We start from the raw sequence: 144,179 nt of genomic DNA on the forward strand, positions 1-144,179 counted from the left end.
TGTAATCATATGGTTTCATATCATCATACACCATATGATATCATTATATCATATTATCATATGATACACTAATATACTAAGTATTAGTGTTTTTTTATTTGTTTGATCTATTTTTTTTCTTCTTTAAATCGAGATTCATCTAGACTACCTTGACTACCTCTTTAAGGGTTAACCATTACATGTAATTTAAACATAAGACACGACTTTGCCACTAACCCCAAAAAGATTCAAACCCTTGAAATTATTATGAGGCGTTAGTCTTTTCATTTTCGTATAAAAATTCTTTCTATGATAAAATGAATCATTCCTATGTCTCTATCGGCATTTCATTATTTTTCTTTCATTCAAGTTAAATTCTATTCAATTTTATAATATACATTAAGGACAAAAAATCATCCCTAATTTAAAATAAATAATTAGCAACTTTAAATTCCTATGTTGCATCCCAACCCTCTATCTGATCTCCTCGAAGTAAATCCCAATTTTACTTGTAAATATTTCTCTCCCTCAACATGAAGATGTTTAAACATTTAAATTATTTAAAGAAAGAGAAACGACCACATGCATGAGCACGAGGAATTAGAAAAACAGAAAGTTTGTGCGTTAGATACAGATAGAAATTTTCAAAGAGGCTAAAACAGGGAACTTCTTGGCATGTCTTTTTTTTCTTTTTTTTTTCCATACGACTCACAAGCATTTCATGGCCAGTGTGCTATTTACAAAGCGAATGAAACACAAATTGAAATCGACAACAGAGACATCAGTAAACTGTAATACCCCCTCATAATTACTCATTTCATGTAATTTTTGAATTAGGCTCTCAGAATTTTAGTATGACATAGCCTTAACCAGGAGATAAAATCTACAATATCATTGACAGTTGCTTGCTTGCTGCTTTTCTCCATTCAGAGCCATGCTGGCTCTCTTTCTTTTTTCTTTCTCTCGCACATCAAGAGAACATCACTGCACGTATCATAGATCACAGAGGCAGAAGCCCCACATCTCCATCCATCGATCTACTGCATTTATAAATGTGATGGACTAAGACTGCTCCGATTTAGAACCACCAAAACCTTGTGCAGCTCACGGAAACCAACTCTTCATGCCCCCAATATACAGCCACCTCTTTTTCCTCTATACCCCCAGCTGCTTTCTTCCACAATGGACCCAAAACCTCATAAACTGCACCGGTTGAATCAATTTATTTTCGTCTTCCATAATATAGTCCACCACTACCAGGTGGGTGGTTATAATGTCGGTAACGAAGTCCAGCACCCCTCCCACCAGCTCCATCCCACGGGCCACCACGGCCAGATGGTCTGCTTCCACCTGTCTGCGTCCAATTCACTGCCTGCATTCCCATGCCATTTATTTCTTCCTCTTCCCTGTCATTGTACTCCAATACCAACCTCTTGATGTCCTGTTTCTCTTCAAGCTCAGCAGCCTCTTTCTGTTTGGTGCTCTGCACTAATGAACAATCCTTGGGGATGAACATTTGCTTTGTTTGTTGCTTGTTCCCCCGTTTCACAAGGACCTTCACACACACGTCCCTCTTGCTTCCGACACCTCCCTCTTCATCCATAACTTCATCCCCGCTCTCCCCCTCCATGCTTCTTCCATGATCCCTGGCAGATCCTTCAAATACATTCATTGGTATCGTCATATTCAAGGTTGGTCTGGCCCGCAACTCCAGCTTGCGGGAATCCCTCCAAACTCTCCTGCATCAGAGCTCTAAACTCACGGTCAAACTCAGCTTCTTCTAGAGGATCCACCTCTACCACCTTCTGCCTGACTTGGATCTCATCATCCTCATCAGAAGCAATGGGTGCACCTGTGTCATCATCTTCTTCATCACTATCACATCCATCTTCCTGATTTTCAGACTTGTCCTCGTACTCTTCATCATATTCATTCGCCTCCTGGTCAATACTGCCACTTGCTGAATCACTCTCACTGTCTCCTACATCTTCATGCCCTCTGCCATTTTCTTCAATTCCATTTTCAGGGTTTTGCCCATTCACTGACGTGGCAACAGAATTTACCCGAACAGGACGCTTGCGAATTTCAGTGTCAGAGTGTTTCTCACTATTGCCCTTGTCAGTTGATGCTGAACGCTCATGCTCTTCAAGCTCTATCAGGGCCAAATTAACATCTTCAATAGATGAATACCGAACCATGTTTGGACGTAAATCCGCAAACAGGTCCTACAAAATATTCCAAAATATTACATGAATTCAAGGTTTCCCATGCCATTAGAAACTTCAAAATATTTTCAAAGTTTAAATTACATAAAAAGTCAACTAATCATAAGGACAAAGGCTAGAAGGGGGGAAAAATTCTATCACATAATTCTGACAAGGCACACTCTCATGCAGCGGGAGCTAATTCTGTCATAGAAGTACAAGCAATGGCTTCTAAGCAATCGATACTCAAATAATCAGAAGTTTTACAGAGTACTGAGTGAAGCAGCACAACTGTGGATGTGCTTCCAGCACACTGGTGGCACCCTCATAGGTAGCGGCAGTTAAGTCCAAGTTGGTCTTGGGTTCGAACCTCCATCCCTCCACACCTTCCCCCCCCCCCAACAAAAACAAAAAACAAAAACAAAAACTCTTTTTCCCATCCCCTGTGCCTGTGGACCTCAGTCCTTGACTGATCTGAAGATGGCTCAAAAAAAAAAGTGAAGCAGCACAACTGACCTGTAAGTCAAATTCGATATCTAGAGGTATTGAACCTTTGCTGAGGACGTATCTCTGAAAATATATTAGAAATCTGTCAAGTTTCCTTTTGGAAGAACCTCTGTCAAAGTAGTGCCCGCATGTCTGTAGAAGTGTTATGATCATCCGAATGCGGAAACAATCTTCTGGTGGATCCAGCACATCTTGCTTCATAACACAAAAATTAACAATACTAAATTAGATGGCACAAGTTAGTAAGTGCAAAGCACTTAGTTAAGGCAAATACCAGTAAATAAGCACATCAGCGGAAATTTTTGAATGTGAATGTCACCACAGAAGTTCTGAGTTTCCCAATTTAACTGAAAGATGTTTCTCGACATATGTCTAGCATTCTAATATCCCCTTTCAAGCATTCAGGTGGTTGTTGGGGGAAGGGGGGGGGTTGATACATGTATCGTGAATCTAATTATTTAAATATGCTTTCCATTATGAATTTGTATCATATCTGAAATCAGCCATAATCAATTCCAAGCATGTCCATCCTAGAGAATCAATTAAAAAGAAAAGTCCTTAATTGAGTTTGATCTTTAATTCTATTTGTCAGGATCTGCTAACAGAAAAAGCCAAAACGAATGCTATAAGCTTCCACACTCCAATCAGGCCAATTCCTGGGAGGGGAAAAATGAAAGTAGCAAATAATAACTGGAGGATCATGTCAGTGATAGAAACATGGTTCTAATAATAAGTATGCCGAACCATTCAGGAACAGATCATCAGGGCTTCAGTGGGTTCAGAACAGATTCAGTGAGACAACAATATAAGAATAGCCAACATACAGCAGTCTCAATTCAGGAGTAAGGATGAAGGAAGATAAATAGTAGAAGAAAGAAAAGAAACAAAAGCTCTTTTTGTTTTTGTTTCTAACAAACAATAATTCAGCCTCGTCCAACCAAATGGAGTCGGCTACATGGATCCTTAAAAAGATGGAAAATTAGTTGCTAATATATCAAAATATCTGATCTTTTTTTTTTTTTTAGATTAAACAAATCTAACCATCGTATTCATTAATGGAAGGACAAGAAGCTGTTTCTCCAGAAAATGACAAATTTAATTATTGACTGCAAGTCATACTGCAAAGTCAGGCTCTTAAATTTTTTTAACTAAAACTAAGAGACAGCAAATTTCTTAATGCACTAGCCACTAGCTTTCTTAATTTGACATATATTTTCCAAGATTTACTGCGATTATATTACACAAATAAAAATTACATAGGGAATCAGTCAAATATCCATGACAGCAAAGATAACATCATTGTTTTAGCTAGAAGACAGAAATCATAATCATACACTAACCAATCATCTATAAATGAGCATTATGGAACTTTCAAGGCCAAGTTTGATGGGATCATGGAATATCCAAAATGAGTTCCAAAACAATAAGGTCAGAGGAGAAGATTTAAAATCATACCTCTGGTGTCCCATGGCCAAATACAAGAATCAAATAAAGTGTTTCAAAAATAACAGATGAATCTATATGCTCATAGTTGTATAGCTCTCCTAAGAACCGCATGTGTGCTATCCGGCGTTGCTGTATCCCATACTCATTCATCTCCAACCCCAATCTGATCTCCTCCAGAACCTTAAGTAAGAAGTAAGAAAGGAACATGCAAAGAAGAAATCAGTTCTTCGGAAAGAAACACTAAACACATGATCATTAACATCATTATTCAAGCCTTATCCAATAATTCATGGTCATCGAATCAAATCTAATTTTAAAGCTCCTCTATCAACAAATACTTTTGGTTACATATTTCAGGAAAAGAAAAAACAAAAAAGATTTGAGATTATGAGGTCTACTGAATTGAAGGTAAATTTCCCATACTCCTAGTCATACTTGCAAATTTTCTCTATACCAAGCCCTATCCTATACCCTGATTCTTTGCTGCCATATATTGCCAAACCCTAATTTGAACCTCCGACTAAGGTTGGTCTTAAAAGATCCTAGAAGAACTGGCCCTCATTCACTTGAGGCTACATAAGAAATAAATGGAGCAAGACAAAGAAGCAACTAGTTTAGTTTTCTTCCAGACAAGCTCATGTTTATACAGAATGTGTTGGCATTTAACAAGATAATGTCCACAGCTGAATATGACCTTTAAGTGTATTTGACATGTAGGGTATCTTTGTTATGCTTTTCATCTATCATTCTTTATAGTTATCCTCAAGTTTAAATATGTTTATAAATCAATTCCAACTAAAAGGAATATACAGAAAAAGAAAAAAAAAGCGAGAGGAACAAGGTAAAAGCACCTCATCAACAACTGCCACTGCAAATTGATCGTGATAGCGGCTCAGACCAGCAGTAAGTGAAGCTATGAGGTGCACTTGACTGTATTTTCCCTTGTGAACCTTCATAAAGCATTTCAATAGGTAATCTTCACACTCATCCCAAGGCAACTTGCGCAGCTGTCTCAGGACATGCTCAATGGAAGACTTATCAAGGTCAGAGAAAAGAAGCTTCCTGATATACTGCAAGATATAGCGCAGAGAAGATGATTATGTTAGGCAAATAACAATGTTACCAGATCACATTATCATAAAGATGAACTTCTACCCTTTTTCTAATAAACAGATTTATACCTGATGCAATGGTGGACGAACTTTGGAGACTCGAGCAGAGCGTTCAGGTGGTTTGCAAAGGTAATAAGCATTTTCTACAAGAGTACTGTGACGAGGATCTAGATTTTTTACATTTTTCAAGCGCATCAATATCTCCAACATATTGGCCATGCGTATTGTAGTTTCAGGAGATCGATACAGGAAGCGTCCACATGTCTCAAGAAGGTTGCAAGCAACATCTATGTTATGATGAGTAAAATCATCCAGACAGGCCTGATTAGAGGAGATACCAGAAGTAAATATCTATATCAGACTACACTTAGATTTATAAAGATATTTTCCAGCAATCAAACTTGAACAAGTTTGATGGACCTCCTAGCAGAAAGATGCTACTACCATAGGTTCCAATTTAGCTTTAGATATATTAATTAACTACAAAACAAAAAAAGCACACTAAATTTGTGACTACTGAAAATGGAAACTCCAAAAGAATTACCTAGAGCATTCGGTCAAACTATAAAAATACATCTCCTTACCTTCAAACAACTAAAGACGAGACCTGCTGGTGCAATTCTGAACTTGCAGAGCTCTCCAACAAACCTTATATTCCTGATCTTTGTTTCAATGTTCATTTGATCCTGATGAATGTTCCAGTCAAAAGAATGAAAATAAGGAAAGAAAACAATCAGGGAGGAAAGATGGAAATTTGAACCTAGAAACAACAGACAAAAAGAAAGAAAATTTAGTGCATAGCCACCAAACATATGAAGAAGAGTGATTCCATTTAAATAATAATAGAAGGGTGTTGAACTGGAAAATTGACCTTCTTGTTTGTCAAAAAGTTGAACTCCTCTTCTAACAATTGCAAGAGCATAGACGAGACATCCTTCATACATGTAGATAATGTGGCCACCATGCGAGAGTAATACGGCAATAATTCCAAAGACGTTCTAGGAACATTAAATAATGCCCGCACAAGCCTTTTCCGATTTGATTTTGAATTTAAATAACAAAACTCCACCTACAAAAGGGATAAAGAATTCAGTTGAAAGGTTTTGATCATAAAAATCAATGACAAAAAAACATGACCGTAGAAATTCAAGAGGGCACAGTAGATTACGGTCAACTGATCAATAAGGTCACGGCTCACGCAACCAGGTAGTCTCTGCAACAAAGCATCCAAATTTGTCCCTTCAAGACCTTTTAATTTTTCCTTATCACTTTCTCCTTTTCTCTCAATATCTTTTTCTTTCCCTTTCTCCTTATCGAAGTCTTTAACCTTTTCCTTATCCTTTTCCTCTTTGCCCTTCCCTTTCTCATCAGTTTTATCCTTTTCCTCTTTGCCCTTCCCTTTCTCATCAGTTTTCCCTTCTGCTATGGCTCCAGGGTTCATAGATACCTCTGCAGCATCCTGTGAAGCCAAATGACTTTGTTCTGGTTCAGATGCTGATTCCTGTGTCTGTACCAGGGGTGGGGTGCTTGATAAGTGGACATATAAAACAGTACAGTGTAATATAGAGACAGCTCAAGTGTTTTGCAAACGCAAGACAGTTCAAAAGGACTATGCAAACCTGAAATCATGATCTGCATATAGTGTTTAGGGTATTTACTATTGTAACCAAAGTTAGTGAACCCGTTGTAACCTTGATGTTGTATTTCTTTAACGGATAGAAAGGGGTGGAAACTTATGAGAGGGGGTCCCATATGTTGTAGGTCAGGTTGACAAGGAAAGAAAATTATGGAATATGCAATTTATAGCAGGGCAGGATTTAGTGGTAGATAGAAGAGATAGAATAGAATTATATCGGGGAAAGACAAGGAAATCGTAATAGGAGAGATGGACTCAAAAGTGACTTTTCCATGTACATTTGGAAAAAGAAAGGTCATAACTCACCAGACATGAATAAATGCATTTAATGAGGTAACATGGAAGTTTTCTATCAAACCTAACCAAACAATCACATGTATGGTAATTTGTGAGAAAAAAGCACAAGTTTCCCATCCCTTCTTACATTTTCCATTTCTCTTCATCAAATTTTAATTGTTTGCCCTTCAGGATAACAAGCATACCAAATGATGGAAGAGGATCTGCTCATGGTGGGAAACAAGAGAACAATAATAGAAGGAGAGTGAAGAAAGGGATAATAAATTGTAGGGGAGAGAAAAGAAAGAGCATGCAACATGCTTTTCAAAACAAAACAACTCTCCTCTGATGGGCAAGGTCTAGCCCTACAATGTGCTAATAAAATAGAAGAGAAGGAGGTAAGGGAAGAAATTCATCTGCCTAAGCCCCCTATTTGACTCAAAATGACTAGTAATTAAAGAAATAAGTTAAATAGATAAAGAAACCCTTCCATGCATACTGCATAGATACTTTACAAAATTCCTAAGCTAACTCAAAAACTTTCTCCTGATGTAATCCCCAATCAAGGGCCAAAGAATAGGATCAATCCACTTGAACCAGCAGTAAAATTAAGGTTTAACCCTGCTGATTAGGGTAAGTCACAGGTGGACAGCAGCTGGGTATCCTCAATTATACCTGTTGCTATGATCCACAAGTGCACGGAATTGTGACAGGTAATAAAGTGGAAGTATGAGTATCATTCCCAACAGAAACCAACACGAAATTAAAGAGTTGGTGCAGTCTGGACTAGGAGGATCTGCTTGTGGTTGGAAAGAAGAGAGGAAAGAAGAGAGGAAAGAAGAGAGGAAAAAAGAAAAGAATGATGGGTTAAAAGAGGACAAAGCATGCAAGTCACTTCCCAAAAACAAAACATATTCCATAATTTCAAGTTGTGTGAGAGATCCTGCCTCCTACATGTATTTATAAATTTATAACACACAAAAAAAGGACCCAAAAGAATCAAACTAGTGCACCCTTCCCACTTTACTGGAACAATTAACTAAATAAAAATAAAACCAATTTAAATAGATAAGGAATCCCTTCCATAAATATCTATATAAAGAGTCCTAAGTAATTCACAATTGAGCTTCTCTCCTCCAAAATATGAGTCCCACAAGAAGGAAAAATGTTATCTAACAATGTCACTTCATTACTAATATTCTAGCTACCAAAATTGAAACGCAGTAACCTTAAATTTGAGCCATTACAAATAATTACACTTAAAACAAAAGAACATAGCCATACTATCAAAATAGACCAAAATAAAAGTTCCAAGCCATCTAGTGGCACTGATCGTGCTTCTGTATTAACATCATATCTCCTTCAATTAGGTTAAGATCATGTCATTTCACTAATAACAGATAAAGCACAACTATTCTCCAAAAGATCAACCTTGTGGAGCGGGCGCAACTATGATTCCTTACAGCCCATAGTCAGCGTGGCCCACGCTTCAAATGTGACTGTTTACAGCCCAAACTATTCCAACAACCCCTACCTCAATGAATAAGCTGCTAGGAAGACTCAAACTCACGACCACCTGCTCTGATACCCCATTAACAGATTAGGCACAACCATTTCTCCAACAGATAGACCTTGTGTAGAGGGCAAACATAGTCGGTGTGGCCCACACTTCACGCACAACTGTTCACAGCACAAACTGTTCCACTATCCACTTGTACTCATAAAGGTATGAGACAGACAGCTCTTGAAGATGACATAATGGCCAATCGTTATCAAAAATATTGAAAATGTCTTTTTCTCTTGAAAAACTTTAGCAAAGAAGAGGGCTTCTCAAAATACAACCTTGGGTAATCACCGTTGACCATAATATCATATCAAATTTAATAGTATATTTATCTTTCCTTTTTACTTGAAACATATATGCATCGAATTATATTGTCCCAAAATAAAATAAATACTTTGGAAAACTCATTTTCCTTGATAAGATTATCGTGGCCCGCCTTAATGTTACCACATGGAATGATGATGTGGCAATCCTAACTGCTGGATAAATAGCTAATATGCTGAATTAGCCAAGTGTCAAACTTCGGAGCCTCATACATGATTTAAAGTGGGGTAGAAGGATCAATGCCTTGGACATACTAGATAACGATGGATATTACAAGATAAGTAAGTTTCAGCTTTCTTTTCCCTCCACTACTTTCCATTTTAAAGTCTTGCTTAATCCCCAAAGTAGGATAGCACTCATACCATGCAAGAACGAAATAAAAGCAAACTTCCAAAACAGCCTGAGCCTCATTTAACTATTTTTAAGACAATATAATCCAATAAAAAGTTTGCCTTAATTCTAGGAGTTAAATCAAAGCTCCTATTATCCCCTTTTGAAAATTAAAACAAATCCATGCAGCCAGAGGTCCAGAATCCAAAAAGAAGTAAGCGTAAATTGTTGGAATAAAAAACAAAAGAGCAGGCTATAAAAACTAAATAAATAAAAGAGGACTAAATTACCATCCACCCATTTAGGATGGTTAATCAACCACCCTAGGGGACTTTATTGTTTAAATACTAGTGAAGTTTAGCATGACCTGGATTGGAGCGCATTCAAGGAACAAACAGAAATATCATAAAACAATGGATATGAATCAACATTTGCAGCCTAAGAGGAAATGATACTGCAGATTTGATAAATGAGATACACCAGTATGAGGGTACGAAATTTCAAGAATGGCAGCTATCTCATGATGACCGACAAAGTTATAAATGAACAGCATGAAGTATGGACCAAAAAAAAACTCTTGTTTTTGTAAAACCTTCAAATGTTATTTTTATAAATCAGAAATGTAGTGATCATGTAATAACAGTGGCAGTCATCAGAACCTTCAACACACTTCCACACTAAAGAAACCAAGCAAATAGACCCCATCATTATCTTTTACCAGTATGCTAAAGCCCCAACTGCCAACTTATGGCTTTGCTGAGGTTTCAACTTTCAACTGGCCATGCCTCCAAATCATTGTTCACTACATACCTCAGAAAAGCCAGAAGCACCAACTTAATATGATTACTGACTAGCATTCCTTATGCTGGAAATGGTTGAATCTCTCAGCATTCATGGGTGTCCCACAGAGCCTTCAAATTTTCATTTGCTGGTTAAGATAGTTTTCATATATGTCCCGTATTATGGAATTTTTTTTTAGCTGTTCCATGGATGTTAACTAAATCCTTTTATTTGTACCTTATAATTAATGTAAGCAAGGTCTGTTTTTGAACATGTCTTTAGCAAATCCCACCGTTCCACGGGAGCACCACAGTCATTTCACACAATCCTGTGCCCCCTACATGCAGAAACGTTGCAACCAGGTAGCATTCTTTCCCCCCATGTTCTTGACAAAATTTTAACAGATTAAATAATCAAATTCGGACAATCATTGTCAAAAATTTCTTTTCAACCTATACGTGGTCAGACAAGGAGGTATATTTATCTCATTTCCAATACCTGACCTGGCACAGCCAGCAGTCAGAATCCCTTGACTCCTACTGAACACAGGCTCATTTGCCTGTTCTACCCCTAACGCATGTGAAAAGCAAGAAGATAATAACATCTAGGATTTACTGCCTTACAGTTGCTTGATCTTGTGCCTTGGGAGAATGCTCAACAGTTTTTGGCTCTGCTTCTCCAAGTAACACAGCAGGAACAAAAGCTCTGGATAGAACATGAATAAAATGCACGTCAAAAAAAAATAACAATTTAAGGGATTTCATTCGACAATCATCTGTCAATAGATGCTAAGGCATATTGTTACCAATTACTAAATATAGTCCCGTCAATACAAACCTCAGATCAGGCAAGCATTCATAAAATGCCCTTGTATCTTCGTCATCCCATACTGGTTCAAGAACTGAAGACTCTTTTCCAGCAGCAGGAGATGATGTGTCGTCTCCAGATGTAACCCTGGTTGTGTGACCATCCTCTGGCATTACAGGAGGTTGCATATCAAGTGCTTCTGCCAAACTGATAAAGAAGAAGCTACAAGACTCAGTACAAATAGGAATTTGGGAATCTGCCAAATAGGGGGTATAATCTCAAACAATAAATAAATGAGCTCCAACTTTGCAAGGACTACTACATGCCACCTGATTTTCCCACTAAGAAAACAACAATTTGGAACTGTAAGTTTAGAATTTCTATCCTGCCAAATTTCCATCAAGAAGCAAAAAGGGGTTCTTTTAATTGATTTTGATAAATGAGGAACCTAACTAGAATCTGATCAAATTGCTGAAGCGGAAAGTATGCAGAACCTTGGAAATTACCTCAATTATTTCTTCTCTGAATTAAAAAAATTCACTTACAGCCTGATCGTCAACTTCAAAACACCATACATTACATTGTGTAATACCAATACTCAAAATGAGGTAAGACACAAGTTATATATCATGGCTCTAATCCAGCAATTGGAGGTTATCCCATGGCCCATGCACAAGTCAGAGAGGATGCACCATGCCACACCACTGGCCAGGTGGAGAATGGCATCATCTTTGGGGCCCACATGGCCAGGAGAGTAAAAAATAACAAATTTGAAACATGTGAAAGGGCATATGGATCGGTAGCCATGCGGGGATCATTTTCTTCCAAATATATACATGGTTTTGAGTTACATAAGAAAACACTAAAAAATAATAAAACAGGTATTACTTTATGTGAAGGAAACAAATTAAGCTTCTCATGCACTTTTCCAGAGTCATACTACAATATAGAAAGTTCCCTACATCTCACAGCCAAAGAGTTATCTTCTGAAATCTGAAGGACAGGCTAGATGTCCTAGATTCAGTATCCTATAGCCCAACAATTATTTGAAGCCCCTCTGCTTTTCTTCTTCCTGCCTGAATACTTCAGTAAATTTATCAAATGCCCCCCCCCCGGTCAGAACTTCATGAAATACTAAAACTCCAAAAAACTTCAAAGTTTATAGCATAAAAATCTCTCTACAAACTTAAGAAAACATGTTGTAGTCCTAGACTGATAAGAGACCATCTAAGAGTCGATCTTTCCAGGATCTTTGATGAATAAGATTGAATAGGTCAAAATTTGGTTTATGTTAAATTTTAGGATTCCCCTAGGATAGATGGAATTTTTACTTGAAATGGTCAGATAGGATTTTGAGAGCTGATTGGAAGGCAAGGATCAACGTAGCAGATCCCATTTAGTTGGGATAAGGCTTGTTGTTGTGTGGTTAGATAGGTTTTTAAGAATGGGGATAACACAAGGAGACGTTTGGAATAAGTTGGATACTCGGGTTGGCTATTTTGAGGTTTGGGAGGAGATTGTTTGGTTTAGAATGGTTTGTGTCCTATAAGACTCACTTCTTCATTTAGGCTCCCTAGGCGAGAGATAACTGAGCTGTATCAGACCAACTTCTTGATTTGGGCTCCTCCATGGCAGAGATAGTTGGAGATTGATTTGGGGATGGGAAAGCTTGTTTCATATGTAGAAACTACAATAAAGAGTGAAGATAAAACCTGAATTTATAATATTGAGTTTTTGACAGAACAACCACCACTAGCCTTGTCCCAACTGAACAGGGTCAGCTACATGGTTCTTGCCTTCCAATAAGCTTTATTTGAGGACATAAGTGATGCATATCCTTTCTCACCACTTCTCCCGAGGTTATCTTAGTTTTTCACCTAGCTCTTTTAGTTCCTTCATCTGGATTAAATCACTTCCCTAACAAGGGAATTAAGGCCTCAATGAACATGGCAGTGCCATCTCAATCGACTTTTTCATAACTTACTATTTATCAGAATTAGAAGAAATCAGCTCTAGTATGATCATTTCATACATTATCCTTCCTTGTGTTGCCACTCATACATGTTAGCATCCTTATCCCTACTGCATTTATTTATATGATACTTCTTAACAACTCAACACTATGCACCATATCTCATATCTAGTTGTATGACAATTTAATAAAATTTTCCTTCGAGCTTTAAAGGAATATGTCTATCACATAAAACCCCGGACGCGCCTCTCCATTTCATCTACCCAATTCTAATTTTTGGGAAAATATCATCCTCTATGTCACGTTTTTAATTTATGATTCAACGAAGGTAACTAAGACAATCACTTTGTGTAATCTCCTTCTCATCAAGTTTCACCACCTCATCATCCACCCAATCACAAACAAAGTTACACTTCAGATATTCTGACTTTGTTCTAGTTAGTTTAAAACCTTTTGAATCCAAAGTTGCTCTCCACTCCATAAGTATCCTAATAAGGTAAGTAGCTCTCATTGTAGCTCTTCTCAACATTAAACCAAATTGATTCTCTATAGCAGTGGTTTCTTTTCTTAAACAGATTTCAGTTACTCTCTCCCATAAATTTATAGTACGATTGATTAGTTTTATGCCTCTATAGTTATCATAGCTTTGAATTCCCCCTTTATTTTTGTAAAATTAGGACCACAATGCTTCTCCTCCCTCTAGCTGGCATTTTCCTTGTGCTCATAATCTTATAAACAACTTGATTAGCCAAGCTAGGCCATAGGCTTCTAAGCTCTTTGTTAAAGCAAACACAACGAAATAGAGAATCTAAAAAGAAAGAAAACGAAAACATAAAGAGATTTAGTGTGGCTCACACACCAATGGAATGTGCTACGTCCACGAGCAAAGAGGAAGAGTTTTTCACCATATATAAAAAAAGAACAGAAGGAGATCTCACAACCAATTGCCAAGAACGGCATTACAAGAACTCTCACCCAAAATCCTAACTGAAAATCTCAAATCTTTCAATGATATAGCAGACGAATGTAAGATAGATGTATGTAGACTCTAGTCGGGTAAACATGTCGATCCATTAGGTTTGGTCAACCCTCCAATTTCACCACAGATCTCCAAAAGCAGGTCATTCGGGTGGCCCACCAAAATATATTAGTACGGGGTCCATCTTCCCGAATAGATACAAGAGTTCGGGTGAGTGGTCACAACACAACACTCTTCCGTATTTCTATTAGGAGTTCATCAAGCCTTGTACCATCCCTACTTTCATCCTTTTTAAGCTTTTTCATTTGAAATCGCAATTCTCCATATATAATTTTACAATTGCTGTCATAGTGAATAGTATAACCTTCTGAGTCACAGATACCCAAAGTATTCTCCTTTAGTAGGCTACAAAAATAAATTTGCCATCTCTTCTTGACGTCCTCATAACATACTAGTACTTTACTGTCTTCACTTCTAATATATCTCACATGGTCAAGATCCGTACTCTTCTGGTCTCTTATTGTAGTTATCTTATAAATAGCTTTTCCCCATTCGTTTGTGCCTAGAATCTTGACAAAACAGATGAGGAAACTGCGCAACCAAGTTTTATTTGGTTTGGACCCCTTCCAAGATTCCCACCATCAAAGAGTCAAATGGGTACACACATGACACACCAACCCCACTAAGGTTGGATCACTCTCTAAACTTAATTGCCAATGGCGTATAATGACAAAGACAGCAGCTTGCAAAGCCATTGTTTTATCAAATCCAAGTTCAATACTTGCCTCCATTACTACTCCCATACTAAAAGGGAGGGCCTAATCCAAGCCTTAACCTATTAGGTAACTTCAAGAAACTGAAATTGACTCAAAATAGGAATGTATCTAAAATCATAAGCCAGGCCCGCTAGAACATTTACTAACAATTACTTTCAACTTAAATAAAACCTCATAGAACTGTTCAATTGGCCAACCCAGACAACTTCATTCCTGGCATTCAAATCAGCTGGGACATCTTCAGTTAAGTATATCAAGTGAATATATCAAAGAAGGAACATACGATGAAACACCACGGAATAACTGATCGTAGGATTTCCTCAATTTTTCATATGAAGCAGCATTTTCTTCACTGAGCTCCCCTTTGGCATTTAAAATCTTTGCATTTTCATGTTCCATTTGACGAAGTGACTGCTCAGGGGAAAAAGAAAAAAATAACAGTCAATAGGCTACCTACAGATACTTGTAGAGAACATATGTGGACATAATAACAAAACAAATAAGATAAGAATTCAATGAATGGAGAATGATCAATCAATCTCATCTCCATACTTAAACAGAAATGAAGAAAACCAATTCAAAACAAGCACCTCAAATTGAAGACGTAATTCAAAGGTATCATGACTCTTACAGCATGCTCGGAGTGTAGGAGTTCTGCAGCAGCATCATAGTATGTGTAAAATGCCTTCCTAAAGATTTTCTTTTGGTCCGCAGTTACATTGAGGCCCTTGAAAAACTGTCAAGAAGAATTAGTAGAAACGAAAGCTCAAAAAGGACTGGATATTTTAATATTCAAAAAAGAAAATTCCAGCAACAACTTAAACTTGAGGGCTGAGGCATTATAAGCTATAGTCAAGCTTAGCAAAAAAACCAAGGCTAGAAACTAAACAGAAAATGTTTCTAAAAGAAATGAAAAAACAATACCAGCAATAAGTTGGTACCTTTGTAACTGCACCAAGAGCTACTACTGTAAGAATATCAGAGATTCAGAGCCATAGCAACAATTACAGCCTTAAGCTGCAATCCTATGTGAACATACAGCTTGATAAAGAAAAAACCAGTGGTTCAAAATTCGAATGCCACTGAATATTTAGAGGCACAAAATGACACACACTAAAGAATATGAAGAAGAAATAGTTAATATTAATTAATCCACTGTGACATTTTCTTGAGGTCCTTTCCTGTCACCACAACGAAAGCAGCTCTATCCCAAAGAAATTACCAACTCACTATTGCAATGTACATCCCCCGACCAACTTCCCACTATTCGACTAACCTTATAACCTGATTATAAGTTCAATAAAATTTTTAAAATACAAAAAGACTTAAAAAATAAGTGACTTAAAAGAAGGTTAAGTATTGCAGTTTCCTTAGGCAGCTTTTAGGCCCCTGCTTTGGACTGACCCTACAGGAGGCCCATTAGCACTTTACCTATAGGATTAAGTCAAAGGCTCAAGAGTCTTTTCCTATTCTTTCCGAATCTGATTTAGTAATAGCGTTAGTTAAAGCCTTCATGCATGGAGGACTCTGATTTTGATTTTAATTCTTCATAGAAGGTAAGGATCTATTTTAAGTCTATTAGGGAGTCGTTCAAGTGTAAAGTTATGAATTTTAGTAATTCCTTTTGAACTTCAGTTTGTAAGCTGGTTAATATACAGCCTATAAAGACTTGTATCGTGGGAGTGTAATAAAAAGACACAATGGGGGGGGGGGGGCCCCCGGCCCCCCCCCCCCCGCCCCCCCCCCCGGGGGGGCCGCCCCCCCCCCCAGGGGCCCCCGGCCGGGCCCGGTGGCTTTTTATGTTCAACGAACAGTAGCCAAATAGGACCTTTCACAGGGAATCAACTTTAGATTTGATAAGACTTAAGATAAATAAAATTCAGATATAAAGATAGGCTGAAAACCGGAGTGGTAGAACAAGGATATTGGTTTAAGAACAAGGACTAAATAGGTCTTCAAAACAGCAGTAGACTATAAAGAAGAAAAGGATGGAACAATATAAGAGAATTAAGAGAAAATAAGGACAACAAAGTAACACCCGGGCTTCACACCGCAAGGTGGATCGATTGGATCAAACACCAACCTACCTTGATCAAACACAAGGAGTCTCCATAGAGAAGGAATGCTAACAAAGCAATTTGATTTCAATAGATGAGTTGTGTCTTCACCACTTACATAAGTCTCTTTATATAGCATTCTAAAGAGACATAAACATTAATGGCAACATCCAACCACTAGTTAACACCACCTACCTATTAATGACTCAACTACTACCTAACTCTTGACAAAGGAGAACTCCTTTGACAATGAGTTCTCTTATTTTCAAACTAAAGCCCCTTTTATTGACTTTCTAAAAACTAGACTTAGGCTTAGGTCTAGACTATGAAGTTCAACAAATGTGGGCTAACTTTAACCCACTAAAACAGCCCTAGCCCATGAAAGCCATGGGCTGATTCAGGTGACAACTTTAGGCCTTTGATGGGCCTAACCCAATGGGCTTCTTCTTTCGTAAATATGTCTTCAATTCTGCATCAACTCTCCCCGGCTTGAAAACATTCGTCTCCGACGAATGAGCGAAGGACATGTAACGCTCATACAAATCGGGATCGAGTTTCTTGAAATCATCGGATGAATCCAAGTACTATCATGTCGTGGGCGATTCTTCCATTTGAGAGGAAAGCATGGTATCCAGTGCCACGGCGAGTGGTTTTGTAAGAGTCATCCAAAACCTCTTCAATGATGTCAGTGATTGGTGGCTTGAGTTGGGGCAGCCTCAACATTTGTTCAGTGTCTCCATCATCAGAGTGGTGTCCTACATAAAGATGTAAGTCAGCCACGTTGAAGACATTGCTTATGTTCATTTCTTCTGGTAGCTCGAGTACATAAGCATTTGGTCCAATGCGTTTCAGCACCTTGTATGGACCCATCTTCTTTGGATGGAGTTTGTTGTTGACCCCATGTTGGAACCTTTCTGGGTTGACACGAACCATCACCATGTCTCCTGGTTGAAACTCCACATATCGTCGATGATGATCTGCTGTAGCCTTGTAGACATCATTGTTGAGAGCTATTCTTCGGGAACATCAGCATGTACCTCGTGATATGGCGCGAAACTCGTCAGCCTCAATACTCACACGTGCTTGTGGTGGTAATGGAATGAGGTCTATAGGCCGTCGGGGTTGAACTCCAAGTAGAATCTCAAAAGGAGTACGACCTGTAGTACGATTAACTGAGCTGTTGTAAGCAAACTCAGCTATGTCGAGTATGGACGGCCATGTCTTCTCATAGTCACGAACCAAACACCTCAGTAAGTTTCCCAAGCTTCTATTCACCACTTCTGTCTGCCCGTCAGTTTGTGGATGGAATGCGGTTGAAAATCGTAACTTTGTGTTACTTTTCAGCCACAATGTCTTCCAAAGTAGCTCGTGAACTTGACGTCACGATCTGAGACAATGCTACTTGGTAGTCCATGTAGTCGTACAACCTCCTTAAAGAATATCTTTGCAATATGAGATGCATCAAAGGTCTTTCGACATGGTATAAAATGAGCCATCTTTGAGAATCGGTCAACCACAACCATGATGGAGTCGGATCGCTCTTTTGTGGAGGGTAGCCCAAGTACGAAATCCATACTAATATCAATCCAAGGTGCATGAGGAACTGGTAATGGTGAGTACAAACCTGTATTTTGCTTGGTTCCCTTGGCTAGCTGACAGACTCTGCATCTTTTGATTACATGATCAACATCCTTTGCAATATGGGGCCAATAATACCGATCGGTAACTTGTATGATAGTCTTATCCTTGCCAAAGTGACCTCCCAAACCTCCGCCATGCAGCTCCCGTATGATGTGATGTCGTAGGGAAGAATTTGGAATGCATAACCGAGTTCCCAAAAACAAATACCCATCGTGAAGTGAGTATTTATGATGTTGCTTGCCTTGCTGTAACTCCTTGTATGGCATGTTGAAATCTTCATCAGATGCATACTCATCACGTATCTGATCAATGCTAACTGCATGTGCTGAGAATGTGCTAAGAGTAAGTACTTTTCGACTCAATGCATCAGCCACCGTATTCTCCTTTCCCCGCCTTGTACTTCATTGCGAACACAAACTCTTGGAGATAAGCAACCCATTTAGCGTGCCTGTTGCTTATCGACTTCTGTGAATGTAGATACTTCAGCGCCTCATGATCGGTATAGAGAATGAACTCTTTGCCGATGAGATAATGTCTCCAATGGCGTAATACCTGGACAACAGCATAGAGCTCTAGATCATATGTCGAATAGCGTCGCTTGGCATCATTGAGTTTCTCGCTGTAGAAAGCGATAGGGTGCCCTCCTTGCATCAATACACCTCCTAGACCAATATGTGAGGCATCAGTTGCTACCTCAAATATACAGACAAAATCTGGGCGCGGTATTGGAGCCTCTGTCATCTTTTGCTTGATAAGATGAAAGGCTTTGGTTGCCGCTGCTGTCCACTTGAACTCACCTTTGCCTTGCTTCAAACACTCGGTAATAGGTGCCATGACCGCACTAAAGTTCCGAATGAATCTCCCTGAAACGATGCAAGTCCATGAAAACTACGAACCTCGGTGATTGTCTTTGGTGTAGCCCAATCTATTATACTTGTTATCTTCTCGGATCAGCTTCAACCCCCGTGATGAGACAATAAAACCAAGGAACACAACCTTTGGCAGCATAAAGGAGCATTTCTTGAGATTGATGTATGCTTCTCTGGCGAAGCACTCTCAAGACTTGCTGTAGATGATCGATGTGATCATCCGGATGCTTCTGTAGATCAATATATCATCAAAGTATACGACCAAAAATCGACCAATAAAAGGACGGAGTACCCGTGTCATCACCCTCATGAATGTACTAGGTGCATTCGTCGACAAAAGGCATGACTTTCCATTCGAATAGTCCATCCTTGGTCTTGAAGGCGTCTTCCACTCATCTCCGGGCCGAATCGAATCGATGATAGCCACTTCTAAGATCCAATTTAGAAAAGATCTTAGTCCCGGATAGCATGTCCAACTGTCATCGCCGCGGTATAGGAAACCTATACTTACTGTATCTTGTTGATTGCTCTCTGTCCACACACATGCGCCATGAGCCATCCTTCTTTGGAGTCGGTTGCTGGTACGCACATGGACTTAAGCTCTCGAATGAATCCTTTATGTAGCAACTCATTCACCTGTCTTTTGAGTTCATTGTGCTCGTTGGGCTAAGGCGATAAGCCGGTAGGTTTGGTAACACCGAACCCGGTACCAAATCAATGGCATGTTGAATATCGCGCATGGCGGTAGCTCATTAGGCAACTCATCGGGAACCACATCAGAAAAATCAGAGTAACTCTTTGATGGGTGGAGGGAATGTCGCCTCGGGTGGAGGCGTGACTACCCTTGTAACAAGAGCCAATACTAGCCCCGTATCATGGCTGTGTGAATGAACTCCTTGTGAGGAACAACCAGCAGCTTCTTTTGCGGTATGGACAACAACTTTTGTGCTTCATTGGTCCCCTTTTGGTTGGTCCTCAAGGACCTCCGTTGACGCATTTCACCTGGGACATTACTGGGTGGAGGACAGTGTGAAGTCCTTTGAACTTGAATACACATTGGTTTTTCTCCCCCGACCATAACATCATTATCATACATCCATGGTCGACCAACAGCATCGCAGATGCATAGGGATTACATCACCCATACCTCTTCCTCATATCGTGGAGCTTCGTGTCGCACCGCTGTTTACCTCCAAAGTATTCCCATTCAGCAAAGATACCCGATATGGTTGGGGTGCTTCTCCACCTTCAAGTTTGCTTTCTTCGCAGGTGTCCGAAGTAACGTTGACCAACTCCCACGCAACTATCACCAAAGCGGTATTATCCCCGGACTTCATCGGCTGTGAAGATACTTCCCCCCCTCTCCTTTGGTTTCGCCACCAAGATGCGGCTTACTATATGAATGCCATAGCATCACCTCTATTAGCATCATCCTCATCATTGCAGCTCCGTCATGTCGCCATCATCGCGGTTGGGAATAGATCGGATCTTCTTCCTCGCGCTTTTCTATCTCAGCAACCATTAATCTTTTGCGGTGTGGCATATTTAGCATAATGTCCAACCTCTTGACGGACATTGTGCTTGCTGCCCTGTCTGGGCCTTGCCCTTATCCGTCGGGTAGGAAATGTGGGTTGAGTAGGGGTTGTTGTTGTAGGTTTTGGTGCTGGAAAATTTCGCCTAGCCTCCCCGGCTTGGTATCCAAACCTTTTGTTGTTGGATGCCAATAATTCTTCCGCACGTAGGGCCTTTTCAAACAATCCCGCCGTTCTCTACATCCACACGCCAATGGCCCTATTGATTTCAGGCCGTAACCCAATCTGAACGTGACAAGATTTGGATCTCCCTCTCTTGAATTCCCGTACGAGAGAAAGAGAGTCAAATTGTTCCATATATTCTCCCGACAAGTTCCCTTGGCGAAGAGAATTTAACTTGTCTTGTAGTCGCTCGTGTGACAGTACTTTTCTCTCGCTTCTTCCTTCATTTCCTCCCACGTGTGGAGCTCTCCCGATCTTCCAATTCATATTCCGGTTCTCCACCATTCCGTGCGCTCCAACTGCTTGGTCGTGCTGCTTCATCTTTCGTACCTCCGGTTCATACCAATCAAAATAGTCATCCCGCTGCCAACCAATCATAAAGACTTGAGGATCATGCTTCCCGGTATTCTTGGTTCGCTTAACCCCGTGAGGTCACCAACATGCTTATTGAATGTAGGTTGTTCTCCAGCAAAATAACTCGTCGTGCTCCTCAAGTTGGTTGCACCTGGAATCCTTTGGGGTCCTCTCCCCATATTTCTTCGAGCGGAAATTGCTCATGGCATGGATTCTTCACCAAGTGGAGGGTGAGGAACATGAGTAGAGGCGCACTCGCCTCCATTTCTAAGAACCTCTCGTCCATTTGCTTCGTTCCGGTTTGTGCTCATTGTTCCATCTCCATCATTGCGCCATAGGATTGTTGCTTGGTCCTTTTCCCCCCGTCTGGCTCGTCCATAATGTGTCGTATTTGAGTCACGGCCATAGGCCTTTCCAATCACTTTAGTTTGATAAGACTTAAGATAAATAAAATTCAGATATAAAGATAGGCTGAACCGGGTGGTAGCGATATTGGTTTAAGAACAAGGACTAAATAGGTCTTCACCGCTATAGAGAAAGATAACAATATAGAATTAAGAGACAATGGACAACAAGTCCCCCTCCCCCGGTGGTCGTTGGATCAAACACCAACCTACCTTGATCAAACACAGGGGTCTCCAGAGAGGATGCTAACAAGCAATTTGTTTCAATTGGTTGTGTCTTCCCCTCATGTCTCTTTATATGCTTCAAGAGCATAAACATTAATGGCAACATCCACCCTAGTTAACCCACCTACCTATTTGCTCACTCTCCACTCTGCAAGGGACTCCTTGACAATGGTTCTCTTATTTCCTGCCCCTTTATTGCTTTCAAACTGCTGGCTTAGGTCCTTGGTTCCTGTGGCTAACTTCCCACTCGCCCTAGCCCGGCCGGGCGATTCAGTGCAACTTGGCCTGATGGGCCAACCCAATGGGCTTCTTCATTTCGGGGCCCCCGCCCCCCCCCCCCCCCCCCCCCCCCGGGGGGGGGGGCCCCGCCCCACCAAGCAGGTGAAACTGCAAAGTTTTGTCTTCTCAGGAAAGCCTCATATGACCTGAAACAATTTCCAAAAGCTTGGCATGAAAGGTTCAAGCCACTCTAAAGAATGCATGCTACTAGAATCAAGCTGGCCATACCTTGTTCCTCAAGAAAGGCAACGGAACTATAACAGCACTTACAGTGTATCTGTGTATGTCGATGACACTGCAGGTGCTAGAAAGGACCAGGCTGAGATTAAGAAGCTAAAACCATACTTAGCCAAACCATTTAAAATCAAAGATCTTGGATGCGGGAAGTATTTCCTAGTAACTGAGGTGTCAAGATCTAAAAAGGGGATCAACATATGCCAAAGTAAGTTTGTATTTGACTTATCGAAACTTGAAAGAAGCAAGAACGTTAGGCTGCGAGCCTGCCACTTCACCAATTGATAAAAAATCACAAGCTTCGTGAACAGTGTGCTCCTTCTAGAGATGCGACATAATATGGTAAATTGATCTGCCTTAGTTTCTTTGACTTGGCCAGACATTACCTATGCAGTTGGTTTCATATGCCAATTTATGCAAGCACCAAGGAGCAGACATGTTGATGCTGTATATGGAATCATCAAATACTTGAAGTCTTGCACAGGGAATCGTCTCCTATGTGCCAAATACAATCACCTACAGATGCAGATTGGGCTGGCTCAGTTTCAGACAGACGAGCTACATCAGGGTACTATCCATTTGTAGAGGCAACTTAGTTACTTGGAGGAGTAAGAAACAACATGTGGTGGCCAGATCTAGTGCAAAACTTGAGTTTCCAGCCAGGAACATTGAGTATGCGAACTCTTGTGGTTGAAGAGACTTGTACAAAGTTAGGGTTCATACTGAGGGGGCTATGAGACTTAATATGACAATAAGGTTGCCATCAGCATCAGCAGCCAAATCCGACATGATAAAAAAAATCATGCTTTAGTTAACAGACATTTCATCAAAGATCAGTTGAATACTAGTGATATGTGTACTCCCTTTGTAGATAAAGGTGATCAAGTAGCAGCTATCTTCACCAGAGAGTCTTCTCCCAAACTAGTTCAACACTATTCCAGGAACGCATGGCATTTACTCTCCAACTCGCGGGATGGTTTAGCCGTTATGTATCAAGTGTACTTTTCCTTTTGTGGTCAAAATATCAAGTGTACTTTTGTCATGTCTATTAGAAATCAGGATAAATGTATTTTCTCTTCTTTCTTTCTTTTTTTTTTCTTTTTTTTTTTTTATTTCTTTTACCTCCCTAGGGAGTTCTTTTGTAATTCCTAAAGACTTCTAAGTGATCAAATAGGTGAACAGGGCACTCAGCCCATGCACAAATTTTTTCATCCTCTAAACAGCTTTCTCTACATCTTCTGTTCTTTCTCATATCCTTCCTCAAGCTCTTCATCTATAGTTCAATCTCTTGAAATTCTAACTGGTAGTTGGTAGCTGGTACTTCGTACTTGATAGTTAAAAGGTCGATAGTATGTAACACTCCAGTTATAGTTCGACAAGTTTGTATATAGAAACCTCCAAGTCTATAATTTCTGTTTTACTGGTCATTCTATCTCATATCCATCAAACTTTCAAACTCCTAGTAAAATATGCAATACTACATGTTTACAATAAGAGTTCAACCTTCATCGCCGCATCACATACCAATGGAGCAAACTCAAATCACTAAATGTCATATGTGTGTGTGTATTTTTCTACTTGAAAGCTTACATATTTCTGAATACTACAACAAACTCCCCTTAAAGTTTTGGAACCATGCAACCACCAAAACATCAATATGAAACCCCAAATAAAGAAAAAAAATAAAAACCATCTCTTCTATATCTCATTGAGATCTCAAGATTTTGTGCATCTCCCCCTTGTCAAGATGGCAAGTCGAATCTAGTTTTTGAACCTCGTTCTAAGTTCCAACAGCACAACAATCCCATCTGTGTCTGGCCCAACATCCCTAGTCCTCTACCTCCTTTGGAGTAGAGGAAGCTCTGGAAAACATATTAAGCTCTCAAGTCTAATCTCCAAAGTATTCCTCTGTCACAGGACTCTTTAACAACTCAGCTCAAAGTTATTTTTTGAGAGCTTGGGTTTGGTAAGATCTCCAAAGGAGAGAGCTTGGTTGAGAGAACTCGGTTATTTTTTGAGATAGCTTTGGGGTTTGGTAAGATCATCAAAGGAGTGAGCTTGTTGAGAGAACTGAAGTTCGCTCCCCCATATTCCCCCTCCCTCATGGTGGTAAGGTTGAAAAAGGTGGTTGCTTAGAATCCATCTAAAAAAACAGTTTTTTTTTTAATGAATAAAAATTATATTAAAAAACTCAGGGGGCAGCAGCCAGTCAAGAGGGCGACTGGAAAGAGGAGTTAAGACTCTAGGAACTAACAATCAACCTATTCCTTGAAGAGTCAGAAACTAGGGGGTGGGGGGAAGTAATGAGTCTAGAAGAAACATCAAAATAGATGGCATTCCAAATCAAGACTCAGGATCGGGATTTGGAAGTCCATCTTCTCATGTTACGCTCCCATAGAAGAAAATTCGACCGAAATTGTCGAAATTTCGGTCGAAATGTCTGCATTTTTAAAAAACGAAACGAAATTTCAATTATTTCGGAAAAGTATCAAATTTCGACCGAAATTTCGGAGATTCGACCATTTCGCCAAATTTCACCATTCGACCTAAATTTCGACATTCAGCATTCCAACTTGTTTTCCTTGTTTTGTTGATTTCTATCCCATTTTCACCTAATTTTCCTCTCCTTCGCCTTCAACCCCTTTGCTCATTTTGCCTCCAACACCTCCTAGCCCACGCTACGGAAACTCCGCAATAATAGTGTGAAGCATGGCCCACCGGTCCAAACTTCCCCTTTTTTTATTTTGTTTTGTTCATGCCTTAAATGATCTTGTATTGCCTTGAAATTAATATATGTTTAGCCTAGGACTATGATCTATAATTGTGTTTTGTTAAACTTATCTTTTTATTATTTGCTACCATTTTTTCATTTTTTTATTATAATAATTATTTTCTAAAATTATGTATTTTTATTTTATGTATATATGTTATATAGGCTTTAGCTTTATATATTTGAGACACCATCACTTGATCGAGCCGGTCATTTTATTTTGTTGACTTGTTGTATATGTAACCATTCTACCAAACAATTCATGTATGTTGTTGATTCTATGCATGTATGCATCGGTTTGCACTTGTCGGAACCAGTCATTTGTTAGTATACTTGAATGATAAATTTTCAATAGTTTTGTTTTTTACAAAATACTAGTTCCATTGTGTTTATTATGCTTGAAATAGGTAGTATACAAGAATCCAAATCATTTTGAGTCCATATGAGGCCCGAAATTGAGTTCTAATTTTCGAAAAGTATCCGGTTTGATCGAAATTTCGACCACGTCGAAATTCGGCCTTTTGCGGTCGAAATTCTGTTTCGGTCGAAATTTCTTCCTTGTACACTCCCATAAAAAATGGTGAATAGTGGCAGCAAAGACGAGCTTAACCACTTGGTCGCAAATCGTGGAGCCAGAGAAGGTTCTCAGGATCATAGTTGTCACGGCGACGAGGCGATGCGAGGCGGTTTAGGCTAGTTGAGGCGATGAGTCAACAAGGCGCCCTCCAAAGCGCTTTTGAGGCGGTTGAGGCGTTTTAAGTGAAATTTTTAGTGTACATCTCATACACTCTAATTCATTATAAATCTATCATATCTTATATAATAAAAAAACTAATATTAGCCTGCCTCAAGTCATCCAACATACTACAACCCAAATATAGTAGGTCCTAAATAAAAAGTCGCGGGAAGAAAGTAAGAGAAGAAGCCGCCAGTTGCTGGCCGTTGCTGGCCGTTGCTTGCTAGAGTGTCAACGCGGGAATGGAAGATAAGAAGAGATTAGGGATTAGAGTGAGAGTGAGAGAGTGAGACTCGAGTCAAGAACTTATTCTCTTTCGATTTTGTTTGTTTTTATTTTATTTTAACATTTGATCTCATGTAGCATCATTATAAATATGCACATAGGTTCAAAACAATATATATTTTACAATCGGAATCTAATAACTAATTCAATATATGCCTTCAATTTGGCATCTTTCATGTGATTTTAAAAAAGAAAAGTGGACACCTTGGGGTATAAGGCGTCCAAGGCGCTTGAGGTGACGCCTCATACCCCAAGGCTGTCGCCTTATTGCTTGAAAATAAGGCGACGCTGATTTAAGGCGCTCCAAAGGCGCCCAGATGCCTAGGCGACGCCTTAACAACTATGCTCAAGATCCAATTTCAATCTCGAGCAAAACCAAAAGAATGTCTTGATCTAAGCCAAATAGAAGCAAGGGCTAAACTCCAGATGGATCGGGAGAAGGGACAAGAGAAGAAAAGGTTATCAAGGTCTTCGTTTCCGTTCCAGTAGAGAATACAGCTAGGGTTGGCGGGGATGTGGTGACTAATGAGGAAAGATTGCTTAAGGAGGGCCAAGTTAAGGGCCCTGGCAGGGGATGTGGCCTTTGAACCAAACTAGAGGGGCCCATGGGACATAGGGAAATGGGGACCTAAGGAGGTTCCAAGCAGAGGCGGTTGTTAAGGTTTTGGTATGGGAAGGGATCCAAATGGTGATGTTGGAAGCAAATGATGATGGGGATGGGTTCCAAACTTGTGTGAGACTAGGATGGGAAGGTGGGGACCCAGAGCCATTAGTGATAAAAGAGGAGAGAGGGATGGCTTTGGGGATGCAGGAATCATAAATAGCCCGAGGACCAAAAAGAGAACAAAATACCCATCGGATGCCAAGGATCAAGCCAGAAGGAAGTGGATGATCCGGAGGAGATTTGAACAGAGATTGCAAAAAGGGTGCAGGGCCTAAGAGTTCGAAGTTTTTTCAAGATCCAGGAAGAGGTGGAGTGGGACGGGGCAATCCAGATGGAGTCCGCTTTGAGGAGATATGAGTAGACCCAGGAGACCCAAATTGAGTCATGTTTTAAAACAATTTCCTAGATGAGTTTGAGGAGGTAGGCCAATTAACATCACAAATCCGACAGATATTGAGGCCTCCTTCAGATTTAGGGCAATAGGTGACAGCCAACTAATAAGATGGAGGAAACGAGAGGATTCTTGGCCCTTCCAGAGAAAAGCAGAAAAAAGGGATTACATGGTATGGATGGTAAATTTGGGGAGAGGGAAGATGTCACGCCAATAGAAATAGGAAGATTGGAGGACAGAATGCATAAATACCACTCTACCAGCAAAGGAAAGGAGTTAACCTTTCCACAATTGGAGCTTTTTCCGAATGAGATCAAGCATACAGGAGCAATGGTGCGAGTGAGCCTACCAGGGACGAGGGGAAGGCCCAGGTAGGTCACAGGAAAGGAACCTAGATTGAAGCCAGAGAGCTGTAAGAGGGAGGGACAAGCAGAGTCAGAGATACCCAAGAGGAAGATTGTGGATTTCTCAAGGTTGACTTTAAGGTCAAACAAGGTTTCGAAGGAGGAGAAAGTGGAGAGAAAACAGGAGATAAGAGGTGTGGTCAGCTTTGGAGAATATCATAAGATCATTAGCGAAAGCAAGATAAGTGAGCTTGAGAGATTTACACTTAGGAATGGGGGAAATGAGAAGTTGATCAATTTTGGATTGGAGGAGACGGGATAGGACTTCCAAGCCAGGGTGAAAAGATAGGGAGAGAGCGAGCACCTTTGACGGATTCCTACTCAGGAAGGAAAGAAGCCAGCAGGGGAACCATTAGTGATAATAGAGAAATGAGGAGAAGAGATGCAAATTTCAATGCCATGGACAAAGGAACGCAGGAAATCCATAGCAGAGAGAACCTCACTAATAACGTCCCAACGGATGGAGTCAAAAGCTTTATAGAGGTCAACCTTTAGAAGTGCGGCCGGGGAGTGGGAGGAGCTATCGAAACCTCTGACTATTTTTGCATAAAGAAGAATGTTGTCAGAGATACTACAGCCGAACATAAATGTTGACTGATTAGGACTCACAAGAGAGGGCATGACAAGTTTGATTCGGTTGGCAAGGATTTTGGAGATAAATTTATAGAGGAGATTACAAAGGGAGATGGGGCCAAAATCAAAAAGAGAGGAGGCTCTGGGATTTTTGGGGATTAGGCGGAGAAAAGTTTCGTTAATAAAGGCTAGCTAGGAAGGGAAGAGGAAGAAACTTCGAATAGCATGAACAAGGTCATTCTCAATGAAATCCTAAGCAACAAAGAAAAATCCCATACTAAATCCATCAGGGCCAAGGGCCCGATTAGATTTATGGGATCGGATGGCAGAGATTATTTCCTCCGAGGAAGGAAAGGAGCGAAGAGAGACTAGGAAGGAAGGGTCTACAAACTTATTTCAAGTGGAGGGGGAAGAGGGGGACTAAAGGGAAGGGAGGAGAGAGAGAGGAGCCTAGAGAAAAAGGAGGTGACTTCAATTGTGATACTAGGAGGGTCAAAAATCCATGTCCCACTACTAGTAAGAAGACAAGGAAAAGAGTTGAAATTGAATCAAGCTTTAAGGGATTAATGGAAGTAGGCAATTGATTTTTGTTAAAGGAAGCTTTCTTTTTTGGGTGGCAAGGGTAGAAAGGTTGAGGGAAAGAGATTTTTTCCCCCTCTACCAAGGTCGGGCTGAGAGGGTCATCTTGGAGAGGGTATGGACCCTAGAGAGGTCCACATGGCAAGAAGAAACCGGAGAAATTGCCAAAGGTGAAGGAATTCCAGCAACGGAGGGCATTCTTGATATTCCGAGTGAAGCGAAAGTCACAAGAGGGAGGGAATCGCAGTAAACTTGTTGAGACCAAGCAGCCTGAACAGTGGGGAGGAAGGAGAAGTTTGATGTCCACGTGTCAAAGAATTTGAAAGGCTTGGGACCAAAGGAAGGGAGATCTAGGAGATGGAGATGACAGGGGAGTGGTCAGAGAGAAGGGGTGGGGAGAAATGGGCATGAGAAGCAAGGAAGTGGGAGATCCAAGAATCATACGGGCCTATCCACTTCTACGATTTTGCCAGGTGAGGCGGTGACCAAACCATCAAAGGTCAAGGAGACTCACATCCTCGATCCAAGAGTTGAAGGCTTCAACAATTGCAGCGTTCAGCAAGTAGCCCCCAACTCACCCATGGGAATAACGGACAATGCTAAAATCACCTCCAATACCCCAGGGCTTCCCAAGCATGGACGGGGAGAGGAAGTGGAGGTCAGCCCAGAGAGGGGCATGGTCCGAGGATCAATTGAAGCCATAAATGATGATAAGGAAGGAGGAGGGGGTTGAGGGGGAAGAGAGGTGGAAATGCATGAGCTGGGGGGAAGAGAAAGGAGGGAAGGTAAATAGACGGGTTCTAAAGGATCCAAATGCCACCATTAGGAGAGAAACTTGAATTAGAGAGAAAAGACCAAGAAGGGGCTAGAGAGAGGGCAATCCGACGGGCATTGTCACCATGAACATGAGTTTCAAGGAGAGCACAAAAGGAAGCTTTTGAGTTCCGGAGAAGGAGCTTAACTTCGGCTTGTTTAGCAAGAGAGTTAAGACCCCTAACATTCCAAATGAGGATGTCCGACATTTAAACTGTTATTGGGGAGGGCATCAAGAGAGCTACCGGGGGGGGGGGTATCAGTGGAGCAACTGGGGTTGGGAGTATTAAAGTCCAGCTTAAGATTAGTAAAGAATCTTCAGCTTAAGATTAGTAAAGAATTTTCAGCTTAAGACAGTTATTCACAATGAAGCTCTTACATTCCCAAGCTATCTTTGATTATTCCCCATCTTCACTTAACTTCCAGAACTGCCCAAATATAATTCTTCACATGGTCTCTACTCTATTAAAAATACTTAGGCTTGCCAAATCTCTAAAATTTGCCACCCACTGCTGAAACTTCAATTTATTAACAGAAAAGCCATTATTCTTTTAAGGCTATTTGATTGGACCAATGGCAAAGCCAAACAGGGTTTTCTAAAGAATTTAGATATATAACCAAAACTAGGGAATCTAGAAATATAACCAAAACACAATTGAAATATCTAAGAAGGAATTATGATTTGAACAGAAATAACAAAAGTAGTGCAGTCACGCTTATGATCAAGAAACTCAAAGAGGCACATGACGATTTCAATTTCCAACAAAAAGAGAAACGGCAAGAAGAAAGATCTGTAACTCATAACATGCTAATGTGAATTGCAGGGTTTCAGTAGAACCATGATGACAAGACACCCAACCCAAAGAATCGACTGGATAAGCTTTACTTGCAAAGAACCCACACATAAGAAGTGAAAGATTAATCGAAATAATATAATATATATCGTTTAGGTCTCTGGAAGGCTCATGTCTCTCCCCCACCCTCCTGTTCTTGATACCCCAAGGAACAGGACCATAATACCATTGTTGATTCCTGGGGTCTTGGCTCTTCTTTTTTGCCAACTAGTAGGTTGTAACTCTCCCTCCCCCCCCCCCCCCAACCCCCACCCCCACCTCTCTTCTTTCTCTCATTCCTTTGTATTTTCCCTCTCCCTCCTTTCCATCCTTCTACATTCTTTCTTCCCCTCCTTAGGGCTTTGGTTAATGAATATATTCATTCATCCCAAAAAAAAGAATATAATATATATACACAAACACATACACACCCACACACACACACACCCTGCTACTTTTCAATCAAGAACTAAATAAATGAAATATTGTACCTCCTCAAGAATCTCCTGTCCCGAAAGAGGAAGTCCAAGCAAAACTCTTCCCTGTCGTGCAAAACTGGAAAGAAGAGTAAGATTTGTCTGAGTTGTATCACGGTCCTTTAAATGCTCCAAGCTGGTAAGGTCCTTAATGATGTTGACAAAAATGCCGGTCTCTTCAATGACTCCAACAAAGTAAAGTTCAAGTAGGAGTTTCAAAGTGCTGCGTTTCTTCATAGCCTTCAAGCTCCTATCAGCATCTGGCTCATCCCCAGATTTTCCAGGAAAAAAGACTTTCAAAAGGCCTTGAATCAGGCTCGGGGAGAAGTCTTTGTACCTTTGATGAAGCAGAGAACATATCTACATAACAAAGACTAGTAAGAAAAAAGCGGCAGATAAAGAAATACAAATAGAACTTACAAATTCAAAACTTCATGCAACACATCACAAGGTGCACTTCATATAAAATGTAATAAGGATTCTCATGAAATCCTACATGACTGTCACCATCTGATACGCATAAACAATGCACTCATGGATAGTTCAGTTTTTTACCTTTTCCAAGGGGTTCAAGGTTATTAGGCCGTAGAAGTTACTCTACCCTTAACCACAGTTCAAATTTCAACCAAGATAGGCTGAAATTTTGTTTAAATCTTGGTTTCCTGATAAACTGAGATAAAACTATGGTTTGGTTTCAAAAGTCCAAGATTTCAACAAGTTTTGATAGTATCTCAGAAATTTTGATAGTTTTGACCAATATTTCAGAAATTTCGGTAGCTTCAACCAATAAATGCTAAGTTATAGATTATGACCAATTTCAACCAGCCCACTTCAGCAGTTTCAAAAAGTGTTGACCGAGCTTCACCAAGTTTCTGTAGCTTTGACCAGTTTTGACCGTCCATCACATGTTGAGTTTTACCCCTGAAATTCCCCAGTTTTGACATGGTTTCAACACATCCCGGCCATATCTCGTGTCTAGCTGGTCAAAAACCAGCCTCAAAATTGAGATCTTGATCCTTACCCTCAACAACTTAACTGAAGAGGAGCAAACAAGAAGCAAACCTCAATTAAATACTAGATGTAAAACCCGTTCCTGAGGTCTGTCAACTAATATTTTTTGAATAGGGAGGAGAAAGGAATTTGTGATGGCATGAGTTTTGAAATATCATTGACGTTCTAGATGGATGACCATCTCGAACAAAATGAAAGCAAACCAACTTATCTTCCACAAAATGAAGTCAAACAAATAGCTGTACACTAGAATTATCATCCATTTCCTGTCTACCATCTATTAGCAGAAACCCCTCTTCTACCTTCTCATTTGATTAAAGAATTACACCATAACAAGGAGCAAATAAAGCAAAGCCATCCTCTGTATTGTTAAAGCAGGAGATAGTGTTACACTACACCCCAGTAAATCTTCTATCAATTCCAATAATTAACCAAACACAAGACCATTTAACTACCAGATCTGATCAAATTTCTACATATCATCTTCATCCCTACCGGATGACTCTTCTAGCCCAGCTAAGAATCAATTTTTTACAACTTAATTTTCTGGAGCATAACATGTTAGCCGTGCTTTCTTAAGAATGTCATTGACAAGTGCTGTGGTTTATAAGATTTACCTCAACCAATCATATTCCAAAATAGCAGCACCATTGGTTACAATCCTTTTCACAATTGATGTAGCCTTAATTGGATGAGGGCCAACCTACCAAGATATTTAGGTCAGGTTTATATCCAGACTCAAAAATAAAGCCTTAGGGTAATTTCAGTTATGGGTTATGGGGTGGTTTATATAGTTTCATCCCAATTGGTTTGAAATAGGTACCTCTAAACCTATGGTCCTGATAGATATTGAATTAGGTTCTTAAAGTCTAGGGTAGGTTTCAAGAAGTCCCAGACACAAAGGTAAAGATGGGATAATATGGGGTTGATCCCTTGAGTTGGGTATGGGGGACCAAATGAAGAAACTAGGATCGTACCTAGTGTTGGTTGCTTAGAAGATGCTCACCAACTTTCATCAAATTTGGATGGTTGACACATAAGTCACGGACAACCTTAATTTTGGAGGTAAAAGGGGGTTAATTTCAATGATTCAAGAAAGGGTGTATATAGGATTGGTTGGTGGGTTAGGGCATTGGGCAGTAATTGAGAGTTGCTCATGTCAAGACTGCTCCATGTCAGTCCATCCAGCCATGGAAGTGCAACTGCATCAAGAAAGTCGTGGCTTATGGCACCTGGTGATGCAGTAAAGAATGTCCAAAGGGGTCAATTGAGCTTCAGAATACTTAATTTCCGGCCCATGGATGGGTTCCATAGGCACTAAGACTTTAAGTTTTGGGTTTATTGATGTAATCAAGCTAATTTATAAGCCCATAAAGTGGGGGTAATGCTGGTACACGGGATTAGTTGTTGATAATTAGATAGAATTCTGTTTTGATTTTATTTACCATTTTAAGTCTTTGAAAGTGATCAGGAGTCCCCGTTTTAGTCAAACTAGCAAAACTTACACATGCATGCACACGTGGTTTTTGTTTTTGTTTTTAAATAATCTAAATGTTTAAACAATTTCAAAGGAAGATATTTTTTTAAGATATTATTGTGAAATTGTTTTCTTAATATATGGAATGGAATTTGGTTTTTTCCCCCCTTTTGTAGTGTCATTATGGATAAAATAATGTTTTTCTTCATTTGAAAAAACATTTTCTTAGTTTTGATTATATATATCTTGTGAAAATGGGGTTTATTTTGAGAGAGAGATAACTGGAATGAAAATTGGGAATTTTTACTCGTCAATTATCGAAAAAACCTACATTTAGTAAAAGTAAATTGACTTTAACTTTACAACAATGGCATGATGTAAATTGCTCAACTTTTTGTACATGCAAGTAATGAATTGTGTTTATCACAAAGAAGAAGTGAATTTAAGATAGCTTTTTAGAGCAAAATACCGGGGGGGGGGGGGGGGAATTACTAACTTAACAACATATAGGGATTAAAGAAAACACTAATTACCTTTTATGTTTCCTTATATCAAGTTCTTCATCTGTTGTAGTTATTAACTCTATTTCCTTTCATTTTAGTGCTTTTTCCCTTTCTACAGTTTTGTATGTTTTTCCCTTTTACCCTTCAATTATTTTTGGATAGCTATCCTTCACTGTGTGAGCTCTATATTCCAACCCATTGAATGGTCATCTCATGCCAAGGATGGCGCCATGCCACAAGGAACAGAGGCAATAGAGGAAAAGGAAGGGCATGTGTTTCTTGAGTGAATACTATCAACAGTTGTAACTTTTAAGGTTAAGTAGAGTTAACCTTAAAACTCGGTACTTTTATATAATAATATACCAAAACAAAATTGAGTCTGTACCATTCTATAATAGTAGTACGTGTGTGTGATGTAAAATTTAAGGTTAAACCGATTGAGGGTATTTTGGTCTAGCAAAAAAGTAAACTGAAACAAAACTGAGTTTGTACTAATTAGTTTTGAACCTTTTGATAAATCCTATATTAAGAAACATATTTTTCTTAAAAGATCATCATGAAAAAGAAATAAATATAAGTAATGCATCCCTGATCAATTAGAGACGATTTGATTAATGAATACTTTCTATAAGAGTTATGGTGCTTTTGGCAATGCTGCCAATGCATATGTGATTGTTATCCTTTCTTTGATTTCTTCTCTTCATCTTCTCTTTAATTTCCCAACAATTTCTTTTGTTGTTCAAGTTGTTATACAAGAACATCTTCAATAACAGAAAGTTGAATTATTCCCGACTCGAATTCTTCTTTTAACATTCTAATTCCTAAACCCTAGTTCCCCTTCGTCCTCTTCCTATTCTTCCAATTCCTTGCCCATGATAGCCCACCATAACAAGCCTATCCCAGGTCTGCATCAGCTGGGGTAGTCTGCTGGAGTTTATGGGTGGAATGGAAAAAGGAGGTCTTGAAAATCACACAACCAGCATACAAAGTACTTGACAAATCCAATTTGAGAGCCTATGTCATTTCAACAATTTTGGGTGATCACTCCTTCAAGAATCAACATTGAGTGGCATACCTTTTCTGAGATCACCTGACTCTTTTTACAGTTATATTTAGTAGGTGAGGTTGATGCAACAGCTAAGTTGCACTATAACACCTGTTGGTTGTGGGTTCAAATCTTGGAAACAGCCTCTCCTGCAACATACGAGGTAAGGCTCATGCAATTGTCCCTTGCAGACCCTGCAGTGGGAGCCTTCTGCACTGGGATGCTCTATATGACTACATGTGTATATTTTGGGTAAAGCATAGAAGCCTGTTCTAACCATGATTGACACTGTGATGTTTGAAATAAAATGAAGCAGCAGGTCAGATTCCATAAAGACGGAGTAAACAATCAGAAACACCAAGTATTCTCATTCTTTAGACAAAAGGCAGCAATTGGAAAGAGGCTGCCCAGAAACACTAGAAGCAATAAGATTGAGAGCCCTGGCACAATTAGGAATTGCCTGATGGCCCTAATCAATGTCGGTGCAACTTACATGCTAGGTCTCATTCCATCTAGAAGAAGGGACCTTCTTCTTAGCAGGAAAGCTAGGACTAGAGCCAGTTGAGAAGCAGACCAAGCCCAACTGTCAAGGGAAGAACTAAGATTCAAACAGAAGAGTTCTATAAAAATCTATAACAAGAACACAAGTTTTTTTAAAAGGTTTAAGTAGATTCCATAGTTGTCATAGTGTCTAGGTGACGCAAGGTATTGGAGTGGGCTGAGGAGTAATTCCCATTAGCCCGATTTCTGAATGGGATTCATTAACTGTTTATTTCCATACAAGAAAAAGAATCTAGCAGTTTTTTTTTTTTGGGGGGGGGGGAGTACGAGCAAGAAATGAATCCAGGCCCCATAACTGGAAAATTAAGTTCACATCCCCAAAGATCACCTGAACAGCTGCTTGTATATCCGAAGTTCTCAGCTTGGCATCGGATATAGCTGTGACGGCTTCGCTAACAAATTTGCTTAAGTTGACACCCCGTAACTCATCCATCAAGCCCTCTCGCTGCTCTTCATTTATCTGCTTAAGCTTCTTAATGACAGCCGTATTGCGCTTAATGCTGGAATCTAACGTCCTCAAAAAGCCTGTGTCTGGAAATAGATTACACTTTAATCAATCATTTGAAACAAGTACACATCAAATCACACAATATATGCATCCTAAACCCCCAAAGCAAATAAGGAATTAACACAGTGGAAAAGCTCATACACGAAGCGGACTCTTCAAAATCTTGCATCATGTGAATGCCCCTATAACATTTTCAATTCAACTTGGAAAAAGGGGCTTCAAAGCTACTGAAGCAGGAATATTTGGTCAAAATTCTCAATGCTATATTGAATTTTTAAACTGGTGAAATCACTGGCTAACTATAAAGCAAACCATTAATTTTATCATTATTCATTCCCAAACGATGGTGGAGAAATTTATAAAATGTTTGAATCAGGTGAGAACCACTAGCTCATATTATATGCATTGACAATGAGTATCCAAGAATTTTAGAAAAGAATGGGAAATCTAAACAAGGACAGACATTTTCAATAGTTACTAAATTGAAACAGATTAGACCATTAAAAATAAATCAAAAATGCAAAACAAAAGGCACATAAAATATAACTAGGCAGAATTATGTTGCTGGCATTCCAAGTAACATTTACACATGCAAAGATGTTTTGAATTATCCTCACTAGTATCACTCAAGGATTTGACTAAAAAGAGGCATTTCAAATTTGCATCAATCGTCAAACAGACAACGTGTAGCCACAACATATTTGCAGAGAGTGCTTGAAAAAAACCACCCATTGTCTTTATGATCTGAGAATAGTACCATGTTCAGAGATTAAATGTGAATGGGATTTCAAATATATCTATCTTTTTATATTTTGATAAATAACAGATTAATTGAATCACAAAAAGGGGCCAATGAATATGAGTGAAGTAGAATTATTAGTCCTTACTAAAAATACAGTATCAAACAGAGACAACCTATAGAAAACCAAAGTGAGTTCACAACAGGCTCAATTATCAGAGTTTCCTCTTCAGAATGAATATTATCACATTTCTTGGTGATATAAGCACCCCGACAAGTGTCGCAAGAGGGCCTAGCAGCATGTGCAAGCTCCTAGGGGTGTTTTTGTCCTTATCTGTTAAGTTTTAGTTGTTTTACTTCTTTTTTTGGATTCTTGCCTAATAAAAGAATCCTAATTGAGTTTTATTTCAGTCCTAGTTGTAGTGAGTCTATGTAGGAAAGAATAGTCTAGAATTGTGTAACCTAGATCGAATCTTTTTGGGAGTCCTTCATGTAATTGGCTATAAATTCAAAGCCCACTGCTGTAATCAGCCAGTTTTTTATCAACACAAATATCAGAGAATTTACAGCCAAGGAGGTAATGAGTAGCATCCTTTTGAGAGGGGCCCTGCAGTTGTCCAAGAAGCTCTTCCTATGCAATCTTGACACCTACATTCTGTCCTTCAATTCCAGCAAGTTATCCTACCATTCTTTCACAGCAAGAATCATCAAACTAGTCAAAACCCCTTCCCAAACCCCAGCCGTAGTCCTCCTTCATTCCCCTCACCTCCCTCCACCCCACGGCAACTCTATTCAATTTCTGAGCAAGAAACCCCCATGAACCCTGCTGTCCTAATTCCCACTCCAAGGAAAGAGCATCTAAACTCCTTTTAGGTTACTTAAACCCTTCGGCCATTAATTCCAGCCCTCTAGCCCATTCAAATTCAAGAAGCAGCACCTTTCCCATTTTGCGCAACCAAGCAAGAACAAAAGAAAGAAAAGAAAAGAAAAGAAAGTGAACAAGACTGGTCAACAATCTCATTCCCCTCTAGCCGCAAACTTCCCATAGCCCCAATCCCCAAAATTTGAACCTTTTCCCAGTCCCTTTCCATTTTGTTAAAACCCCAACTTTAATTCCTTCTCAACCCATTTAGGTTTTTGTTAATCCAAACTTTCCCTAAACCTTAGAGTCTTAGACATCCCAAAACCAACCCTTTTTGAAATTGTTAAAACCCTAGAACCCTCCCCAACCCATCACAAAACCTTAGAATTATTGCTGTGGGTGAAAGAATTGAACCATAAGCTGTTTCATCCTCCCTGCTTACATCACTTGGAATTCATAATGTTGAAATGGCTAAACAATTACACAATATAGTTTAGGGTATATAATGGTTGGTAGTTATATAGTTCGTATGGTCCAACTAAATAGGGAGTTGAGAATTGAGATAAGCTGCAGCAGGTAGAATGCAGTACAGAATTTTATAAAAGAAGACAAAAAAAATAATATTCATTAGCAATCATCTTCGCAGTCTAGACCTTGTTCTTGGTAACAAGATGAAGGCCCAAAGACTATGCACTAAGGTTAGTCACAAGGGGTATGGCCATATGGTGATGTGTTTGGAGTTTTCCTAGTTAAAAGAGTCTATTCAGATTAGGTTGTCTGTGGGTGCATGGTGTAACAAAGGTTTAAAATCTCATTTCATTTCAGTGTTTCAGTAAGACCAAAATATTGAAATTTTTGCTGTATTATCTACCAAGTTATGGTGGGTTTCAGACCAAATAGAGGGCAGAAACTTTTTGGAACCCCTATTTTAGGATACATAAACACAATTAGATCATATTGCAAAAATAATGGTCTAAGTTGGTGTTTGGGATTTGCACCCTTGATTTGTAGCATATGGTCGAATCTTGATGTGTTCACACATCATCACATCAATACCTCCTAAAGTTCTAATACAATAATTTAATAATTCATAGATACTAATATTGTCTTTTTTACACAGATTCTACAACCTTAAATGAAAAATACTATGCTAGGGCATTCCCCGATAGAATAAGCGATGCCCTACACTATGGCCTAGTGTTAGTGATAAGTGGACCCAGCTAAGGCCTATAAGCAACGGACACCGCATCGGCGCCAAGATGCAACAATAAGTAGGCAAGGGTTCTCATGTCATGGACGAGTGCGGGCAAAGCAGCTAGGCCAGAAACGCAAGACCAGACTTGCACCTTAGAACAAAGGATCATTAATAAGACCATAAGAGTTCAGAACTAATAGTTCTTATGAGAAAAATAAGGATTAATATAGCTAGCATTTAAGAGACTAGATGGAAGGGTAAAGAAACAACAGAGTTGGATGACTTTAAACTTAGGTACGAAAAATAATAAAAGTGGAGCAAGCATAATAGTGGATAAAGATATCTTTTAAAAAAAAAAAAAAAAAAAAAAGATGTGGTAGATGTTAAAAGATTAGGAATAGGATTATAGCCATCAAGCTTATACTAGAGAAAGAGATCAAAAATATAATTAGTGCATATGCACCTCAAGTAGAATTGGATGAAAGTTTAAGTTATAATTTCGGGGAAAATATAAATGTGTTAGTGCAAGGGATTCATCAAGGAGAAAAGATTTTCATAGGGGGTGATCTAAATGGACATATTGGGAAAGATCAAAGAGGCTATGAAACTGTAAATGGAAGATATGATTTTGGAGAAAGCAGTAAGGAAGAGATCTCAATTTTAGATTTTGTTGTTTCTTTTGGTTTATTTATCGTAAATACTTCTTACATAAAAAGAGAGAGGAGCATTTAATTACCTTCAAAATGACAACATATATGCCAAATAGATTTCTTCCTCAATAGAAAGTCAGTTGCAAGGATTGTAAGGTCATACCAGGGAAAAGCTTCATAGACAACATAGAATAGTGCCTTGGATATGTGTCTCTCAAGAACTTATAAAAGGTGTAAGGTCATCTATCCTAAGATAAGGAGGTGGAGCATGAAAGGAAATTGTTTGAAATCTTTCACTAACCAAGTAGTCAAAACAAGGAAAGTGAGAATTGACGAGGACACTAATACTATGTGGAACGAGAGGACTATGTGCATTAGGAAGGTTGCTTAAGATGTAATAGGTGAATCAAAAGGAAAGCACCATTCCAGTAGAGAAACTTAGTGGGGGGGGGGGGGATGGTGAAATTAAGTAGCCTTAAGAATAAGAAAGCTAGCTTTAAGACATGGCAAAGGACTAAGGATGTAGAGAGCCTATAAAGGTATAAGTTGACTACAAAAGAAGCTATGACAATTCTTGGAGTAGCAAGGGAAAAGAAATATGAAGATCCATATATCAATTAATAAGCTAGGTACAAAGGGGGGGGGGGGACTATTCATAAGCTAGCCTAAATATGGAACAAGAAGAGTAGAGATCTCAACCATGTTAGATATACTAAAAGTGAAGATGGCAAAGTACTAGTACATGATGAGGACATCAAGAAGAGATGACAAGTGTATTTCTCTAGCCTACAAAAACACACATACTTCAAGAATCTATGATTCAAAAGATTATACCATTCGTCATGGCACCAACTTTCAGACATATATACGGAGAATTATGAAGTTCGAAGTCAAAAAGCTCTAAACAAGATGAAAGTACGCAAGTCGCAAGGTTCTAATAAAATGCCAATAGAAGTGATGTACAGTGGAAGGACCCACCCGTCAAGATTAGTCCCAAGAGCTGAAAGAAAGGGTAGGGCTGCTGCCCAAAACTTGCAGCCCTACATGAAGGCTAAATCACATGGGGCAATTTGGTCATTTTGCAACCCCTCTTGGCACCTGCAGGGTCCTATTAGATGCAGCATAATTGTAGAATCCCTGTCCTTTATGTGCTTGAGTAAGTCTGTGATTTAGTTACAAAGGAGTCCCAGCCAAGTAGGAGCATCAAGTTGGAATCCTATGGATTCCTTCTTAAGTTAGGAGTTCTTCAATCCTAAGGTTTATTTAATTAGGGATTATTAAAACAGGATTCCTTATTTTATTTTCTTTTTAAGAGTCCTTCGTAGAATGAGAATCACAAGTCAAGTAGGCATTTCAGTTCGATTTGCTTCCAATTTTGAGTCTTATTATAAATCCTTCTTGGAGGCTATAAACAAAGCCTTTTACTTTTAAATAAGACAGGTTATGATTATTGAATAAAGCTGAAATAGGAAGAAGACAGCTGGAGTCTCAGGGTTTCCAAGAAGGAGTCCTCCTGCTGCTTATCAACTCTGGTTTTGCTGAAGATCTCCCCTGCAAATAAGTAATCATTCCCTACACCTGCTCCTACGCTCTCCCTTTTTCTTCCCCCTTGTGCAACCCCTATCCCACTGCCAGACTCCTTGCCACACCATCCCCTCCCCAAACCCTATTTTCTTCAATCCTACATTTACAAACCTTAGAATTCTGAAATTATTTCTGAATTGAAAAATAACTGAATTCATATTCAAAGCCCTAAACCTACTGGCTGAACACAAACCTCACTCACACCCCTCAACCCTAAAATACCCCTAGAAACCCACGCCACAGGATTTGGGAGTCATTTCCTTAGGCCTTGTAACTACCCTAATTGGCGGCTGTCCACCTATGAATTGCCCTAAGAAGCCCCAGCTGCAGGAGTTGAGAATCCAATTTTACTGCTGAATTCAGTTTGGTTGATCCTATAACTGGCCCTCAACTTGGGTGTTACATCAAGAAGCATGGAAGAACTTAGGAACCTATGGGTTAGCCTGGCTAACCAACAGGAGAAGCATCGTGGTCCTAATTTATAAAAATAAGGGTGATACTCAAAGCTGTAATAACTATAAAGACATTGAAAAAGACGAGTCATACTATGAAATTACGGGGGTAATCAAAATTCATTTGAGACAATCAACCACTATTATGGAGAACCAATTTAGTTTTATGTCGTGAAGATCTAAGATGGCAGCTATTTGCCGATTAGAAGACTTATCAAAAGGCATCGAGAGTGTAAGAGAGATCTTCATATGGTCTACTTTAACCTATAAAAAGCTTGTGATAAGGGTCCTAAAGCATTAATGTGACAAGTACTAGAGAAAAGAAATGTTGCAAGTAAAAATGTGGACAAAGTGAAAGATATCTATGATGATTCAGTGACAAGTTAATGTAAACCACAATCTAAGGTTAGGGTTTTCGATGAAGTTCCCAAGATTAGGTGGCTACTAGGAGTTCCAACAATAGATAGAGAGTTTCTAAGGTGTTTTAAGCTGTTCAAACCTGCCGTGACTGAGTTTCAGATCTGAAACAAAGTGATGTTTGAAGTTCAGATTCAAAAAAATTGGAGACCTAGGTCAACTAGGATTGGATTCAGGGTTTCGGTTAGGGCTTGGGGAGTGCTACGTTGGCTGTAAGGCTAGGGCAGAACTTGAGAATTCTCCTATTTTAATTCAGAACCTATCTCAAGGGGTAGGGGCTGAAAACTCGAGTTTTAATAATTCTGGAAATTTCAGAATTTCTGCAACTCCTCAATGGAGAAGATGAAGAGCAGAATTGTTCCAAAGTCCAGAACTAGGGTTGCTATGGTTAAACAGAGTTTAGGGATATATTCCAGAGGGTTATGTGATTCCAATGATGGTAGAGGGATGGGGTTTTGGGCTGGGAAGGAGTGAATCCGATATAGGTTAGGACTGGAAAACCGTGGGAAAGAAGAAGGTGTGGGGAAGCGTCTACGGCTAAAAGAAGGGGCCGGAATTTGCAGAAAACTAAAGGGGAAGGGCCAGGTGTTAGGTGCAATAGGTAGGGGATGGTTTCCTACATCAGAACTAGAGGGAAGGGGATGTAGAGGTTGCAGTATGAGGGGAAGAGGGGGAGGGAAGCTTGCGGACAGAATATGGGAGTTGGGAATGGGGTGGCACTCTAGTACTTACTCGGATACTTGCTGGTTCTTGAAGATTTGTTGCTGGACTTGATGTTTACTGCTTCAAAGCCTGAGGGAATGCTTGCTTGAATGCTGGAAACTAATTAAGAATACTTTAGGGATAACCACAGGGTCCCCTCTCAAGAACCTACCAAACTCAGGCAATTCAACTCTCGAACTTTAATTCAATCAAATCTAAAAAATAATTTACAATGAAAGGCTATTTATAGCCTGAAAGCAAACTCTGACTTAACTAATGATTTCTTATCAAATAAGGATTCCTTAACAAACTAATTAGACTCTTTTTTTTTTTTTTTAACTTTTTTTTTGTACAAAGGCACTTTTTATATATAAGGAAATTGGGGATGGGGATATTACATATGCCGCCGGCAAGGGTTGAACCCACAACCTCTCCACTAAGAAGTGAGGTTCTCAACCATTCCATTAACCCTCCATCGGCAAAAAAACAATTATTAACTAAATAAGATAGGGAGTCCTATCCTAACTCAACTGGACTCTTTCAGGCATGACTTGACTTATAGGTAAGCTTCTCAAACCAATCCCAAACTAACTCAAACTGGAAAATGAAAATGCTCAAACCGTAGACTCAAAATTGAGGTGAATCCAAATATCAAAAAACGCAAAAAAAATGCCTAAATTACCCCTCTAAGGGGTTTCAATCAGATTATGGAGGCCATTTTGGTCCCTCTTGAGGGCCCCACTTGATGATCCGATTAGGAGGGTCTTTGTGTTCACATCACAAGTGTAAGAATGGTGGGGAGATAAGGTAATGAATTCTCGATTACAATTGGACTACATCAAGGATCAGCTTTAAGTCCATATTTATTTGCACTTATAATAGATGATTTAACCAAAGACATTCAAAATGAGGTTCTTTATTGTATGCTTTTTGTTGATGATATTGTTTTGATCATAGTTGTCAAGGCATCACTTAAACATCCGGGTGGTCCCTGCCCAGTCAAAACGACCGTCACTTTTTTTAAAGTCAATAAAGCGGTCACTTTGTAGCTTAAGCGTCCAAGCAGGCACTTTGGACGCTTTGGTGGCCCAGCTACCGCTTTATTGGCTTTTATTTTTTAAAAGTTTTTTACAAAGAAAGATACCAAGTCGGTGGTAAACGCATTTAATTCTATTCTAAAAGTCTTTGTTTGTTAGATTACACATCAACTATAGAACCATTATACATAGAATCATATCCATGGTACAAAATTCAATCAAAACTTGCGAAATTTCGGTATTTTGCAAAAACCGAAATGAAACTAATGAGGACCAAAAAAAAGTCCTCAGTTTCGATAAAAACTGTCGAAATTTCGTCGAAACTTGTCAAAACCTCGAAACCTATCGAAACTTGGTTCAACCTAGTTGGACCAGCTGGTTCATGAGAAAAAAATTTCCCAAATTTCGTGGGGAACTTGGGAAATTTCGTGGGAAACTTGGGAAATTTCGTGGAAACCTGGGAAATTTCTTAGAAACATGGAAAATTTCATGGAAACTAGGGACTTTTTCCTGTAAATTTTGTAGCTTTCCCAAATTTTCAATTTTTTTGTTTATTTCATGTTTTCCCAAATACCATGACAACTACCCCCTCCATCAGGACTTCCCTATCCAAAGTGTGTATTCCCTCAAGCTGGATATCTTAAGCATGTTGATAACCAGACTCATAAAGTTACATTTGTCGATTACCTTGACAACCATAGGTATAAAATGTCATGGGATGTCTATGTTCATTGGTTGGAGGAGAGGATGTTACAGGCATAGTACTGCTCAGCTCACAAGATGAATCCACTATTGGCACTCCTCTTAGCACTAAGTTGTATTTTCCTTTTATTGTCAACTATTTTGAAGTTAGAAATTATATATTGAATGTTATGTGCTTAAGTAGTTAAGTTTATAATATACTTTTCGGACAACTCTACATTGATGTTATGTTCATTAAATGACATATCTACATTGATTTTTTTAGCAAAATACAACCAATGTGTTCTTTATAGTCTAATTAGCTTAAATACAAAATCCCACCCCAAAATATTCTTTAAAACCTGTCGAAACTTGTACGGAAAAGTCCTCGGTTTCCTCGAAATTTCCCAAGTTTCCACCTAAGTTTCCCATTTTTACCCGGTCGAAACTTGAGTTTCCCTCAATTTTTTTACCATGATCATATCAATGGAAAATTGGGTTCAAAAACAAAATACAAAAAGTAAATTGAAGAAAGAATCGAAAGAAATCGAAACAGCGCCCTAACCTTATGGACGGAACTCCCTCACTCTCTCTTGAAGTCTTCTTCCTCACGCCTAATGGAACTCCTCTCTGCAACCAAGGATCATCTCTCCCTCCAATTGCCGGCAGTAAGTGGTTTTCTTTCCCTTTTTTTCTTTTTCCTCTGTAAGTTTATGTTCCTTTTTTTTTCTTTTTTCAATTTTTCTATTTTCTTCTCTGAGATTCTGAAAAACTACTTCTTCATTCTTCCTCTGTTCCATCATTTCCCAGCATCTCTCACTTCCAGTTGAAGGTATGTGAAGTCACCCACTCTTTCTCCAACTAGTTTTTTTCTGGTTTTTTCCCCTTGTGAAGTAATCTTAATCTGATCGGTGCAAGTTGCAGGTTGCTCTGACACTACCTTCTTCTCAAGCAACATCAATTTTTTTTCCTCCCCCCCCCCTGTCTCTTCTTCTTCTCTAATCTCTTGAGTCTGAATTCTTAATCTTAAATAGTTAAGTAGTCGATTTTGTGGTTAGTTCTTCAGGTTTTGCCAATCGTGCTTTGATGTTAGAACTCAGAACAGAATGGTTTCTGTTCAAGTGTAGTATATAGACATTTTGAGTAGTTTTCATTCTGCACGATCTTAAGTCCATGCCTATATAGTTTTTCAGGTTTCACATTATAGTATTGTCATTCAATATGAGATACAATGTTGTATGGTACATGCTCTTTCTCTTTCTCCTTTTGGGTGTGTTATCGATTTTTATTCTGAATCAGGAGGCACTTGCTCCTCTTGGCTTTGGTGGGAAAGCTGCAGTATTGCAGTGTGCAGATTTGAAGTTTGATTTGTGACTTTGATGTTGTTATGTTTGAAGTTAATGACTATGTTCATCTTCCAATCTTATATATTGATTATATGAATGAACTTTTCATTAAGTTTGCAAAATGTTTCGTACTTAAATGCTAGGAATTTTATGTAACTTTTGATTTTTGGATCAACTATCAAAAACTTAACACTAAAATGTTTTGACCGCTTAGAGGATGCTTTATTGGTGCTTTGTCACTTTAGTGCTTTGGAAGCCCTCCATCGCTTTGGTCACTTTGTCACTTTGATAACCTTGGTTTTGGGAGTCACTTTGAAGCACAAGTAGAGTTAAGCACCAAGTTGAAATCACAGACAACAACCTTATGATCAAAAGGCTTTAAACTAAGTTGAACGAAGACGAAATATCTATTATATAACTTTGATCGTGATCAAACAGATGATGTGGCAGTGAAACTTGATGAGAATGAGACTACATAAAGAGATTCATTTAGGTACCTTGGCTCAATCATAAATAAAGTTCTTATAGAGGATGATGGTTCCTAAAAAATTAAAATAGGGTAAATGAAGTGGATAAGTGCATCTAAGGCGTTGTGTGATCGACGTATTCCTTTAAAACTCAAAGAAAATTATACAGGACCATCAAATGACCAGCTATGACTTATGGTGCAAACTCTTAGGCTATTAAGAAACATCATATAGATAAACTCCATGTAGCAAGAATAAAGGTGCTAAAATGGATGAGTGGCAAAACTATGAAAGAGAAGGTAAGGAATGATCATATTAGAGCTAGTTTGCAAGTAGCTCCATAAACGATGAGTTACAAGAAATGAGGTGGCACAGCCACATGGAAAAATGATCTAATCTAGATCACAGGAACTAGAAGAGCTACGGGCAAACCTAAGATAACCTTAAAAAAAGAGGTGAGAGAGGATATGTATCTAGAATCTAGATGGCCTTAAACATAGCTAATTAGAAGGCAAGGATTCATGTAGGCGGCCCCATTTAGTTGGAATAAGGCTGCTTATTGTTGTTGTGGTAACAATAAATACTATGTTGCCTAGGATCAATCCCACTAGAACTCCTATGGAGCCAACATGCATTGTTCTCTAAATGTTCAGCGCATATGAATGGACACCATAGTTTGCAAGAAGAAGCAAGTATAGTGCTCCACAACTGACATGCACATTACATCATCAACATACTGAAAATAACCTATCCTAGGAAATGGATCCCCAAACTGTGAAGGAACCCGATAATCCACTTGTTATACGAGTCATATGATACTGTAGGTAGCATGTATAGCTTGTAATGTTGTAGAAGAATGTTCCCCAAAAAAATCCGATACATCCCTTGGATTGGGAAAGAACACTCAACTACTAAATTTTCCAAGAATAATGAGATTTCAAACCGAAATATGGTATCAGTTTCATTTCAAAATGGCATTTCTTTCAGCCACATTGAAAAGTACTCAAAATGTTGTTGAGATTTTAGAATATGCTATTAAATTACTCAGTCTCCCTCTCTTGTCGGCTTATTATTAGAACCAGTTAATTGCCAAACAACAATATGTTGGTCAAACCTGTTGTAGGTTTAGCTCCCTCTTCTACTTGGCATTTGCTGGTTACAGATCCTGTTCTCATCACAATAACAGCATAGCTAGAGCTAAGTTGATGAAGATCATAGGTTCTATCTTTTATAATATGCATATCCACTACATCTGAAGCATAAATGCTAAGTAAGATTGTGCCAGAGACATTTACATGAGAACATGGTCAAAAGATAGAAATAGAAATGTACCCCCACAACTTTTAAGTTGAAGTAATAATAAGTGAAACTATGACTCAAAACTGATCACGAATACAACAGATTGGGTGGTAATATGGTTCAACTTCAAGGCAGTAAAGGGGTGGTAAACAAAGGTCAAAAATGGGCTAGTGAAGTGGTTAAAGGAAAAGGATAGTTCACACAACCAAGCAGTTGAGATATCGCTAAGTAGCATGAAAATTTCATCTCTGCAATCCCCTTTTCTCTACTGAAAAAACTCCACAATATACAAAGGGAAATAGGTATAAAAGTAAACATTCAATTTGTTTAAAGATAAGCCAAGTTTCATCAAGCCAAAATAAAGAGTCCCTATTATGCCTCCCCACATTACAGTAAAGAATATACAGTAAAAGATCAGCACATAGGACAACAGTTATCCAAAAAGTAAATAAATAAATAAAGACCATCTCCTGGGCTACAATACATCAACTTTTGCATTCTTTACTAACCAGGTCTCTCAGGATTCAGATTACTTTGCCGCAAAGCAATCTTTGCCTCGATAGATCTTTTGAATTCTTCAAGACGGGCAGCAGATTCCTGCAATATATAACAATCAATATAGGGAATTACACAATCCACAAATATCACTAGATGCTAACAAGTTCCATAAAATTAGCAAACATGAATTCAAGAATTCACGACAGGGGATTTAGCGTGTGCATTCAGGGATACCCACATAAGAACTTGATTAACTGACAAATAAAGCTCTATTTAGCTAAATCCAACACTTCATAGCCCTGAACTGGACCTATTTCTTATAATACAGTGATTAATGTGCCAACAATAGTCATGTTTATCTAATGTCCCCTTGAGCACAGTGAAATTGAACAGATATATTCATTAGGAATAAAATTTAACAAAGCTCACCTCATCATCTTGTTTACTGGCATGTTCACCGCTACCACGACATTCATCTTCCGGATGCTCCATCTCTCTGAGAGACATCATCAAGAATATCAGTAAAACGATAATTATGACTAAAAAATTACGAGAATCGTAAGTGCAGAGGAAAACCAATAGTTAGATCCCGAACGCTTGGAACATTAGTGTCTAGTTTACATGAAACGATCAAATTTCATAACTCAACCGAGATGAAGACATGAACAAGACAAATCCAGCAAAAACTCTTAACGTAAAATTGATAATAGGTAGACTAACCTAGTAAACTATGGGTTCCCAGTTGGAATACTTCTCTTCTTCGCCGTCGTAATCGTTGATTTCAGCGTCTGAAATCTGTGTCGGAGGTTCAACTACTACCGGCGATTTTAAGGTCGGAGGAGGGTGCGAGCGTCGCCATTTTGGTTCAACTAAAGCAGGATCGATTTTTCGGGACGGAATTTTTCCTTTCCCAGGAAGCAACGACTTGGACCAGGAAGAGAGAACAGTTTTGCTCTTTGCGTCCCTCGGTGTGAGCGTTTGGTACCGTTTTCTTCTGAACCGCCTCCTTCTGGCCCGTTAGGTTTTTTCAAGTTCCCAGGGCTGAACTCTGGCTACTCACGCTTAATTGCAACTCTATAAATCGGACCCGCACCTGGCCCTGGTCAAATAACGATTTCTAGGGCCTATACCGATTCCGATCCGGTTGGAATCGATCACACTAGCCTTAAGAATTGGTCGTTTCTGGTCTGAATCCCTCAAATCTGGTTCGATATTTATGTTTTGTTATGATAGTTTCGATCTTTCTAGCCTTAAGATATTTAAAATCAACACAGATGCCACTTTTACCAAAAGGAAGGCCAACGATGGGCCTGGGCTTCATTATTAGAGACAATGGGGGACATATTATCACTGCAGCATCTGAGAAAACAAATGGACATTCTGCTTTGGTAGGGGAGGCTCTAGCTGTATGATCATGCATGCTTCTTGGATTGGGGGAAGATCTTCATAATGTTCATGTGGAACTTGATTGCAAGAAACTAGTCAATATACTTCTTCACCCTAACCGCCCTATACCCATAGCGATCGAGCCCATTATTGCGGATATTATGTGTCTTTAAGCATCCTATTCATAATGTATTTTTTCTTTTATTCCTAGGAATGCCAACTATGTTGCAGACTTCCTAGCCTGGAAAGCCCAGTCCATTGAGGACATGACTGTTTGGCCTGCATCAACTCCTTGGTTGGTAGACTTATCTTCACCTTCCTCGACTGGTCCTCTTGAATAATAAAATTTTCTTACCAAAAAAAAAAAAAAAGATATTTATGTTTTCCATCATAGTAGCACTTGTTCGCATATTAAGTAGTGTCACATTTCAAAAAACAATACTGTCAATTTATTTATGTTTCGAAAAATTGAATGTTATCTAGTTAGGAAGGTTATGTCCCTCCAAGGCAGGACTTCTTGGCTGTCATCCTCTCTTTGGCAGTTTTAACTATATAATCAGGATGCCTTTGTTATGTATGTAGACCTGATTTGCATGACTGGGGGAAGTGGTAGGGGGGCAACCCCCTGTGGGGAATGAATCATAGAGCAAACGAAGGCTGATTTTACGAAGGTGGCGCTTGCTTTGCTTCTTAAAATTATTTTGGTCTATCAAATTTACATGAAAATTCCTCATATGATAGCCAAGATTATCTTGAGATATGGATAGTGTTAATTATATATCAATTAAGGGTTGCTTGTTTAAATGTGTAACTCTACTCTTCTGTAATTGATTTTTTAGATTGTTGATCCTTTGAGAGTTTTCACATAAAATCTTATGTGGTCCATGTTCGATCTTTTTTCTTTTTTATTTCATTTTGTGATTGTTTCTCAAATTCAATCCTAACAACATTGTCTTTTTCCACTGAATAAATCCCGATTTACCCGTCTTCTTTTACTTATCTTCTTAACCTCACCAGCTCCAATCTCTCTTTAAACTGCAACATGGAAACGACAAGAAGAAAAGTACTGGGAAAAAAAAAAAGAAAGAACACATAACTGAAAACTCAAAATGTCTCATGTTTTTGTTTCCTGTACTTCAAAGCTTCCTATCCCAAAGAGATTACCTATGTTAGCTTAAAGCCCTCTTATGCGCTAAGGGATGGATCTCCAAAGTTGTGTTTGAATCAAAGATGCAAGCTTAGTTCACTCTTGCAGGTTGTCTGAGGAGGAAGACTTTTCAGTGATGTCTCCGAGCGCTTCTTCAATGAGGTTGTATACCATTTATGGTACTAGGCTAGTGTATCTCTCAAAATCATTTAAACCCCTACTTCTTTCCCATCATTATGTTTTCCAAACCTTTGCAATATTAGCAATGTCTACCCATCTATATGCCGTTGATGGAGCAGATGCCCCCTTTGAAGGACCAAGAGCTCCTCGCCGCGATGAAAAAGGGTTAAAGGCCGTTGCTGAGGTTGCACAGATTCGACCGTCGGCGATATATTGCCGACAAATTGTAATATCGGTGTCGCTGGGGGGTATCGTGTCGCCCCCGAGCGACACGTCGATTTTTCGCCCCGTGTCGGCAATATATCGCCTACACGAGGAACCATGACTATAACGTGAAATAAGGAATGAAAATGAAATAAAGTGAACAATAGAAAATTGTTTAAAATTGTGATATTTATTTTAATACAAATCACATGAGATGTTTCAAAGTACTTTTCTTTCCTAAGGAATTAGAACTACTTTGTTATGCATGATTGAGAAAGTTATGCATGATTGAGAAAATAAATAATCCTACAAATTTCGCATAACTATTTGAGAATATTTTTGGCTATTGTCATTTTTTATGGTTATGTTTATCAGGTTAGTTTTCTTTCAAAGAATAAGTTTGACATACTCGATCGAGGCAATTCAAATGCTACTAACGTATAATAAGAAGAAATTTAAAGTAAAATTTTCAGAACTATCATTTTTTAAGTAAAGATGTGAAGAGATGGAATAGAATCAACAGAGGGGTCCATACTCTTTAAATAATGCAAGAAATTGAATGAGTAGTTACACAATAGAGAAATGTGAGACATGCCATGGTAGCTCAAGCAGTCAAGCCATACAAAGCAAAGCAATGGACCCCACAAATCTTAAAAAAAACACCTTCATAATGAGACAAAAATTGGTTGTCATACTTTGTCTTTTCTTTTCTTTTTTATTTTCCTATGATACTTAACGTGTAACATGAACAGTATTTTGGTCCTTGTAAGGGATCTTTTGAAACTTTTAAAGCTTGAAACAAATATTTAATCAAAATAAGTTGAGAATTACCTTGCTTTTGTTGCTGCTCGTGATAGTCCCGATAAAGATGCTCGTACAGCTCCAACACTACATTGTGATCGTGATACACCCAAAGTCTATCAGATGCAGAAATATGAAGAGAAAGGGAGAACAGAGGAGAACTTCAGAGAAGAAGGAGGGATGAGGATAAAATTTCTTTGTTAATTTGCTCTTTCACTCTCAAGGTATTTATAATCGCTCAATTACAATATCCTCGCCTCTCAACCGTGAGATCGATTAACCCCTAGAAAATATTCATCCCACAAACCTGTCTCTCGTTGTCATAGGATTTCCATTCACGCTTTTATTCTGATATTTCCCCTTTGCTTTTACAGCGCATAATCAGTTAGGCGATTTGGCATCTGGCGTGCTCTGGTGCTGATACGCAGCACTTCAGTTGTGATCTTCTGCCCCTGTCCTGCTGTAACTGAATTTGGGTTAGTTGGAAGTGGTCCTGGAGGTGGTCCTGGCACAGCCGAAGCCTGCTCTGCTGCAACTTGCTCTCCCTCAGGAAGCTCAGAATTTCGGTTCGTATCAGATCGTTTGATAAATGCGAACGCTCAAAGAAGCAATACAGAGGGATAGCTCTATTGTCAAGTTCTCGCTTGAAGCCTTGAACAGGTAGCACAGGTTTAATGTTGTAAGTTGTAACTCAAGTGAACATATCTCTCTTTTTGAAATTGTTTCGATTTGATTCACACTGATATTCACAGTGGTCATCTTCTTGCATATTTTCACCCAAAAAAAAAAATAAAAATTTTTTTGCATATGATTCAGAAATAGGGTCCTCGTCGGGCAGTCTATGGTGCAAGTTGGGTATGTAAAGTTTTGTGAATTTGCAGTCCTAAAATCCATATGTTTCTTACCAACTGAGCAATCTTGTGTCGTGTTTATTAATGGAAATGATGAAGGGCATACCCAGTTCGTGATGTTTTCTACTGCAGAATCAGGGGAGGTTATAATATATGCAGCTTTACCCCTGTTTTTGTAGAGAAGTTGTTTCTTAACTTAAACCATGATCGCCTACTAGAGCATTTTTCATTGTTGTCCAATGTAAGAGCAGTTTCACCTCTTCGGCTTCTCTAGCAGAATAGAAACAATTAGAGATGGCCTCCTCTTAGCTAACTCGATTGGCATTTTCAAATTGCTGTTGAAATCGGATTGCCAATCAGTGGTTTTGGCTCTTCAAGGGCATGATACTTCTTTAGATTGATTATGTAAAGGACTTGTTTTAGAGATTTGAAACTTAGTTTATAGTTTTCAACAAAGTTATTTTTCAGTAGACTGTCTTGTTCATGGGGCTTGTTTCTTTCGTTTGTTTCATGTTTGGTGCAACACGACACCCCCCAACGACACAATAAAACCATTTAATCGACGATATATCGCCGATTTCTCGGTGATATATCGTCCAAATGTCAAATTTTTTGAGCAAATCGGCAATAAACCTCTACAATGACAATGGTAGCCTCTCCATCGAGTCTGGATTCCACTTTTGGTGTTGACGAGCTTACCTACGAAATTGTCTCCATTCTTGAAAACAAATTCCTCTCCGGCTACAAAGATCTGAGCCTTTGTATCTCTGAAAAACAAAAAGTTCTAGTTCAAACGCTGAAATTTGGCAATTTTAATGTCACCGGAAAAGTCAGAATTCTCTCCATTGACAGCTGCGGTGCTACTGACAGCATCCTAGCAGGCAAATCTCTCGTTCCTCTTGAAGCCTATATGCATAAGAAATCTGGGCAATACTAAAGCTTGAATCTCGAACATTCTCTTGAATGGTTTTGGCATTCTTAGTCATATCTTCGATGAAGTTAAGCACCTTCGCATGCTCCTCGCAGGTAGCAGTGCCCAGCAGCATCGACAAAGGTGTGACTATAGCCATCAACGTGCAAAGAAGGCAAGAGTAGAGGAGTGATGGAGAGTGGTAAGGGCAGAGTTGTGGGTTTACTTTGATGTGGTTGCTGGCTCAGGCACCGCGGAATTCTAGCAGCCTTGCTATTCACCTGAGGTAAATTCAAAAAGTTGCCCGACATGTCGACCTATGTCGCCAGGCACCAACACAGCGACATAGGTCGGCATGTTGGACCTAGATTCCACTCATGTTCGTTGTAAATGACCATGACCACCTGCTGTGTTGTTGGTTTAAGGAAGGACAGGTGTAAAGTCACAAAATGAACTGATATTTTTATAATTATATGATACCCCAGGAGGTGGGTGTAATTTATTGATAGATTGTTTTACTTTTGCAAGAGTTAAGAGTTAAGACATGTCTTACGGCATCTACCTGCGGCTTTGTTAGATTTTGATGAATCAATTTAAAACCTAAAAAGAAAGAAATTCAGTGTCATGCAGAGATTGACATTACACAGCGTCCGCATGTTGCCGGTTGCTGGTTTTGATATAAAAAGATTTGAACTGGGTGATTTCAACTGAACCAGCTTTATCGACCTTGTCACTAATCTCACTAGTTTCGCGCAGCAACTGATGAAGAAACCTGATCTCTTCTGCAAATTAAGCTTCTAGCAGTTCCCATTATCAAACAATACCAGTGGATGCTTCAGTGCAAGACAGCAGAGTGAAAGGCGTGCAAGGGTTAGATCTTAATCTCAATGAGTATCTGATCTGATCTGATCTGATCTCCAATTATGAGACTCCTTAATGTCCCTCCTTCGAAAAGAAACGCTCGGCAATGGAGGCTTCTCCATCTCGTCTACGCTGCTTTCTTCGCTGTGGTGTTTGTCTACTTCTTCTTCGCATTTACCCCACTTGGTGACACCCTTGCTGCTTCTGGAAAACAGAGTCTCGTGCTCGCTACCGGTGATCCCATTCAGAGACACAAGCTAGTGGCCTTCGTCGAAGCTGGGCAGCCCAAAATCCAGGCATGCAAGCCTGAGGCAGTTGATCACATGCCTTGTGAAGATCCTAAGAGAAACAGTCAACTCAGCCGAGTGATGAATTTCTACAGAGAGCGTCAATGCCCCTTGCCCGAAGAGACTCCGCTCTGCTTGATTCCTCCTCCACCAGGCTACCGGATCCCTGTTCAGTGGCCCGAGAGCTTGCACAATGTATATATTTCGATTGCCCATTTTACATTTTTAATTAAAATTTGATTGCTCCCCACAATGACTGCACAGAGGATCCCTAATTTGAACATTGGATACTTGCGATAAGGCAGCAAATGTTTGATTGCTCGTCTCCTAGCTAGTGAATTTTCCCCCCTATATCTTTAGCTAATGAGAGATAAATTCTGCACTTATCAGATGGTTATCTTCCTCCCTTCTTCTCCTAGTAATAGATAATGTTAATTGTCTATGTTAATCTATCGAGGGTGTCTAGATTCTTCAGTTCTTGAAGCTTAAGCACTGTTTTCTGATATGCAGATATGGTACAGCAACATGCCTCACAGTAAAATAGCAGACAGGAAGGGCCACCAGGGCTGGATGAAGAAAGAAGGTCCATACTTTGTCTTCCCAGGGGGTGGCACAATGTTTCCTGATGGGGCTGTACAATACATTGAAAAACTTGGGCACCACATTCCTTTTAGCGGAGGAATTCTGAGGACAGCCCTAGACATGGGATGTGGGGTAATAGTTAGCTACTTGTCATAGTTCTAAATTTATTGGTACTTGTATTTAGAAGGAACACAAATGTAGACAGAAAATAGTTGACTTGGTTCTCATGTAGGTTGCAAGCTTTGGGGGTTACCTTATGAAGGAAGATATTTTAACCCTCTCATTCGCTCCAAGAGATTCCCATAAAGCACAGATACAGTTTGTTCTAGAAAGGGGACTCCCAGCATTTGTTCTAATGCTGGGGACTCGTAGATTGCCTTTTCCTCTGCATTCCTTTGATTTGATACATTGCTCTCGTTGTTTGATCCCATTTACTGCCTATAGTAAGTTCTTTACTCCTTCCTAGCGTATGCTGTTTTATTTCTGATTTTCTTTTGGTATTTATTTCAGTAAAAGGAGACTCTTGATTTGCAGATGGAACATATTTTCTTGAAGTGGATCGACTACTTCGACCAGGTGGGTATTTTGTTGTCTCTGGACCCCCAGTACAATGGCCTAAACAACAAAAAGAATGGGAGGATCTGCAGGCCGTAGCCAGATCCTTGTGTTATGAGCTGATTGTTGTGGATGGGAACACTGTTATCTGGAAAAAGCCTTCAAGTGATTCGTGTGTTTCCAATACAAAATGAAGTTGGGCTTGAATTTTGCGATGGCTCAGATGACCCAAGCTATGCATGGTAAGCTTTGCAAAATTTGCTTTCTAGTTTTTCAGTTCAGACTAATTCTTAGGCACAGAAGCCTTCAACTTGAGATATGACAGTCTCATTTCAGAATTCCATCTTGTTCCCACTTCCATCCATGATAAACTTAATCCCAGGCCTTACAAAATATTAAATTAGTGTTAAGAGAAGATTAAATTTCCCTGTATGTAAATTTGGTGCTGCCTGTTGCTTCTGGTAGGAGTCTAGTTCTAAAAGGAGACTAGAATCACAGGGCTATGCTGAACGAGAATCAAGAGGTTTCTATTTCTTGTGGCAGGGGTCACCCTAATGGGAACTCACGTCTTTGTCGAGTATCCTATTTAAGGGGTTGAACAAACTCTGGAAAACCTCTTCAAGCTAGAATTGGAGTTAAGGCAGATATTGAAATTGAAAGTTTCCAAAGAATAATTTTAGTGGCCAGTTAAAACTACCAATAGATCTCAGAAAGCAGAAACTAAATTAATAGATACTGATGCTGGATTAAAACTCACCAATCAGAAGTGGAAACAACAGACGTTTGTAATAGGCAGAACAACCAGAATAGCGCCTATAGGAGGATGGATTAATAACTCAAATCCCAGAAACAGTGCATGCAGAGCCCTGCAGAATCAGTAGATGATATCAAGAAGATCTTAGTATCTCTAAACAAAGAGAATCAATTGACAGATCTGAAACATGAAACTGAGATCAGCCGTCTGGAGAAAGAAAAAAATTCGCATAGAAATTCACTTAACAGTTTCATTGCCAAATAAACAAGCAGCTTCAGAAAAGAGACTGATCTTACCAGCAGCAGGATATGGAAACCAGGAAGCTAATTTTTAAAGATCTAGGAGGGAAAAGCATTTATCAGGTCTCTCACGTAACAGTGAAAAAATAAATCCACCGGTTCAAGTATTGGCATCTCACTATAATTTCCCCCTATTGCATTCCATTGTAGAGCAGTTTTAAATTTCAGAAGACCATGCCCTTCTCTCACAAAACTCAAAAGTTTGAGGCCAGATTATTTCTAAAGTCAATGGCAGTGGGTATGAACGCAGATCTGTATTTAACGTCATTGAAACATGCAAAATTTAAGATCCCTATATACGGTGGGGAAAATTCCTTTCATCTTTAGTCTTCGGAAAAAATAAACTATCCTAGAATGTTCTTATAGATGCTAAAATCGGGTTTATTGAATTGACGAAGTAGGACAGAATAATTAAAACATATATATAAAGCCCATGCCCATAGAATTCAATAGGAGCTCATAAGTAATCCTATTAATTCATTCTTGGTTCACCTTGTTTTGCTGCTAGACATCTTGTTAATTTGAACTAGATTAGGTTCCATCTTCCCCCTCTGAAAAACAGTAATTAATAAATAAAAGAAAAAAAGAACAAGAGCAAGAGGGTAAAAGTTTTGTCTCGAATTAACCCATATAGAGAATTCATTCTCTTGTAACTTGCTAAAATTCTGTGATTCACCCCATCTCCCAAGACTGCACTATTTGGCTCCCCTCCTCTACTGGCACCTTCTCCTTTTCCTATATTTGGAACCTTGCCCGAACCCACCAGCCACCCAATTACCGAGTACATACCCTGCTTTGGTCAAAAGGTCACATTCCCCGCCATTCCCTCATTGTCTGGAGAGCCTTCAACCTGTCTCCCTACCAATCATTCCTCATTCATAGACACCTCTTTGTCAACCCAAACTGCTTCTTTTGTTAGAATGGCCTAGAAGCCATTGACCACCTTTTTGTTGCCTGCCCTTTCTCCCATTCTTTTTAGGGGAAAGCCATAACCTCCATTTGGCCCCACTCTAGATCCTCCTTTGGTTTCTCCAAAGACTTGTCCTGGTTTTGAGATCCATCTCTGCCCCTGACATGGTTGGCTTGTTGGTTTTTGGTGCTGTGATCTCTCATTTATGGTGGGAACCGAATCTTAGGAGATGGACCTCCAATTCCAGATCTCTAGACTGGATAGAAGGCCATCTGCTTTATTGTTTCTGCTAGGCTTTAAATGCTTCCCCCCAGTTTTGGATACCCCAAGGCATAGAGTGGTTGTTGTTACCTAGGGTCTGGGCTCCCCCTTACTGCCGCCTAGTCGGTTGTAATCTCCCCCCCCCCTCCTTGTGCATTCCTTTTTCTCCCCCTTGAGGGCTTGGTAATCAATTTCTTTATTGATCCCCCCCCCCCCCCCCCAAAAAAAAAAAAAAAAAAAAAAAGTTGTGATTTAGAGGAAAATATGATATAGGAACTTGATCTCTTTCTACTTGGAACTTCTGGAAACTTACATGATCATTGCAAAGCTTAGAAAAAGATCAAAGAAATGAATCAAATCATTGATATTTCCAATTTGATTCACCGTAGTTCCTAGAATGTTAAAGAAGGGGAAACACGGTGCTGAAGGCTTCCACACAAGCAGAATTCTGGGAATTTTAATTATATAAATTTAATGTTTTTCATAGTTCACAAGGCTCACTTGAACTATTACACAAAAAAGAGTTCTATCAGAAATGCTAATATTCTTATTTTGAGTCTCATAATGACATCAGTGCAACTTAAAAATAACAATAGAGATTGATCAGAGTTCTGGTACACGTCATATGGAACAGTAGTTCTATCAATTTGAGCAAAGTCATCTACTGTTTCATGCATGGGTTGGAGTTCAAAAGGGAATAGTTCCTTTGATTGCAGTAAGAGGGGCTGCTCTGCGTTTAATTTTCTTAATCTTGACTATTTGGGCAAGGGCTCAATCTAGGTGGAAATGCTTCATAACATCAGCGGTTTTGCAGGTACTTCAAACTGAAGAATTGTGTAAGTAAGATGGCTTCCCTCAAGGGCGAACATGCTGTTGGGAGTATTCCCTTTTGGCCAGAAAGGCTAACTACGCCTCCTTCAAGGGCTAGATTGGAGAAAAATGGGAATGAAGTATTTGAAGCTGATACACGACTTTGGGCCATAAGGGTTGCATACTATAAGAAGTCACTCGACTTGAAACTTGGGAGCCCAGCTATCCGCAACATCATGGACATGAATGCCTTTTTTGGAGGTTTTGCAGCTGCATTATTGTCTGATCCAGTATGGGTGATGAATGTTGTTCCTCCTCGCAACTCATCAGCTTTGGGTGTGATTTATGATAGAGGGTTAATTGGAGTCTACCATGATTGGTATGTTCCTAGTTCAAAATCCCTATTTCCTACTCTGAAGTATAGTAGTTTGTCGAGCAGGGTGCTTAAATGCAGTACTGTATCAAGAACTAAAGAATTTCCACAAATCAATAATTGAACTGGACATGAATCAAAGTGACTTGGAAGACTGTTGGGAAATGATGTTTGAATTCAAATTCCTTTGTATTCTACATATAGCAATCACTGTGCTTCTTATTCATATGACAATCAATATGTTACTTGTTGCCTCCTTTTGAAGCTATGAAGTTGTTTAGTTATGGATATTGAACGGATGTGCTAATAGTTCTCTTATTGCTATTGGCAGGTGTGAACCTTTTTCAACATATCCTCGAACTTATGATTTTATACATGTGTCTGATATCAACTCACTTTTAAGGCATTCCGGTTCCAGAAAGTACAGGTATTGAACCTTTTAACTTTATCTTTGTGTAACAAGCTCCTGCACATTGAAACTTGTATCTATGTGGAGTAGGCTTAAAAAAGTGGTGTGTTCAAGGGATTACTTTTATATATATTCTGTTATGGCCACCCAAAAAAAAAAAAGGTGAACTTGTGCATGATTAATGGTGAAATCCACTTTATCAGTAATTGCCAATTAAATTTAATATGCTAGTGTGCACCCAACACACGAGGCTCCTGCCACTGTGGGGTCTGGGGTAGGCCATAATGTACATGGCCTGACCCCTGTTTCAAGGGAGGCTCTTTCTTGAGTCTCAAACCTGTGATCACTTGGTCATGACGGAGCAACCCTACCATGCACAGAGGTGTTGGTAATTACTGGTGTAAATAGACCATAGGATGGTACTAAAGTACAGGACAATAATCAGCTTGAAGAACTTGAAAATAATAGATATGGACTCAACAAATCAAGGCTAGATGAAGCAACTGATTACTTGGTTTTGTTGGACTTCCATTTCACCAGGTATCAAATATGTAAGAGAACGCAAGGAGATCTAGGTATTAATATTTTCTTTGCTTGCTTAAATAGCTGAAACGGAGTATCTTGATATGTAGCACCATAAGAAGTATTTGGGGTGGTTTGAGAATGGATTTTAGAGGTAAATATCGACGCTGTCTTAACCTCACAATTTTGTTTCCTCCTTGTAGGCAGGATATGATCAGTAATTAAGAGAATATGTGTAATTGAAAAAAATATTCCATCAATGTTATTATTATTTTAACTATTGTATTTACAGAAAATGTTCAGTGTTGATTATTGCCTTAATTCTGAAATTATATATCCACAGTAGGACGTTCCTTTTCAGCCTCTAGTAATTATGCAATCTACTGTAATTGGGGCAATGAACAATGTCTTCAATGTTGCCAATAACAAATTCATGGGCAATGTAATTTTGAGGTTTCAATTTGTTATGCATGCTTTTGAAAAATGGGATTATTTATTCCTTAATGCAACTTTTAGTCAACTGCAGTGTATAGATTTTAATCATCTTCATATGATCTTGATTTCAGGTGTAGTCTTGTGGACCTAATGGTGGAGATGGACCGGATGTTGCGCCCAAATGGTGAGGTTCTTGTACGAGATACTCCTGAAGTCATTGAAATGTTGGCTCGCATTGCACATGCAATAAGATGGAAAACCACTATTCATGAACCAGAGCCAAAATCTGAAGGGATGCAGAAGATTCTTGTAGCAACCAAGACACTCTGGACTCTACCTTCAGCCTCCTCCTAATACAGCATGTATCCTACAGTATCCCTTTTGGAAGTCCAAGAATGTACATTGATGCAGCTGTCCTTTTGATCTTGTTATGGCTTTCTCTTTTCATGAGATGTAGGAGAGATTCTTAACAACATTTTTGTTTTTTACAAGCTAGTTAGTTATTCATTGTAGAGTATGATTTATTTCTTTTTACCAAATTCAATAGTTTAATGCTAATCAATGGCATGCTTCTATATGTCAAGAGTTCAACTTGGGTTCCCCCATATGTAGAAGCTCCTTGTACTAAAAAGAAAAGGGGAAAAAAACTAAACTTTTTACCAGCTGCCTCCCTTCAGCATGGATATCCAGTGACGAAGGTCACCTCACCTGAGACTGGTTTAAAGATTTAGTTGCAGGAAATCTTGTGAACCTTGCAAATCAAGTTCATCTACCTTGTCATTGTGGAATGACTGTGGGTCTAATCCTAATTGAGTGCATCATGACTGTGGGTCTAATCCTAATTGAGTGCATCAGTACACGGAGGTAGATCCTCCAGCTGTTTCGAACAAAAGCTGCTAGTACATTTGAAAGTAAGAGGTTGTTATTTTCTTTAGTGATCTTTCAATGGTTTAATTTTTTATTTCATTTTTGGCAGGGATTTTATTAAGTAGAAAACCAAGAGAGAAACTTCCTATTAGGTTGGAGAAGTTGAGTTTCCAAAAGGGCATGATGATTTTGAAAGTCTCAAATTTAGAGCCCCCTTTCGCCAGAAGGTGAGCATATGCGGATTTTTATCTTGTCCATTCTGACAAGGAAATGGACCATCCATTTTCGAGTGACATGAGTATATATGTGACTTGAAAGGGTTAAGATAAACTTAAAATAAAATTAAAAAAATTATAGAAAATAATCTTCTAAATCTAACTTAAACCCTTTAATATAACATATAGACAATGTCACTGATACTGAAATCATAAAGTAAATGCGTCTTCAACTACTTAAGATGAAGAGCCCAGTCTAGGTTATGGACAGCTGACTGAAGGCATTAACCAAAGGTTATGCAGTCTAGTTGATGACGATGATGAACACAAGTATCAATAATGTTGCAGCTTGCATAAACCAACCTCGATTGTCAAGCTAGTTCCAAATTGTAGCCATCATTATCAACGGCCAAGCTACTAAAATGATTGCAAGAACATATTTTTAATCACCAATTCTTCTAAATGCACAGGGAAGAAGAAGAAGAAGAAGAAGAAGAAGAGAGCATCAGCTGTTCTTTCAACACGGGAAAATTTGTAGCTTTGCTACAACCTAGAAAAAAAATTACAAGGGAAAAAGTTTCTCCCATTTGTATATTCCTTCCCTGATCAATCTCTGTTTTGCCACAATGCAAGAAACACCCCAGGATCGGAGATAAAAAGGACCACCTAAGTTAAAGAGGGCCGCAGATGCCTTTTAATCAACTTCCCTACAAAGCTATGTTATAACAACAGTAAAGGTAAAAACAACCATGTACAAACCACCCACTGATCTACTACATTTGAAAAAAAATTACACAATTCTAACCCTAGAAACAAAAAGAAGAAGATCCATAATAACATAATTCAACATGAAGGACAAAATACTTCTAGCTTTGTAGGTCGAAGCCGGGAAAAGAATAGGACATATAAAATCTTACCGGAACCAAATTGTTGTTCGAGTTGAATCCCAGTGAAAAGCAGACTCAACATGTTCACAAGCAGATGAATAACACCTGCATGGAGCTAGATACTAGAGAGAAGTCTCCATACTTGCTGTCCATTGACCACTTTTTCCCATTCAAGTCCTCCCAAGTTATCCAGTCTAACAAAGTACAAGAAACACGAAGATTAGTGTTGCTTTATCTCATTTATTTATTTTGGTTACAAAGACAATTCAACACACTTAAAACATAGATTTTATAGCTCATGGAACCTTTTTTGCACTATCATTCATCTTATTCTAGGCTAAAGTACATCCACACTATCATTAGCTATCAAGAGCAAATAATTAAGCAAGTCCAGAACACAAAAACAGTATTACAACGAATCTGTATACACACATAGCCGAAAAAATTAACAAGGGACTCAAATCAGTACCGAGTAATAGAAGCTCATGGCATAAGACCTATATTGGGGCCTGAGGGGGCCATGTCCCCCACCAGTTTTTGAAAATTTTGATTAATTTATTTAATTTTTTCCATTTTTTCTCTTTCCATGTGTGAAATATCACTATTTGACCCCCTCAATATTGAGAACAATTTTTAAAGTTAAAATAATGAGTATAAATGTCATTCCTAATTAAAAACTAACTCCTCAATCCTTATTTATTCTCCCCTCTAATGTCTCATCTTTTCTTCTATTTATTCTCTTATCTTTCTATAAACATTGGTTAAGGAAATTCTTGAAAAAAAAAAATCTTATTAGGTATTCAAAATTTCATTCCCTATATATTCTCTCATCTCTCCTGTGTCTCCTTTTTTCTTCTTATTTATTCTCTTCCTTTCTAGGGTTAAGGGATATTTGGAAAAAAAAAATCTTCTCTACAATTAGGTACTCTTTATTTTTCTCAATTTATTTATCTTTTCTCTTCTTTTTTTTTTTTATTATTTTTATTTGATTTTATATTCTCAGTTTCTTTATTTTTTTTGCAATTTTTGTTATTTGGTTCTGTATTATGAATAAAATGTCTATACTTAGTAAGGTAACTAACTACCATTGGTTGCATCTCATACAAAAAAAGAAAACAAATTGGTTTGCATTTCTAACTTTTCAGGGTTGAAATCATGTTTTTTTTTGTATTGTTGATTTAATTTACTTATATTTTGTGGAGAAAAAAAATCATTATCAATAATTTACTTATTTTTTAAAATATGTATGGGCCCCACAAAATATATGTGTACATATGCCTTAATATAATAAAATAATTCAGAAGTGGGACTCCCAATGGGTCTTATAGGGGTCCACACAATGTGTAGTGAAAAAGCATTAATGCTTCTCCAACATGAATGTTATTTGGACTTTCATTCTTCGACCCCTCAATATTGAATCCTGATTCTACCCCTGACTATGATCATTCTTTATTCTAACCTTTTTATTTTGCTGTTTGCCCATCTCATTATTTTGGTATGGTGAGTTTATCTAGAAGGTAGTTGTATTTCTCCAAGCACAAAAAATTTATTAGTGTATTCTAATTCATTTCTCGTTCCAAATTCTAAATGTCTGATTGCAATAAAACAATGTTCCATGTGTGTAGTGTTGGTGCAAGAAATATGATCTTAGCTCCATGGTTTGCTCCTGATCCAGCCCATGTTCCTGAGACCAAAACAAAGTGAAAGTGGGCCGCCTTTGAAGACGGGAAGCCACCTCCGATGATCAAGTTAGTCTAGGCCAGTAAATCATAAACCCCACTGAGGAGTGAAGACCCCAAGAGATGATGAAAATCATGCTTCTTGAAGGGTTAGAAAGCTTAAGAGTGTAATGGTTGGAATGATCAGAGCTTATCCCGTTCATGCTTGGTGAGGGATTATGTAATGGAGTCATACCTCCAGAGCATAGCCTTTGGATGATCAAGTCAAGAGATGGAAGGGGGAAATGGCTTCTGTACTTTGGGGGCCCAAGGCGCGGCCAAGAAAGTCACCTCAACCGTCAGGGGAGTTACATCAGACAACAACGCCTCAGTTTCACCCCTCTGTTCGATGTGTCGGAGCCCCACGAAAAGGAACCGAGTATGCCGCCATCCCAGGGCTCGAGAGGATCTTCGAGTGTGTAAGGCTTTGACATAGGCAGCAGGCTGCAGGGAAACTGGGCCCACACAATGTGGTTCTTGCCATGTAAAGCATTCTCGCCCTATCACGGATTTGGGCCCTTAGGCCACTTCTCGGCTGGAGAATCCTTGAGGTGACGTCTAGTAGAGGGAAAGCCTAGGCCCAGCAGATGACAGCAGGTGGTCATGGGCTGGCCCAAAACCGGTTCTTTGGGCCATTGGGAGTATGACGATAATATGTAGTAATTTGTTCGTATATTCACAATTTCAAGAGCATGTCTTTAATAGAAAAGAAGATTATTCACATAACCTAGGATTCATATCTAAAGCTACTCAGTTTGAAATAATTTTTTTCAAATATAAAAAGATTAACTAGGACCATAAAATGATAGACATGTATATATATATATATATATATATATATATGATAGAATATACTTTTGGTGAGTTGTATAATTTAAATTCACAAAAAGAAGACATGAAAAATCTATAGCAAAAGAAAGAAAAAAAATGAAATTCTATACTTGGTTGAACTCACCTAATGCCTTGAAATTTAAATTGGTGGTCGGAATTTGAATTCCAATTGTCTGAGTTGTTTTCATGTCAAGTCTGGTGGCCATTGCCACACTAACATTGCTGAACATGATCTATATGATCTGTCAAATATCATACCAACCTTACTTGATTTTTGAGAATGACACAAAGAGAACACTCTTGTTTGAGATGCATGAAATTGGCATTTAACCCACAGGTTGATGGTTAGTATTTTTCCTTCTTTGAATGGGAAATGAAGTAGCAAATGATGAATTCATTTATCTTACAAGTATCTTTGTAGGAACAAGAACAAGTATTGGAGTACTTATTGTCTTAGCAATCAACCTAACTCCATCTCTCATGTCGAGTCCTAACTTTCCAATTTGTGGTCTCCTATTTAGACTAGCTCCTAACTGGAATGAGACCTTTGTCTAGCTTGGCTCTAGATGCATGAACCACACCCTATTGGTTGGAGGGTATGGTTTGGAAGCTATCATTATCTTTATTCTCATCTAAGTATATGCATGCAGATCCTCTGTGTCCAGTTCTGTGTGCGTTAAGTCCATCTAACCATTGGATGGACGACATTTGGACGTACAAATAGCAAAAGGTTCATCCAACATTAGATAGCTGGACACATAAAAAGATGGACGCCGAGGATCTAGATCCCTTGAATATCAATTTTGGGTTGATTGTTCGTTTTTTCTTTTATATTTTACGGGTACCGCATCAGTTGTACACTACTAGAAAATAATTAAAAATGTCCACAAACTTTATGTTTAAAGAGGAATGAAGATTTTTGTGTGATACTATCAAAATTAGGGGTGTAAATGGATAACTGAAATTCGCCTCGGCATCCGTTTAGGGGTATCCGAATCCGTCCAATTACTAATTAATAAGATGCGGATATGATATACCCTTTCTTACCGATTATTATCCGTTCAATAAAATTATCCGATTAAGTTACTAAATTTTATAAATTTTTTACCTGTGATATGTGTCTATTTTTTTAGATTTTCTACAAAAATAACTATTAAAGTTGTTAAATTCTTAAATTTCAAACCTAGCCCTCACAAATAAAATGGTAAAGGTGTAAATAGGTAGTCAAAAATATATATTCAATATGTATTTATGCCCATTTAGAAGAATCTACTTAAGAAAATAACTATTCGATTATCATCTGAATCAGACTAAATTTGTCTGGAAACTGATAGGATATTATCCGAATTCGTTTGAATATAATAAGATGCGAATATAATATTACTACTATCCGACCCGAATCCGATCCGTTTACACCCTTAATCAAAATGTATCTACACCAAATTGGTTTCACTGCTAACCGATGCCCACTTCAATAGACTGCATTAGAAATAGATGTGGGCCCATTTTTTTCTGCCTAGAAGAGTCATGTTCATCATCTAATCTGCTTTGTTACGTGATATATTCTTTCTTTCATTCATTCAAAAGTTGCCGTCAGAGAATTCTCTTCTTGATTAGAAGGAAATGTGATTTGTGGAAGTACATGGTGCATTTATGGAAATCCAAGAGTTACGTGAATGAGGACACTTGAAGAAAATGTTGATTAATTTTCTGTTATGGGTAAGAGAATGAGGATTACTAAAATTAACCAAGACAACTGCCAAACCAAATTGATCAGTTAACATGAATTAACCCTAAATAATGTGGACTAATTCTGAAAATATAACTTATTATAACACAAAGCGCACATGACATAAACAATCCTACAATTATTGTGGATAAGGTGACAACCGACAAAATGAAATGCTAAACATGAATTGATAGGAGAATTTCAAATCATAACACAGACATGTTAATCCTAATTAAGCAAAATAATGCAACATATAATCATAAAGTTTAACTTTTTATGACAATGATGTATAAGATGATTACTAGATATCGTGATGTAATTAGAGTACTAACCAAACGTGGGAGAATATATGTTACACACGTGCTTAAAAGACAAGCTCCAAGCCTTGCAAATTTCAACAGTTTTTTTAGTTTGAAGACTTGCATGTGATGTATTGTTACTTGAGTCTCGATCACCTCTCTGTCAAGGGAGAAGAATTTCCTCTCTTGATGGTTTTGATCCACACAATAGGACGATGGGGCACACAGACATATATATTAGAAGTAAAAATTTAAGTAGATCAACCCCGAGAGGTCGCTCAGTTGGCAAAAGACCAACGCTTCCACATAATAAGAGGTTAGAGTTTAAATCCCCTCGGGACCAGGGGTGAAGCCCCTTTCAATGCGCTGAATTTCTGTCATTTTTTCTGCCTCTGTAATTATAGTTGGTGGATTTGAAAAAATTATACGTCACTTTAAGTAAATATTACTTACTTGACCAAATTGCACTTGTACTCAAAATTCCTCTCTTCTATTAACTTTTTTTACTTAATTGTTAAAGTTCTAAAATACACCCAACTGTATCAGTAATTAAAACTCTTAGTTACCATTCATTAATTTTGTAAGATAAAAAAATAAGTGAAAAAAATAAACAAGTGAGACCCATTGGTGTGGTGGGATATAGGAAATTTTTTTTTTGAATTCAACTCTTACACAAAACATTGTTTTATCTTTTTTTTTTACCCCTTTTCACTATTTTTGAGTCTCACATGTTAATTTTTTCCACACCCAAATTAAACGAATAAATTAGATTATTAATCTTGATGGGAGGCTCAGTTGATAAAAAACTAACAACTTTAAATAGGAGTTTAGGTTCAAATCTCCAAGAAGCTAGGTACATAGACTTGTTTATTGTATAATACTCCATCCTCAATATATAAAATCATTAAAAAAAATAAGTAAATTGAATAATCTAGCATGTAACATTAAATTTTGGGATATCTTAGGGAAAATTCTTACTAGGTGCCAGCGTCAATTTCAATTTAGCCACTCGCCAATGGAGGGTTAGTAGAATGGTTAAGAATTGACTTCTCAGTGGAGAGATCGTAGGTTTAACTTAGCCGGCAGCATATGTAATATCCTCATCCCCATGAGAAGTCGTGGGTTAAACCCTTGACGGCGTCTATGTAACCCCTAGACTCACTCTTTTCGTTTCTTCTCATTTTTTCTCGGAGAGTTGCAGGGTTCCTATTTCCGACGATCTACATCAAAAGGCTATAAACAATCGTATGATGACCACTATCTCCGGCAACTGTGAACTCACCGAGTTCTCCTCAGTCTCTCCTCTCACTTCTTTCTCCTAAAATGATGCATTTATTGTTTGTTACAACTTTTTTTCCATCATTGTTTCTCTACAAAGATGGTAAATGTTCAGTTTGATTCAAGAATTCGAACAAAAGCAAAAGATATCGGCAACTTATTGGGGCAATTTTCGATGTATTTCCCTAGTCAATTTTCTAGCAATTTTTTGAAAATTCGTTTTCACCGGCTATTTCAGTTAACCATTCGCCGGAAGGTAGAACACACCCGCATCCCTAATTTCTTTATGTATAAAAACGTATTTCTAAGAAAAGAAAAAAAAAAAAAAAAAAAAAAATTCTTACACATCGTTTTTGCGGAGTCAAAAAAGAATAACTATTAACTAGGGTCATTGGATTCAACCCACGGTCATCAGTCGACAAATAAAGGATTGGGATCTGCGGTGCTAGATCGTGTCACGACTTATTGTGCTGTACCCGATTACATGGGAGCCTCTACTGGTATACATATAAGCCAACGAAGCCAACGAAGCCAGGCAATGTCGTGTTTTGTAGGCCCAACACGCACAGATTGGCACCGATGTGGCTTCCCGCGACTATGAGTCCCGTGGTATCCCCTCCGACTGTTTCTCCATCTTCCTCTCCAGGAATTCAACCTTGCAGTTTTCAGCCAATGCCGAAACCTAACCCAGAAAGTTGAAGATGTTTGGCCATTAACAGTATCACTCTCTGTCTGTAGTTGGTCTATAAAAATGACATTCAAATGGCTTTGCCGACGCTGCGAACATGAGTGGCAGTTCTTCAAATTCATTGGCGGCATCTGTAAATGCAGGTGTCTCAGGAAAGAAGGTTAGGAAACCTTATACTATCACCAAGTCAAGGGAAGTATGGACTGATGAAGAACACTCCAAATTTCTTGAAGCTCTGCAACTGTGAGTTTACATCTATACTTATACTGTGTTAGCATCTAAGTTTGCAATTTGGTGTGGGGTGAGTCAGCCTAGTACGTAATAGGTTAAAGTGCTTGACTCATTCCATGAGCTTCAGAGATTTTGGCACACTGACCAGTACCTAGCATTCACACTGGAAGTTGTCCCTTACCCCCAATCCCACCCTTTGGAGGAGGGAGGGATTTGGTTATTTTTCAAATAAAGTGAATAGCTGAGAAGCAAAGCTCGACTAATGTCGTATCAGATTATGGCTTCTATGATTAGTTAAGTGTAACCTTTGATCTCCAATTGCTGTGCTACAATTCAGTCCACTTTAATTAAAAGAAAGAAGGCAAAACATAACCCGGTGTTCAGTTGCTGACTCTATGTGTACATGGAAAAATCACCAATTCAAGATCTCACTTATTTGTTTCATAGATTGTTAGCCCGTTGAAAGTCTGGTTTTGTGTGGGGGGGGGGGGGGTTTGGTTAAGCTGTTAATTTTTGTTACATATCTAGTTTAGAGTCTGGGACTCAACTTGTGTGATTTTTGTTCCTCCCAACTCAGGCCAATACTTTTCTACTGCTTCATTTGACTCGTCGTGACAATTAAGTGTTCCTTAATGGTTATCTTTCAGCCGTTCCATTACTTGTGTGGATTACAATTCTTTTCTAGCATGGGGCGATTTCAAGCTTTAAAACTTATATACCTCTTTTATGGATCCAGGTATAACCGTGACTGGAAGAAGATTGCAGATTTTGTCAGCACGAAGACAGTGATTCAGGTCCAAGAGAGAAAAGGGCATTTTTTGCTTGTCCTTTGAATGAGATAAATATTCAATGCTACAACCAATGCATAATTACCAGTTGTCCTGGTGCCTCTTTTATTTAATTTAATTATTTATTTATTATTATTCTTATTTTTGTCTTCAAATTTTCTAAGAAAAAAAATTTAAGCATGTGCTTAGTAAATGAGCGCCTAGTGCACTTGATCGTGTGTGGTGTCTAAAAGCCCATTGCTACCTAGAGGTCTTTAGTTCAAGCATCTTGCTTCACACCTCCCCTCACTTTAGAAATAGAAACAAACACACAATTATGCTTCATTAGTAGGTTCATTCTTCATTCTGGAGAAGTTGCATTCAATTTTAGCAAGCTGGCTGTTGTTTGGGCTTTGGATGAAATTATGGATTGCAAGTTTTTAAAGGCTACATCAGTTCTATCTATTTTGTTTTCTTTTCCCCCACCAAAAATGCTGAATCTCCAAGCAATGAATTTCTGAAACTCAATTCTTGTTTTAAATCTTATAGTGAAAGTTGACATAATATAACTTGTAAGATGTTCTTTCTTTATTTCTTTTATCCATTTTACCTGCCTAATCAGAATTGTGGAAAACAAAGGTTTCTAGGTAAACAAATATAATAATCTCTCTTCTACAAGCATTAAAAAAGAAAATCTAACTGTGATTTTTCACCCAATAACTGATTCGTGTCCCTTATTAAAAGAAAACTTCCCTACATTTACACAACAAACCTTAAAAAGTCATCAATAATACGAACAAGTGCAATTGTGAATGTCAACTATCCTACATATATTGGTTGATTTGTTTCTTACCTCAGATGTTGTAACTTGTATGATTTTCTTTATTCTTTACTCTGTTTTGGTTGTAGTAGTCTTGCAATCTGTTGCTTGGGTTTGTGGCCTGATTCAGAAGGGTTGTTAAGAGCCCCCTTTTCTTTCGTTTTGGGCTTGGGGGGGGTTGTGCACAGCTCCCCTAGAGATTTTTTTTTAGGTTAAAGCCTTTAAGGGGCATTTCAGTAAATTGCTAATTTCCCTACAAAGTTGTAGTTGGGGAATTATCTAATGAGAAAGGCATGCTGATGAGAGCCTGTAACCCTATTCTTCATTTTTAGTGAAGCAAGTCTCATTACACTGTGGAAGTAGGCAATCTTTTACAAACCACATAAACATCTATTTCAGGGTTGTGTGATTGTTTTTTCTGTATTGTGTTTTGCTTTCTTGTGTTGTGATTGCGTTTTCAGGTTCCTACAGAAAATTCAACTGAAAAATAACTGCAGCTAATTGTTGGCATTAAATTTATTATACCTGTACCAACATCTGCTTAGTGCAGTTGGTGATGTTGTGGGTGTGCTAAGCTGAGGCTCGCCAGTAGGTCTCATATTTGAGCCTCCTGGCTGTTACCTGTCCATGTGAAGTTTCCCGTTTAATCTACATATTTGCAAAATGTTAATTTTTTGCAAACTTTCAATACTTTTCTCACAACAGTTGCACAGTCAGGCTATGCAATAGTTTGTTTCCCACATTTATTTTAGCAAACTATCAAAACAGCCTCTCAGCGTAAATTGCTGGAGTAAGGTAACTTAGGAAAATTGCTCCCCTGGACTCTGCTTGTGCAGGAACCCTTGTCACCAGTTTGTCCTTTTTTATTTATTTATTAGTTTTAGCACTCTACTTTGCCTATGTCATCATGATTTCTCTCCATATTGCCATCGGTGAAACCAGGTTACAAGAAATTTTGGCTTTTATTACAAGAAGAAGAAGAAATTATTATTTATGTTGTGGCCATTTGAAGATATGACTTCTGGATTGGAGAATTTTTTTTTCTCCCCAGTCCCAGATCGAATGATGCAGGGATCGACTGATTCCCCTTGTAGAAATGAACATGTATCACAGATTTTCTTAACTCAATTTTCAGTGGTTAAAACTCCAAGTCCCTGTTCTTGAAATAAGGATTGAAGAACGTAGTAAGTCTTTGAAGTAGGGACAGAACACAGAACATTCTAAAATAATCACCACTGGTTTAAAGAAAAATGACGTCATAAGGTATGGTAGTGGACCTAGTTGAGTAATGTGAGAGCTGAGTCTCGATTTATAGATCATCAAGAACAAAACTTCAACATGTTTCAGTTGTAAGATATAAATGGCAATTCCATTGGTATCTCCTGAGAATTATGTTGAACATTCTGACTGATTACTAATGATATGAAAAAGGATGACGATACTGCATTTCAATAATGCACTTTACCTGGGGGAAGAAAGGCATCTTCCAACTTGTTTTAATTTCAATTTTCTCTTGTCTGGAGTCCCCACTTGCTTAAGATTTCAAATTTCAATTGGAAACTGACTAATACAACTTGTTTAAGTTGGGCTAGGACTTTTCTCTGCTATTATCTGATCCAACTGTCTTGGAAAATGAAAACTGTTTACTGGTACAACTTTACTGTTTACGTATGCATGGTGTAGTCCTTAAGGATATCTGTTTTGAACTCAGATATTGTGATACTGAAAAGTCCATTGTGGACTTTTTTCTGTTTTTACACGATCCCACTGCCTTGTTGTTGAAAACTCTTACTGGTTCAACTTTACTGTGTGCATAGTCATGATGTAGTCCCTCACCAGACAGGTTGTGATCTGACTAATTGTAATCCAAGGTTTTCTGTTGATGGTCTAGGTGCAACATAAGAAACAGTAATGATCATAGTATTGATTGTATTCTATATTTTCTTTATGCAACTGATGTTTTTCCATGGACTTGTAGATTTTCTTGTTAATTCTACACTATGAAACCTTTTGTTCCCAAAGAACTGGCATGGACAAGCTTATCGATTCTTATAGATAAAATATACCTAATACTCTGAGATTCTAATATCATTCCTTTTTTTCAGGATTCTATTGGTTGATTGGACAAAGATCATAAATAATAACTCTTGACCTTGTGAAACAGAGATTTAAGCAAACAAAAAGCTTCAACTGTAATAATCTGTATGTTCTAATTTTGGTCAGGTTATTTAGCCTTTTTTCCTGTCAAACCCTTTAAGCAAAAATAATGTGGAATTAACTCTGAAATAGTTGTAGATGAACATCCATGTTCTGTTCATTATGGGGTCTTCATAGACCAGCTTTCTTCATTTGCTGTTAAACGTTTAAATTTCAGCATTTTGCCTCCTAAATCCTAATATTTCTTATCCACTGCTTCTTACTTGCTTCTGTATGAACTCATATTGTGCTTTTGTAGCATATGTTTATCAATTTCTTGTGCCTATGCACTTTGCTTATACGGTCTTGTCATTTACTCCCTCCCCCCTTCTTTTTTTGGCCTTCAGATACGGAGCCATGCCCAAAAATACTTTCTGAAAGCCCAGAAAAGTGGTCTAATAGCACATGTACCTCCTCCTCGCCCCAAGTGCAAAGCTGCTCATCCTTATCCACGAAAAGCACCAAAGAATGGTTTGTCAGTTGTCACATAGACAAAATATTAAGCTTGAAGATTTGAATGGGAATGCTTGCAAGCTGATGCCTTGACAAAGCAGTTTTAAAACATTTTGCAGCTTTGGCATTGCAAGCATCTAGCCTTATCCTGCTACCTTGAGTTGTCCTGCAATTGGATATTCCCAGTGGGAGGACACATACTTTTTGGAGTTTTAAGATATGGATATAGTTGTATATGAATTAAGGAAGTTTCTGAAAAACTTCCTTAATGTGTCCAAGAGTTATATCTGGTTTCTAAAAAGTAAGTACAGTAGATAAATATGCTTATCGAGAAGGATCAGTGCTTATTGTTGCTTATGTTGTCACTGATTCAGCTGATAATGGATCAGAGGGGGTTATAGGGACAGGTAACAGCAGATTTTATGGTACTGGAAGCTCAAGTACATTTTGGCCCACTTGCAACATACCATGGCAAGGAGAGCAAGGTTATCTACTTCATGGTAATATTGTTAACGACTGCTAAATTTTCATTCTTGCCTCAATTCATCAGAGTTGAACTGCCCAAACAACATATGACATGATGAAATATAGGTCCTACTGTTATATTGTTCGTGCATATTCAGAATGTAATGGATATCTTTTTTATTTTTAATTTTTTAAAGTCAATGAATTTTTAGCATCTTTTTTATGCTACTTGGTATATTGTACTGGTTGCACGAGTACTTGTTAACATGTAAGTGTTGGTGATTCTATGCATTTGTTCTGTTAGGGACTGCCAACAGGACCCACTTTTAACGTTTGTGGTGATCAGGTTTCATCAATGGTATCTATTTATTTTCACATTTTAGTTTCTAGTCTTCCTGTCTTCAGGTCCCAGAATGAGTCCAGCAGTTGTAAGTAAAGCATTTTAGAGTAGAATGTTAGTAGAAAATGGATCATGAAGATTAGAGGTGTGAAGAAATGTCCAGTCCAGACCACCTACCCAGGGTAAAGAAAGACAATGGCCAGTTGGGACAAGGACAACCATCAAATATCCTGGATTCCTGGTGCTCCTTTAAAGTATTAATGTTGTCAATTTTGATTTGGCATTTGGTTAATTACAGTTTGGAACTCGTGGAAAATGTTCAGTTTTTTCAGAGATTTCTAATGTCATGATTTTGTATCATTAGGTAGAAAGAGCAGGAAACACATGCGCTGCTATTATTAGAACTATAAGTGTGCTATTTTAGTTCTTGTTCTTTTTGTATGGTTTTTCCTTTTGGTATTTCCAATAATTTTTTGGCTGTTCTTCATTGTTAATTTATTCTTGCAGGTACTCCAGACATTCCTAAGATATATCGCTTCATTGGCAGCATCTTTGATCCAGACTCTGAAGGTCATGCCCAGAAGCTCAAGGAGATGGATCCTGTTAATATTGAGACAGTTGAGTTTCTCTGACTTGCTTAAAATTTTATGATCTTCAAAGCTGGCAACATATCTCGTGGGTTCATCACACTTTTTTCTTTCTGAAAGATAAATAATTGAATAGTGAAGATCTAGATGGATAAGTAAAAGCATCTTATATAATACATTACCCACCTTTTTTTTTTCCTTCCAAAGATAAAAATATTGAAATCCAGAGGGTGAAAAAGTAGATGGATATGTGAAAACCTCTTAGACAACAAATTATGAGAAACATTGTTGATAATTTGTGATATGTGGTTAATTACTGTCCTTGCTTTTCAGGAGCAATTTATGATGCTTTATGCAGTTTAGAAACCTCTCTAGAATCTTTGAAAATTTTAGTATCATTAGGAAAAAAGAAAAAAATGAGCATTTAACATTAATTTGATTGAAGTCTACTTTTTAATTTTTTCCCACCCCCTTTCTCCCACCCTCTTTTTGGAGGTGTGGGTGGGGGGACTGTTACATGGATTCAAAATACTAGACAAGCATTCCTTTTGAACTACTTCAGTATAATGAAAATTGAATCCCAATACTTAATTAGGTAGCTTTTAATGTGCTTACAGATGGAAGCTGGGGACCTAAAAATGACAAAGTTTTGATAATAGAAAAGAACAAATAATAGGTGGAGATCAGGTCTCTAGGCCACATTTTCATCTTTAGGGTGATCTATAGACTGAATATATTTCTATACACTGAAGAACTTGATAAAATCTAGAGTAGTTTACCTCAGGATGTGAATTTCCAAAAAAGAAAATGTATGCAAAACGTTTACAATATATTTGTGGATTTCATGGTGAGGGTTGTTGGAAATATGTTATTATGTTTGTCTATTGTTCTGTAAATTTAGACTGTGAAAGAGAGAGAGATTTCATGGTGAAGGTTGTTGGAAATATGTTATTATGTTTGTCAATGGTTCTGTAAATTTAGATTGAGAGAGAGAGAGAGAGGGGCACAGGAAGCCACAAGGTGTTTCTTCCATCACCTATAGAGTACCATCCTTTCTTTGCCAATGCTCTATCCCACTAATCAATATTTCTAGTTTTCTGCCAAGTTACTTAGTAATGGGGGTAACGACTTGGGTTGGTTCCATCCTGAAAATGACCAAGTTTTTCTGTGGGTTGCATTTTTGAATTCATCTAGGTCTTGGGCTTAGAAAGTGCAGGATTATGTGAATTAGAATTTGGTTGGCAGTTTATAGGTCAGTTTCAATTTCTAAAGTTGGTTCAGTCAGTCTCATGTGTGGTGCCGTTGTAAAGGTGAGGATGGAGAGCCTGAAGCTGGTAGAATTGTATGTATCAACAAAGTTTCCATATCTAATCTGTTTAACTGTTGTAAAAAGTATAAAGGTAATGTGGTGGTGGAATATCAGAGTGACAGGCAGCATGGCTTCATGATGAAAGATTAAAATTGGCTCTATCAGGGAATTGCGACACACAATTCTGTAAATCTGGTAGAAAATATATTTATGGACTTCTTTTTAAATAGTTTATATTAGGGTAAATCTCACTTACCTCCCCTCTTACCTAACAAATATATCAAACACCTCCCCTCTGTTAACTTTCTCTATTAAATTTAACTTTTACTGTTAAATATATTTCTAAAACCCCAAACTACCATTGGCTAAAAATATTTTTTTAGTTTAAACCCTAAATTATCGTAATCACCCTAGCAGTTGATACTAAACTACCCTCAATTAAAATAATTGTTAAAAACCAAAATACCATACTTAAAACCCAAATTATCTTTAATTATTAAAACCCCCGTCTAATTTTTAAAACACTAAAAGAACACAATTGTTTGATATCAATGTTTCATGAATTATCAAGGGTATGTTGGGCTTTATTTAAGATGATTTGAATTTTCTTGGTGTTTGGTTTTACATTATTTTATTGAGGTGTTACATAATTTGGGTTTCTAAATATTTTGCAGGGTGTTGGGGTTTTGAAATTTTCGGGTATTTCAAGGAGGGGAGGTATATTTGCTAGGTGGGGGGGGTAGTGATCTATCCAGTAAGGGGGGTGTATGCTTTTGTCTAGCTGGGGGAGGTGTGATATTTACCCTTTATATTATAACAATAAATGATTTAATATTTTTTAACCAGAGGAAAAATGTCGAACTTGGAAGGTAATGGTTCCATTTTTGTGGTTTCTTTCCAGTTTTTGCAGTACCAGTGAAAACAACAAGCTGAAAATGGGTCGTTCTTCCCTCCCCTTCCAAAAAATCCCTGGTGGTTTGACTGCCATTAACGCAGTTTTTAAAACTAGGTGCAATTACACTGAACTTCTTTTCTGATTCCCTCCTGCAAACAGAGTCCCACCTTTCTTACTACCCTAGCATTTCTAAAAACCGTAGAGTACCCCTCTCCCCAGGGTAATGTGGTGTGGATAATTATAGGATAGCTTAATTGTCCCTAAAAGTTTTGATGACTTGCATAGTATAATGCACAATTTGAAGTCCAAACATAAACAAAATTCTAGGCACTGTTCCCAACTGGTTTCAGTTGGTTGGACTGTATCCTGATGTGGTTTTTCCAAAATATAAATGTTGGTATGCAGACAATTTTTGGGGGGTTCTGAAGCTCAGAAGTCTTTGATTCACACTTACAAACTTAGCAGGACAGCTCTGTTGTTGACAGATATAGACACCATGCTTCAAGTGACCATTTTTAGTAATGTTGATGCAACTCGTTGCCTAGAAATGCATTGTATGATGTGATATTCTGGCAACCTAATTTGCTTGATGAATAATTTGTATTTCTGATGGACCATACATAATGTACAACAAAAGTTGAGCCAAACCCACTCTAAGCAAACAAAAATGAAAGACTGCTGACCATGTACTTGTCCCAAGTCCCAACTGCAACATAATGTCCCACAACTCCTAGTGCAGACCAAGGTGATCTGCTGTAGTGGGCTTCATTAGAGACTTAAGGAAAAGAATGAAAAGGAGAAAGGGAGAAGGCAAATTGCATAAGAAAAAGAGGGAGAGGTCTGGGGTTGGGGTTGGGGCTGGGGAGTTGAAGGAGTGTGTACATGCACTCAGTTACACAGCTCTCTATACATAAACTCAATTCATATCTCTAATCCGTCTATCATGATAAAGGAAATCAAAAGGCTCCTAAAGAACACTAATTTCTCTAACAAACTACTTCAGATCAGGAAACTAAAGATAATTGGATACAGATTGAACTTCTAAAATGAACCAAATAAAATAAACAAAGATATATTTTTTTTACCAATAATATGTTTTCTAAAATTCCACTAGATCCATGACTCAAACCGGATCAGGTTCATCTTTGTCTGGAAATATGGTTGGGTTTGGGTCAGTCCAAAGCATCAATCTGCATCAACTCTTAGACTAGCTTGCTCATCAGCCAAGTAGTTCTCTGATTGAGACCTCCACTGGAACAACATACTGACTGAAGAAGCCATATGACATAATTAATTAATAATCAGATAAATTCTATATCAGAAATAGCCAAAAGATACTTGATATTGGTTTTTCCAGACAGTATGATCAATAATTTGTACATTTATAATTGATAAACTATACATAGAGGGAAGTGCTTGAGGCTATCAAGGATGATGATCGCTGAAGGTTCTGCATGTAAACTCCATACTGTTAAAAGGAAGAAAAAAAAGAAAAAGAAGAAGAAGGAATTGTACATGTGCTTAACTGGTATAGTGTATACCCTGTCTCATACTGTCTCATTTGAACTCTACGTAAGCATTTATTGGTTGTCATATTCACGCTTTCTTGAATGCATTTTGTTGTTGCTTCAACAACTTTATTTGTATTGGTGTAGGTCTTGTTGCTGATGAGAAACCTGAACATCAATTTGTCTACCCTGATTTTGAACCAGGTCAACCAATTGTAAGTTTTGGTTTCCCCTTTGGTAGTTGTGTATTCTTCTTCATGACACAAAATTAGCTTCTTCCAGTAATAAATGTGTGCTTCTCTTTTTTTTTCTTTTTTTTCTTTCCCAGTGTGCGCGTGTGTGTTGTCTTCTGGTGCTGCAAAGATAACATATTCAAGCTTAAAATCTTCTGAAGCTGACTGATGTTAGTATTTTCCAACCTGATAACTCCTCATCCTGTTGAAATGTTTGACTGGGTGATCAATTTCGAAAGCATTTTGGATCTTTTGGTCTTCCCACTACATGGTGATGTTGATGTAATCCTAGATTAATATTGAACAATTAGGAGCAAGTTCTTCCAAGATCGAGATCAGAACCAACTTTTGGGACAAAATAGGTTTAGGTCTGGGTAGGAAAACAGTCCAATTTGGTGCTGATCTGCATCAGATGTCAGCCAATTCATAACCTATATCTAATGTAGGACTAAATTACCAGGACTATTGTTGTCTGTTGGGGTCTGGGTTCCTCTCTCTTGCTGATTAGTAGGCTGTGATTGCTTTCCCCACCCCACCTTCTTGTACATTCTTAAAACCTTTCTTGATTTTGATGGTTGAATTGGAAGACATAGCAAGAACTCCATAAATGGAAACTAAAACATGTAGACCAAACTAGCCATCAGTTGGGGCTTAAGTTTTGATCTAGTGGAGGATACATGATAAGAACCTTCAATTGACCGTGGACTAGGTTTTGGGTTCGGATGGACCGTGGACTAGGTGGGCACTCGATTCTAACTGGTCCTTGGGTTGGGCCTTGGTCCAGGTTTACTAGTTGGGTCTTGGTTACTAAAATGCTGGGCTGGACTTTGAGTTAAAGGAATGGGCTGGGACCATAGTGTTGCTTTTGAATCGGTTAAGCCCAACCACTTAAAACCATGGGTTAAGAAAAACGGGTTGGAAATTGGGTTAATGAAATAGGATGGACTTGGGGTTAATGGAATGGGCTGGGCCCAAGGGGGATTTCTTAGGGAACTTGACAGCCCAATCCTTTCTTCTGGTTCACCTAGGCCCTAGGTCTGAGATTGTGCATAACTAAGTTGGGCCCAAATAATAAAACCCCTGACCATTTGGGTGTGAATCAACCCCGTGAACCGGTTTAGGATAAACCAAACGAACCCTCAAATTCTTGTGTTGTCTTCTCCATTTCCTACAAATAGAAACCCTGGCCACAGCCTAGTGTTTCCTGCCGACTGCTCCAACCTCTCTTCGACTTCTCCTTTCATCATTGCTAGGAACATTAGCCTCAACCACCGAGCCTCTCTTTGGCTTTCTACTCTTGGTTCGGCGAGAAACAATCAAACAACCCGTGCGACTAAGCGACCACAACCAACGGCCAATCCTTGCACACTTCCATGTGCTTGAACGATGTGGTATTGCGATTCCTCCTCACCAAAAACCGACGTGGATTTCGATATGGGAAATCTTCAACTCCACTCTCAAATTTGCATCCTTCCCATTAGTGAAATCAATAACCAACGCCTCTTCTTGAAGTTCGCCCAAGTAAACTTTGGCCAATCCAACGCGTATCCTTCCAAGTGTTGGAGTGCCACTCCCAATCGTTGCTCCTTCTTGATCTAGTTTCCCAAGCCAAACAACAGGACCTTTGCTAACCATCGCTCCACTTCTCCTTCACTAGAAAAGAAGACAACACCATATCAGCCTCCCTGGGATCGTCACTGCTTTGATACCAATTTGATAAGAGCCTTCAATTCACTATGGGATTCAACAGCAAAACTGAGGAAATTCACAAGATAGAACTGGTTTTAATGGTGCTAGTCACCCCCAACACCTCACGGTGGCTTCAGCCAGAGGTTGCCCCAAACTTACTCACATAACAATCAATCCCCTCTCATCTCAATTCCCCCTATTTATTACCCCTCAACTAACCCTAACATACTCTCTCTTCCCTCCACATAGCACCATCCTAGGGCCCTAGCAATATATGATAATGATGATCTGCTGCAAGTTTGGTGTTATTGTGATGGATAGAGACGATGCGGGACTGAAAATAGAAGTTTAAGGTTTGGAAGCAATCCAGACAATAGAACAGCTAGAATTGGGATCAAATGGGGGAGTGGTGATATGAAGTGATGCTCTAAACTCTGCAGGTTTGATTGATGGGAGTTGAAGTTAGTGAGCCTTGAAATTGCAGCAGAGAAACAGAGCCTCAGGAGCAGTAACAATCTTCACTCAGATGGAAAGGCAGTAACCTCAAGAGCCTTGGGTTATGAAGTTGTTTGCAGCCTTATATTGACTCTTTTCAACACTCATATTATTCACAGTGAATCAGTGTTTGCTTGTGTCTAAAAATGCTACACAAGTGCACGTGTTGAAATCAAGTAGTAAATAGTAAGTAGAGTATTGATCCCATAGAGAATTTTATCTTTAAATCTCAATGTAAAAGGAAGAGTAATTTAAACAAGATTGACAAAATTACTTTGTGATTAATGAACTAAATAAACGAAGGACAGGCGAATTAAACAAGAGATCCTTAATTGGAGAGAACGTAATGGAAAGAATTATAATAAGTGATATGAATGTTGGGAATCAATTTTCCCTCCCCTGAATTTGGGTTGTGAATGCTACAACAAAGCTGCAACACAAGGCATATGAAAGAACCTGGAACAAAATTGTACATGGGTATTTTCCAATCCACATATGCATTAACATCCTAGTTCAAAACCATCATATTCTTGTGGAGAATTGAACTGAGGATGCGAATTACGCCTGAGTTCCAATAGTGGTTACGTGAGGTAGGTAAGTATCCCTACCCTCCCCACTAATTAGCTAAACCCACATAAGGATCAAGCTAACTCACGTTATTCAACATTGATCTAGCTCCAATTAACTAAAACCACAACATTCACTCAAGGATGGTCAATCGATAAATGAAATTACTCAAAAACATGCATGCTGAATACATTGATAATAAACTGTGCTACAACAAAGCTACTACAAACTGAATAATCATAGCTCAAATCACAGGTTCGGGTACTCATATCATCCCAACAAAATAAGAAACTAGCTCATAATAAAGTTCAAATACAAAGAAACAAATGCAGCCATTAAAAGAGTTTAGCTAGAATATAAAGAAGTAAAAAATATAAAACCAAATAGAGAACTAGGAGAATGCTTCCACAATGCTCCCTATCTCCAGCAGCTCTTCCTCTCCTCTGGTGTCTGGTTCTCCCTCTTTCCTTTTGGTCTCTTACACAAGCTTTCTCTCCTCTGGTGTCTGGTTCTCCCTCTTTCCTTTTGGTGGCTCCTCCGCCTCTTTATTACCCCCAAAATTTTCCAAATTGATAGGATAAAAATGGATTGTGAAATTAGAACCTTCTCTTCTGAGATCAATGGCTAAGATCCTTATGTAGTGATAAGAGGAATATCTAATCAACTAGTCCTTTTAGTGATTTCACTAGATAATGCCACGTGTGTCCAATCTGGAAAAATCATGCTACTACAATGCTGCAACATCTTTACAGCAAACTGAGTAGACTTGTTCTTTGTTTCTCTTCTATGTCGTCATTTTTTCATCCATTATATATTTTTTTCCTACAATGCCAAGAAAAAGAGGATTGATCAATTCCATCCATTAATTCAAGGGAAATTTATGTATAAATGACATAAAAGACCTTTACAAGATCTAAAACTCTAAGATTCTCTAAACCACAATTTATTTAGTACTAACACTAAAACAAATAGAGATCACTCTTAAGTCAAGTTATCTCAAGTATAAAATCACTAGAATTAACTCTATTTCATAGAGTTATCAATCAGCGGGACACAGGGTATGATTGTAAGGAAAAGAGTAAATATAGTAAATTGAAGAGAAGAGGGCCAGGAAATAGTTTGCAAGTTGTGTTTCTCAACCACAGCTACCTCAGCTATTGAAACAGGGAGGATCTCCCATAATTAATGGCAATACTGGCCGAAACTCTATTATTCAGTAATCTGTTTATGTTACAATAGCAGGCCCTGTTATATCTTATGTAGTTTACAAGGAAACAAATTTCCTCTGATTTTCATATAGAAAATACTAACATTGTAAACAAAAACTACTAATTTAGCAAAAGTGACAACTGACAATGAAATATTAGGTTAACTATAAATCAGAAGCTTGTGATTAGAAACTACTAGGCTTTATTGTTCAGTCATGTGCAAGAATATCTAAAATAGAAACTAAAGTAAGCTTCTGCATAGACAAACTTGGCCCTTCTAAATGGTCTTCATGTGATCTAGTGTCGGGCCTCATAGGGTATTCTAGTAACATTCACACCGAGGCAAGATAAGGGGCTGTGACACTGTTTATGTTGGAGAAATATGATGTTTGTTAAATTAAACAAATGACTGAGTGGTTATATCGAAAACATGTACACTCTTTGGGAATTCCATGGCAGCAGGCACACAACAATTATAGTGGGCATGTAGGAAAAATGTTCCTACAATGGGCGTCCTGTGATCTGTGCTTATTTTGGATTTTCTGAAGATACAACAAGCTAGAGAATGTCATATGTATCCGATGTATAATAGAAAAGGAATAGCAATGAAATAAAATTTCAATCGATTTTCTTTGAATGTTTGATATGTAAATGTGTGGACATAGTTGAAGATTCATTTGATGGTTTAGTGACAAGTGTAAGAATGCTAGGGGGCAAGATGCCCAATTACAACTAAGTTAAGGATCAGCTTTAAGCCCATATTTATTTGTACTTATAATTGATTATTTAACCAAATACATTCAAGATGAGGTTCCTTGGCATATGTTCCTTGTTGATGTTGTTTTGGTAGATGAAACACAAATAGGGATTAATACCAAGCTAGAATCATGGAAAGCAACTTGGAAATCAAAAGGCTTTAAACTAAGTAGAACAAAAATGGAATATCTAGTGTGTAACTTTGGTTATGATATAATGGATGATGAGGTGGTGAAACTTGATGAGAAGGAGATTCATAAAGCGATTGTTTTAGGTACCTTAGCTCAATCATAAATAAAGGAGGTGATATAGAGGATGATGTTTCCCAAAGAATTAGAATATGGTGGATAAAGTGGAGAGGTGCATCCAGGGTCTTGTGTGATTGATGTTCCCTTAAAGCTTAGAGGAAAATTCTATAGGTAACTGAAGGGGTTGGCTCAATTTGCAAAGACCAACACCTCATAAGTAAGAGATTGAGAGTTCAAATCTCCTATAAGTTACACCCTCCCCTATATATACAAGCTACAATTCCAAAAAAAACATAAAATCTATGGGACTGTTTGACAATCAGCTATGATATATGGAGCAGACTTTTCGGCTGTTAAGAAGCATCATATAGATAAATTCAATGTAGCAGAAATGAGGATGCAAAGATGGATGAGTGGCAAAACTAAGAAGGATAAGATAAAGATTGTCATATTAGAGCTGGACAAAAAGTATCTCTGATAAATGATAAGCTATGAAAAAATCAATTGTGAGGTGGCACACCCATGTTCAATGGAGGCTTTTAAATGCTCCTGTATGGAGAAATGAGATAATCCAGATTGAAGGAATTAGAAGAACTAGGGGCAAACCTAAGGTATAGCCTTAGGAGAAGTGATGAGAAAGGATATTCATGGCTTTAGGCCTTGTATCTAGTATGTCCTCAAATGGAGCTGCCTGGAATGTAAGGATCCATGTGGCTGACCCCTTTTTAAGTGTTGTTTCTTTGAGTCTGATGCAATGGTATAGACTGTTCCATTGTGACCAAGAGGTCGCATGTTCAAGTTGGAGAACAGCCTTTTGGAGAAAACAAGGGTACCGATGCATACATCAGGACTTCTTCAAATCTCACAGTGGCTGAAGCTTTGTGCACTGGTGTGTATGTCCTTTACAGACACACATACTAGACCCTATAAGAATAGAATGTTTGCAGACTAAGCAGAAAACCTGCTCCAGGGCTTGAATTTATTATTGTATAAGAAGTTGAATTATTTACTATTATACTTCCTTAGGTAGTACTTTGTTTTGCTATATATTTTCAAGCAAGTAGGAACTATGACCTAAATTCATTTCAGTGTGGATTAATTCTACATTGATTCGCCCCCCCCCCCCCCCCCAAAAAAAAAAAAAAAAAATAATAATTCTACACAAATTCTATCCTTGTACCAACTCCCTCTGCTTCTTCCAACTAGGGGAAGATGTGAGGCAATACTTAAAAAAAGGGGGTTGGGTCTCATGAATCTGCTAGTCACTGCTACAGTGCAAAAAGAACTCTGGATCTATATGGAGACATAGACCTTATCCTTGATGATTTCCCTTGGGAAAAGGATCTCAGGGACTTGACAAGAGTAACCTGAAAGGTGGAACCTCTGATACACTATTCACCTTTTTCGCCAGACAGGATGCTTAAATGATCCAGTAGGCTAATGAACTTACAGCTATTAATACTTCTTAGGATGGGAGTTTTCTCAATGACTGGACCAGCTGTCCATATAATCAGAGGTTGATGCATCATCATTTGAAGTGATTCTCTAGATATGAAGGTTGCTTTTAGTAGAGATTGGTAAGGGCCATCACTCAGTTCGTTGCTAAAAGCTTGGGCTTCCAGCATGAGAAGGTGGGTTTTTTGAGGGCAGAAATATGCCAACAGTAAGGACCAACCCCAATTCACTCCAGGCAGCCAGACCAAGTAAGAGTAGAAGTGTCATTTGACATGTGATTCAATGGCATGCAAGACAGTGACACTATTTGAAAAATGTCATGATGGCAAGTCCCTCTCAGATTATTCTGAAAATCCTTTTTATCTTGACTTAAAATAAGGGAATAAGAAAAGGGGTAATGAAAAGAAGTTTACATATTCTGATTACACTATGGGAGATGTCATTTATATTCTTCCTTTTCTGGCATTACTCAAGTATGTGTTTCACTCTTATATTGTGCCTTAATATTGGAGATTATTCACATGAATGTTTCATTCTTGTACTTAACAAGTTACAAATTCTTAGTACCTTAAAAGTATTGCTCCGTAATGTTCGATATCTGGTTTATCCCTCCTCATTTTTCTAAACTTTCCTGTGTTCAAATTCATGCCCTTTTTTTTAAATCAATTATAGGAGCCCCAGATGAGCAAAAATATGATGAATTCCCTTTATAAGTGATGAGCCACAAATTCATGCTCTTTTATAGCCTAGGATTGTTGTTGACATTTTCATTGGTACAGAGGAGGGTTTTATCATCATATGATGTCAATACCAAAATCTTCAGAGATGCTGCAGACTGCAGCAACAATTGTTAGAAATGAGAACCATGATCATGATCAACCAAGTTGAACTGCTGGAAGTTTCTCTATCTCTTGTAGTATCTATATTCAGCATTGTTGCCACTGTGAGTGTGGAATTACAGCAGACAGCAGATCTTAGTATTATGATAGATGCTTTGCATTGTAATAACTGGGGTGTAATATCAAGTACATTAATTCTATTAGTTCTCTATGTTACTGGTTTACTGTTTTCTTGTAATTTCAACCTGTTGTTAAAGTTTAAACCCAATGAAGTGTTTTCCCAACCGAATGGAGTTGGCTATACAGCTTATATTTCATATTCGACTTGTGTTTTTAGTATTTTGCATTTTCGGCTGTTGCAGCTGTCTACCTGAAGCTCCAATCCTCTTTAACCTGGTTTCTGTAGTAATAAAAAGCAATGTCATTGTTAACCACCATGTCTTCGTTGCCAAAATTTGAATGACTTTGTGGCTTTTCAAAATTTAGTCAGTTGAAACGGCCAGGTTCTTTTTTGCTGTATTTATTATTTGTATGCTTCTTGAATGGAAATCTTTTTGCTTTGAGTTACAATAAAAACAGGTAAGTACATTAGCAATGGTGAAGTTTTGTCACTTAAAAGGATGTTTCCCTTGGCTTCTTAGTGAATAACATTGTGGGAAGCTGTAATGATTCTACTTCAAATGATCTCAAAGCACAAGTTTGGGGATTCTTTAGGGTAAAATCCAATTAAGCTGTTGAGAATCAGGTTTCCATGTCTGCTTTATATGCTTTGGATTTTTAATTAGATGAACTCCAAGGGGGTATTTGAGTTGGCAAATGACATTGCCTAAGCAAGTATAAAGTCATAAGTTCAACTCTTTACACCATTGGGGCCATTCTTCTTCCTTTTTTTTTTTTTTTTTTTGGTAGGACATTGTCATTGGGGTCATTTAGGTGGGTTTTTAATGTTCTTCACTGTCTTTGATGAAAATTAACTGATTCTCTTTTAAACTTGTATAATTAGTCTATGTGGGTGTGGGGTTAGTGGCTCAGTATGGACCAGTGGGACTAGGTATTTGTTAGTTACATAGAAGGAAAGAAGAGGGAGGATAGTCTATAAGATGCTAGCATGAGGAAGGGAAGGTTAATATGATATTTAATCAAAGCCCACTCTAAGATCTTCTTCATTTGTTAAGGTCTTGACTCTAAACAACCGAGGTCCTGATTTGGAGATAAATCTGTTTGCTCCTATATTTTTTATTTATTGTGGCCAACTTGTTTGCTCCTTCCACAGCTGATGAAGAACACTTGGGTTGAAAGTGCATCATGCAGTTGCAATTGACTTTCAAGTGGTAAATGATTATTAGGGTTGTTTCAATTGGCCTTAACTCTTAAGTATTGATCTTTAGGTCACCGGCAGAAAGAGAGGGATTGATTGTCAATGATCTGGAACTAATTTATCGGATTTGTTTTGGGATTAACTGAAGCTTAATTATCGATGATCATTGAAGAATAGAAAAATGACATTGTGAGATGTATTACCTAAACATCGAGAAGAACTTTGAGATGGATTTCTCTCAACACAGAGCAAGCTGAATCTCTTTCAGAACTTCTCTGATACTGAAAGATTTTGATTTTAATCAATAAAAGAAATTGTGGAGCTTCTTTGCTTCTGTTATGTCATCTTCTTCCCCTTTGTTAACTCGACGGCATTAATCTAAAAAAAGCTCTCTTGAGGATGTAAATCGTGGTGCACACAAGCTGTCCGGATGAACCTCATATCCAAAAAAAAACTCTCACCTACATTCTTTATAGAAAAGAAAAGAAAAGAAAATTATAGAATGCTGAACTATTGCTAACAATTGGCGAACAAGTATCTCATTTTATTTTGGCAATTATACACTTGGATTTTTCTAAATGAAAATGCGAAGTTAATCTGGGTGAATTTTTTTTTGAGCTGAACTTGAAATAGACAATGTTTTTGGCTAGATATTGCAAAACATAGTCTATTCAAGAAATATCGTCGAATTTCTTGAGAATTTTGGCGATATAAATCCAAAAGTTGCCAAATTTTGGACAAATTTTTAGCTTATTTTCATGAATTTCTCTCTTTTTTTTTCTTTTCTTCAGAGTTTCTTTAACCTATTTTTTTGCATTTCCTAAGGGCCTGTTTGGTTATGCGAATCCAGAGATTTGAAATCTCTGGATTCACAAATGGGAGATTTTTACGTGTTTGGTTGTGTGAATCTCTAGATTCATGAAATCTATAAATTCACATTTTTACACTAAAAACGTGAATCTGTAGATTTATGGGTATGAGGTGAAATCTAGAGATTTCACCCATACTATCAAAGCGTTAAAGATTTGAACCATAATTCAATAAATATTTTTTGGGATAAATCTAGAATTTCATTCCAAAAATTCAAACTAACCAAATAGTTATTTTGAACCATGCTCTGGTTTGAGTCTGTGTTTGAATCCTAATTTTTGAAATCACGCTCGTCCACGGGCCCTAAGGAATTTTGTGGATTTTTTCATTTTGAACATCAATTTAGATAAAATCATAATTTCTGACATCAAATTAGCTTAGACACTAAATTTAGGGTTAAAATAACCTAAAATACCTCCGACCGAAACTGACAAATATTTTCCGAAATTCACCGGTCCGTTTAAGTGTCGCACCCTGCCGACGGATGGCTCAATTGACAAAAACCAACGTCGGTCCTCCTTTACGATTTCCGCATGGACGGCCGGCAAGTGGTAACGCACAAGCTTGGAACTCTCCTCCCTGAGATGATGAGGAAACGCACAAGCTTCGAACTCTCCCTGCAGAGAACAGAAATCCTCCACAAGATCACGAACTGACCAGTGAATCACGTTTGGCCGATCAACAAAAGTAATAGCCACCACCAGCAATGGCGAAGTGGACATTGCCCCCAGTGGTGAGTTTGTGACTAATATACTTGCACAATATCCTAACTTTGATGAGAAGTTTTTGAAGATCGGATCAGGGCTTTCAAATTGAACTGTCCGATGGAAGTGAACACGAGTCGTTTTAGATTGAAAACCGCCCAATTGGAATTTCTATTTAAGACATCTTTTTGAAGCTTAAAGGCGATTAAAGTCCTCCAGTGCAGGTTGTTGTCTCGCAGATTGTGGGAGAGCGAAATGCAGCAAAATCAGATTCTACAGTCACCAGCGAGGCTTGGCCTCACAAACCCTAATTCCCCGTCTCTCTCGAATCCTGCAACCCCTAAACTTACCTCACAGACCCCTCAGCACCAGCAGCATCTCGTTCCTCATCATCAACTACAACAACAACAACAACAACAGCAACAACAGCCGCAGCAGACATCAACAACTGCGTCATTAACTACCCCAGCAACCTCATCAGCCCTACTGCCCCTTCTCCCCCCGCTTTCTCGAGCTCAAGCCATTCTTCTCCAGATGGCTTCACTCGCTACCAGGCTCTTCGAAGTCTCGCCCAATCGATCCATGTGGCTTTTATCACACCGTGGAACCCTCCCTACCTTTCTTCCTTCTCAGAATCAGTACCAGTTCCATGAATCATCATCTTCACCGTCCACCACCAAAGAAATCCTCTCTCTTTTCAACACTCTTCAGACCCAACTCTTCGAGGCCGTTGCCCAACTCCAAGAAATCCTCGATCTTCAAGATGCTAAACAGAAGATCGCTTCTGAAATCCGTTCTAAGGACTCTGCAATGCGAGCCTTCGCTAACAAGATGAAGGAAGCCGAACATGTTCTCGATCTTCTTGTCGACGATTATGCTGACTACCGCCGTCCAAAACGCTCCAAATCTATTGGGAGCCCCAGTGAAGGTACTGCCATGACAGAATTGTCTGAGTCTGCTAGCGACACCACCATTACATCGTCGTTACGTTTATCGGATATAATCTCCTATGCACACCGGATCAGTTACACAACCTTTGCACCGCCGGAATTTGGGGCTGGGGTGGCTCCCCTTCGTGGAGTCCTTCCACCTGCGCCGCAAGATGAGCAGATGCGTGCTTCCCAGTTGTACAATTTTGCTGATCTGGACGTTGGCTTACCCAAGGCGGTTGAAAGCGAGAAAAAGGTTGATACTTTGATTGAGGCTGCTCCTCTGCAGCCCTCACTACCCACAGAGGCCAATCAGCTTATGGACTTCTCGGCGATTAAGGGTCTATTCCCACCTCAGCTTACCGTCCCTTCAGGCTGGAGGCCTGGGATGCCAATTGAATTGCCCAGCGATTTATCGAGTGTGCCACTTCCCTCCTTGGACAACATTGTTCTTCCAGGTAAACATGAGGAGCAGCAGCCACGACCCGTTGTTCCACAGATGCTACAACCCAAGGCAGCTGAGCCGATACAGGTTCGGCATGTTCAGCTCGACATTAATCCGGATGAGGATGATGCCAGCAGTGATTATAGCAGTGACATGGGAAGTTCTGAAGAGGATGAAGATTGAAACCTGAACTGGTGATATTTGTTAGGAGTCAAAAATTTTCTGAAGCATTTCGGGTAACTAAAAATTCATATTATGGTTCCCCCTGCTTTTCTTAGTGGATATTTTCCTGTTGAAGAATAGTATCTTAGTTTACATTGCATAATTATTGGGAAAATTTTGTTTTATGCACATTATTTTTTTTTGGGAGGGGGGGGTGTTGGAGGGGTTAAAAGATCAAATATTTAGGATATGCCGATAGGAATTATGGCAGAAGGGACTAGTGTAGGACTACACTGGCGCCAAGCTTGTGAGTTACTTTGGGGAAACCGTGTGGATGAACCGATAAGAGTAACACTTGGTTGCATTCATCACCAATTTTTCACCCATAATTGATGGTCAGACAGGTGGTGAAAGATCAAATATTTAGGATATGCCGATAGGAATTATGGCAGAAGGGACTAGTGTAGGACCAAACTGTGGGGCCAAGCTTGTGAGTTACTTTGGGGAAACCGTGTGGATTAACCGATAAGAGTGACACTTGGTTGCATTCGTCACCAATTTTTCACTCATAATGATGGTCACAGGTGGTAAACAAGAGTTTGGGAAACTTACGTTGATGTTTTCTTCGAGATTATGGGCAGACTTAACCAGCTATCCTTGATATTGCTGAAATTGATTATAATAGCTTAGGGGCTCTTGCATTTATTTGGTTATTTTATATTTCTATAGGCATATGGTATGATATATCATACTTATTTGTATATATTACAAATCAAAAGAAACTAAACATCACTAATAATTGGAGATTTTTTTTGATTCATTGGCACGTTTTACTTAAAGTTGTTTATGTGTATGTTTCCAATGAAAAGTGTTCATTAGTGAGCCATGTCAAAGGGTAAAAATACCATTTTAATCTTAGAAACAAACAGTTTAAAAAACCCACTAAGAGTGGAGAGAGACATTCTCTGCACCCATTGCTTCCTATCTGACTGGCATGACAGTGTGACACAAAACTGGTCATGTTAAAACAGTCAAGCAGCAGCACAGCTCAAGCTCATCATCCTGATCATAATCCTACTCGCCAACGTCATTTAAATTAGAATGATTCTGTTCAAAGGATCAGCTAGATTTGGGTGGAGATTTATAGCCACATCATGCAATCAACTAATCCTTGTTTTTCATTTTTATTAGAATGTGCAAGTGATTTAGAACAGATACTAAGAAATGGAGGCCAAAACACTGTTCACTCAAACAGTTATTGTGCCTTAGCGTGAACGGTTCTACAAGGTCTTCTGGGTTCTGAAACCATGTCATGTGAATATTTTTAGAATACTGATGAATTTGCCTTAGTTTAAATGGTTCTACAAGACCTTCTGGGTTCCGAAATCACGTTATGTGAAGATTTTTAGAATACTGAGTGATGTAACCAGCCCCCAACCAGCCCCAAAAGAGCCCAGAAGTGGGTCCAAGTTCATCCGTGAGCCAGGGCCCAACTAAAAGGGACATAGTCTGTCTAGGGGTAGAATGGTCATTTTTCTACCCTTGGATTAAGTATCATTGGTTGACCGAGTCCAGCTTTTGTTAGGAAGATTAATTCTGTTTTTATTTCCTAATAATCTGGAGTCTTAGTAGTTAGGTTGGTATTTGTTTATGAGTATGAATTGTCTGGGCTAGGGTTCTCTAAATTAGAAACCTTATCTTAATTAGTGGACTTATTTTAGTCAGGTTCTAATTAAGTAGTGTTGGATCCCAAATAGGTAAGGGAATCCTTTCCTGAGTCCAATTTAATTGTAAAGGCTATAAATAGCCTAGTCCTTCATGTTATTTGGTGTATTTGATTGATTAAATGAATTAAGTTTTGAGAATAGATTTGATATAGTTGTGGGTGTCTTCTTGGGACCTTGCGGCTGGTTAGAGACCTCGTCTTCTTCAGTTCTGAGTTTCAGCATCTACTTCAAGCTACATCCTTCAGCTCCAGCAAGAACAACCACTCACAAGTAAGTTTAAACCTTCCCCAACCCTTCCCTTACATCTTCAGCCATTCCCCGCCCCTCCCCAAGCCACCATAGCCTCTTCCCCCGTCTCCTCCTTCCCAGTGTGACCAGATCCTAGTCCTTCTTGGATTTCCTCAACCCCAGTCGCAAAACTCATCAATCTATCTTCGCTAGAATCGCCTAAGCCTATGGAACCTAGTCCTAATGTTAAAACCTCCAAAGCAACCCTTATTCTGGGGTTCAGAATTTCTTCACTTCATCTTTGTCCTTGAGAAGAGTTGCAGAATTTTTTTTGAAATTTCTAGAAAACCCTAAACCCTCCCTAACACCCCTTTTCTCTAAAACAGTTTCTAACTTACAGATTATTAGTTCTACTAATTCTGAATTACAGAGAGAGCAACCCTAGCCCCTTCCCAACCCAGCTGAAACCCTAGATTGACCTAGGATTCAAAATTTGAATTCCCTTTAATTTCAGACCTGTTCCAGCATTCCAGCAGCTTTATAAACCCCTTTGAACCCTAGCCGAAACTGCAGAGAGCCCTAATTTGCTGCCGCAACCTTATTAGAGGATCTAGGAAGCTAACCCTAGAATCTGGGGTTACATCACTCAGGATCTTATATACTTCATTTCTAGTTTGGTCATTAAAAAGTTAGTTTCTTTTAATTATTGAGAGAATTAGTATGCGTTTGATAACGTTTCCGTTCTAAGAGACTAGTTCTTTTATAAAACCGTGTTTACATGTTTCTGTGTTGAAAGACTGTTTTTTGTTTGAAAATAAGTGTTTGATAAAAATGTTCTAGGAATAGAAAAGAATAACTATAGAACATACTGCTGTTTGATAAATTTGTTATGAAAAATATGTTTCTATCATAAAAACTCACAGTTAACAAACTTAACATAAAAAATGATACTCGATCATACTACCCTCATATATAAAAATTCAAAATATAATCATCTTGCATATGCCCAAAGTCCTCACCAATCAAGATCAATTGCAACCAGAATGATAGGGGTGCGTTTCCTAAACCAAAGAAATAGTAAGAACAGCCTTTGAGAAGCATGAAGAGACAGGTAGCCTTTTTAATGTGTACTGGTCGGGCTTTGACAGGCTGCTGCTGGTGTGTAATACTTTACTTCAACGTTCAAGGAATTAGGAAAAAGTAGAAGAAAAATAACATTTGAGGATTTGTGGGGAGGTAGATTAAACATTAAAACCTAGAGGCAACTGACTGTAACCATCAGCGGTTCACCGTTGTTTTGCTGTCGAGCCGTAGAAACCAAAGTGGATCTCATCTTCTGCTCTCTTTTCTAACCATTGCTTACTACTATTTCTGTTTTCACGGGTTGGGAACTTGAAATCAAGAGGGAAAGAGGGAGATGGCAGCTAGAAGGAAAGTTGAATACCATAACCATTTAAGTCAGGACTTCTAACGAACACAAGCTGTGCATATAACTAGAGTACAAAGCCCAGCCATTGCGCGGAGGTGTGGGCATACTTAAACCTTCAAAGCTTGCTAATCTGAACATAAAACCTCTGGAAGCAGATGTCTCCTGCCCAGCGTGGCTGCGCCTAAAAACTAGATCAGAAATCCAGCACTTTCAAAGCCTGCTAGTCCCACTCAATTTGTTCATCAGAAACCATTCATCTTTCAAAATGCAAACTAATACCTGATTTGAAGAGAGACTTCAGCGCAAAGCCCAAATACAAACCAAATAGTTGATTAGAAGAGTGTCAATGAACTTCAAACAGAGACGATCTTGCTTCGAGCTTTAGAGAGAAATAGAGGACCCATTTTGAAGCTCAGAGAGGTGGCGAGAGAAACAAGCCTCCAACTACAAATAGACAATCTTGAGAGACGTTACCTATAACCAAATCCATAGCAAGCTTATCGCGGAGGAGAGACGAGTTGTAGAGCTTGAGACCTTTCGGCTCTTGACTTTGGCGTACGTGAGCTTTTCGGGACCAATTTTGTGAGTTATTTCCATTCTTTTGTAAAAACAAGTTTTACATGTTCTGTAAATCGTGTTCTTGAGACCATTTTCTTCAACGGTTCGTTCTTAAAGAACAAAAGAACGAACCGTTTTATCAAACACCTTTACATAGTTCTTCCGTTCTCAAAGAACAGAAGAACGCCATAAACGTTCTTTAAGAAAGTTATCAAACGCACCCTTAGTTTCTATTCTCATGAAAGCTAGTATCTAATTTCAGAATCAGTGATTTTATATTTTTGCTATTGCTGAGAATAAGTGAATAACTCAGACAAGTCTTGTTTTTATTTTAGTTGTTGGACATTTCTACTTTCGCTGAGAATACCTTTGTCCTATTTGTATATAATTGAATGAGCTTTTTGTGTTGAGTCCTTTATTCTCTTGTCCATTTTTGAGTTTTAAGAAAGGCTAGGGCCTTGCAATGAGAGCTAAACACCTGGTGTTGAGGAAATTTTCTGGGAGAGCTCAATACCTGTTACCCTTTTTGCTTTATATTTGGTTCTTTACTGTTTTTCACTTGTTTGAGTCATGCTGGAGCTGTGCTTATGCTGCTGATTATTGGAGAAGGGCACCATGTTCTCTTTCCCAAACTGCTGTGTCAAACTACAATTGGAGTCCTTCATTGGAACAGTTGTGTTAGCTGAGGATTTGATTGTTTTCTGCAACTATTATTGATCCTACTATAGAGTGGTCCTTAGTTGAACCACTTCTATACTTGTAAACTTCCAGTACAATGGTGAAAACAAAAGTTCTTTTTGTGCAATAGTAGTATGAGCAAGAGATGGTCTGAGGCGGACTTCAAGGGAGTCCCTGATGCTTAAAGTAGAATTTTGTGCAATAGTAGTATGAGCTGGGAATTGGAACTGAAAGATTGTGGTGATGTAAAAAAAATTAGCATTGTTAAATGTTCCTTACCTTGTACCTTACATGCTTAGTTATAGGATGGTTGAGAAGTTCAATCTTAAAAAAAAAAAGGGCGTACCCAGTGCCGAGCCGGGGGGGAAGGGACTTATAGGCAGCCTCCCCGCTTGCAGGGCGATGGACCCCCCTCCAGCGCACAATGGAGAGACTCCACCATTGCACCAGGCCCGCCCTTCAGAAGTTCAATCTTAGTAGGAGATATAAAGGATATTTTCTTGTAGAGGCAACATGATGAGAAAACTTAAGTCTTGATAATTTGTGATAGTTTCAACCAAGGTGCAGCTGCTTGTAGCCTGGTTCCCTAGTTAGAAGAGAGAATCAAGAAAGATCAGGTGGGTATGACCTAGTACTCAATTGGACCATTCACATTTGAGTATGGGGTCTTTGATATGCATAAAAGTAGTCCATCTGTGGGTGATCAACATGTACCGTGAGACAGTCACAAAGTGAGGTTAACGTTGAAGCTATTGTGACCAATTGGGACTTGAAAAACTCTGTTGGTGTTGCTTCCACAAAGAAGTGGACTTTTCTATAGGGAACCTTTCCTTTTTATGTCCAATTAGGAACCAAACTTCTCCACTGCCTATCCTTTAAATTTGAAGGTGGGATTGAGGGATGAGGATTAATTATGTTCAATTCATCTCATGCTCTTTCAAATTCTATCTTGTCGGAGTACTGCATAAAGTTTGACTTAAGCATTGGAGAGTCCTCCTTGGTTTCACTTCAATGTTGTCATTTGCTAGGTACTAGGTCTATAATGTGCAGTTCTCCTCCCAAGTTCCAACATGATGGTTCAGATTCCAGTGGCAACATAAGTATCAATGTGATTATCTTTTTTCACATCTGCATACATTCCTTAGTTTTAGCCAATGTCCTCCCCCTTCCACAATCACCTATGATATTGCTTTGTTGATTTTTTTTTTTTTTTTTAAATTTGTTGATTTACTTTTGCTCCATTTATTTATTTTTTAAACAATATTATGCATTTTATAGATTATAACATGGCAACTTATGGGAGAAGAAAGAGAACTCCCAAAGATATGATCATGCTCATTTGGATGATCACTTCTTGCTATTTTTCTGCTACATATTTCAATCATGCTATGGTTCTTCGCTATAAAGAATTGTGAATCTATTGAGTAATGCTAAAAATCCATCTTGAAACCTGAGTTAAATTCTATCAGGAGAGCTATCTGCAGTTTATTCTTGTGTGCCACTAGTAAATACTAATATTTTCTCATTTTTTTATTTTTTTATGCTGTGTTTGCTAGTTTCTTTGTGTGGTTTTACCTAAGGATAATATGTAATACTATATTCTTAGTAGATTGGACCAGTAGTATAAAAGAAAAATGGTGAAAATATTTGATGGTTAAAAAATGAGATCACTTTTTTGTTGTCAGGCAGTTTCATTTTTGGTTCACAAAATGAATTCACTCTTCTCTTGGTAGCCACAGTTTTCTAGTTAATCTGAGTATTTTTTTGAAGAACTTACTTAGATTACTTGCACAAATATTGGTTGAATTCGTGAGAAAATTTCCACTTTTCTAACCTCTTAGTGAATGTTGATGCCTCATTGATTGTTGGCTGGGATTGATTACCTACTACAAGAACCTGTGTGCTTGGTTTTAGATAGCTCATATTTTGTGTTGCTGAAGTAGGTTCCACGCATATCACAGCCTCTTAGCTTTGCTGTGCTTTCTTTAGGTTTAAAGGATAAACTGTTGTTACCAGTCGATTGGGAGTTTCTGCCTCATGGAGTAATGTTATGGATATATTTTCCTTAGGTTTGAAGGACAAACTGTTGTTCCTAGTTGGTTAGGTAGTTTCTATCTCATGGAGTAACGTTAAGGATAGGCTTATTCTGAATTTCTGAGAGATCTATCCTGTTGAGGTTTCCCCAAATTAGTCATTTGCACAAAAGCCTACGTTTTAAGGGGACTTGATGGCTTGGGCTTGGGTACAAAGCTATAATGTCACCATAAGCACCCTAATCTTCTCTTTCTGTCACTAACCAGAAATCTAGCTCCAAGAATTAGGAACCATTACAAATAGCTTCTGGCTTTCTCTTTGGCACTTCAACATATATCCCCAATTACGGTTGTCTTTTAAAGCTTATAATGTTGAAGTACATACCTGAGATGATCTATGTGCTAGTCAGTATAAATAGTTGTGCACATTCTGCTTTTTGAATTTGTATTTTGTATTTTTGTTCCTTCAAGAGGATTTTGGCTATAGCCTTGCTGGGACTATGAACTGGATCCCTCCGATGTTCTTCGCTTTGTGATTTATTTTCTCTCTAAAACGATAATCTAATCGACATGTATTTATTATTTGTCCCTTCACCTTGAGAAGTTGGGCTGAGAATTGCTGAAACTATGAACTAATTTCTCTTTATAACTATTTTATTGCCTTTATCTTTGGACAACTTCCTAACAGGAAGAAGTCTCCATGAAGTTTGTTTCATTCTTCAGACTAGGAAGAGCCATTTATCTTTTGCTGCTGCCTTCAAATCTGCATGCTATTGTAGCTAATATTAACCAACGGATTGTGATTGGAGACGCTATAATTCTATATAACTACTTCCTTGCTCTTTCCCTACCCTAGGAAACTTATAAATTTACTCCCAGTCTATCCGGTGAAGACTACCTTGGGGTAGCCCTTTCCTAATCCAACTATAATTTGTGATAGGGGAACTCATGATAAGTTATGCTTCTATTATTGTATTAGATAAGAAATTTGTGTTTTCCTCTTATGGCAGAAGCAAGAGATTATGCCGGATTTGAAAGAGAGATAAATCACTGGGGAAACAATTGTAGAAATTTGGAGCACTGTCAGTAATTGGTAGAGTAGTTAGTTACATTGATGGCCCGACTTTCCATTGGGGGCAATTAGAGCCTTTTTCTTCTCTTGGATGTCAACCCTTATATTAGGTTATATTGTATCTGTAAATACTTCAAAGTAATTTGGCAATTTTGAGTTAGACTTAATATGCGAACAGATGTTATTATGATGGATATAGAATATTTTTATTGGTTCTCCAGGTGAAGCCTTTTCTTTCTTATGGGAGAAAAAAAGCTTTTATAGTAATAACAATAATAATGAAATTCTCGAAATTGACTCTCGTAGCTATCAGTAAAGCAAAGATTAAGATTTAGGGCGTCATCTACATGAAAATGTTAAAGAAATTTGGCCTTTTGGTTAAAAAAAAATAACAAAATGGAGCTATTCACCCATTGTATTTGATATCCTGTTGACTTGACCATTTAAATCTACGTGAAAGGATCCTTTTGTTTTGTTTTTTTTTGGTCTTTTAAAAATTCAAACTCCATCAATTACATCACAATGGTTACATACTTACATGGAGATAACAATATGTAAACACGAAGCTTGGTTACAACTTGTAAGTATCTGATACTAAGGAGTGGATTTTGATCAATCTATTGCAAATACCTGTCAGTCAGGAGTGAATCTGAACATGTAATAGACATGGTCATTCAAGCTCGGATACAACACGAACTACTAGTCCTGCTTTACCAGTTTGTTTTGTTGATGTTGATACGATTTTAATGGTTGCAGGGGTTGGTCATCTACCTTGAAGTGTTATGGATGGTCTCTTTTTGTCTCATGGAGTACAGGAATTCTACACATCAAAGGGCGGGCAAACTTCTGGACATGAGTCATGTTGAGGTGGTTTTTCATGGAGTGAATCTACGGTTACTTCTGGCAAGATCTAATAGCATCTTCATTCAGCAGGTTTGGACCAATTCTAGTGATTTGAGCATGAGTTGCCACAACCCATAATTGTGACAATTACAGCTCCACTAGGTTCCTCTATATCTAGTTTTGGGTGTAGCTAAACTCCTTCATAACATAATAACATTATGTCCTGTTGTGCTTTTTGTGACTTTGGAAATATGAGAGTACCAAGCCTATGTAGAGCATTTGGCTTAGTTAGCAATTCAATAGGACCTTCCAGACTGTTGTATCCCAAGATAACTTTGTATTTTTGCCTACTATTTAATATATTGACCATTATCAAAAAATAAAGAAGAGTCAAAACCCATGGAAGATTTCACGACACAGGCCTTCATAATTGATGAGTAGACAAAGTCCACAGTTGGGGATGAGAACCATCAACTCCTTGACTTGCAAAATAAACACAATATCAAACCCAAACAAGAAGGTAGAAGAAATGGGTAACTGTGGGGAAGGGGAACTGAGTCTCAAATAGCAGCCAGTAAACCATAGATGCCTAGATCTGGGCAATTCTGAAAGGAAAGTGCAAGCACGGATACGGAGAACAAAATTTATTGCAACTGCAACAATCGTAAAGGAATCTGATAAAAAGAGCATAAAACTAATGGTTAAGCATCTAACTGCTAAGAAATAAGTAAATAAATAATGCCAATGCCCAATATAGAAAACCATGACAAACAACATGGAAAGAACCACCTAATGGAGGGACATTGGCACCCTAATAGAGTCCATGAGAAGGTGTTGGAATTATAAAAATGATTTAAAGGTGCACGATTCAAAATACTATTGTGTTTTTCAAAGGAGCGCTAGAGGTGATGTTATTTCCTAATAGACACCTAAATAGCCAATAGGTGTACTATGGAAAGACTTGTTCGAATGGCTCACAGACAAACCTTAAGGGAAGGGACATGGTTGGGAGCATATCTTTAGGAGATATTCCTTAGTAGGTGTCTCTTCCTCTTCTATACAAAGAGGGGAGATATTTCTTACTTGTTTGAGTAATTATGAGAAAATCTTAGTTTGTTGGTCTTGTTGAAGTACTTGTTTGAATGACTAACAGACAAGCCTTAATGAAGAAGACATGGTTGGGTACATTTCTTGGAGATATTCTGTTGTATGTATCTCTTCCTCTTCAATCTAAAGAGAGGGGATATATCTTACTTGTGCGAACAATTTAGAGACAATCTTAGTTTGTTGGTGTTCCTATCAGGGTACTCGTTTGAATGGGTAATGACCATGACTTTTAAGGAAAAGTCATGGTTGTGGACATATCTTTTTAGAGATATCCTTTGCGGGTGTCTTTTCGTCTGCTGTATAAAGAGAGGAGATATTTCTTACTTGTTTGAACAATCTTGAAACAGGCCTTAGTTTATTGGTGTTCTTATCAAAGTGTGTGTTTTTGTCGATGAGTCAGGGAGTATTACCTTTGAACATTCTTTGCAAGTAGTTTCCTTTGGAGTCAATGCCACTCATGATTGGCAAATTTTTTTTTATCTTGGAGGATGACGACATCAAGGTCAACTTAGTCTGGATAGTAAGGGAGTGTTCAAGTATCCTTTAAGAAAATATGATGTTTAGGCGCAGCATGGCTTTTCTCTTACTTGTACACGTCCTTGTTACCCTTCCACTTCACTGCAAGAGCTCCATCAATCTGCTGTTCATTGATAGACAGAGTTCTTTCTCTCTTTCATCTCATGCCAGATGTAACAAAAGATGAGTCCTTTTTCTTCTTGCAAACCATGGGAATGCATAGTGCCACGTGTTTATTCATTGCCTGGGCTCATCAATATACCAAAAGACATCTCCAATCCTTCTCTTTGTACAACTCAACTCAAGTATGTGTTTATATATGTTTATATAAGAAGATCCATGAGGGTGTTGCTGATCTCTTCTACAAGAATATTATGTATCACACCAATTAGATTATCTCATAGTTATTAGATTCTAAAGGTTTGTAGTTTCAGCATGTATATTATTTTCAACAAAATGAAGACAAAAGGTGGAGCTAGCAGTAGATCGATTGTTTATCGGCAACTAGGAAATGAGATTCTGTGCCAACACCATTGCCAAAATCCACTGAAAACATAAGAAGCAACAGCCGGCAAGCTTCAACAGAGGCAAGTAGAGAGGGCGAGAAGCAGGGAATGGGAATGGGGAGGGAAGGCAAGTTTAAACTCTCCATTATGGTGGAAGGGTTGATGCAACATGATTGTATTTATTACACGATGAATTTCCCAACAAGGTGCAATGGAATAGTGATAGGCCCCTAATTACCAAGGTGTACAAACGAAAGAACAAGAGGGAGTACACAACACACCTACAGCTGCTGCAGGGGATTCAAATGAAGAGAAGACAGGTGGCAGCATCCAATTGGACAGCAACCACTAACCTGCTGAAAACAGAGGAGCAGAAAGAATGATCCAGGTGGCAAAGGAAGATTGGCTGATTGTGCAAGAGATGGTTATAGGCAGAAGTTTGTTAGAATGGAGGGTTTATGTAAGGAGGGAGAGGGGGAGAGAGGGGGTAGGAAAGAAGACAAGCAAGTGCTTGAGAAGAGGGAAACCTGTGGGGGGAGATTAGCTAGCCTTCGGCTGTTCTAGCTTATCTGAGTTATCTTTAGTTTTATCTTATTTTCAGAAGTGTTTATCAGTAGTATAATCTATCTGTATTCATCAGCTATATCCATTTAAGAAAGCTCAATGAATCTGACTATTATCTGAATATCATTCTGCTGAAATTGTTGTGATGAGTTCATAGCTATCGGTAAGAGATCAATGGGGAATTATTGAAGGCCCTATCAAATAGCAAGAGGTATTAGGAGGAATGCACGGTAACAGGAGATGGAAAGAACGCACACATCGGTGGAGTTGGGACATGCATTGGTGGACTATCAAATTTGATGTAGCATTGTCAGCTTTCATTTCATTAGCTTCAAAATTGATTCCTAGAGTTCTTAATACAAATTTTTTTCCTATGCAAATTCTCCTAAAGTGTATAAATATGAATTGGTGGTGATTTTCTAATAATCAATAGCAGCCTATGTTAGCTGAGAAGAATCGACTATAACCATAACATTACTGTGGTTGTTAGTGTCATGTGTATTACTAATAAATCATCTTAAAAGATCTAAAATAAATCTCGTCCTCTAATGTATTTAGGGATGCAGGTAGAATTCCAAACAACTAGGTTAAGGTCTTTTCTCCTATCCTTCCCCCTTCCAAAATATAGCAAGGGTTTAATCTGATCTATTTTTTTGGGGGTTGAAAATCTATTTTTGATGTATAGATTTAGGAAATGGAAAACAGGACATAATATTGAATGGAATTAAGAACTGATGTGCGGCTTGCTTGGGTAGATGATTAAGTTTCCGATATGTAGTTTGTTTTAAATTCTCAATCCAATTGATTAAAACAATTTCAATCTCAAGTGCAAAGTGGTTTCCAAATAAATAGTGTCAGGATTTACTTCTATTATGTCCAAAATATATTTAGTTGTCAATCTAAGAGGGGTGGGGGTTGTAGCATTGAAGAAACTGATGCTTCTGGGTTATTTTATTGACCAAAGAGATTTCCTAAAAGATCATCAGTAAACTAGTTTTAGAGTGATGCACTTAGTAACATAATGCATGACATACAATTGAGGACTACATTGTCATGAGACTAGCAAGGGCAGTCTTTTTGTGAATGTCATACCCATCAGCCATCACTGTTTCTGCATTTTTGTGTTGATTTTGGATGATTACGATTTCTTATTAAGTTATTGACGATAATCCATTGAATCCATCTTCTTATAGATGTGGTTTGGAGTTTGGAGTATCTTGGAATATCCCAGACGGTCATATGGTTGAGAAATTAGGGAGAACCTTGGCCTTGATTGACAATAAAACTTGCTGGTATCTATTTCTGATGCTATACTTAATGGATTCTTTTTCGTGCAATATTGGTATTGCTGCTGATCTTGGAATGAAGGAATCAACCAATATACTAGTGGGGGACACAAAAAGATTGAATTATGGAGTTTGTTTTTAAATTTTGATTAGTTGTGAATGTTCCTAGATTGACGAGAAGGGTAGGTGGTATTTATTTCTTATAAAATATGTTATGGATTCGTATTGGTGCAATATTGATATTACTGCTGGTTTTGGAATGGTCAACAAGTATGTGATTCTGGTCTACTTTTAACTGTTCACTGTTTTTGTTGAGGTTTGCATTGAGTTCTGATGGAATCATTGGGACTTTATTGCCTTCCAAACTCTCCTGTTTTCCCTTTTTATATCTCAGTTCTTTTCTTAGGACACTTCCGTAAGGTTTTTATAACCTTATTATGGAAGTTTAGACTTGGCAGTAATGTTTGGAGAGAATTTAGTTCTACTCTCTATTTACCTTGTGTAAAAGAGTCTAGGGTCGTGATTATTAGCCAAGGGGCTAAGTTTTAGGTCTGGATATCTTGGTCTGTCAAGTCCAAGTTGCTAAGGTAGTGGATCAACTTGTCACGTCTTTTCCGTTAAAGCTTGCCAATTGTTTGAAAGGTTAGTGTAGTTACACATTACTCCCTCCCTGTTTTGGATTCAAAGGGTATATCCATAATTGCAATCCACCTTTAAAACTGCAATCGCGCATTTTTGTGGGCTTTAAACTATCAGATTTTTTTTTCTCCCTTTTGCAATTCCCTCTAGGACCCTTTTCACCCTAGCCCTAGTTTCTCTATTTTTTTCAGAGCCCTTAGAATCACTTGAAACTTACATTAGTCTATCCTTGGGGTCTCCACACCAATACCCTAGAGCTACATTTCAACCTGAGTTGGAAAAACAGCAAAGCACCCCCCCCCCCCCCGAAAAAACACATGTTTTAGATTCCCTACTTTTGGTAGCTTTTGTTTAAATCAGTCCAAAATAATTTTTTTCAAATTCGATTATGGGACTTCAACACTGTTAGGTGTGAAATGACACAAGATTTGATAGGTTTCTATGGTTCCATTAATTTCTGTGGATATGGTTTGCTTTTCTCCCATTGGTAGCTTGCAAATTGTCAGATGAGTAACCTAATTTTTAAGGATTTGGTAAGGTGTTTATAAGGTTGTCATGTAGAAGCATTGACTCAGGATTGGGGAGGTGGTGGCTGATGATTTAGATGGTTTGTTTCTCTTTCCTTTTTTTACCCAAACAGTGTTGCCTCAACTCATTGTTTCTTCTTATTTAATAATAACTAATTTCATGGTTATGGTATGATTTCGTTTGTTGATATTGTGTTGTTGGCATTGAAAACTGTCTTATTTTGCCCTAGTTTGGAATAATGAATATATAAGTTTGAACCATCATGATGTGTTTCGACTTTGGAATAGAGCGCTTCTTTCAAAATCTGATAGGATGCATGTTTGCTTTGAACTCATGGAGTGCATTCCTGAGTCGTCTCTGTGGAATTTATGATCCAAAACCTTATGACAACTAAACAAGACTGCTTATATGAATCACATAGAGGTTAGAACATGAAGCGACAAGAAGGGTGGAAGGAGGAAAATTAAGTAGAATGGTAGGGAAATGGCATTGAAGGAACATTTCTTTATGAAGTGTTTGTTAAGATCTTATTTTTCAAATTACTTAAATGTGCAGTTGTGCTAAGATCAGCGCGTATTCTTTCACACAACTTGTCTTTTAGTTAATTTTCGGTCTGTCCCTGCCTCTTAGGTTAGTTTATTTTGCTCTGGTTACTTTCCATTATTGGTGCATTTGTTAGTATCTATAGGACATGATTATCCATTGGAATACTTTCCAACTATTGAGGGGATCCAAGACAGGGAAAGGAAGTCAATTTAAAGGTTATGGAAGATTGTTGCTTGTGCCCATGGTCCCTGCACCAGAGAAAACGTGTAACATAGATTTCATCTCTTATCTCAGGGAAGTGCTGTAATAAAATTTTATTTTCCTATTCTAAGGACTTACATATTTTATCTCTCAATCTACTTTTTATTTGTTGGATATATTATGATCCTCTAGAAGTAAAGTTGTGCCATCTCTCACTTTTACAATTGTTATGGGTTTCTATAAGTCTATCTCTGATAGGACATTCAACAAGTAATTCCTATAAAAATTTTCATCTCTTGTCCATTGTATTTCATCAACATTCTTAATAGTATCTTCGAAGGATGTTTACCGTATAAAATACATTTAAAAACTTTAATCTAACTTGTGTTTTTCTTTTTCAAGTATTAAGCTTAGATCCATTAAATTTCTGTAGTTTGATCATATCAATTGAAATAATATCCATTACAATTTTAAAGATAAGTACAATTAACCAAGAAGAATCATAATAATAATAATTTAATCCAATGTTTTATGAGATAAATAATAAAACTAATGAAGATAGATTATAAGTTATAGAAATTAGGATATAGTATTGCCAAATCTGCAAATCTAAGTCAATGCAGGGTTGTTAGAGTGGTAAGATCTATACTTCTTAATGGAGAGGTTATGGGTTCGACCCTTGCGGATGATAATCTTCCTTTTGACAAAGGAAGAAATCGTGGTGTACGCAAGCTGGTCCAGATGAACCTCAGATACAATTTTTTTTTAATTAATTATTGGTCAATCAATTTGAAAGAAAATGATAAATTAAATATGAAAACTTCCTTTTGTTTTGACGAACTATGGTACGATTAGAACATAATATGACACTCCACTTTATGTTTAAAAGTCACATAGACTTCAAAATTGGATTTTTAGTGGATATATTTGTTTACCTTGTCACTGAAAGAGATTCATTATTCCATTCCAATCTAATCAAGAACGGGAGAACGAACTAATGTCCGGTTTGGGTATCTCGATTGAAATACCCATAAATGGTATTTTTCGTAGAAACAGTATTCTTGCGTATTTCGATGACCCCCGATACAGAAGAAACAACTCGGGAATTATGAAATCTGGGACTATAGAGGTGCATTCAATCGTCAAAAAAGAGGATTTGATTGAGTATCGAAGAGCAAAAGAATTTAAGTCTAAATGCAAAATGCAAACGAAAGTAGACATTGTTTCTTATAGGGATATTTTTGAAAATAAATAGTGAGTTAACTGTTTTTTAGTGATAAATTTGACAAATATATCCAATGAAAATCTAATTTTGAGGACTCTGTGCTTTTTAAATATAAAGTGGAGTGTTTAGTGTTTTAAGACCTCTATTTTAGGATACCAATGCAATTTTAGGGTACCAATGCAATTTACTCGAAGAACTATCTTCTACAATTTTACGTTAAAACAGGAAAATAAAAGTAAAGAACCTTGTTAAAGGTGATATGGTCTTTCTACTTTTCCAATACTCCCTTTTCTTTTGTTTTTGTTAGATTGTCGCTAAAAGAGCAGTAATCATGAATTCATGACATTGAAATAAGAAAATTGAAGGAAACAAAACTACTTTACACATGGCTGAAGTGGAAGTACCCAGAGTGAAATTTTGTCCCAGGGGCTATAAAAAAAGTAGAAGAGACGGAAAAAGAAAAAATTTAATTGATGGATTTTTAGGGTTAAGGGCTGATGAAGAAAACGGACTTCGCTTGGTCCTTGCGCAGGACCGTCAAGCCGACGTTAGATTAGAATTTTGGTCGAAATTTCAATTTCAACTACTAAAATTCAATGATCGAGATTCAATTTCAATTAGGATTTCGGATTTGATGGTTTGAAATCTTGACTTGACGTTTATGCGCATGACCCAAGCAATTTTGGAAGAAAACAAGCAACCCAAATTGTAAATTGCATGGGTGGGAGTCCTTGCAAGCTTTGGTGATTGAGGTGGTGAGATGTGACACCCAAACGAAACGGCAAGGGAATTTGCAAAGCAAGAAAGAAAAAAGAAAGAAAAAATATACTCTCAAGGAGTTGGGTAGTGACCACATTTTTTACGTAAATTACACTGGCACCCTGAAAATGGAGCTTTAAAGCATTGACACCTTACTTTACATTTGAAAAACACAGACACCCCAAATTTAAATTTTCATTAGACACATTAATCCAATTTGTTATTGAAACCATTAAATTACTGTTTATTTTCTTTCAATTCCAAAAATATCTATATCAAATATGAAAGGAAATAAGAGAAAGTACTAAAGAGGTAACGCCGATTTTTCAGTGACAATTTGAACTAATGTGTCTAATGAAAATTCAACTTTATGGTGTGTGTATTTTTAAAAAATAAGGTGGATTGTCAATGTTTTAACGCTTCTATTTAAGGGTGCTAATGTAATTTATTTATTTATTTTATCAAAAGATGAATTATATTAATGTAAGAGTTTTAAATCCCATTTAGGGATTTCACAGATGGTTCACAATCTGAGAATACCTGAAACGTACTGATATTTAACGAAACAACAAAATTAAGGGCATCCCTAACGGTCATCCTCCGTCAGTTGGAAAGTATTAAACATTGGCGAATCACACCCTCTGGTTACCATTGCAGCATTGGAGCCCCATGTCACTGGCCCTTACAATACCATGACATTGTTTAAAGCACAAAAAACCTCACTTACTGAAGCATGATTTGCTAGCTAGCATCTACATATTATTACTTTATGAAAAACCAAAACCAGATATATGTGATCTGTTTTGAATGTTTAATCCTATTTGGGGCAAATATCACTCCGTCGGGGAGCACTGTGCTCCCCAACGGCTTAATTGAACCAACTACGCCACAAATCCTTATTGCGATTTCTTTCAATTCCAAAAATATCCATATCAAATATACAAAAAAAAAAAAATAGTAACCGTTTCAGTCACCATTGAACTAACCCCTAATGAAAATTCAACTTGTATGTGTATGTATGGTCAAAAAAAAGTCCGGATTGTCAATATTCTAGAGCCTCCTATTTAACAGGGTGCCAAAGTAACTTATTCATTGATTTCCCTGTCCAAGTGAAATTAGGGAATTAATGGAACCCGAGTTTTAAATCCCATTTAGGGAGATCATTCAACAGATTATTAACAAAGATCTGAGAACCGAAACAAAGAAGGCATCTTGCCATTTAACGAACAAGAAGTAAGGGCATCTCTAGGGCTTCAACCTCCAGTGTAGAAGAGAATAACCCAGACAAGCTATGGCACTCGAGCAGCATTGAAGTACCACCAATTTCCCTAACTAACCCTAAGCCTGAAATTTAAGATCAATGAAGTGCATCAGATTAACAGAAAGCCCACCATACATAGGTCCCTGTAGCATTAGTGGAAGCATGACAATCTTGGAACGAAAATAAGAGCCATTGTTTCAACAGTTTATGAACAAAGAAATAGAACCAAACAGAAGAAAGGCACACCTATCAACAAGAAGGCATTTCTGAGTTAGCCAAATAACCCAACAAATGGCCTCCAGTTGGAGACAACCAATTCTAACTCCTAAGCCTGAGATTTAAGATTGGGCTCAGAGTTTTCATACATGTTCTAGCATCTTCAGCCAATGGAAATTTGAGCCATTGTTTCCAAGTGAGCAAACATAAAAAACGCGGAAGAAAGAGGCAGTGCCATTAAAAAGGTTGAGTTAGGAGAGCCTCGTGGGAGTTCCTCCAAATCAAGTTCCGGATTTTTGGGAGAGTTTTAATGTTCTAGATCTTCAGCCAATGGGGTTTGTTAGTGAAACATAAGTGGAAGCAAGAGCAGTTTAATAAGTTGACTTGACAGTGAGGAGTTTGAATCTCTTTAGAGTTGGGGAAAAACTTCATTGTATATTTAAAATTAGGGGTTTAATCCATTGAAACCCACCTTGCTCTTATCTTATGCACTTATTTGCTAGAAGCAGTTTTTAATTGAGTATTAACTCGATCTTGCTATACTTCGACACAAACCATTCAGTGAAATTTAACTCATTGTAGTTGGATAATTAATTGTCATGCGTAACAATCTTAAACAGTAGTTACTTTGAATAATTCAGTATTGGAAATGGTTTGGAAAAAAAAGTATTGGAAATGATGGTGATACAAGAAAAAAAATAATTTATTAAGAACAAAACTTAATAGAAAGAAGATAGAAAATAATAGAGACACAAGAGGAGACTAGATAAATTCCAGTGAGTTATAAAATTCAGTCGTGTTTGATATTCTAATCGTCTAACGACGGTCATTGGATTTTACCTAATCGGGCATTCATTTTGAGAGCCCCTTAAAAAAAAAGAGACCCAAACTTGACACGAAGAGGGGTGTTGTGGTGTGTGCCTTGCAACACTAATAACCCAAGGATCCAAGCTAACCCCATTTAAGTATTTCGTCAACTTATAAAAAAAAATAAAAATATCATCTCCTATGCTAGCATAGCAGACACGTTTACTCTTGTAGGCCCTGAAAGTGCTATTAGCTTATTAGTTTATTGTGATCCACCATGTTTTTCAAATTTCTGCATGAGCCGTCTTTCAAATGTGCTAAACCCATAAGATCTCCATTTAATAACATTAATGGTCTGGTTAACTTTAGTAAGCGGTACATGGAACCTATTCACTTTTTAGGACCATAATTTTACTGGTAGAAGTCTGAAAAAAAAAAAAAAAAAAAAAAAAAAAAAAAAGGTTTACCTTAGAATGATGAATCAGTTGTAGGATTTGAGAAGTCTCCAGCAACCGAGCGCAATTTGTTCTTCCTAGAGCGACCTTTTGAATTGAGAGTAAAAAAGTGAGAAAAGAAGAAAAAAAGGATTTTCTGTGCTCTTCAAATTTCCAAGATGGAATCCTTTTTGAGTGGAAAATTTGTCCTAACATCCATGAAAGCATCATTATAGCGTAAGTGAGTGGTGGTTTTTCTCTGTGATTCACCTGACGATTATGTCCAGTTGCTACTATATAGTTATAGAGATCAAGATCAAAACTTGTATGATGACTTAAGGGCCTGTTTGGTTACTTGAGTCTGTAGATTTCAAAAATTTAGAGATTTCAAATCTACAGACTTCAAATCTCTAGAGTCATGGTTCGGATTACTGTTTGGTTATTTGATTTTGGAATGAAATTTCTAAATTTATCCTAAAAAATATTTATTGAATTTGGTTCAAATCTTTGCTTTGTAGTTGGGTGAAATCTCCGGTTTCACCTCTACCCATAAATCTACAAATTCCGTTTTGTGTAATGTGAATCTCTGATTTCTATCTGAGTTCCACCCAACGGTAAATCTCCCATTTGTGATCCGGTTTGAAATCTCGTTCGCGTCCCGCCCGAGTGTTTTGTTTGAATTAATATTAGCATCTATTACAGAATTTGAATTCCAGCGGTCATATTGGTCGTAATGCATGCAATTTTAGCTCACGAGAAAATTAAAATCAAAGCTGATGCACCAAATGGTTGCACTTTACTTACGATAATAAGAGTAAAAATATAGACGATTTTTGGTATTATACATATAGTAATAAGTAGCTGAATCGAATAGTTTTGGGGGATTTTGCTTCGGTTCCTGAACTTTTCATGATTTTAGGTCAACGGATCACAAATTTTTACTATTCATATCTAGCATTGTGACACATGGCAGTTAATTATCCATGATCACAATTAAAATCCATCTAAGAATTGAATCCAATGAATCCCTAAAATTTCTCTCAATTTTGTCTCTCTTCTTGTTTGAAACTTATTTTTAGAAATTTAATAGATTCAGTTCTTAATTAAGTTCTTATTCTAATCACTAGATAATTAACACATATCACAATCCTAGATACGAATTATAGGGGATTACTGGGCGTGGGAATTGTTGAGAATATCAATGGGCCTATGGCTTTAGAAATCTTATTCGTCAAGTTATGTCACAATGTGAAGTCATTTATAGAACAACCATCGTTTTAATGGTTTCATATATTGATATTCCAAACCAAAATTTCAAGTATTAATGGCATGGTATGAACAAAGGATGAAAGGTAAAAATGTTTATCTTTTATGGCAAGACCGATATAACTCTGAGGTCAAGGATTGGAATCCTCATTGGGCTAGGGGCAAAGTCTTGTCTTATATTTAATTACATATAACAAAAATAATCCCTAATAATGGAGTCAAGGTATCGTGCATGTAAAACAAACCTAAGGTTTGAAAAAAAAAGAAATCCTTTTCTTAACGATATTGAAAGATGTTGTGTTAAGAAACCATACGTAATAATCACAGTGTAATCACAAACAACCACAAGAAACAAGGGAGATACAAGGTTTATTTTGTTCTAACTAAAGATCATACATCTATAGATGAGCCTTTGCAACTCGTACTATGCAGTAAGCGAATATCAAAGAAGATTTACAAAGATACATACCACTCACACACTCTCGAACAACAATACACAAGACACTTCAAACAAATCGAGTGATATACAACTTAACCATTTAAATTTCTAAGATCTTACCAAGCGAAGGAAAACACCAATGTTCAGGCTTTTCATCAACGCTTCCTTGAAGACTAGATCTTCATCATCTTGAGAGCAACCGGAGAGTACAACCCAGAAACCTCTCATGAATAGAGCACCACCTTCAAGAGAAATGAAAACTAGAGACCTCAAGAGACTCGAAAATAACATCAACTATGTGACCATAAAACCCTAAAGACAGGTATTTATATAATACATGCAAATGAGCATAAAACCCCTGAATCGTAAAAAAAAGAAGAAGAACATAAAACCCCTTAAACAAATACATTAGACTCATCTATCCTAGGCAGATATGTATAAAAGGACAGTTCAAACTAGAACCAGCTCGTCCATTTAAGGTTGCTGAGAATCCTTTTTGTTTTTATTACTTGAAAAAGAGATTTTTTTTTTACCAGTTTACTGGTAAAACTCTAAAATCCGTTTAGATGGTTAGTCACTGTTACATTGGCGGCAGATTGTGAAGAGAAATTCAGTCTTACTTAAAAAAATTAAAAGTCTAAGAAGAAGATTGGTCTGAAATTGCTTCAGTCATGCGCATTTAATACGCATGATGGTCAAATGAGATTTTGGTCCGTTGAATTCGAAATCTCAACCGAGATTTTGAAAAAGTGATTTGCTTGACGGTTCTGTGCATTAAATGCGGATGACTAAAGCAAAGTGCAATTTGGTTTTACCACAAAGAAAAAGAGAGTTTTACCAAAAAAAAAATGAAAAGAGAGTAGGTGGTGATTGAGATCATTATCTTGAGGGTAGCAACATCAATCAACAATTTGGATGCTTTGTAGCAAAAAGAAATAAAATACTCTCCCTTCAACTCCCACTTGTAAACCCTAGGTTCTGAATATGCACTAGGAGTTTGTGAAACTTAAGAACAGTTGAGAAGAACTAAGAGTTGCTGGTGAATGGAGTTTTTATTTGGGGGAAGGGGGTTGTTTTGGCTTGGTTTTTTGTTTGGGTCCCGTTCGCCTCCTTTTTTTTTCTCCCGTTCCAACCGATGCGGATCAATTATCTCGGATCCGCGGCCTCCTCTCGTATCCGGGACGATGGTCGGGTTGTGCGGGCCGGCTTGTGTGCCGGCGCCGCCTCCGTGGCGTTGTGTGACCGTGAGGTCTCGTGCGCTCCGTTTGCTCGTGTTTGGTTGCTTCCGGGGGGTAGTCCTCTTTTGTGTGGGTGTTCCTTTTGTATTTGGTGTAGCGGACGGGCTGTGTTTCTCCTCGTTCTCCTTGTCGTTGGTCCCTTCTCCTGCCTTCTATACGTGTTGCTTTCTGCGTTGTTCGCTTTTGGTCTGGTGATCGGCTTTTCCGTTCGGCTGTGGGCCCTCCGGGTCGCCGGTCGGGTGTCTTCCGTTCTGCCCCCTTCCCGGCGTTGTTTACTCGTGTGGGTGCGGGTTGGTGCGTCCTTTGGGGCGTTGGCTGTGTGGCCCATTCTTTTCCTTGGTGTGTCTTTATGGGGCGCGTGTGGGTTGGCCCGATTCTTATTCCTTGGTGTGTCCTGGTTTTGTCCGGATGCCCGTGTGGTATCTTTGGATGCGTTCCTTTGGGTTTTCCGGGGTGCCCGGTGTGGTATCTTTGGTGCGTCCTTTGGTTTTGATCCGGTGCCCGGTGTGGTATCTTTGGATGCGTTCCTTTGGGTTTATCCGGGGTGCCCGGTGTGGTTCTTTGGTGCGTCCTTTGGTTTTGTCCGGTGCCGGTGTGGTTCTTTGGTGGTTCCTTTGGGTTTCCGGGTGCCCGTGGTGGTTCTTCGGTGCGTTCCTTTTGGGTTTTCGCGGGGTGCCGGTGTGGTTCTTTGGTGCGTCCTTTTGGTTTTTCCGAGTGGGTTGCCGTTCTTTCCTTGGTGCGTCCTTTGGGCGCGTGTGGGATTGCCCTTCTTGTCCTTGGTGTGTGGCCGGTTGTGGGCCCCCGGGTTTCCCCGTGTCTTTGTCTTGTTTCTCGTCCTCCGCGTTGTTTCTCGTCCTCTCGATCCTTGTTTCTCGTCCTCCCGTCGTTGTTTCTCGTCCTCTGTCCTTGTTTCTGTCCTCTCGTCTTGTTTCTCGTCCTCTCGTCTTGTTTCTCGTCTCTCGATCTTATTTCTTGTCATCTCGATCTTGTTCGTCCCTCGTTTGTTTCTCGTCCTCTCGTTTTGTTTCTCGTCCTCTCGTCTTTCCGGCCTGTCTTCCCGTCTTGTTTCTCGTCTCTCGTCTTTCCGGCCTGCTTCTTCCCTGGGCTCGTCCTTCTTGTGCTCCCCGGGCCTCGGGTGTGCTTTCCCTTTGGCTTTCCGCCGGTTCCCCTCGGGGGTCTCCCTCGGGTTGGTGCTCCTCGTCTTGTGTGTTTGTCTTCGGGTCGTTCTGCTCTTTTCTATTCGGCGTCTTTTTTCCTCTTCGCCTTGGCTGCTTGGTTTTGTCGTTCCCGCGGCGCCCCGTGCGGTCTTTGCTTCGTCCGCGGCCTCCTCTCGTCCGGGCGTGGTCCCGGGTTGTGCGGGCCGCTGTGTGCCGGGCGCCGCCTCCGTGGCGTTGTGTGCCGTGGGTCTCGTGCGCTCCGTTTGCTCGTGTTTGGTTGCTCCGGGGGGTCGTGCTTTTGTGTGGGTGTTCCTTTTGTTTTGGTGTTGCCGCGGGCTGTGTTTCTCCTCGGTCTGCTCCCTTGTCGTTGGTCCCTTCTCCGGTTGCCTTCTTCGGTGTTGCTTTTTGTGGCGTTGTTCGCTTTTGGTCTGGATGTCGGCATCTTCCCGAGGGGGGGGGGCCCCCCCCGGGGGGCCCGGCGGGTGGAAATCTTCCGTGTCATAAGGAAGTTGATATCCTCGTCATATTAATGTATTTTGATGGTTAGAATGAAAATAAGAGTTTAAGGGTTTTAGGGTTTAGAATCATATCCATTTCTCTTTGATTTTAAGAAGTAAATACAGAACTGATTCCAGAGCGTGTTTAGGGGCTGGACTTAAACAATAGCTCCATCTCCAGGCTTTTCCAGTAACTTGGACTTTAACCACCAAGAAGATTGCAACTGGAGTTTTAATCACCAAGCTTCAATCTAGATTTCAAGCACGAGAGATCAGCCATCAGCCAATTACGAAGCCTATTCCTATTAGGAATTTTGACTGAAACCAACTTAAATTAAAACACACTTCCTTGCATGCATGGTGGATAAAACATAGATCCTAAATACAAAGTAGCTAATAAAATGACCTAAATTCCCCAACTTTAATTGGATAAAAAATTGAAACCAAACTGAATCATGGTTCAACAGAAATAAAAAAAAGTTGCTTTTCAACTTTTCAACCAGCCAACATCACTATAAGATATAAAATTGAGCCAAACTGAATCAAGGCACATTGTACTTTCTATTATGGCCTGTGATGTGTGATGTAAGAGCAACCTCTTTTATTCTTTTCAAGATAAAGTTTAACTTCTTGGGGACATTTCTTTGAATACTTAGTAATTTATGAAAATTAATTTTTCTGGAGACATTTCCTTTGTATTTATTTTTCACAGGGTTTTTTTGGCTGTTGACTCTGTGCTTTGTATTGCAAACCATCACAGGCTGGACCTGGGAAATGTACCTGTGCTGTGGAGGGAAGACAGTGAAAGAGTTGTGTGTAAAACCAGTCAAAGAGGATGCAGTGTTGTTCTGCAGCATGGTTTGTTTTCTTGATTCTATATTTTTTTTTATCAAAATCGGATATGTCTGTGTTCTGAAATTCAAGTTGATACATGGTTAAATGGAAGAGAAAAATCATTGGATGCATAAGCGAACTGATAAAGTATTCTGGGATCTTTGTATGAATGTTTGTAGTATTCTCAACTCCTATGCCCTTGCAAATTTGCAATACAAATCTGCATTGCAAGCCAGTCTTTCTGAAACTCACTCTTCCCTTACTTTATCCTTAAGTTTTCTGTTGGCTTTTAATTTTGAACATTGTATAATTAATTGTTATGGGTCACAATCTTAAATACTAATTACATGAAATTGTAGGAAAGTGAATTGCCGCAGATGTGATGGGAAGGTCGCTGTTTCTTCATGTTTGAGTACGGTTGAGGAGGCTTTCGTGGTGCTCTTGGTGCTTTCTTTTCGGATGAAAATGACATTAGCCTTTGACAAAGAAAAATCCAAATCACATCAGTTCCTATCACCGGCATCAACAACGTAATGGTAGATTCTATGCTTTCAAACATGTGTAAGGGCCATACCGTCTAACTCAGAAAGATATGGTAGCGACTGTCGAAGGTTTTCCGAAATTTCTGTTGCAACCCGTTAAAATTCATCAGTCAACTCTTTTTCTTCTTCTTCCTGAACTCCTGAATCAAACCCTGCTCACAGAAATGGAGTACCAAGCTGCAAAGTTTGAGAAGAGAAAAGGGGTCAGGTTTCCACCCTGAAGAGCGCAGATCAAAAAGAGGATTTTTATTGGGCTTATCAGGTTAATCATGATAGTTCTATCTCCGACCTGCAAGAAACAGGAGAAGATACATGACTTCTACTCCATTGCATTAACCTCAACCTCCTGTGCAACCTCACCTGCAACTTTCTACGCTTCAGAAAGTTACTCTGATTAGTAATCCTTGTGTTCCAGTTATGGCCAAACAAGCTTATGAATAAAGAGAACCCTTCTTGAATCCTTGGCTGTTTCTTCCTTCTTCTTTTTCTTTTTTCTTTTTTCTTTTTTTTTTTTTAAATTTTCTTTTTCTTTTTAATTTTTAATTATTATTACTTGTCTTTTCTGGGTTTTATTTACAATAACATTACAAAAAAGACAGACGGGATGCAAAAGGCTCTAAATTGTTAGGGTTTAGAATTTAAGCACAAGGTTGTTTAAAGCATTAAACCCTCAGTATCTAATTTAAATATTCAAATCGTTGTTTCCAGTTAGTGTCTATAAAATAACACTAAGTTTTACGGTTAATTGCACTCTCCCACAAAGGCCCATTATACTATTGGGTTGTAACTAATTCCATGACCTATATTAGAACATAAGGATAATTATTGTTGCCCCCTATACCATAGCTTAATTGCTAGAAAGACCCTTCACTTTATGAAATTATTGTTGCCCCTTCGGTTCTAATCGTGTTAATTATTAGAATTGCATGTTTAATGTCTATTTGTTCTTTTAGAATTAAGAAGTCAAAACACAATATTATCTTCATTTAAAAAACATACAATATCAAGCACCAATTTTACAGTTGTATCCTTATTATTTTGAATTCTAAAAAAAATTATCTAAATTATTATTATTTTCTACTAAGAAAAAAGAGTTCCTAAATTTTTTATTTTTTTGGTATTTGAGGTTTCATCTGGGCCAGCTTGCCGCACCTTGATTACATCCTCAGGGTTGGTAGGAATTTGTTAAAATTGTTAAAATTGATAACATCAAATTAGAAAGTAAATAATAAAAACTAAAAAATAACACCAAATTAAAAATTAAATATAAAAAAACTAAAAAATAAGGAGCTACCAAATTAGGGTTAATTTTTTTCCTAATTACTAAAGCAATAATGTAATTTTAATATAAAGTGTAAATAAGTAGAAAAAAAACCTTATTATTATTTTGAAAATTTTAAATAAATAATGATTGCCACATCATCACTTAATTAATAGAGTTTAACGGTAGGGGGCAACAGTAATTACAGGTAAGGTCTAAGGTTATATTAGTATTTTCAAAAAGTATAGAAGATAAAGTAGTAATTAAGCTAGAGTAAAGGGGGACAACAATAATTATCCTTAGAACATATGTTGAGTATAACTCAAAATTATCAATCATATTTGAGTATGACTCAAATATTCAACAATCTCCTCATTTTTTAAATTTTTTTTTTTGGGTGTCTGAGGTTTATCCGTGCAAGCTTTTTGCTAATCTGAATTACATCCTTAGAGGGAGTTTTATCACCTGCAAGGGTCGAACCCATGACCTCTGAGAAGTACGGATCTTACCACTCATATGTTCTACATATGGCCCCAAAATTAGTTCGCATTAGTCCGCAAAATGTAATGTTTAAGCTTAATACATAATCATTCATAACTTTTCAAAAAGAATAATATCCAATTAAATTCAAATAAATACTTTAAAACTAGAATCATAGGTTTTAGAATAAATCTAAATCAAAATAAATTAAAAGTTCTACATAAATAAATTATTTCATTTTTGCATAAAAATTAATAATTCCTTGTAGCCTTTTGAATGATTTTACTCATCAAGTAAATCATCTTCATCGAGCTCCAAATTAAGATGCTCTCATCTATTTTTTTCCATTATTTGTGAATTATCAACGAATTTCATAAGATTATAAACTAATCGTTTTGACAATATATACGGGTATTTAGTTTTACTAAAAGAACTTAGTACAATCCACATAATGACTAAAAATTATATGCATTTTTATCAAGTTTCTACACAAGAACAAGATCTAAATGATTTCTTTTACAAGAAATCATTCTATGTTTTTATTTGAAATGTTATTGTTATCATGTTCATCACAGTTATCGATTGTATCATCAAATTTTGAATGATACATCCTTCAACGGAAGATATATCATCTAGTGTGTAATGATATATGGATAACAATAACACCAGTAAAATATATCAACAATTTTCATATTTCTTATTTGAAATAGTAAGATAATCAAGCTTTATAAAAATGTTATTATATCTCAATGTGGAATGACTTCACAAAAAACTCTATACTCCACAATCCTACCAAATTATCTGAAATATATAAATTATCATGAATGCAAACTATAGCTAGATGAAATTAGAATAATTCAAAATAATATAGAGTTGGATTAAGACCTACCTATATGGTCTTTAACCCTATCTCTCCCATGGTTTTAAATGTTCGATATTTGTTCAATCCCTTTATATATGCATTTGTCATATTTTCCTTTAATCTTACATCAATCAAAGTAATCGCTCATTGTTTAATAAGATAATTCAGCATAGTCTATCTTTGCTTAATTTGTCTCATCTTACTATTAAAAAGTGAGGTATTGGTTATCATTGTCATTGCTTGATTATCATATAACAAACTTAAAGAGGTTATCTTCAAAATTAACCAATGGAATATCTAGGATTAAATGTCTTATCCACTTTATCTCATCTCCTGCTGAGGCTAGAGTATATAATTATGATTCTATAGAGCTTAAAGCACTGGAAGTTTGTCCCTTAGATTTTCAGAGAACAATTGCTCCACCTAGGGTAAGAATATAACCACTAGTGGATTTGCTATTTGTAATATTTGAGCATCAAGGTGCATCAAAATATCCTTCTAGAATTGAAGTATGTTTAGTATAGCAAATAGCGTAGTTTGTAGTACCCTTAAGATATCTCATGAGCCTTTTGATGGCAACTATATGCTATTTACCAGGATTACTAATGAAGCGATTAAGCATGCCTACTATATAGGTTATGTCTAGCTTAATGAAACTCATTGCATATATGAGACTACCAATCAGTTTAGAATATTATGACTGATTCACAACTTTAATATCATTTGATTCAAGCTTTTTGTTATAATCATATAGTGTCTGTATCGATTTGCATTAACTAAATCTTCATCTAGAAAATAGTTTTTCAATATAGCTAGAATAGCTAAGAGTAATTTATTGTTTAGAAATACTAACTATCATGCCAAGAATGAGGTCTACAACACCAAGATCCATTATGTCAAATTATTTAGTTAATATTTCTTTGATGTCACTTACTATAGAATGACCAGAACAAAAAATTAACATATTGTTTACACATAAATAAATAATTATGACTTTATTTGACACAAACTTATAGTAAAGATATTTATCATAATTACTAATTTGAAACCCAAAACTCGTTATTATTTTGTTAAAATATTTATGTTATAATTTAATTGCTTGTATAAGACCATATAAAGATTTATTTAATAACAAACTTTATGTTCGAAACCTTTCATGATATAACTTTCAGGTTGGTTAATGTAGATTTTTTTAGTAAGGTCTCCATTAAGGAAAATTGTTTTTACATCAATTTGATGCCCAATATAGTATTTAATAAATGTCAAAGCAAGAAGAATTTTTATCGTGACTAGATGACAGAAGGGTGAGTAGATATCAAAATAATCTATTGTATTAACTTGAGTATAGCCCTTAGTTACTAAACATGTTTTATATCAAGCTATAGATCCATAAAGATTTAGTTTTTTTTTTTTTTTTCCTTTCAGAAACCATTTCAACCCACATACTTAGCATTTTTAGGTAAATGAACTAAAGTCTATGCATTATTTTGTAGTTAATAGTGCATTTATCATCAGCTATCTTTGCCTATAGTAAAGAGTCCCTAGATTTTATCACTTCCTTATAGGTAGATAAATCATTTTCTAAATGGTATGTTACATAGTCTTCACCAAAATCTTTGGATACTCTATTTTTTTTAGAAGTATGTTTAGGTTCCAATTCAATGATCATATTGGGATTAGTGTCACAAGCAATTGGTATAATTCCATAATCTGGTTTGTTACCGTTCTTGTTTGACTTGGTAAGGTCATGTCTTGATTTCGATGAAACTTATCTTCAAAGAACACTACAACCCTATATTCTATCACCACATTGGTGATAGATCCAAGAATCGGGTCAACAACATTGTCTTCTGCACATCTTAGATATATACAAATGTTGGTTATAGGTCTCATCTTAGGTCTTTTAGGGTCTTGTATCCTTACATAAGCAATATAGCCTAACTTTTTAAGATGTCAACTCTACAATAATGTTTATGCCACAATTCATATGGAGTTTCAGTCAATTTTGAGTGGGATAATCTATTTAGAATGTGATTAGAGGTCTCATCTTAGGTCTTTTAGGCGTCCTTTTTATGCTCAATTATGTCATTTAATTGGGGTGAGTAAGGTGTAATAGTTTCAAAAATAATATCTTTAGAGGCAATGTCTTAACTCTACAATATTCATCTCCTATCATTTTAAGCCTTTCAATTTTTAAATTTAAAGATTTTCAACTCTACTATTAAATTTTGAATTTTTCAAATGCTTCATCTTTTGATTTCGGGATATATCTAGAATCTCTATAATGTAATTAAATACTTCTATCTTCCTCATTTGGAATTTTAAAATTACATATATCAAAATGTATAAATCTGAGTTAGTGCCTAACAACATAAGGAGTTTTCTAACATTTTTGTTTAGGCACACGTCCTATTTTTAAAAGTGTTTAATTATGTTGCATTTAATTGGGATGAGTAATGAGGTGCCCCTAATAGTTCTCCAACTAAATTGAATATCTTTAGAGGCACAAAATGTTTTAAACTCTGTTAAAGAATATTCATCTCCACTATCATTTTTAAGTCTTTCAATTTTTAAATTTAAAGATTTTCAACTCTACTATTAAAAATTTTGAATTTTTCAAATGTTTCATCTTTTGATTTCAACAGATGGATATGACAATATCTAGAAAAATCATCTATAAATATAATTAAATACTTCTATCTTCCTCGAGTTGTGAAAATTTTAAAATTACATATATCAAAATGTATTAATTCTAGAAGTTATGTGACCTTCTCAAGAAGAAATAATGAAAATGTTTTCTCCGAGTGACAGGCACTTTTTGTTTAGGGAAGAGATGCATCAACCCGGGGAGGGCATCTCTCCCGAGGGGGTGCATCTCTCCCGAGGGGGTGCTTCCCCAGGGGGAAGTGTTTAAAAGGCTGTTTCCCACAACAAATGATATGTTATAAGTTTTAGAAAACTGAACTATCTTTCTATGGTTCACATGATCTAATTTGCAATGCAATATCTTAGGATTAATTAGACATGGACTGATATGGTTTATTGTCTCATATCCAAATTCAATCTATACATCCTATTAATATGATAAGAAAAACCAAAGAAGTGAATATTAACAGATAAAGTCACACTACCACTATGAAAAGAAATACACATGCCAGCATTAGCATTGCATAAAAGACTAAGTGAAATTAAATTTTTTCCTAAATTCAGAACTGCTTTTTAACATCTTTTGAAGTTAGAACTTTACTCGAAGATAAAATGAGATTTGTAGTTCCTCTTTGAGTCACCATAGCTAATGATCCATTTGCATATGTTACAGTCTTTGAAACCTTCACTCTATCTGTCAACAAGTTCTTTTTGTGCAAACATGACATGTAGTTTCTGACCAACCATCAATCTGAAGAAGTACTGGTCTTGACCTTCTCTGCGCCCATCATGATTACAAAGTGTCTAGGCTTAGTGTTATCAATCATTATATTGATTTCTTCTTTTGTTTTTGTATCCATGACTCTTTATTGGTAGTCTACAATTAACTGCCAAGTGTCACCGTTTCCCACAGGTGTGACATTTGCCTTTCTTTTTCTTTAAATTAGTCTTTTTAGCCTCTAATTTATTGGATTCACTTTTGTGTGGCTTGATTTTCTTAGAGTTATACTTGAGATGAGTGACAATATTTGCAATAGATTTTTTTAGGGTCTATTTATCATCTTTAAATTGTTTCTAAGTCTATTCTCATTTTCGATTCATTTGAATTATTTTAGATCATTCAGCCCCAGCTGTATCTTTTTTCTATACATCTTAATCGTAAATGAGTGTTAGGTCGATTGTAACTTATAAAATAGTTGATCCAATAAGAAACTGATCACAAACTTGTATTTTTTATATAATTAGTTTGGATCTAAAATTTTCTAGATCTGTAATTTAAGGGAGTCTTTTTCTATTTTTCAATAAATCTGAAGTCTATGAATTTTTACACTAGATAAGTTTTGGATAATTTTACAAATGCAGGGTTGGTTTAGTGGTAAAGATCCTTACTTCTCAGTGGAGAGGTTTTGGGTTTGACCTTTGCGGATGGCATTTGGTTTCCAGTATTAAAAAGAAAGCACTAGTACCAAAAAAAAAAAAAAAACGATAATTTTTCCTCCTTCCTATATTGAGTTTGGAGGTTGTTCCATATTTCTTTAACACTTTCACAATTGCTATGAGTTTCTACAAGTCTATCTGACAAGACATTCGACAAGTAATTCTTATAAAAATCAAAAGGAAGTTTGTACCGTAAAAAATACATTTATAAACTTTAATCCAAATTATATTTCTTTTTCAAGTATTAAATTCAAATCCATTAAATGTTTGTAGTTTGACCATATTATCGGAACAATTCCATTACAGTCTTAAAGATAAATACAATTAACCAAAAAGAATCTTAATAATAATTTAATCCAATATTTTATGAGATATAAAATAAAACTAAGAGTTTTTTACATGTAGATTTCTTTAGTGGACCATAAACTAATATTAGCTCCCCTTAATATAATATATTACATGTGAGTTCCAAGCAGAATAACACCCCATTAGCCACCTTTAAGAATACTAAATCTCCAATGTGAAGGGACCAAAGTGTCAAAAAATACAATAACATGATGTATTAAATAACCCGAAGGGCATTTTGGTCCCTCTACGTTTGAAATTTGAATATATACTTAACAGTGACCAACATTGTTACTTTGGTTTGAACCCACATGTAATATATTGCACTATTTGTGGTCTACTAAGAGGACCTACACGTAAAAAACTCTAAAATTGAAAAAGAGGGATTACAAATAGTTTTTCATAACTATATAGTATTGTCAAATCTGAACAATTTAACAAAACAACCAAATCTAACATTTCTTTTATTATTATTGCTCAATCAATTTGAGGGAAAGGATTAATTAAATAATGAAACTTCCTTACGGTTATTTCATTAGCATAGCAGATCAAAAAAAGAGTTCAAAAGCATCAAATGGAGAGCACTTCCTTTGCATTTCATTAAAATCAATGTTGATGGAGTTGCAATCAACAAGGGTTCCAACAACTTCCAGGCTGGATTTGGTGGTATTGCTTGTGATCACATGGGTCACTCTCTCGTCAACTTCTACTGTAAATGAGGAAACTCACAAGCCATACAAATGGAAGCTGCTGCAATTAGAGAAGAAATGAAGCTAGCTATCTCCCATAATCTAAAGAAAGTAATTATTGAAAGTGACAATGAAGCTGTTGTTAGCCTGATAAACAACAAATCAGAGACTCCACCTTGGATGATCAGTCATTACAACCATGATATCATTAGTCTTTGCTACCTGTTTGATGTTGTAATTGTAAATCATACTCATAGAGAAGGCAACTTTGTAGTTGATAGATTAGCTTCTCATGCTGTTGCTTCTTAGGTTTCCTCTTTTTCTTTCTCCCCCCCCCCCCTTTTGTTCTTTGGCATTTGCATTTTGATATTGATACTTTGTATCCCAGGGGCTTTTCTTTTAAATGAATTTAGTTCTTCACCAAAAACAAAGCCAAAAATGTTACGATCAGAACATAGTAAGAAGTCTCTTCTACAGTTTTACATTAAAACAAGAAAAGTAAAGAACCTTGTTTAAATGTATTATATTTTTTTTGTTACATTTGAAAAACTTCCTTTTTCTTTTGTTTTTGTCAGATCATCACTAAGCGAGAAGTAGTCAACACATTGAAACAAATTGAAGGAAAAAACACTACTTTACACATGGCTTTGTCAAGATTAGAATAATATAAAAATTAAAATTTTTGTAATGATGACATTGCCAATGACAAAACCAAACAATTTGTAGTTGCAACTCATGCACCTTATTTCTTAATAAAATATGAAATTCCAAAAAGAAGCAACGGAATTCTTTTTAACCTCCTTATCGACAAGCTCAATGAACAGAAAAATAATCATTATTTTGGTTAATAAAAAGAGGGTCAATGAGAAATTTATTTTAGGGTTGGATTACTCATAGAAAGAGATTGAAGGCAATACCCTTGGATCGTTTGCAAACTCGTCAATCGCTTCTCATCCAATCAACTAGATAATGATAACTAATGCTTTAAGATTATTAAGATTTAGAGTTTAAGCACAAGATTTCTTTAAGCATTACATCCTCAGTATCTAATTTGGAATACCCAGATCGTTGCTTCCAGTTAGTATTTATAGAACAATACTAGGTTCTACGGTTAATTGAACTTTCCCACAAAAGTCGATTACATTGTTGGATCATAACAAATTTGATGGTTTATATTAAAACATATGTTGGGTATAACTCAAATACCTCAACCATATTTGAGTATGACTTAGATAACTCACATGAATTAACTTTTGTCACACCCCACCTAGCAAGATCTGGTCATACCCAAATACCCGTGGAGGTGATACACTGCAAGACCTAGGTTTAGTGACAATTCCACACACCATATGATATAGTATAATTAAAGGACAGGAATAAATCAAGTTCAAGTTAATAAATTATCAAATCTGAAATAAAAGAATTACAGTCGTTTAAAACTTCAATCAAAAGCTAAACGTCAGAAATTCTAAGAAAGAAAGAAACTCTAAAGTTTGCAGCGGAAAATTTTCTAAGTAGAGATCTAATGGAAGGCGACTCCTTAGGAACAATCCTGACACGAACAAGAAGCATCATGTGCATCCATTTCTTCTCCATGCTCTCCTCGTAACCACCCGACAATGGAAGTGAGGTCCTCATAACCTGTAGAGAAGTCTAAAGAATACACACAAAATAAATGAATGAATTCACAAAACTCAATGAGATTAACTAACATCCATGTCATACATTCATCCAATTTCCACATCATAATTTATAAGGTAACCATGTAATTTATAATGTAAATAAACAAATGCATGATGATGATATGATGTTCATAACTCTATCATGTAGTCTCTATGGTAGATACGTATTAAGTGTAAATATCAATCTCCTTTGGCTGTCTCAATCACTCTCCTTCAACAAGAGAAGTCTATTGGGTTCTCCACGGTTGTTGGATAAAGTTTTATCGAGCCATGGTTGGGGTATAGGTCACCACTCTCTCACATTACCATTTGGTATAAGATTTGGCACGTGTCAAGGATTAACTTAAGCCCAGTGCAAGGTCATGCGGTCTCATACTACATATGGTCCGGATATCTCCCCTCATGCCTAGTGCCATTTTGGTTCGATACCTTTCCACTTATGAATGAAATCCTCAATGGGAAGCATATGTTGGATCCCATTCCTAAACCTAGTGATCATCTACATATAATAGACATGACACTCTCCATGTCCTCTCTTGGGTTGGTTATCGGTCTTGAGCGCCCAGGAGCCCTATCTACTACATGCAACTCTACCTCTCTATGATGATAGTGGGTTTGCTCTATACTCAAGACCCAACCACTAACATCACGAGTTAATCGACTTCAATACCCCTACCGGGTGGGTAGTAGTACTCAGGAGGATTCCTAGCCCAACACTTCTAGACACCTATCAATCATGCATTTTAGTCTAGATGCAATCATATAAGGTCACTAAGGTAATGGGCGAGCCCACAACTTAGTTGATAATACAAGGTGGGAAGAATAATATCATTCCTCCTTTTTCATCTCATATATTGTCATACAATTTTCCTATCAATAATATAAGATCACAAGTATACCCAAACAATAAACCTTACCTTCTATTTGCCTAAAGTCACACACAAGCATATCATGATAAATGGAAATTTACAGCAATTTATATCAACAATAGAATTTAGAATAACAACAATTAATTATATAAAACATGGTTAGTCATTCCTCACCTTTCACTTTGATTCTTTTTTTCAAAGTCCAAAATTCACTCTCACAAGTTGTGACTAAAAGATAAACAAGCCTATTCATGCAAGAGGATTGATAAATATAAATTAGAAGTTAATTTGGGTTCAAAAGATATCCCAAAATCTTTCCACAAAAACACAATATGAAAACTATGTTCAAACTCGTCATTTTAAACCTAATACGGCGAAAAGTCATTATTTTGCAACCGATAGAAGTCGAATCGAAATGAAACTTAGGGAAAGTCTAATTGACAACAAAATGATCTAAGGGTACCTTCAATTTGATTCAATTAGATTTAGATAAAAAAGGCTCAAATTTGGCTCTCTAAATTGCCCACGGACGTTTTAGAGAGTCAAAACGCGAAATCTTTCACAAGGATTCGTATCATTATCTCTTATATTAAGAAGAAACATTAAAACAAGAATTGAAGTGCATTCAAGATACCTAACACACTTCCCTTTCAAGATCCCACAATTAGAGAGAAGAGAAACCCCCACAAACTATGTTTAAAGAGAAGGGTTTAAGAATTCTCACCTATCTTAACATTCTTGCAATGATCTGAGTCACAAAGCACCTTTGATTGGATGAGATATACTCTTCTCCTTGGTTTCTTCTCTTCCCAAAGCCTTAGCCCCACTCTAGCATCCGAAAACACATTTAGAGGTGAGTTAAAACATAAAATAGGATTTTAAAACCTGAAATTCCGATTATGTCCTGTAACTGAAAAAGGGATGGGGGGTTGGGTCACCCAATAGGTTTAACCGACCGGTCCAGACATTCCATCGCCAGTCTACAGACATGCCAAAATCGCCTTCGCCTTTTAACGCCATCGTGATTAATATTTTCTCTTCTTTTAAAATCTATGAGAGTTGTCAAATCATCACTAGGGTCATCCACAATCATTGGATCTACTTCTGAACTTTTGGGCTCGATTCAAATGGCCCACAGTTGTCACCGACTCGAGGCCTGGGTTTGCGGTCCTAAAATTCTGGGTTAACGGGTTAGAAATCCAAGGGATTTCATAACTTTACTATTGTAGTCATAGGTGCTTTTGTGCCATCGATGAAAGCATAATAGTGAATTTGTGAATGGTCGGTTTAACTTTTTCTTTTTGGTACAAATGGCCGGGGATGGGGATATTAATATGCCTCAGCAAGAGTCGAACTTCTTCTTCTTCTTCTTCTTCTTCTTCTTTCTTTTTTCTTTTTTTGCTGGGGGGTTGGGGGGTGATTCTCGGATTATGTTGATTTTTATTATACAATTATATGGATTAAGATGGAAACTTTTATGCTGATATACAGTTGAAGAGTGTCTTGTTTGAATCATTAGCATTTTCTTTGACCAGTGATCCTGAGTTTATGACCATATTGAACTGAATTCCTACATTAGTTCACTTCAGAAGGCAAAAGCAGGACGCAAAATACAATGGGAGAATGCTTGGATCTTCAAACCTCTCGAGTTTATTAGATCTAATTCCAAACTTTGAATTCTTTCACACAAAATTTATAAAAATTGGTTGTATGTGTCGTGATTTTACCTTTTTGGTTAACGGTTAACACTTTCTACCCAGGGAGCTTTTTTGGATATGAGGTTCATCCGGGCCAGCTTACGCACACCACGTACCCAGGGAGTAAGAGGAAGGGGTTAATGTCCCTTTGATTAATGTAAAATGTTTCTTTTGGATATTGTTTTAAAAAACCAAAATAATATAATATAATATAATATAATATAATATAATATAATATAATATAATATAATATAATATAATATAATATAATATAATATAATATAATATAATATAATATAATATAATATAATATAATATAATATAATATAATATAATATAATGTATTATTTTTTATAAGTTTCAAAAACGTTAAAGCTCTATCTCCTTAATTTTGTTTTAGGACTCTTGTTTGATTCTTACCTCTTTTTTTTTTTTTTTTTTCTTTTCCCCCCCCCTATTTTTTTTTTTCCCCCCTTTCCAACCCCTTTTTTCCCTTTTTTTTTTCCCCCCCATGGAATGGAGCTTTTGTTTTTCTTTTTTATATATCATATTACTATAATACTTACTCTACCTTTTCCCAATCTTTTCTTCCTTTGTTGTCCTTGTTTTTCTAATACCAATAATGTTGTACTTTTGTTTTTCTTTAGTTATTTTTGCGGATTTTGGACATTGTATCATGTTATTTATTTATTCTTATTTTTCCCTTTCTCTCTGCCTCTTTCATCTCTCTCACTCTTCGCTCTCTTTCCCTCTCCCTCTCGCTCTCTTTGATCTCTCTCTTTGCCTCTCTCTCTCTCTCTCTTTTTTATTCTTTTATTTTTCGGGATCTTGTTTCCTCTTTTGGTTTATCTATCTTCTCTCTTTTTTTTTGGTATCTCTTCTCTCGTTCTTTGTTTGATAGTGTAGTCTAATTACTTGATTCGTGATGCTTATTTTAGTTACATCCGCTCATTGTAGTGTGGCCTGCTTACATATTTGGTGGGTTTCTTCGCCTTTTGAGTCGGTTTTTGCTTGGTTTTGGTAGGTTCTTTGTGGTTGCGGTTTCTTCGTGTTCTTACGCTCGTGACATCTGTTTCTTCTTGATTGATTCGCGGCGGTCCTTCATTGCTCGTCCCGGTGTATCTTTTTCTGGGCTTGTATTGGGCTCTCTCCTTCATCGTGGTGAGTTCTATATTGTTCTTCCTTCTTGGTGATTATTTCTCTTGTATTTTTCCTCTCTTGATTTCCTTGCCAATTTAACTTCCTATATTCTCTTTGTATCCCCCTCGGTTTTGTTTGGAGGTGGTGCGCGTTGTTTGCCGTTTTCTCTTTGATCGCCCATTTGTTGTTTTTCCATTATGGCCTCTCTCCCTCTTTTTTGGTCTTTGCTTGCCTTCTTTGGCGTCGCTTCCGCGGCTCGCTCCTTTCTTTTGGTCTCCACTTGGCTGGTCTCTTTCTATCTCCTTACCATGGTCTCTATATTTTGACTTTTTAATTTAATTATGCTGGCTCGTTGCTTGGCTTGTTTTGTTTTATTTTGTGACTTCGTTTGTAATTTTTTCGAATCTTCCCATATCGGTGGTTGGTGGGTTCTCAAGCTAGGTTCGTCTTTTACTCCAACTATTCAATTTTAGTTAGTTCCACAACTAAGCTCCAATGTTTAGGTTTTTTTTTTTTGTCCATTTGGTCTTTTTTCACCTTCTTGGGTTCCATGGAGTACTTATATTAGTTGCTCTTAGACTTATTAGGTGCCTACATTTTAAATTATTGTAGAGATGGTACAACAATTGATCTGATTGGTTGCATTTTAGTGCTTGATATTATCTAATATTAGTCATCCTTTGTTACAATAACAACTTATTCTAATCATAGTTGAGTCGGCCTTTTCCTGTTCGATGCTTAATGATTTCCGTTTCCCTCTTAGGAGATTCAAGATTCAATATCCAGTGATTTTATTTTAATTTGGTTTATATTTTCTTGTATTTGCATAAATTGATAACTTCTAATTTATGCATAACAATTCCACAAATAATTCCATTTAGATTAATGAATCTCTTGAAGTGTTTTATTTTTTACATATGTCTTATTAAATTGCATTACTCAATTCCTTTTTCAGGGACTCAATATAACCATGTATCCTGTTAGAAAGCATCTATGCATATATATGGAACTTACCTCAAGCTATCCAACATTATCAATAATTTGTCTCACATGATCTCCTAGCACTATTCTCAATTTTTTTTTTTTTTTGGTAAACAAAGCACTATTCTCAATTAAACTTTATGCGCAAAAAAGAAGGAAGAAAATGCTCATTGATGTACAAGTGATCTCCAAGATTTAAAAACTCATACTACAAGGTCAAGAGTTTGACCATTCTTAGGGTTAAGAGTGAAACCTTCTGTATATGTATAAAGCTACCCCGGAGGATTTAATCAGGTCGCATAATCTTTGGCTTAAAAAAAAGAATTAACAAGTTTGAAAAGGTAACTCACTTGACAACACTTTCTTGAAGAGAAAAGCTTCTTTACAAGTTCAAAACCAAACATCTATAAATGTGTCACTTAAATTATAAATTATTTATATAGAAGTGGAATTTGATTAGTGAACTGGAATTTTCAAAAGAAGAAATTTAATAAATTGTCATGCAATTTAAGAAATCCTATCACCCTTTCTAAAATTGGTAAATTTTATTGCTTTAGTAATGTTATTCTTCATTTTCTATTGTTTAAATTGAGATTCAATCTTAACAAACCAGCATTGCCATCATTAGGATTGATTGCTCATGTTATATATTTTATTTTCTATTGGTACAAGACTCTATAATGTATAGTAAAGCATACTAGGCTCTATTAGCACCTCTTAGATTTTATAGTCGAACTATTTCATATTTTAAAAGTATTTATGTTAAAAATGAATAACAAATAAAATAAAATAAAAAACAAAAACATATCCAAAAGAATACATAAACATCAAAAATTTTCGGTCATATATAAATATCCTTTAATAAAGGCACAATAATAAATTGGATCATTTTTATGCTTTTCATTTAGTAAATATCCACTAAGGAGATTACCATATATGCTTTGACAAACTTCCTAGGAATTTTTATATGCTTCATCATTTTGAATCCTTCAGGATTTTCATATATTTCACACTCGAGTGAGCCATAGGCGTAATAATATCCATTAACGCATGTCAAAATTTTCATATCTGCCATTAATAAGATATCCAGGTATCCACCACAAGAAACATGTTTCCATGTAATCAATGCCGCATCTCGAAAATTCTTGTGCCATAATTCTGCTTTATATATCACATTCAACTCAATTTACCCCACTGGCTTTATACCTTCAGATATTGGACTACGTCCAAAACTTTATTTTCAGCATTCATTCGCTTGATTGCTCTCTACATTTTGGCCAATCATTTCTTGATTTATATTCATCAACAAATTTATGTTCAGATCCTCTCTTGATGTATTATTTCAACAATAACATAATATGCAAAAATGTTGTCGACAACTTTATCTTTTCGGTTCCATCTTTTTCCCGCAATGACATAACTAATCGAGATCTCTTCATTATTTTCGTGTACCTAACCTCTTCGGGTTTTATAGAAAGTTATATCTTCGGATCTTCATAATCAATTGTCTCCATATTATGACCATCTTGATCATTTGATCCTTTCCTTTTCTAGGATTTTATCCTTGGAACCGATTGATCTTCCACATTTTAACGTGGTTTAATTTCATTTGCACTGATAGATTGTCCTCTGGGACATCAATTCTAATTGGAGCATTTACAGCTGGAATATGAGTTTAGTAACTCTTAGCGTCAGCATCTGCAGTTGATTTATAATATTTATTGCATTATCCTTTGAACTTCAAGTTCACGATTGTCTGTCGAGATCTAATGAGATAATGATAATGCATACAATCAATCTCTTTTTCCAACTGTTTATTCTCTCCCCCTCATGTTGGAAAACTAATTCATTAAATAAATCTCCTATCATTGGCAATATATTGCATTATATAGGAGATTTATATCCAACATATATTCCCAACTTTTTTGGGAACTCATCTTTGTCTTTGTGGTGGAGTAATTAGAACATGCCCACATCCAAAAATTTTAAGATGAGAATATTTGCTTCCACCATAGCCAATTGTAATAGGGAGAATTTATGACAACCTTTTGGCCCATCGTACAAATGATGCTTTGTTCTCATAACCAATGGTTTAGCTATTAATTGGAGACATTTAATAAATGATTTTGCTAAACCATTTTGGATATAAACATAAACAACATGCTATTCAACCTGATCTCTTGTTATATAATAATCATAAACCTGAGATGTAATTCACCCATTATCACACTGTCTTTATCTTATAATTCATAAATTATGCTCTTAATCTCATTATTTGGCAACAATCTCCAACACCAAATTCAGTTCATAATAACATACATGTGACCACTTTATAGATGCATCTATTAAAATCATATATTATTTGAATGGTCCACATGATGGGTGAATGGGCCCATACATTTCACCCTCTATCGTTTCAAAACGTAGAATGTTCAATCTCAACTTTAGCTGGTGAATATTAATAATAAATATTTCTTGAGAACAAACAATACAAGAAAATTCACTTAATTGAGAATCTTCTGTTCTTCTGGATGACAATTGAATTTTCATAATTTTTCGCATCATACTTGATCCTTGGTCCAACCGGTCATGCCAAATAATAAAATTATTGGAATCAATGTTCATTTGATTTCCCAAGCATGTGTTTCAACCATCGATATTCGTAGTACAAATTGGGAGAAATATCTAATAACTTTGTATAGATATTTACTTATACCATTATTTGTAGTCTCAATCGATAATAATTTTCAAATAGCTTTGAAACTTAATAAGTTTCTTTGAGACTTACTACAAAATAATAATTATTTATAACCAATTTTATCTCCCGATATATAGATTAGCTCTTCCAGCTTCCAATCAATGTTGTACTACCGATTTTATATGAACATTGGCTTCCGTATCATCAATAGAGAAATATGTATATTTTTCTCTCGATAATATCTCCGATATAAGAGAATATTCACATTCTTCATCAAAATGAAACAAAATATATTAAAAGATATATAGAAGTCAATAAAAAATTTGTAAAAAAAGATTAAATTTAAATAAACTACATATGAGTGAAATTTGAGAAAATTACATAATCAAATCTTCAACTATTATCTTCAAAAGTTTCGCATCTAGATATGTATACTGTAGGCCATCAAAATCATTCCTTTTGTAGGCAAAATTGCTCAAGTATCATGATTTTGGAAAATCTAATTTATCTCCACATTATTTTTATTTCTTTAATTAAGGCTTGACAAAGCTTAATTAAATATTGTGGAGTATGATAGATACATGTCTAATAGCTTTCATACCAAATTGGTAAAAAATATTATCTTCACTTCTTGAATTGTTATATTGAGAATCCTTATTATTCTCTTATTTACTTCCATAATAATCGGTAATTATTCCTCTTTTGCCTCATCCTCTTCCCTCATGACCATAATTTTAATTTTGCCTTCTTTCAGCATATCATATTGTTGCATTCACTTCGAATGGAGCGCCAATAAGCAGCTTCATGACTTTTCATTAATAGTCCATTATTTTACTCCCACAAATAGGCATGATATCATTCAGTATTTCTTAAAACTCCTTTTACAATATTACTATTGTAACAACAAATCTGAACTTGAAAATTTGTGGATATTTTCATGTAATATTTTCTCTTTATAATTTCAAGATTAATTTCAAACTCGTCGTATTTATTTACGTTTCAAATCTTCATTTCATGTGCATCTCTGTATTTATTTCTTTCATCTTCACTTCATGTGCTCTCTCATTTCGTTTCAAATCTTGCCTTCTGTCATTTCCCTTATTCTTTCTTTCATCTTCAACTTCATGTCATCTGTCGTTTCTTTCTTTCATCTTCACTTCAGTGCTCTCTATCTCTTATTTCTTCTCTTCACTTCTGTCTCTTCTATTCTTTACATTTCAAATCTTGCACTTCGTGCTTGACATATTTGTTCCTCCCACTATATACATAAATAAACCACTCTTAGCACTTATCTTTTATTTGTTGTTCTTGATTCATAACACTACCTTTTTATCTGATGCACTTACATTTCAGTGGACAAGGTAACTCCATTGTTTACACTCGGTTATCTTCTTTTCACTTTGGAATAGAAAACATAATGATACATAGTCTCTTTCTTTCTTCTCCCATACTTCTTCTTCTTCATCTCTTCTTTATATAATTGTTATAAATAAAATATATTAGATACAACAGATGTTCTCACTTTCTTCTTGTGCATTACATATTTATGTAGCATCTCTCTTATACTATTGTTCTTCCACATAAGATATTCTTATATGGAACATATTTCCCCATGAGGTCATGATGATATTCTCCATATTGTTAATGAGATGGTTGTGTCTTCCCATTTCATCCTGGGTTTTCTTCTTTCAATCTCTTTGGGTTCTCCTATAAATTATTTTTTATAAAAAAAAAAAAAAATTAACAATGTTTTTTTTTTTTTTTTTTTTTTTTTTTTTGGTAGCGCCCCCCCCCAAAAATCCTCCCTCCCCGGGTTCCTTCTTAGATATAAAAGCAAAAAAAATTAATACATTGAAATAAGAAAAAGAATACCTAAGCATTATAATGACACTAATGAGTTACTATTATTTAAATTAAGCAATAACCTTAAGAATTGAATAAATAATGTTATAGACATAAATTAATGACTTCGAAAGTCATAAAATAAAATGATGTTTAATATAATTATTTTCTCATTTGTTTTTTCAAATTTATAGTTGCTTCAATTTTTTTCTTTCAATTTTATCCCCGTATATCACTACGTGCATTTGCACGTACATTTTTTTACTAGTATATATATATATATATATATATACACATGACTTCAACCCTAAAAAGTTAGATGCTAGGAGATGTAAACCAAATTTTTTGTTTTTTTAGATAAGAGATGCAAACCAATGGTAGTTAGTTACCTTACTAACCATAGACATTTTATTCACAAATCACAATATAAAATCAAATAAAAAAAATTACAGAAGAAATAAAAAGACATAGAATATAAAATCAAATAAAAAGAATAACAAAAAAAATGAGAAAAAGAGAAATGATAAATAAATTGAGAAAGAGAAAAATTACCTAATTGTGGAGTATATTTTTTTCTAAATTTTCTTAACCCACTTATAGAAAGGAAAGAGAATACATAGGAAGAAAGGAAGGAGATAGGAGAGAATAAATAGGGATTGAGGAGTTAGTTTCTAACTAGGAATGAAATTTTGAATACTTAATAAGATATTTTTTTCTTCAAAAGTTTCGTTAACCCACGTTTATAGAAAGAGAAGAGAATAAATATGAAGAAAAGATGAGAAAGAAGAGAGAAGAGAGAGAGAGAATAAATAGGGATTGAGGAGTTAATTTTTAATTTTTCCTTACAATTTATACCAATTATTTTTTTTTAATTTTCCTTACAATTTATACCCATTATTTTACCTTTAAAATTTGTTTTCAATATTGGTGGGGGGAGGGACAAATAGTGACATTTCACATGTGGGAAGAGAAAAAACTGAAACAGTTAAGGAAATTTATATAAAAACTAGAAAAAAAAAGGGAAGTAGTATTATTTTTTAAAAATCCGCCGGCCCTCTATAGGTTCGCTCCTGCATGTAATTCATGGCTTTTACTCCGATGAATTAAACACATAAATCCCCTCTCAGTTCATAAGTGGCCAATTAATCAAAAATATGAAGAATAGAAGTAAAATCTCAATCAAAGAAAACAATATCAGAATTATATTAATGAATTTAAGAGTGAAAATTTAAAGATATGCTACATTTGATCCCTAGAAAAATTAAATTAATTTATACTAGAAATTAAATACATCATAGAAGAGTTCGAGAGCATTGAAAGAAGATGAATAAAAACTTATTCCCAAGTTTTAGATCTCCAAAGCCAACCAATGTCTCCAAAATTCATCTTTTATGTTCCTCTAAAGCTCCAAGAAAGTTCTCAAGAAGAAACATTACAGTAAGTAAGCATTCTTCTTATCACTAGTTTTCTCTAATCTTCGTTATTGTTTGCGTTTCCATTTTCTCCGAGGAGAAGATCTTTGGAACTGATATAGGTGGGTGGGACTCATTAGGTATTTCATTACAGTAGTATCATTCTTTTAACCGCTCAATGCATGCCACAAGCGCTGCTGTGCCCACAGTGCACGAACTTGGGCATAGCAGGGCCCAACACCATCACAACATGCGCTGGTTGCCTAGGCGATCCCTTGGGCAATGCTCCGTGCCTATGTTGTGCCACTGTGTCTTGGGCCAACGTGCCTTGCCACCATACCTTGGGCTGTCATGTCTTGTGGGTATAGGGCTACCGTGTTGCCATGCTGGCTGTGCAAAGTTTCTTAAAAAAAAAGCAAAGAAATGGAGGCAACCATTCAAAAAAGTAATCTTTGTCCCCTGCAACCTCACTAATAACTCACAAGCAACTTCCCCTTTTATTCTCTTTTTGGAAATGAAGAACCCTTTATACAATGTACGTCAAAAAAAGAGGAAACAATGCATGCATGTATGTGTAGCTAGCGTGACACGTATTTTCTTTTAAGTCATATCATATGAGAAAATGAAATGTTTTCTTTGGTAAAAGACTGCGTCAATGACTTCATTCTCCCCATATAAGGAACAAGTCAAAAGTTGCCGTGTAAAATGGAGAAAGGTTAGGGAAGAAGAGAAGACACTGGCCGGGGCAGGTGGAGCTGAAGTACTGGTAGAAGTCATGGTGAAATCTTATCTAGCTCACAAGTTATCAAAAAAAGTAGAAGAGCCGGAAAAAGAAAGTGTATTAATGGCTTTCTAGGGTTAACGGCTGATGAAGAAAACAAGCAGCAGTAGTGCAGCACCATGTGAAATTGAAAATTGCAGAGGTGGGAGTCCTTGCAAGCTTTGGTGATTGCCACGTTGAGATCTGATACCCAAACGATACGGCGAGGGAATTTGCAAAGAAAGAAACAAAAAGAAGGAAGGGATAATGCACTCTGAAGGAGTTGGGTAGTAAATATCATATTTTCTTTTTAAGTAGATTACACTAACCCCTAAAAATGGAGGCCTTAAAGTAATGACATTTTACTTTACATTTGAAAAATACAGACACCATACATGTTATGGCATTTGGACAATGGAACAACATATGAGCCATTGTTTCTTCATGAACAGAGCATAAAAAACACAGGGAAGAAATAGGCACTCATATCAAAAAGGGCTTTATGAGTTAGGAGAGCCTCATGGGAGTTCCTCCAAAAGAAGTTCTGGATTTTTTGGGAGAGTTTTAATGCTCTAGATCTTCAGCCAATGGGGTCTGTTAGCGAACCATAAGTGGAAGCAAGAGCAGTGTAATAAGTTGACTTGATAATGAAGAGTTTGAATCTCTTTAGAGTTAACTTCATTGTATATTTAAAGTTAGGGGTTTAACCACCCTGAACTTTTATCCTATGCACTCATTCATTCTTATCCTATGCACTTATTCGCTTAACTCGATTTTGCTACAGGTCGGCACAAGTCAATCAGTGAAATTTAACTCATTGTAGTTGGATAATTAATTGTCATGTGTAACAATCTTAAACAGTAATTATTTTGAATAATTAAGGGTTGGAATCGAATGGTTTGGGGAAAAAAGGTATTGGAAATGTTGGTGATACTAGAATAAAATAATTTATTAAGAATAAAACTTGATAGAAAGAAGATAGAAAATAACACAGAACATAAGAGGAGGCTGGATAAATTCCAATGAGTTATAAAATTCAATCAAGTTTGATATTCTAATCGTCTAACGATAGTCATTGAATTTTATCTCATTAGATACTCATTTTGAGAGTCCCTTCAAAATTAAGACCCAAAGTCAACACGAAGAGGGTGTTGTGGTGTGTGCCTTGCAACACCGATAACCCAAGGTTCCAAGCCAACCTCATTTAAGTAATTCATCAACTTGGGTTTTTTTAATTGTTTGATAAATTTTTTTAATGGTTGTTGGCTTTAATTTGAAGATAATTTGGGTTTTAATTATCTTGTTTTGGTTTTAACATTATTTTATTGTGTTAATTTGTTTTTCGTTGGGTGTTCGTAATTTGGGTTTAAATAAAAATTTTTTGCCGGGTAGTTTGGGTTTGAAAAATTTTCGGTAAAGTTAATTTACGGAGTCATAGGGAGGTGTTTGTATATTGCTGGTGGGGGGTAAGTGTATTATCACTGGGGGTGTAATGCTTTTGTCCGCTGGGGGGTGTGTATTTCCTTGTATTTCTCCTTGCTGCTGCGCTGTGTCTCTTGTAGGCCCTGAGAGTGCTATTAACTTATTAGTTTATTGTGATCCACCGTATTTTTCAAATTTCTACACGAGGCATCTTCTAAATGTGCTAAACACATAGGATCTCCATTAAGTAAAGATTGATAATGAAATTCTCACTCATGATCCATAGTAGACACTTTTTGTCTGTTATGGATTTTGAAAAATTTTATATTCTTTTAAATAAAAATAAAAATAAATACTAAATATTTTAAAATTAAAAAAAAATCAAGAATTGAGAATGAGAATAGATACCCAAAAAAAAACCTTAATCAGTAATTACTTTGAAATTACATGATGTGATTGGAATGTCACTGTTTCTTTGTGTTTGAATATGGTTAAGCAGTATTAAGGGTAGTCGGTACGTAGTGTCATTGTTGTGCTTGACCTTATCAAATTGACTTTCGCCTAAAAAATTAAAAAAATCCAAATCACCGACCACCATGAACAACGTAATGGCAGGTTCTATGCCTTTGAGTTTTGAACTTCCTTTTTTTTAATTTGAAAACTATATAAGGACGATTCCGTATATCTAACATACAAACATATGGTAGCGATCGTCTAAGGTCCATCGAAATTTCCACTATTCCATTAAAATTTCATTAGTTTGCTCTACTTCTTCCTGAATTCCTGAACCAAACCCAGTTCACAGAAATGAAGAACCATGCTGCAAAATTCGATAAGAGAAAAGAGATAAGGTTTCCACCCAGAAGAGGGCAGATCATAAGGAGAATTCTTACTGGGCTTGGCAGGTCAATTATCATGATAGTTGTATCTTCGACCTGCAAGAAACAGGGGAAGACACATGATGTCAACTCCAGTGCATTAAGCTCAACCTCACCTGCAAGTGCCTACGCTTCAGAAAGTCATTTCGCTTCGTAATTCTTGTGCTCCAGTTACAGCAAGACAAAGCTTAGTTATGAATGAATAGAACCCTCTCCGTTTCTCATCTCCACTGCTTCTCGTCTCCTTTGTTTTCATATCTCATGTCCAGTTTTTAGTGTTGGTATTCATTCCCCTTCTTGAATTCTTCTGTTTTTACCTAGCTATATGTAGGATGCTGAGGCCTCTGAATTGGAGAGGGAAAAAAAAAGTACCCATAGCTGCTTCTGCTTCTGTACTCTTCAAATTTCCAAGATGATTCTGTTTTTCCATCCTTTTTGAGAGGAAAATTTGTCTTAACATCCATGAAAGCATCATTTTAGAGCAAGTGAGTGGTGGGTTTTCTCTGTAATTCACCTGACGATTATGTCCAGTTGCTACTATATAGTTATAGAGATCAAGATCAAAACTTGTATGATGACTTAAGAGTGTTTTGTTTGAATTATTAGCATCTATAACAGAATTTGAATTCCAGCAGTCATATTGGTCGTACCGCGATTTTAGCACACGAGAAAATAAAAATCAAAGCTGATGCACCAAATGGTTGCACTTAAGATAATAAAAGTGAAAATATATATGATTTTTGGTATTATATATATATAGTAATTAAGTAGTTGAATCGAGTAGTTTTGGGGGATGTTGCTTCAGTTGCCTGAAGTTTTCATGATTTTAGGCCATTGGAACACACATTTCGGTCAAGATTTCCATATCAACCATTGAGAAATGAGCGGTCAAAAGGAAAATCTCAATCAAACAGCCCACAATGCCTTGCCGAATGGTTCAACACAATAACTGTCATTAGATTGGTAGCAAGGGTGTGGAAGAGCTACTAGAGGACTCTAGCCTTCTCTGGATTTATGTCTTTGAATTATGTCTTTACTCTTGACTGCGGTACTAAGAACTTTGGAACTTTATCAACTAAACAACCCTATGATGGTTTATGATTAACTTACTGCAAATGTTAAATATTTGGAAAGCCTTCTGAAATTTACAAGTAGTTCCTTTGAAATATGGTGTAATTTAATTTAAAATTGTATAGTAATTGACACTTAAACCTAAAGTGTTAAGATTTGTAAGTTTCTTGACAAAAAAACTTATATGTTAAAAAATAATTGAATTTTAGGTATATAATGTGAGTATATACCATATTCCAAGTGTTGTATATAATAAAGTTAAAATCTTGCATATGCAAGCATTAGTTGCACGAAGACTAAGAATCATACCCATCAGCTGATGGATCTATATTCTCTACAATTTCCACCCGTAGCAATTTCTTACAATTCGTATCAAGCATTGTGACACAACGACGTTAATTATCCATGGTCACAATTAAAATACAATTAAGAATTGAATCTAATGAATCCCTAAAATTTCTCCCAATGTGTTGTATATAATAAAGTTAAAATCTTGCATATGCAAGCATTAGTTGCACGAAGATAGAGAATCATACCCATCAACTGACGGATCTACATTGTCTTCAATTCCCACAAGTAGCAATTTCTGGCAATTCGTTTCTAGCATTGCAACACACTACAGTTAATTATCCAATGATCACAATTAAAATCCAACTAAAAATTGAATCTAATGAATTCTTAAAATTTCTCCCAATTTTGTCTCTCTTGTTGTCTTGAAACTTATTTTTAGGGATTTAATAGATTCAGTTCCTAATTGGGTTCTAATTCTAATCATTAGATAATTAATACGTGTCACAATTCTAGACACGAATTACAGGGAATTGCTGGGGATATCAATGGACCTATGAGTCTATGACCTTACAAATCTTATTCTTCACGTTATGTCACGATATGAAGTCATTTATAAACTAATGATCGTTGTAATGGTTTCATATATTGATATCCCAAACCAAATTTTCAAGTATTAATGGCATGGTATGAACAAAGGATGAAATGGTAAAAAGGTTTATATTTTATGGTAAGACCAATATGACTCTGAGGTCAAGGGTTGGAATTCTCGTGCGGGTAGGGGTAAAGTCCTGTCTTATATTTAAATTACGTGTAACAAAAATTATCCATAAGAATGTAGTCAAGGAACCATGCATGTAAATTGGTCAAGGTGAACGAACCTAAGGTTTGAGAAAAAAAATCATTTTCTTAAGGAAATTAAAGGATGTTGTGTTAAAAAACCACACCTAATAATCACAGCGTAACCAGAAACAATCACAAGAAACTAGGGAGACACATGGTTTATTTGGTTCAAACTAAAGGTCCTACATCTAAAGATGAGTCTTTGCAACTCGTTGTACTATGTAGTAAATGAAAATCAAAGAAGGTTTACAAAGATGCACGCCACTCTCACACACTCTCGAACAACAATATACAAGACACTTCAAACAAATCGAGTGGTATACCACCTAACCTTGGGAATAGCATCATATTCAACGTGTTGCAAATAACCGAGGTTTGAACCAGCTTGTCATTTTTTTCTTCTTCTCGGGTGAGAATCCTTTTTATTTTTATTATTATTATTTTTATTTTGATAAAGAGTTTTTTTTTTTTTTTTTTACTGGTAAAATTCTGAAACCGTTTATATGGTTAGTCACAGTTACATTGGCATCGGATTGAGAAGAGAAATTGGGATTTACTTATCCCAAAAAAGAAGAAGAGAAATTTGGTTCAAAATTGCTTTAGTCATGCGCATTTAAGATCAAATAAGATTTTCCGTCCATTGGAAATTTCGATCCAACTGACCAAGTGATTGGTTTGACAAGCAAAGTCCAATTTGATCTTATTAAAAAGAAAAAGAGAGTGGATGGTGATTGAGATCATTATCTTAAGGGTAGCAACATCAATCAATCAACTCTACCAAAAAAAAACATCAATCAATCAACAATTTGGATGCTTTTCAGCAGCAGCAATAAATAAATTGTTCTCCATTCCACTCCAACTTTAGAGTGTTCACAGCCTCTTCTGATGACTTGCGCTCTCCAATGATATCCTTCCCAATCCTGCTTTAATCACCCCTATGATGTTTCCCGTTCCCCAACATGCGTTGCCTTGTTAGAATTTAGGAGAAGATCTGTTTAAGGGGCTTGTTTAAATGCATCTCAAATATGGCAACTGGTTCTCACCTCTCTCTCTCTCTCTTTTTTTTTTGTTTTTGTGTTTGATAAATATGATCATTATCTTGAGGGTAACAACATCAATCAACAATTTGGATGTTTTTCAGCAGCAAAAAGAAATAAAGTACTCTCCCTTATTCCACTCCCACTTTGGATTGTTCAAAACCTCTTTTGATGACTTCTGCTCTCCATTGATATCCTTCCCAATCCTGCTTTAATCACCCCCCATGTTTCTCATTCCCCAATTTGCGTTGCTTGATTGGAATTTAGGGGGTTTATCAAAAAAAAGAAAAAAAAAAAAGAAAAAAGGAATTTAGGGGAAGATCTATTTAAAGGGCTTGTGTAAATGCATTTCAAGATTGACAATTGTCTCTGACCAAATACATCGAATCCAACATACTTTTTGTGTCATCGATTTTCCATCTTTTCAACTACCAAATTTGGTAGTCTTTAAGATCCTGTTGAAGAATCTACACAAACACTTGACAACTTGTTGTAATTACGATACTTCGTTAGAGCTGAAATGTACTAGATGTACTTTCTTTAAGGTATTTAGACACATCGATTTGTACAATACGGGTTTCAAATATGTCTTCACCCCAAGATTAGTCAGCCCAAACCTTTAAGGTTGTACCTCAGAAATGTTACTTAAGGTATAATCAGGTTATGTTCACTGCTAACAGAATAGCAACCAGGGAGAAAGAGAGAGAAAGAGGAGGAAAATTTAGTGCAAAAAATAAACTCGAAAATTTGTTTATATAGAGCCCCAGAGGCTGTTTTTAGATTGGGTCCATGACAAAATGGGTCTTTCAGATCAAGGCCTATGACCCAAGTCCCAAGTCATATAGAATTTTTAATATTAATTAATATATAGCTACATAACCATGACTAGGTCACACTAAGGTTCAGGCTTGGTTCATGTCGCACAGGGTTCGATCCTTAACCCCAAAAGATATAATTCATAGGTCCTTACCATGCATAAACGAGATAATCAGCTCATTTCGCCCCGATGTCGGACTAAAGTTTTCGTTTTTATCGTAAGATAAAAAACATGATTAAAACCTATATTAAAATAAAAAATTATATATATATATATATATATATATATATATATATATATATATATATATATATATATATATATATAGTTTTAAACATATTTTTTAACAAAACCTTCCATGATTACCCAAAAAAAAAAAAAACCCTTCCATTTGTGACCTTATTTTAAGGGTTGAAGACGACCTGTTGTTCAAAACACTTTGATTTTGGGATGTGATAATATGAAATCTTGTTCGACCATTCAAGCTCGGTTCTTGCAAAAACATGTTCGTCCTCCATCGAGCAAGTCAGCCACAAATCAGATAGTAAGGAGTTATCAGCTCAACTACCTTCAGAATAATTGCTTTCATAAAAAAAACTTACCTTCCTCTGCTCGCCGTAGGGTTTATATAACTAGGTTGGTAGAGTTTGATCAGAAGTCAAGTTATAGATAAGGAGGGGAACTTGTCTAACATAAGAGTATTTTATCCCACTACGGAGTTTATCCTGAACGTGTTGGTGGTTGAAGTGTACGTCTTTGGTAACTAATAGCTCGATTACTTAACCTTTACACTTTCAAGGTGGTCGAACCATTTCCTCGGTTAGATCAAGACCAGGTCGAATAGGTTCTCTTGAACCCGGTCTGATCACTGTGCACGTTCCGACCATTAGGAGGATGATTGTGAGTTCTTATTAATTTATTGACGATGGTCTATTGAATCTTTTTATTTCTAATCATTGGTGGGGAGTGGGGTTTGGAGTATGTATCCTTGGTGGTGTTTATTTCTGATGCAATACTTCATGGATTCTTTTTTCATGCAATATTATTGGTATTGCTGCTGATCTTAAAATTTAAAATTTATGGATTCTTTTTTCAATTGCTATTTATTTTTGTTTTACTATTCTCATTGGTGCAATATTGATATTACTGCTGGTTTTGGAATGGTCCAAAAATGTGTGGTTCTGGTCTATTTTATCTTTCTCATAGCTTAATTTATTTTGTTCTGGTTAAAATGTAACCACGGATCTAAGGTTAAGGTTAGATTGCAAATTCCCTAGAGCA

At 37.1% G+C, this 144,179-nt stretch overlaps 3 protein-coding genes and 1 pseudogene across 4 annotated transcripts; 3 read left to right on the forward strand and 1 right to left on the reverse strand.

The window, feature by feature from the left end:
* Positions 1–626: 626 nt before the first annotated feature.
* LOC149023306 (regulator of nonsense transcripts UPF2-like) lies at positions 627–49,078 on the reverse strand. Its single transcript, XM_089143855.1, is given in 18 exon segments — positions 627–1,702; positions 1,704–2,204; positions 2,700–2,885; positions 4,146–4,316; positions 4,988–5,206; positions 5,318–5,569; positions 5,833–5,934; positions 6,120–6,317; positions 6,417–6,755; positions 10,782–10,863; positions 10,996–11,172; positions 14,976–15,103; positions 15,324–15,428; positions 31,049–31,393; positions 35,959–36,161; positions 48,079–48,166; positions 48,497–48,563; positions 48,788–49,078. Coding segments are annotated over 17 exon segments (3,660 nt in total). The 5' UTR covers positions 48,560–48,563; positions 48,788–49,078; the 3' UTR covers positions 627–1,201.
* Positions 49,079–51,845: 2,767 nt separating this feature from the next.
* On the forward strand, positions 51,846–61,377 carry LOC149023307 (putative pectin methyltransferase QUA3; annotated as a pseudogene). Its single transcript, XR_016171517.1, has 9 exons — positions 51,846–52,445; positions 53,663–53,832; positions 54,167–54,889; positions 55,205–55,408; positions 55,509–55,719; positions 55,811–56,073; positions 58,870–59,244; positions 59,570–59,665; positions 60,736–61,377. The product of XR_016171517.1 is annotated as a putative pectin methyltransferase QUA3 (transcript).
* Positions 61,378–69,015: 7,638 nt separating this feature from the next.
* Positions 69,016–86,635, forward strand: LOC149023308 (protein REVEILLE 8-like). Its single transcript, XM_089143857.1, has 7 exons — positions 69,016–69,359; positions 70,084–70,141; positions 73,478–73,601; positions 73,958–74,083; positions 74,896–75,005; positions 78,835–78,902; positions 86,118–86,635. The coding sequence occupies exons 1-7, from the start codon at positions 69,214–69,216 to the stop codon at positions 86,224–86,226; spliced, it is 741 nt and encodes a 246-aa protein (XP_088999983.1). The 5' UTR covers positions 69,016–69,213; the 3' UTR covers positions 86,227–86,635.
* Positions 86,636–88,822: 2,187 nt separating this feature from the next.
* Positions 88,823–105,188, forward strand: LOC149023309 (hydroxyproline-rich glycoprotein family protein). The gene is made up of 2 exons (XM_089143858.1): positions 88,823–90,679; positions 99,087–105,188. The coding sequence occupies exon 1, from the start codon at positions 89,325–89,327 to the stop codon at positions 90,624–90,626; it is 1,302 nt and encodes a 433-aa protein (XP_088999984.1). The 5' UTR covers positions 88,823–89,324; the 3' UTR covers positions 90,627–90,679; positions 99,087–105,188.
* The last annotated feature ends 38,991 nt before the right edge of the window (positions 105,189–144,179 follow it).

This window comes from Hakea prostrata, chromosome 2, assembly GCF_041222555.1.
Source record: "Hakea prostrata isolate BN-2017 chromosome 2, UWA_Hpros_2, whole genome shotgun sequence".
NCBI lineage: Eukaryota > Viridiplantae > Streptophyta > Magnoliopsida > Proteales > Proteaceae > Hakea > Hakea prostrata.

Bases quoted from the DNA above. Each gene is read 5' to 3' on its own strand.
- LOC149023309 (XM_089143858.1), top strand. From the start codon at position 89,325: ATGCAGCAAAATCAGATTCTACAGTCACCAGCGAGGCTTGGCCTCACA.
- LOC149023308 (XM_089143857.1), top strand. From the start codon at position 69,214: ATGAGTGGCAGTTCTTCAAATTCATTGGCGGCATCTGTAAATGCAGGT. The intron at 69,360-70,083 runs GTGAGTTTACAT...TTATGGATCCAG, and splicing joins TTTCTTGAAGCTCTGCAACT to GTATAACCGTGACTGGAAGA. The intron at 74,084-74,895 runs GTAATATTGTTA...TTATTCTTGCAG, and splicing joins GCAAGGTTATCTACTTCATG to GTACTCCAGACATTCCTAAG.